The 110,178-nt window shown below is 35.5% G+C and overlaps 24 protein-coding genes, 1 long non-coding RNA gene, 1 other non-coding gene and 1 pseudogene across 27 annotated transcripts; 10 read left to right on the plus strand and 17 right to left on the minus strand.

The window, feature by feature from the left end:
- Positions 1–3,403: 3,403 nt before the first annotated feature.
- Positions 3,404–3,475, minus strand: TRNAG-UCC (transfer RNA glycine (anticodon UCC)). Its single transcript has one exon. It is a non-coding gene; the product is annotated as a tRNA-Gly (tRNA).
- Positions 3,476–6,023: 2,548 nt separating this feature from the next.
- LOC105964272 (DEAD-box ATP-dependent RNA helicase 11-like) lies at positions 6,024–10,833 on the plus strand. Its single transcript, XM_088814523.1, has 7 exons — positions 6,024–6,348; positions 6,831–7,673; positions 7,770–7,853; positions 8,448–8,690; positions 8,880–9,047; positions 9,576–9,689; positions 9,880–10,833. Exons 2-7 carry the CDS (start codon positions 6,936–6,938, stop codon positions 10,396–10,398), a joined length of 1,866 nt encoding a protein of 621 aa, XP_088670649.1. The 5' UTR covers positions 6,024–6,348; positions 6,831–6,935; the 3' UTR covers positions 10,399–10,833.
- A 390-nt stretch (positions 10,834–11,223) lies between these two features.
- Positions 11,224–13,076, minus strand: LOC105964271 (DUF538 family protein, putative (Protein of unknown function, DUF538)). The gene is made up of 2 exons (XM_012988798.2): positions 12,398–13,076; positions 11,224–11,412 (listed from the first exon to the last, which is right to left on the minus strand). Exon 1 carries the CDS (start codon positions 12,912–12,914, stop codon positions 12,399–12,401), a length of 516 nt encoding a protein of 171 aa, XP_012844252.1. The 5' UTR covers positions 12,915–13,076; the 3' UTR covers positions 11,224–11,412; position 12,398.
- A 1,098-nt stretch (positions 13,077–14,174) lies between these two features.
- Positions 14,175–16,510, minus strand: LOC105964273 (non-specific lipid transfer protein GPI-anchored 6). The gene is made up of 3 exons (XM_012988800.2): positions 16,066–16,510; positions 15,021–15,116; positions 14,175–14,507 (listed from the first exon to the last, which is right to left on the minus strand). Exons 1-3 carry the CDS (start codon positions 16,397–16,399, stop codon positions 14,359–14,361), a joined length of 579 nt encoding a protein of 192 aa, XP_012844254.1. The 5' UTR covers positions 16,400–16,510; the 3' UTR covers positions 14,175–14,358.
- A 263-nt stretch (positions 16,511–16,773) lies between these two features.
- LOC105964236 (putative galacturonosyltransferase-like 2 pseudogene) lies at positions 16,774–19,561 on the plus strand (annotated as a pseudogene).
- A 1,940-nt stretch (positions 19,562–21,501) lies between these two features.
- LOC105964275 (signal recognition particle 19 kDa protein, putative / SRP19) lies at positions 21,502–24,081 on the plus strand. Of its 2 annotated transcripts, XM_088813593.1 has the most exons (4): positions 21,502–21,590; positions 21,697–21,883; positions 22,276–22,375; positions 23,775–24,081. In XM_088813593.1, exons 2-4 carry the CDS (start codon positions 21,707–21,709, stop codon positions 23,924–23,926), a joined length of 429 nt encoding a protein of 142 aa, XP_088669719.1. In that variant the 5' UTR covers positions 21,502–21,590; positions 21,697–21,706; the 3' UTR covers positions 23,927–24,081. The 2 variants fall into 2 exon arrangements, with proteins under 2 accessions (XP_088669719.1, XP_012844256.2); XM_012988802.2 differs by lacking the exon at positions 21,502–21,590 and having other exon boundaries at positions 21,600–21,883.
- A 725-nt stretch (positions 24,082–24,806) lies between these two features.
- Positions 24,807–25,660, plus strand: LOC105964274 (dirigent protein 22). Its single transcript, XM_012988801.2, has one exon. The coding sequence runs from the start codon at positions 24,962–24,964 to the stop codon at positions 25,526–25,528; it is 567 nt and encodes a 188-aa protein (XP_012844255.2). The 5' UTR covers positions 24,807–24,961; the 3' UTR covers positions 25,529–25,660.
- A 1,582-nt stretch (positions 25,661–27,242) lies between these two features.
- LOC148764928 (uncharacterized) lies at positions 27,243–27,866 on the plus strand. Its single transcript, XM_088814324.1, has one exon. The coding sequence runs from the start codon at positions 27,311–27,313 to the stop codon at positions 27,698–27,700; it is 390 nt and encodes a 129-aa protein (XP_088670450.1). The 5' UTR covers positions 27,243–27,310; the 3' UTR covers positions 27,701–27,866.
- Positions 27,867–28,215: 349 nt separating this feature from the next.
- Positions 28,216–29,920, minus strand: LOC105964280 (F-box/kelch-repeat protein At3g23880). The gene has a single exon (XM_012988807.2). It carries the CDS (start codon positions 29,671–29,673, stop codon positions 28,570–28,572), a length of 1,104 nt encoding a protein of 367 aa, XP_012844261.2. The 5' UTR covers positions 29,674–29,920; the 3' UTR covers positions 28,216–28,569.
- A 1,814-nt stretch (positions 29,921–31,734) lies between these two features.
- LOC105954360 (F-box/kelch-repeat protein At3g23880) lies at positions 31,735–32,862 on the minus strand. The gene has a single exon (XM_012978028.2). It carries the CDS (start codon positions 32,860–32,862, stop codon positions 31,735–31,737), a length of 1,128 nt encoding a protein of 375 aa, XP_012833482.2.
- Positions 32,863–35,233: 2,371 nt separating this feature from the next.
- Positions 35,234–36,073, minus strand: LOC105964282 (F-box/kelch-repeat protein At3g23880). Its single transcript, XM_012988809.2, has one exon. The coding sequence runs from the start codon at positions 36,071–36,073 to the stop codon at positions 35,234–35,236; it is 840 nt and encodes a 279-aa protein (XP_012844263.2).
- A 4,488-nt stretch (positions 36,074–40,561) lies between these two features.
- LOC105954363 (F-box/kelch-repeat protein At3g23880) lies at positions 40,562–41,650 on the minus strand. The gene has a single exon (XM_012978032.2). It carries the CDS (start codon positions 41,648–41,650, stop codon positions 40,562–40,564), a length of 1,089 nt encoding a protein of 362 aa, XP_012833486.2.
- Positions 41,651–43,424: 1,774 nt separating this feature from the next.
- Positions 43,425–45,263, minus strand: LOC105954364 (F-box/kelch-repeat protein At3g23880). Its single transcript, XM_088814454.1, has 3 exons — positions 44,138–45,263; positions 43,589–43,746; positions 43,425–43,517 (listed from the first exon to the last, which is right to left on the minus strand). Exons 1-3 carry the CDS (start codon positions 45,261–45,263, stop codon positions 43,425–43,427), a joined length of 1,377 nt encoding a protein of 458 aa, XP_088670580.1.
- Positions 45,264–53,914: 8,651 nt separating this feature from the next.
- Positions 53,915–54,958, plus strand: LOC105954369 (F-box/kelch-repeat protein At2g43270-like). Its single transcript, XM_088814460.1, has one exon. The coding sequence runs from the start codon at positions 53,915–53,917 to the stop codon at positions 54,956–54,958; it is 1,044 nt and encodes a 347-aa protein (XP_088670586.1).
- A 274-nt stretch (positions 54,959–55,232) lies between these two features.
- Positions 55,233–56,523, plus strand: LOC105964289 (F-box/kelch-repeat protein At3g06240-like). Its single transcript, XM_012988815.2, has one exon. It carries the CDS (start codon positions 55,244–55,246, stop codon positions 56,345–56,347), a length of 1,104 nt encoding a protein of 367 aa, XP_012844269.2. The 5' UTR covers positions 55,233–55,243; the 3' UTR covers positions 56,348–56,523.
- A 744-nt stretch (positions 56,524–57,267) lies between these two features.
- LOC148764929 (uncharacterized) lies at positions 57,268–58,370 on the minus strand. The gene is made up of 2 exons (XM_088814524.1): positions 58,076–58,370; positions 57,268–57,935 (listed from the first exon to the last, which is right to left on the minus strand). Exons 1-2 carry the CDS (start codon positions 58,234–58,236, stop codon positions 57,506–57,508), a joined length of 591 nt encoding a protein of 196 aa, XP_088670650.1. The 5' UTR covers positions 58,237–58,370; the 3' UTR covers positions 57,268–57,505.
- A 14,764-nt stretch (positions 58,371–73,134) lies between these two features.
- On the minus strand, positions 73,135–74,259 carry LOC105954371 (F-box/kelch-repeat protein At3g23880). The gene has a single exon (XM_012978040.1). It carries the CDS (start codon positions 74,257–74,259, stop codon positions 73,135–73,137), a length of 1,125 nt encoding a protein of 374 aa, XP_012833494.1.
- A 2,592-nt stretch (positions 74,260–76,851) lies between these two features.
- On the minus strand, positions 76,852–78,285 carry LOC148764930 (uncharacterized). Its single transcript, XR_016029703.1, has 2 exons — positions 77,982–78,285; positions 76,852–77,112 (listed from the first exon to the last, which is right to left on the minus strand). It is a non-coding gene; the product is annotated as an uncharacterized LOC148764930 (long non-coding RNA).
- A 274-nt stretch (positions 78,286–78,559) lies between these two features.
- Positions 78,560–79,669, minus strand: LOC105954373 (F-box/kelch-repeat protein At3g23880). The gene has a single exon (XM_012978041.2). It carries the CDS (start codon positions 79,667–79,669, stop codon positions 78,560–78,562), a length of 1,110 nt encoding a protein of 369 aa, XP_012833495.2.
- Positions 79,670–81,868: 2,199 nt separating this feature from the next.
- On the minus strand, positions 81,869–82,990 carry LOC105954374 (F-box protein CPR1). Its single transcript, XM_012978042.1, has one exon. The coding sequence runs from the start codon at positions 82,988–82,990 to the stop codon at positions 81,869–81,871; it is 1,122 nt and encodes a 373-aa protein (XP_012833496.1).
- A 1,963-nt stretch (positions 82,991–84,953) lies between these two features.
- Positions 84,954–86,281, plus strand: LOC105954375 (F-box/kelch-repeat protein At3g23880). Its single transcript, XM_012978043.2, has one exon. It carries the CDS (start codon positions 84,995–84,997, stop codon positions 86,066–86,068), a length of 1,074 nt encoding a protein of 357 aa, XP_012833497.1. The 5' UTR covers positions 84,954–84,994; the 3' UTR covers positions 86,069–86,281.
- Positions 86,282–86,507: 226 nt separating this feature from the next.
- On the minus strand, positions 86,508–87,281 carry LOC105954376 (uncharacterized). Its single transcript, XM_012978045.1, has one exon. The coding sequence runs from the start codon at positions 87,279–87,281 to the stop codon at positions 86,508–86,510; it is 774 nt and encodes a 257-aa protein (XP_012833499.1).
- Positions 87,282–88,234: 953 nt separating this feature from the next.
- Positions 88,235–95,900, plus strand: TAF5 (TBP-associated factor 5). The gene is made up of 19 exons (XM_012978076.2): positions 88,235–88,859; positions 89,174–89,252; positions 89,344–89,422; positions 89,501–89,598; positions 89,687–89,743; positions 90,926–91,013; positions 91,140–91,249; positions 92,009–92,110; positions 92,203–92,354; positions 92,855–92,965; positions 93,080–93,149; positions 93,230–93,269; positions 93,606–93,767; positions 93,923–93,999; positions 94,465–94,581; positions 94,914–95,179; positions 95,276–95,371; positions 95,488–95,563; positions 95,647–95,900. The coding sequence occupies exons 1-19, from the start codon at positions 88,687–88,689 to the stop codon at positions 95,698–95,700; spliced, it is 2,007 nt and encodes a 668-aa protein (XP_012833530.1). The 5' UTR covers positions 88,235–88,686; the 3' UTR covers positions 95,701–95,900.
- A 668-nt stretch (positions 95,901–96,568) lies between these two features.
- Positions 96,569–97,663, plus strand: LOC105954395 (uncharacterized). Its single transcript, XM_012978064.2, has 2 exons — positions 96,569–96,867; positions 97,051–97,663. The coding sequence occupies exons 1-2, from the start codon at positions 96,707–96,709 to the stop codon at positions 97,475–97,477; spliced, it is 588 nt and encodes a 195-aa protein (XP_012833518.1). The 5' UTR covers positions 96,569–96,706; the 3' UTR covers positions 97,478–97,663.
- Positions 97,664–98,100: 437 nt separating this feature from the next.
- Positions 98,101–99,757, minus strand: LOC105954378 (putative F-box protein At3g17480). The gene is made up of 2 exons (XM_012978047.2): positions 98,400–99,757; positions 98,101–98,288 (listed from the first exon to the last, which is right to left on the minus strand). Exons 1-2 carry the CDS (start codon positions 99,536–99,538, stop codon positions 98,177–98,179), a joined length of 1,251 nt encoding a protein of 416 aa, XP_012833501.2. The 5' UTR covers positions 99,539–99,757; the 3' UTR covers positions 98,101–98,176.
- Positions 99,758–102,475: 2,718 nt separating this feature from the next.
- On the minus strand, positions 102,476–103,564 carry LOC105954396 (F-box/kelch-repeat protein At3g06240). The gene has a single exon (XM_012978065.2). The coding sequence runs from the start codon at positions 103,562–103,564 to the stop codon at positions 102,476–102,478; it is 1,089 nt and encodes a 362-aa protein (XP_012833519.2).
- A 285-nt stretch (positions 103,565–103,849) lies between these two features.
- On the minus strand, positions 103,850–104,893 carry LOC105954379 (F-box/kelch-repeat protein At3g23880). The gene has a single exon (XM_012978048.2). It carries the CDS (start codon positions 104,891–104,893, stop codon positions 103,850–103,852), a length of 1,044 nt encoding a protein of 347 aa, XP_012833502.2.
- Positions 104,894–110,178: the final 5,285 nt, after the last annotated feature.

The following is a 110,178-nucleotide window of genomic DNA, read 5'->3' on the forward strand; positions in this document are numbered from 1 at the left end:
TTACTAATCGACCCGATAAGTTATTGGGATACTAAACACTAAACAAAGTTCAATTATTCATTTAATTATGAGTAATGTTCACAACCAAAGGAAGCCTTGACAAAATTATGTATTGTATTTTTAATTGACAAGATAACCATATACACCGGATCACATTAACAATATGTGGCGAGCTAAATATAAAAAAATATTGATAAATGAATCCGAACTAGAGTTAACTAACACGATTTTACTTATTCCACCAACATGACCACCTTTTACGTGATACATGATTATATGCACTTAACCGTGTTATGTATCATTTGCTTATAAAAGGTGTTCAAAAGACGGATCAAACTCGAACCATTAGACATTACACTCTTTATATTGTACTACACTGAGTGAAATACACCACGTAAATTTTACCATTTATATACACACAAACACATATAAATCCAAATTGATGTATATTTACAAGCAGTAAAAAAAAATATCAAGTGTAACCTTTACTGGACGTAGCACTAGAATTAACCCCAACCATTAAATTAATCGCCATTGGCCTCAAAACTGAACATTTGATTTTACTAATAAAAGTGTAACTTATATTATACATGATGCTCTCAACACTATTATGCATAATATTCTCAGCATGTTTATAAAATTGCCCCAACTTTTTGTTCAAAAAGCAAAAATACCCCACCACGAGGAAATTCAATACCTCCAAAAAGAAAAAGTTTTCTAGTATAAATTAATATTGAAGTTATGAAAATTGCACATTTACCTCGTTTTCCATCATTATTCTAATACCACGAGTACTTGCTTTCATTTTAAAATACTTAATAGGGAATCTTTTTATGATTTCCATTTGGACTTTTCGCTGAATTCGAAGAGGGTGTTTGGAGTTAAAAAAAAAACTTATAAGATGTTTAAGAGGTTATAAATTCTTCCAAATTATTTGACAATTTTGTTAAAAAAAAATTAAAATAAGTTGTTGGAGAGCTTTTAATTTTTTAAAAAGTTCATTTATTCGATATTTTTATTTAAGATCTTATAATGAGTAAAAAACAGCATATGAGTTCATTATCCAAATACTATAAAAATTAATTTTTAAAATAAGACATAACAGTTTATCTTATTAGTTGTTTAAAATAAGTTTAGCCAAAATGGGACAGGAGGTCAATTCTAATTGGCTACCTCCTTTCCAAGGGATGTTTTGGTTATTTTCCTATAAAATGTGGGCCTCCAGTAAAGTTGTAAAGGTAGAGGGGCAGATTGCAATTTTCCTTAGTTATAACTTATAAGCAATTATTAGAGGGGTTTTTTGTGATTGGTCAATTAAATGTTTCTTCACAGCTGGGGAACTAAAAGTCAATTAACTTGCTTTCTTGCCAATTTTATTCCTACAAGTATACATCAATTGAATTTAATTAAGATAGACTTGCATTAATAGATTTAATCATTTAATGTGTATACAGTAGATTGCATGAATAATGTATTTAACGGCTTAATTCCACTTTGTGTCCTTAAAATATACTATTTTGTCACTTTGCACTCTCAAAATAAATTAATAGTACCTTGCGCCCTCGAAACTCAATATATCATGCATAATGCATCTCACATGAATTTTTAGAGTTAATAAAAGTAATTAATATTTTTAGTGGTATTTATAAATTACATTTTTTATCACAAAAATATATTTTACGAAAAAAAATCCTTCAGCTATTTCGTTATCAAGTTATCTGAAAATCATATTTTCTTCCAAATATTTCTACCTAATATTTCCACCAATTACAATAAAAGATCTATCACTCGAATAATTTAGTGATAAAAGTTTATTTAATTTTATTTTGTAAGATTATTTTTTTTTTCAATTATCCGTTGTGATTTTTATTTTTTCGCCTTTTGTGCGTTTGAAATTAGGTTGGAGGTTGAATAAAATACCAATTTAATTTGTTATTTTGCACCCGGAAAACAAAAAACCAATAAAAAATGAATTATCATTTATGATTATGTTGAGGTTGCATTGTGAATGATTTATTGTATTTTGAGAGTGCAATGTGCTATTTTTATTTTTCAAGAGTGCAAAGAATGCTCCATTTCAAGGGTGCAAAGTAGGATTAAGCCGAAAATCAACTTAAAAAAAAAAAGGCAACATTTGATGTGCTTTACAGATTATAGCGCTTATTTGCAAATTAAACAACTAAAAATAGATTATGAGGAAATTAGATGCTATATCTGGTTAATTTGAAATGTAGATTTAATTAAATAACTAACCACTAAACACTAAACACACATGCATATGCGTGTAATTAAATAACTAAGCACTAAGCACTAACCACACATGCACATGGTTCTTTGTACATGATTATATGTTGATCTACAGTTCAAATTTTCTCAGTGTAAGTAGCCAGATGCAACATCTAATTTCCAAACAATAATGCAGTTACTTTATGATTAAATAATGAGAATAGTGGCCGTATTAAATAATGATTATGATAAAATAAAAATTAGTGGCTGTATTAAATAAAGAATTTGATTTGTTTAAGAATTTACAGACCAAGCAAGTATAATGATCCTTAATTATTTGAAAATTTCACAACAGTCTGTCCTAGTGTGTGTCGTAAGATGCGGAGGAGACAAGGAATGCCAAATTATGTGGTTAATTGGTTGTTATATTTTATTGTTTATGACATATTCCTTGGCAACTAACTAGCAATATTTGGTCACACTTATTAGTTATTACCTTATAAAATGCCAGATTAATTAATTATATTGTATTATGATATTCTAAAATGAAATATTATTTTATGTGACTCACTCGAATTGGATAGCTCGAGAATTTCTCGAGGTATAGAGCTATTCGGGAAGGCTATAGTTATTCCACATTCTAGGCGGCCTGCGCCAGAAATTTTCACGAGCTTTCATAATTGACCAAATAAAAGTTACATGTTCGCCCGACCTACGTAACACTAACTTTGTAGGCGACATGCAATTAAATTTCCATCGTGCATTGATAAAGAACTTAGTGTTAGTAGAATTAAGTCGGTGAGCTTCACATCTAAGAGTGCTTACCGCACTGACCGAGCTCATTGTTTTTCTTGTTTGTCTTCTAAAACCTATTATGGACATTTGTAACTTCAAATTCGTTTAATGTATTTTCATTTAGTTATAACAAAAAACATAGGTGATCAATTGTGTATTTTAGAATTATGAAGACTGTGCGTTATTTAACGTTGTTTGTGTGAAAATTACAATTTAATCGAAGATTATAAAGAGGCCTTCATATGAACTTTAGGGGCTGGTCAGTTGGGCTGGAGCAAGTAAGTCTTAATAGATTTGTTGGGCTTGTTAAGCTTATCAAATCATTAATCTAAAAACTTAATTAATAAATTGTCTTGAGTTTAATTTGAATTAGCAAAAAAATTGCGTCTGCCGGGAGTCGAACCCGTGTCTATTGCTTGGAAGGCAATTATCCTAACCGTTGGACTACAAACGCATCTTGCATGTTGTTTTCTAACTGCCATATTTGTATCCGTCCTCAGCGAATCATGTCCTACTTTTTATCGTCCATATAAGGAGATGAAGGAGATGCTATGTATATTTACCAATTTATTGCGCCGATATTTTGATAGTCAAGAATCTTGTTAGATACTGCTATATAGTAATATTGGTTTTCTACAAATCTCATTGTTTTTTAGTATCAATTGTGTTTTTTATTATAAAAAAATCGATGATGAATTAGTGGATGTAGATTAAAGGCAAGGTCGAGATACGACAAAGATGAAGAAGGATACTGTGGTGGACTATGGGTTGCTGCCGGCAAGCTCCGAGGTGCGGATGATCTCGATTCTCGCATGTTCGGCAAGTCCACGATACAAATTCAGTAAATATGGCCAAAAATTTGTAAAATATTTGGCTGCTATATGTTTGAGTTTTGAAAGCTAGTTCCAGTAGATATATGACTAGAAATTATACTAATACACATGAATATTTTAGATGTATTTTATGGACATGACTTTGATTTAAGAACTTATTTAGTAATTATGATATGTCATCCAATATATTCTCTATTTGAATTCATTTATATTTTGATTATGTATTGTTAACATTTAAATAACTAATTATATATATATATATATATATATATATATATATATATATATATATATATATATATATATACAGTGATTCGCCAGATTTGCAGGACCGAATAAGTAAGGTCCAACAGAGTTGGCCCACGCCTAAAGAAGGAGACCGTATGGAATCCGAACTCATTTGCCCACCCCATCAGACTTTCATAAAAGGCCCAAAATATTGAGATATGGTAGGCCCACAAGTAGAATACATTGTCAGTAGATGACAGCTAGGAGACCTCCGACGAGCTGACGAGCGACGGGTTGACGAGCGACGAGTGACGAACGGAGAGTAGCTGGCGAATGGCGAGCTGCGAGTAGCTGACAAGTGACGAACGAAGACTAGTTGACGAGTGACGAGCTGAAGCCTGAAGGTAGCCGATGAGTTACGAGTGACGAACTGAAGGTAATTGACTAGTGACGAGTAGCAGGTGCCACCTCGTGACTTAGGTACTAAGAATATAAAATATCTAGGTAACTTAAGCGCTAAAACTTATGAAGTGTCGTTGAGTTGAAATAACTCTATTAAACGATTGAATAAAAACAATGACATCCGGAAAGCCTCTTCTATAAATAAATAGAGGGTTCATAAGTCATAACCCTCAAGTTAAGCAATCTTAATCTTACCACACCATTTTCTCCCTAATATATTTCTCTTTGAATCTTTGAGGTGTTCTGTTTTGGGTGTCGGAGAAATAACGTCAGGAGCACCTCTGATCTTCCGATCCTTTTCAGGTTCACGACAAACATGCCGAATACAGAATGAGCTTGAAGATTCGGCATCTCTTGAAACGGAAAAACCCGGCCGCATCATATAGTATCTACTAATTTATTTAAAATTCATTATAAGGATAGAATTTTTTGTCCAACGAAAAAATTATTTCATTAAAATTAACAAAAACTACACACCAATGGACTGTAACAATTTTTAAACATACACACACCCAGAGAGAGAGAGAGAGAGAGAGAGAGAGAGAGAGAGAGATGAATGAATGAATGATGAAAATAAGAATTACTAGTTAATATTAAGATGATGATACTTTTGGAGATAATTATTATTTTCTCTCTACATTTTGAATGTTTGCAAAGTTGCAGTTTCTCTTTCATTTAATTTGAGATATAATATTAGATTATTCCTTTAATTACATAGAAAATAATTAAATAAAATGGGAAAGTCGACCATGCAATATTTATAAGTCAACACCAACGACTAAAGAAAGAAGGGCAAATTTAACATAATCCAAAAATAATACTATGAATCCGTCATAAATAAAAATATCCTACAATTATTCCCCCCTCATATATTCTTCCTCATTTAATATTCTGTAATACCAACTATTGAACCAATATCCCTAATTTGAAAATGAAAAAATATAGTTTTCACCCTCAAGCTTACATTAATTTCATATTTAGTCCTCCATGTTTATAAAAGATATATTGGGTCCTTCATGTATCAAAAATTTAACACTTCTGGTTATTTCCGTCAATTAAGACAGTAACGGACAATTACTTGATTCCGTTAGTACTAACAAAAAATTGACGGTATAACTAAGAATATTGAAGTTTTGAAACACGAGGGACCAGATGTTTTCCTTTGTGAATATAGGTGATCAAATGTGAAATCGGTGCAAACTTGAGATATGAAAACTGTATTTTTTCCATTTGAAAATTTTACCATTCAAAAAAAAGAAAACAAAATCACAAAAAATCCTCATTGGCGGACAAGTGGAGTAAAAGATAGTCTACACACATTAGTTAAATTTTTTATTACCATATTCTAAAATTAAATAATTTTATTTATAAAATATCTATATATAGGAATATCCATCAAGTGAGTTTGACTCTTATTACCAAAAATAGTTAAAGAAAAATCACAATGATATAGGTAACACTAGTCAAAGATTGAAGATCATGTGACCATTTTTAATTTTACAAATAAAAATAAAAAAAATAATATATACAAATTTAAAATTAGAAAAGGGAAACAAAAAGAAAACAAAGGGAGCCCCTCAAAAAATATTGGTCCCATCGCTTATTAAGCAGAGACGCAAATAAGAAACACTATAAATACGTAGGAGTAAAAGAAATATATAATATCTAGAGAGAAAAACCATTGACCTTTTTCTAGAGAGAGAAATCAGAGAAGAGATAGAGAGAGAGATAACCAACCGGAAAGAACGCCACAAGATATTTACGCACAGCGCCTCCGATCGCACATCATCTACCCAAAATTAGGGTTTCTTTCTCCTCTACCTTCCATTTATATTATATATGTTCCTTTTCACTCACACACACAGACTCACCTTTTTTTTTTTTGCTCTCTGAATTATGTGTTGCAATATTGAAGTATTTCTGTAAGGGCTGGGTTTTTTTTTTTCCTGGTTGTTTATTTGTTTATTTGAGGAACAATTTCATGTTGCATTTGCGTTCGGTGTAAATGTTGCTGCATTTCATGTTTCTATTTTGGTTAATTTATGCTAGGTGGGTGCGTGGGTGTCCGTTTCGATAAGCATTTAAAATTGGATTTTTTTTTTTTTTTTTTTTTTTTTTTTTTATTTCATACAACTGCTAATGATTTTTGCTGCTATTTGTGTTTTTTTCGCACGGTTAGTACTTGTATCTTGCTTTTATCTCGTGTCTCGTCGGAAATGTATGCTTGAGTGTCGAAGTTTTTTTGATCGGTTGACGGAAATTTTGGGGCTTTTGTTGGATATGCAGTGTTCGAACTTTCTTCGAGTGGGCAGGAAACGTGTCATTGAAGATATTTCTGCGGGATTTTCGATAGGGGAAGTATAATTGTTGGAAATTGTCTTCTTTTTGAGGATGCCAACTTCTTGGTCTGATTCCATGGAGAGGCTTCCCACCGGTGGTGGTGTAGGGAACACTTCGCGTGCTCCTCGATCGAGTTATGTTCCGCCGCATCTTAGGAATAGGCCTCCCTCAGCAGACCCTCCCTCAGCTCCAGTTTCCTATGCTGGCAGCTTTTCGGGAAATGATCACTATGGACCTGGCGGTCCGGCTTTAGGTGGTGTTGCTGTTGGTCCTCGCGGAGGTGGTGGTTTCAGCCGAGGTGGTGTTGGCGGCGGCGGCGGTGGTGGTTGGAATAACAGAAACGGTGGTTGGGACCGTGGGAGGGAAAGAGAGGCTAATCCTTTTCAAGACGATGTGGATACAGAACCGGAGTTTGGTTCGCAGGAAAATACTGGGATTAATTTCGATGCTTATGAGGATATTCCTGTGGAGACGAGTGGGAAGGATGTTCCACCTCCGGTCAGTACGTTCGCGGATATCGATTTAGGCGATGCTTTAAATTTAAATATTAGGAGGTGCAAATACGTGAAGCCAACACCCGTGCAGCGCCATGCCATACCTATATCACTTGCTGGGCGTGATTTGATGGCTTGTGCTCAGACGGGTTCTGGAAAGACAGCTGCATTTTGTTTCCCGATAATTAGTGGGATTATGAACAGCAGCCAATCTGCTCCGAGGCCACCGCGTGCACCACGCATGGCCTTTCCGCTTGCTCTCATTCTTTCTCCAACTAGGGAGCTTTCGATCCAAGTGAGTTTTCGTTGTCTCGAGTTATTATTATGTTTTCTTTTGCATTTCGAATATTATTTTCTACTTTGAACCAACACTTGCTCATGCCCCATGTAGATTCATGAAGAAGCTAAGAAATTTGCCTATCAAACTGGGGTCAAGGTGGTTGTCGCTTATGGTGGTGCACCGATCAATTTACAGGTCTTATTCTTTTACTTCTGTGTTGTTGGTTCGATTGCACTTATTCCTGAGCATAATCACGCTTCTCTATATTTGCCTGATCTTGTAGCCTCATCTCTACCTGTTATATACATATTTGTAAATATATATATAGATCAGTTTTGATTTTTGAATCATTGATTGGAAACTGAAGCATGTCTCTTCCGCAAGTTTGGTAATCTTTTGTAAAAGTATTGCATACAGTCTGGCATCCAAGTGGGTTATTTTAATGGATTTTGATTGAGCATTTTTTCTTTTGTTTTTTTTTTTTTGGAATTTTTTTGTCTTCTTAAAGATTTTGTTGTAAACCCTAGCCAAAAAATTCTGAACATGAGAGCCCACGCCAGCTACTTATTCATAACTAGGTTACATAATCTTTTTCCATGACAGAGAACATGCATGTTTCAATTGTGAGTTTGATCTACGTTTTCCTTATAATTGCTGAGCTGCTTCATTTTAAAGATTTTTACTTCGTTGATACCGTTATAATTGAGTTTTGTCTGTTGCTTCCTTGATCCATATTGGTTTTCGGTTACGTTTCCGGTTATAATAATATTATCGACAATTTATTGGTAGCTTCGAGAGCTTGAGAGAGGTGTAGACATACTTGTTGCAACTCCTGGACGGTTAGTAGATTTGTTGGAAAGAGCAAGAGTCTCGTTGCAAATGATTCAATATTTAGCCCTAGACGAGGCAGATAGAATGTTAGACATGGGTTTTGAACCTCAAATAAGGAGAATTGTGCAACAGATGGACATGCCTCCAGTTGGTGTACGACAAACATTGCTTTTTAGCGCCACATTTCCAAAGGAGATTCAGGTCCGTTTTCTTATTTTCATAGGCATCACTTCAATATACTCATCAGCATGTGAAATCGAATCTTAACATTTGATATGATGTAAACTAACAGCCACTATGTGAAATAGAAGTTGCCTAATGCCTACTCATTTCATGCATCTTTCTATTATTTGATCTGTGACATTGCACAAATTTTACTTTGCAATACAGAGGCTGGCTTCTGACTTTCTGTCAGATTACGTGTTTTTGGCTGTTGGGAGAGTTGGTTCTAGCACCGACTTGATAGTCCAAAGAGTTGAATACGTGCTCGAGACTGACAAAAGAAGTCACTTGATGGACCTCCTTCACGCTCAGAGAGCAAATGGCGTTCAGGTCAAGGTAAAAAGACTGACCAGAATATTATGTGACTTAAAACTTTCCTTGTGAGCAGATGGTTTAAGTTTACCTATTAATCAAATTTAAATTCAATAGGTCTGATATTATTATTATTATGCCTTTGAAATTAGTTTAGTTGTATACGTAAAAGTTGAATGAAAGTTCTGAAAAACATGCCATGTTGTGTTTTATTTCCAGGGTATTGCTAAGAATTAGGTCGCTGGACGGTCGTTATATCTGGAAACATTATTGTTAACTTTTTGAATTTCATTTTGAACACGAGAACGTTAAATATATTTTCATCTTCTTTCAATGAAAGTTCAAACATGTTTGCAGAAGCAGCCTCTAGAAGTCAATTCATATTACGCCTCATCATATCAACTTCATTTTTTTGTAGATTGCTATTACGTGTTTTGGTCTTGGTGGCCATTTTCTTCATATTACATCTTTTCTTGGAAAATACTTGTAAATTGTAATGCCATTTGGATTCCTTTTAGTTTATAGTCCGGCGTTTTGTGTTCTGATTTGCAGCAAGCGCTTACATTGGTTTTCGTTGAGACAAAGAAGGGAGCCGATTCACTTGAACACTGGCTTTGCATTAATGGCTTCCCTGCCACGTCCATTCATGGTGACAGAACACAACAGGTTCGTTCAACTTATAGATATTCAGCTAGGACTAGGTGCTGTGTAATTCTTTGTTGATGTTTAACCCGCTTTGCCTCATAAGCCTTCCTTCTCATCTCGTTTCAAGATCGAAATGTACTGAACTGTTAAACTGTCGGCACTAGATTAGATTTTGATACGGCAAATTAATGATTTTCTCTTTGGCCCGTAGGAGAGAGAATATGCTTTGAGATCCTTCAAAAGCGGCAACACTCCGATCCTGGTTGCAACTGACGTGGCAGCACGTGGTCTCGACATCCCACATGTTTCGCATGTCGTAAACTTTGATCTTCCTAATGATATCGACGACTATGTCCACCGCATTGGTCGAACCGGGCGTGCAGGCAAATCAGGGCTGGCAACTGCATTCTTTAACGACAACAACGCCTCGCTGGCAAAGCCCTTGGCCGATCTGATGCAAGAATCGAATCAAGAGGTGCCAGCCTGGCTTTCCCGCTTTGCCGCCCGTTCTTCCTTTGGGGGGAGGAGCCGCCGTGGCGGCAATTCTGGAGGAAGATTTGGTGGCCGTGATTTCCGAAGGGACTCGAATTTCAGTAGAGGAGGTGGTGGTGGAATGGATTACTATGGTGGTGGTGGAGGCAATGCCGCCGGTAGTGGTGGATATAATGCACCTGGTGGCGGCGGATATGGTGGAGGTTATGGTGCTGCTGTGACTAGTGCATGGGACTAAATCGACTCTCACTATTTCTCCCCCGTTCGGCTATAGCAAATATATTCGCAAGTGTATGTATGTCAACATCGCAATTTCTAGGTTTAATCGGTTCGTTGTGAAATTTCGTCGTCTATGAGTTGGAGGGTTAGCTGCTTATGGCTATATATATATAATCTTGGGATGTGGTAATGTTAGCTACTAATTCTGTGCTTAATACGTTATTAGTGTTGATTGTGTACAGTTAGTTATATTGGTAGCAGAATTCGAGTTTGTTAGACATCCCACTTTTTTTTTTTCTTTTCTTTTATTTCATGAGAAAACTAAAACCATTTTTAGTTTCCTTTAATTTCTGTATAGTTTTATTTTTGAGCCAAATGGTATTAATGTAAATATGTCCTCTACTATTATTGGAGTTTTATTTGGCCAGTAATATTTTTAATTCGTTTTCTTAAATATTTAGTAGCTTTTGTAATATGCGAAATATCGACCGCACTTAATTTGAAACGGAAGGAGTCGTATTCTTATTATGGTAAACTATGTGCATACCAGTGTCCAATTAGGCAAGATAAATAGTTGATAAAGAATTTCGAATTGTCCCAGAATGTTAGTGGACGAAATCAAACACCAAAGGTAGGTTAGATGCTACACCGGGTGCTAGTTAACCGACGATGTGGTTATATAACGACCTACTAAGCACACATACACATGGATGTGTGTTTGATTATGTGTAGATCCACGGTTAACAGTCACCCGGTGTAGCATCTGACGATTTTAATTGATCGTGACATATCTACTTATAAACAAGAAAGCCCTAATCATTGTAAGATGGAAAAACAAGGTGCATCAAGACAATTAAAATATAAATGGATATAAGAAATCAGTATTCTTTTCATAAATCGATAGAACAGTCCGTAAATGCAAAGAAGTGGTAAAAGAAATTTGAACCAGATTGGATTGATACCCGATCATGGTATATGACGAGTTAACACGACATCTTCCATTTTTACACAGCATCTAAAATTTGGCTTTGGTCTGCACAGAAAAAAAATCAAGGCATGTTATTTTGCGTCAATATATCTGAAGATTATCGAACTTCGAGAACAAGTTTTGCAAGTGAATAATTTGTAAAAAAAACCCAACACAAGGACAAGTATCTAACAAACAAAACCGATTATCAAAGACTCAATAAATTGAAACCGAACAGGATCCATCCACAAATTTATTTCCTGTACTTTTTACATTTTTTATGATGCCTAAAAACCGAGCTGCTCAAATGAAGTATGTTTCGTAAAAAAAAAAAAAAACAAACCGGATGCATGGTGAATAGCTTCACTAGTTAGATTAAACTAATCGTTTTGTACCTCAAATCCTTTCTTCCATTAAGTAATCACCACATTTCTGTGCAATAGCACATTAGATTATCTGTTTTATATAATTCGTAAACCAGGACACGGTTTCTTGATGTGTATATTCAGAAAAGCAAAAAAAAAAAAAAACCCGAATGTACATCATAAATTCACAATGCATTTGAATAATTGTCGCACGATTATTGAAACAATAAAATCCACATCTAACTACAAAAAATCGGCTCTATTTCTACAAGGAAAAAAAAAAGGATATTAGTATCTATCTTGCAGTTTCGACGTACTATTTTTGAACAAGGCGATAATACGCATTTATCACAAACCATAACCCAAAGCTCGTTAGGAGATTTGATACCTAACCCTGGATCGATCCTATACATCAACTACTTCCCCATTCGTATTCGAATATCGAATATCGAATATCGAAAATAAATAAATAATTAGAAACCATACCAAATTGTTATCTTATAGCATCAATTAGTGTTGACCAATTTAAAGTCAACCCCATGATTCCAATTTCTCTCATCAAAAGCTATCTATAAACCAACAATTCATGATTCCCAATCAACCAACAGATCCAGAAAAAAAAAAAAAAACTCAATCTTTATCAAGAACTATAAATTAAAAAAAAAAAAAAACCCACAAAAATTTACCTCAAATTAACGCATCAAGTAAAGAAAAAGATTCCTCCCGAAGAAGAGCTTTAGCTTTGCAGCTAGGAATCTCCTCAAAATCCTCAGCAGGGAGCGACTGAGAAATAGCGCCGACGTGAAATTCAACCATGTCGTTCTTCTGATCGACTTCCATACCTGTAACGGAAACCCAGATGAAGAATTTCTTGGCCTGAATACCAGAAACTCCGGTGACTTTGCCGTAGGACAGCTTGCCTTTGATGGTTTTGGCGTAATAGACAACCTGGTCTTTGAATTTGACGTAGCAAGGGTTCGAACTGAGTTCGATTGTGAAGGAGTTGTCTTGGTTCGAGAGTGCGTAGGATTTGATGTCTTTTGGGAGGATTCCTTTTGGGAGGTTGTACTTTGTCAGGAGTTCGTGTACTTCGTCGGAGGTTGGGTCTGAGAGGGTGGTTTGGGTTGATGTGAGGAGGATGATGAGAGAGATTATTGCTGTGGCGGCGTGTTGTACCTTTCGAGTGGACGACGCCGACGCCATTGATGAGAGAGAGAGAAAGAAGAGAGAGAGACGATGGAATTTATGATGAAGAGAGAGAGAGAGAGAGAGTTGTTGAGGAAAAAATGAAAATTTGGCGAGATGATTGATGTTTTTCTTCTAAGTTACGTGTTTAATTGTTATATTTTACTCTTAGTTGATTTTTTTAAGGACAAAATGCACTTTGCCCCTCTAGAAATTTCTGGTTTTTGCATTTTCTACCTTCGTGAAAAAAAAAAAAGGATATTTCTGCTTTGAAATATTATATTGATGGTACTTTGCCCCATAAGTCAATATTTGGAGGGTATTGTGCAACACAAATAACATTTTAAAGGGGTAATGTGCAAAAATATAATGTTTTTAAGGAGTAATGTGCAATAAAAATAATATTTAAAGTGACAACATGCAACAAAAATCTTCAATTCTGATGAATAATCCGGAGTCTTGCTATTGGGGCAATGTGGAAAAAGAATAATATTTTGAAGGAAACATTCACTTTTAAAAACTTTGAGGGGTAAAGTGTACAAATTAGAAATTTACAAGGGTGATGTGCAATTTGCCCTTTTTATAATCATCTACTTGCGGAAACACAAATTAATAGGGGTAATTGCATATACCCCTGTAAATATCTAATTTTCGCACTTTAGTTCTTCAATTTTTTTTAAAGTGAATGCCCCCTTGCAAAATATTATTCTTGTTGCATATTCCTCTGATAGTAAAACTCTGTTGGATTATTCATCGGGATTGAGTATTTTTCTTGCACGTTGTCCATTTAAATGTTATTTTTATTTGACTTTGCCCCCTAAAAAACACTATTTTTTTGCACTTTGCCTCTTTAAAATGTTATTTTTGTTGCACAATGCCTTTCAAAAATTGACCTATGGGGCAAAATGCTACCAAAATAATTTATAGGTGGTGAAGTGCATTTTGTCCAAATAAATAAGAAATTTTGTAATCATCAATTCATTACTACTCATTTTGATGATGAAAATATGGCAAAATACAGTTTTCATCCCTCAAGTTTGCACCGATTCCACATTTAGTCCCCATGTTCAAAAAAAATACATTTAGTCCCTCGTGACAGAACCAACATTTTTAGTCATTTACGTTAGTACGAACGGAATCAAGTGTGTTCTCATCCCTATCTTAACTGACAGACGAAAAGATAAATTGATTGAAATGACCAAAAATATTAAATTATTGAAACATGAGAGACTAAATGTATTTTTGTAAACATGAAAGTAAGCTCAAGCTACAATCGGGAAAAGAAGACCTAAATACATCACATATATAATACATGAAATTCCAAAGTCTTGCCTTCGTCATTGATCACCGTTGCACATGAATTTTATACACATGAAACATAAGTATATAACATCATCCAAATTTTATTGAGAATCGAATGATAGTACTTATAAAACATTTATTTTCTTATACTTTTAATTAATCAAATATTAATAGGCAATACTTGAGCTGCAATTAGAGCTAGCAAAACCAATTGAGTACCTAACCATCTCTTTATACTTCCTCCACCATTTTTCTCATCAGCATTTATTGAAGTCGTTGTTGTTGTTGTGGTCCCATTGGGTGAACTCCCTTTTTTAAGAAGAAAATGAAAAAAAAAGTATTAAAATATAATAAAAAAGAATCCTAAAAGATTTTTTTCTTCTTCTTCATATGCATTTTTCTATATAAAATTAAGGGTAGATTACGGATACCCTGATATAAGACTAAATGACTTACAAATCTTCGTGGTATTAGTAATTACAAATACCCCTTAAAACAAACAACTCGTTATTAATCCTAGCGTAATGAATGAATGCCTAAATTACCCTTTTATTAAACAAACAAACTATGAGTAAATTACGGTACCCTGAGGTAATAGAGAAAATATTACACTTACCCTATGTGGGTATATTACATTTACTCCTTGGTAGTAGAATTGGAAATTTAGAACGAATAGTTCATGGAATCTTTATGATTCCGTTATTCATAACTTCATAAATGTGTAATTGTTAGATTAGACGAAGAAATAGCGCAGGGAGGTATTTGTAATTATCAATATTATAAGGGGGTGTCTATAATTTACCCTATAATTAATTTTCTTACCTGGAGCAGGTGAAGTAACGTTGCTTTTCTTGGTGTTTTTTGCTAAATCCTCAAACACCTTTGCATCCGGTGAATTTGGTGGCAGATGAAGGATAGCTGATAAAAACGAAAAACAAAAATAAATAAAAAATAATAAAATAATGAGAAAATCAATCTACGTCAGCACAATATTGGGTTTTATTGTTCACGTGTGTTATATATGATTATTTATTCTTTACTATATGTGGTATAAATCCTTTAGCAGAATGTTGGTTGTGTACATATGACATGGTGAAATTTTCACCTTTTGATATAAAAAAACAGTTTTAGAAGAACTTTATTCTTTTCTTTTTTTTCGAAAATTAAATAAATTAATAATTCTAATCCAATGTTTTTTGTTAGTGATACAAATTATTACAAGATTAAAATTTCTATGATCAGAAGTCAGATCCAGTGACACTTAATTTTAATTTTGTTATGATTATTACCAAAGTGCCCAAAAATGTTGGTTTCATCACCATTTAGCTTAATTTACATAGCCAATATTCTTAAGAGTTGTTAAAAAAATCACTATAGGTGTTTGAACTAGGGTTTGATAGATGCTACATCCGGTGAATACACCGGTTGATCTTGAATTATTGATTTAGACATAATAATGCCCACACCGATCTGTATGTGTGTTTAGTGAGTAGTTATTTATATAAATCTAAGATTCGGAACCACCTACTGTTGTGTTACACCAGAGTAACAATTATATATCAATAAACAAATTTTAGAGTATATATCAATAATTTTTGCTATAATATTATAACCATAACCGTATCACTATTTTACATTAATAAGATGGCAAAAAAAATGGTCTCGCAACGAAAAATGAATTAATAACGACCTAAATATAACAAATTAAATGATGATATCGAGTGAAAACATGTATCACCATGAATTATTAAATTTTCTGTCACAAAATTGTCGACATAGTTAATGTTATATCACCAATTCAATATATATAGTGACAATAAAAAAAATAAAATGACGACCAATATACGTATGTATATATAATACTCACCGGGGCAGTCTTGCACGGTTTGATTAGTGGGCGCGTGACAACGAGTGGGAAGACCGAGTGCAAGAGTCGCGTTAATTTTAAGGCCAAGACTTGGATCATCTCTATCCTTAATCAATATGCATATGCACTCAATGTTGTCCCTCAACACTTGTTTAAAACCAGTGCAACAATCCATTGAAGGGGCCTTGGCCTCCCCACCTACATAGGGAAGGCAAGTTGATATTCCTAACAACTCATTTGCACATTTTTCCTTATCTTTCTCTATGTCACATTTTGCAATACCAAATAAAACCACCAAAATGCACACAAATAGTTTGAAATAGTAGTGCTCCATATCTTAGAGAGAGAGAGAGAGAGAGAGAGAGAGAGAGAGAGAGAGAGAGAGAGAGAGAGAGAGAGAGAGTTTTTAAGTAAGAGAAAGAGGAGTTGTGGAGGGGAGAGAGACAAGGGTGTGGGAGATTCCCTCCATGGCTTATATGGTTTTGATGGGAAATGTGAATATCAAAGTGATAGAGATAGGTGGGGTTTGAGGGAGTTGGGAAAATAAATTGAGGGGGTTTATGGTACTTACCAATGCCTTTCTTAAGTCTCTTGGGAGCTAGCTACTTAAGTTTCAATATTGATCACATGTAGGGATGATAATTGTACGGGTTTGGTGGGTCTGAGACTTTGGAATCGACCTGTTTGGGGTGGATCCAGATAACCTAAATGGTTATGGATCCGGATAATGAGTTTGAATTTTTAGAACTGGACGGTTCTAGGTCAGGTTACGAGTCTTATTAGAACCGCTCAGAATCGACCCATATAAATATATTATCTTTAATAATAATATATATATATATATATATATATATATATATATATATATATATATATATATATATATATATATTATATATATATATATATATATATATATATATATATATATATATATATATATATATATAGACACAGACACACACACACACACACACAAATTTAGTATTTGATTTATCAAACTTTCAACTTCCATAGTGTCTATTCTCGTAAGTCGTACCTATTACTTGTCGACCATCGCTAGTTGTCTTACCTTTTGAACTTTCTTTATTATAGAAGTTAAATTTAATTAATTATATAATTTTATTATTCACTTTATAGCATTTATATAGAGAATTTTTAAAATATTTAATTTTAATTCGAGATTTATTTTGTTAAATTATACAAACAAAATATTATGAAAGTTAAAAAATATTAAACTTTTTGTATGACGACGTTAACGGGTCTGGCATGTCATAACCGTTTAATTTGGGTATGGTCGGGGTGGGTCTGGGTCTAAACTAAAACGGATTGTATCGTGTTTGAGTTTTATATATTTTCGTGGGCATGTCTCGAGTTTAGACAAACCCTATTGAAAACTTACCCGTTGCCATCCCTAATCACGCGATATAGCTAGTAACCAATATTTTAGCATTATGTTCAGTACAGCTCAATGGTGAAGAGTGAAGACCATGGGATGATATTGTGTTAGTGGGGCACTAGCAATTTGCAGAATATATGATGGTTCAATTTACATAATCTACAATTTGTCACTCCATTGGCCAAAGTTAGGAGACTCACATCTTTCTCCCAATATTTCAAGCTTTATTATTTACTTTTGACCCAAATTATTAAAAAGACTTTTCGTGTTATTTTGAATATCAAAACTAGTATGATTCAATTATTTTAGTAAACCCCCTAAAATTCTCCATTTAGGGATTGTCTCATATACATATGTCAAAAAATGCATTATTGGAGAATTAACTTGATAATATTAATAACACAAATTATTTTAGCAATTCACAATGAGGAAAATCAGCAAAACCCCCCTCATTTGGTAAATTCATGTACGAGATGACCCCCTTCTTTTTAAAAAAAATTGAGAAGACCCCTTTCCATTTAAAATAATTCCCCTCACAAATTTAAATTGTCCAATGTACCATTAGCGACACCACTGATGTGGCAATTACATATAAGAAGATTAATAATTGAATAAGGTGGTTGTGATTACTAAAACATGATGATTCTCTTTCTTGTAATTTAGCCTTACTTCAGGGGATGACCGTAATTTATCCTTATTATTATACCACCAATCTCGATTCTGAATGAAGCAAAATATCAAATCAATATTAGCCGCGTAAACATAAACTATTCAAATAAATCAAACTTTCATAAAATAAAAAAGAGCCATAAATGAGTGAGATGCTGAAAACAACCACGAAAATACTACTCAACTAGAAAGTTCTTTTACAGCTAATAATTTATGGTCCAACAAGGTTTGGGGTCTATGTGATTAATGAGCTTTAATAACAAATTTAATGAGCTTAATATTTGCCAGCTGTCCATGCCACCAATATTGGTGAAAAAGATTCTAACATATTTTACCACTTCTAAAATATTTTACTATATATTGCATTGCTTGTGTATCTATTCTTTGCACCAAAAAACGAAATCTCTCGTCTCCAGGGCCCACATTTCTTGGCCCGATAGGTTTGATGGAGGGGTGTATCTATTCCTTTTACACACGTTTCATTAATTAAATGTTCGTAGAATGGCTTAGTTGTTAAAGTAATGTCTACTATTTTCAGGTCGAACTTGTCACACATTGCTTAATTCTATTGGAGCCCGTTTGGAAGGACGGATTTGGGCTAGGACGGATTTTAAATCCACTGCCCAAATCCATTACGTCGTTTGGGCCGCAACTTAAATCAGTGGATTTCAAATATCCCTAAAAATCGATGGATTTGAGCCCATTTTTTAATGGATTTCAAATCCTCCCACAAACCTAGTCATTTGAAATCCACCCATCGAGACTTCTCTCAGCAGCCTTCAAAAATTAGGGATTTCTTTAATCATTGATCTTCTAGCTAGGAAATTAGTAGGGAATATTCCTCTTCAACGGCGGCGCTCGACGGCGGTGGTGCTCGGCGGCGGTGCTCGACGGCGGTGAGATGCCCATAGACCCTCTCTTGGACGGGTAGTCTACCTCGACTCCAACCTCGTCCTCGTCGACGACATCGCGAAAGTCGCGGCAACGCTGCTCCCGAACGGGGCCGTGCTGGCGGTGCCGGAGTACTGCAACGCCAACTTCACCACCTACTTCACGCTGACGTTCTGGTCCAGCCCTTCTCTCTCTCTAACCTTCGCCAATAGAAAACCCTGCTACTTCAACACCGGAGTTATGGTGATCGATCTCCAGAGATGGAGGGCCGGAGATTACACCACCAAGATTGTCGGGTGGATGGAGCTTCAGAAGAGGATGAGGATTTACGAGCTGGGCTCTTTGCCACCATTCTTGCTCGTGTTCGCCGGAAACATAGCTCCGGTTGATCACCGGTGGAACCAACACGGACTCGGCGGCGATAACTTCCGTGGCCTCTGCCGTGATTCGCACCCCGGTCCGGTGAGCCTGTTGCATTGGAGTGGGAAGGGGAAGCCGTGGGCCCGGATCGACTCGAACCGGCCCTGCCCGCTCCATATATATATATATATATATATATATATATATATATATATATATATATATATATATATATAATTTTTATTTTTATATAGTGTTATTATTTAATGAAATTTAACTGATATTTCTCAGAAGTTCAGTAATTGCAATATCACATTTGTATGATATGAAAATATTTGTAAAACTAATTAAAGAATTTAAATCCACTATTCTTTAGCCAAACAGTGAATTTGATTTGAAATCATTTGTATAAATCTTCATATATCCAAACAGGTGATTTTAAATTGTATGGATTTCAAATCCAAGGTATTTCAAATCCATTCGTTTGAAATCCTCCAATCCAAACAGGACCTTGTAGTTAATGTTATTAGGGTGAATTCGACTCTGTTTATTTTAATTTTGTTTTCAAATTCTCTCTTCGACTTCATATATTTTAATGCAAATGAAGATTAATTAAGCTCTTTAACAATGTTCCGTATAACTTCAGCTTGACTTTAACTACTCATATGAAGTCTTGTCAATTCATATAATTAATTGGTATACAGTAAATTGCATTTTTTCTGTCACATGGGAAAATCAACATTTTTCAGAGAATAATCTACATCAAGAAAGTGTCGCATCCTACGTACGGGCGGGCATGGGTCGATTCTATTGAGTTAACCGACTTATAGAATCGGCCCGATTATTTTAACTCACCTACGAGTTGGTTTGAAGTTTTCGGTTTTCTCAAATGTTAATTAGATAATTATTAGTCAACTGACCTTTGACGTTTTCAACAGTTTGTGTGTGTTGAGTTTGACCTAAAGTCAGTGCATCGATGTCGGGTCAAACTCAAAGCGCTTCAAACAATTGACGGTTTTTGAATTGAAGTTGGGAATCACGTTTCATTAACAAATTTGATGTCTACAACTCATGAGACCCAGGCAAGATAAACGACCGGTCGCGATCGGACCTATTCAATCGGATGAGTGAACGATGATCTAAAATACAAATCGAACCTCAATATAATAAAATAATCTAAAAAGACATTAAAATATAACATTTTTCTAAAATTCAAATAATTAATCTTATTAGTTTGTATACTCAGTATTGATATTTCTTTCATATGGCATAGTAGGGAATTATTTATTGTTAAATATTTTAAAACTTATATATTTTTTAACTAGAATTTAAAGAGTCCTGTTATATTTAGTAATAGAAGCTGAGTAGCTAATATTAATATTACATATATCAGACCTATTTTTTTTCTTAATATTATACTCCATCCGTTCCTTTATAATTGTCGTTTTTAGCTTGTGCACAAGGATTAAGGATCTCAATAAATGTTGTTTAATTCTAGAAAAATATATGTTCTTATACTAAAATGCCCTTGCCAATAATTAATGTGAGAGAGTGTTGGAGATAATTAATAAGGATAAAATTGATAATTACACAATTAATACAATATTGGAAATGTAAAGTGACAGATAATATGGAACAAAAATAATTTTAAAAAGAGACAGTTATTGTGGAACAGAGAGAGTAATATTGAGAAATCCAATGGAGTTATTCTCATATTTAATTTTTGTTTTCTAAAAGGAGAGAGAACCAATTTATTTATGGGTAAATTACGAAAACCCTTCTGAACTTAGGTTAAATAACCAAAATCCCCCTCTAATTTACTGTTGATCGAGTTTTTTAGCAGAAAACGTGTACGATGTATTATATCTTATGTTAAATAGGTGAGAAATACAAGAAAATATCTGAAATTGTTGTATATTCTCTGGAATAAAAAAAAAATCCGTGAAAATTCACACGGTAAGGGGTTGGTGTAAGACGGAAACTAACCTCAGGGGATTTTTGGTAATTAAGATTAATGTGGGGGTGTTTTTCGTTATTTAACCTAAGTTAAGGAGTTTTTATAATTTACCCTTTATTTATTTATTTATATATTTAAGATTACGGGTTTCAAATTAGCTGGACTAGTAGCTGAATTCGGGCCCAATTTAATACTTGGTGAGCCCATATAATTCCTCGTGTTTTCTTTTTCGCAGTCAACTGTTACAGGGTATTTTTTTTTTTTTTTTTCCATTACTTTGTTCTTCAGAGCAAATTCTGAGAGAAAATTCTGTTGAACGCTGTGTTTAATTTCTACATTTATTTTTTTTTTCTAGGGCAAAAATCATGGATGCGGATGTGCAGAATATAAAAAAATGGGTAGTATTTTACCCAATTTACATAAATTCGAAGAAAACCTTAGCGGAGGGGCGAAGAATCAACGCCGCCAAAGCGTGCGAAAACCCTACCTGCGCCGAGATTTACGATTGCTGCAACCACCTTAAACTCCCTTGCGCGATCGAGGTGTGTGTTTTTTGTTTGATTTTATTTACTGTCGATCCAATTCAATTTTCAAAATTGGAGTATGTTATTTTTTAATTTGGGGATGTGAAAGGTTAACTGATTTATTTGGATTGGGTTTTGTTTGATTGGTGTGTTTTTGTTTGATTTAATTCACTTTCAATCCAATTCAATTTTCAAAATTGGAGTATGTTAGTTTTATTTGGGGATGTGGAAAAATTAACTGATTGAATTGGATTGGGTTTTGTTTGATTGGTGTGTTTTTGTTTGATTTTATTTACTGTCAATCCAATTTAATTTTCAAAATTGGAGTATGTTAGTTTTATTTGGGGATGTGAAAAAATTTAACTGATTTATTTGGATTGGGGTTTTGTTTGATTTGTGGTGTGAATTAGAGGGAGAAGGCGTACCCTAGGGATTTTATGCAAATAGGGAGAGTTAGGGTTCTGTTGAAAAGGGAAGATGGGACTCTCTGCAACCCGGCTGTTTCTTCGAGTAAGTATTTGTGTTTATTTTATTTTATTTATTAATCAAGTTTTTATGCTTTAATTTCAGTTGTTTTCTGTGATTTTGAATTCAATGGGCAATGTCAATGATGGAATTGCTAGCATGGTAGTAAAGTGTGCTCGATTATTTACCGAATTGTAATTGGCAATATTACGTAAGTTTAGATTGGATTTTGACAAAGTTGAAGAATGTAACTTACCTCCATGTTTCGACCGGTGCCGGAAAATAATTAGGGCTGTGCTAGTTTTGCTGTCATTCAGAATGATTTAATTGTAATACTTAATTATGGAGGGGGAAATTCAGATTTAATTGCAGAATTTTCGTAAGATAACATAAGCCCCCGTTCTTCATCCTTTTACTTAAAAGAAATAAATCAACAGCCCTTTGTGATAAGATGATTGAAGTGATGATGTTAGAGCAATTCTTTCCTCTTTGTAAATCTGTTATTCCCTGAATTCAAGCCCTAATATGTGGACATTGATAATCACGTATATATATACATTAAGAATGGTTGAGGCTGTGATGATTATTAAGCAAAAGATCAGATGCTGGCGAAATCAGAGTCTCGTGAGATGGGTTTTGTTTTATTTTTCCACATCTTCGATCTCATTAGGTGATTGGTTTTCGCAGTCATGGTGGGTTTAGCCCTTGTTTTATTCTGATAATAAAAGGCAAATCTGAATACGAGTTTTTTAATTAGTGGAATATTTTTATTATATAGTGCAGAAGAAGAGAAAAACATCTTAGAAAATATAACAGAAAGACATTGAAACGGATATCTTTGAAATGATTTGTCATCTCTCCTCGTACATTTTCTAGTTGAATCTTGAGGTTGTGAGATAAAAGGGAAAACATACAAGGTAAAAATGTTCAATTTTTTTGCGTGAATTTAAATATAGCTTGAGGACGTTTCTGCTGCTCTTCGTTTTATTCTCATCTAGCAGCTTGTTTTCAACAGAATTTGTTGTTGTTTAACCCCATTTAGCTGTTGATTGAAGTGACAATTTATGTGTTTTTTTTTTTTATAAATGTCATTGATCATTGTGTACTACTTTAAATGACGAATAACAACTCTATCTGCATTTTCGCCTAATAAAGGATCATGGATTTATTCATAATAAAACTTATGTTAAAGAACTAAATTGGTTCTTGTTCATGTGCCTCTTGTACCACATAATTCTTCTATAGCTAACTGAATTATCCTTTGAGCCTCATATTTAGTCTCTTTCGCCTTCTTGAAATGAAACCAAGGATGTAAAATTAGTCGAACACGAGCGTCAAAAGCTCCAGTTCGAACTAACGTACGAGCTCGAGCCAGACCCTGTATTTTCTTTTTTCATTTGTGTTTATTGTATATAAGATTTTATATTAATAAAAAATAATGCAGGAAAACAACTTATGAATCAAGTTGCGGAGTTGGTCCCTCGACATCCGGGTCGAACTAAGAAGCAGGAGGCTGCTAAGAAGCAAGAGGCTGCTACATCCTCCTCAGCAGCCGGTCCTTCCAAATCTGGAAAGGGTGGAAGAAAGAAGCGATAATTTTTTTTAATTATTTAATGTACTTAAAGTTGTTGATTTATGATAGTCTTAACTTTGTTAAGATAATTTTCCCAGATTATCTCTTAGTAATTTTGGTCTAGACTACATGAAAAACTCTCGTATATTTTGGTTTCAAACTATTTTGTGATTGATGATCTTCCGGGCTTGCCGTTTCTATTGTAGACAAAGACTGGTTAATTTAATTTGCAGGTTCCGAATTGGGGTCGAAAATCGAAACCTCGAGGTTAGTTTAGTCGTATCAAAATGCAGTTTCTTCCACTTGTTATGAAAAGTTAACCTACATTACAAGTTCGTATGATTATTCGAAAACGTAGAATTAAATAATCAATTACATGTGCTCTAATGATGATTTATTTTTCATCATATGCATGTGCATCACTTTTTTCCATGCGTTGTTTTTTTCTTCGGGACTTTGGATAACTAATTCATATAGCTAGTCGTAGCCCGTAAGACAAATATGTTTTCAATTTTGTTTCAACTCCGTCCCAATTCGACTGGACGGAAATTCAATCGTTTATGTGTATGTATCTATACATGTTTTACGTATATTTACTTGGTGTATTTTACCAGGTGCAATTTCTACAAGATTATGTCGAGTATCGTGAATAAATTTGAGTTAGGTCTCGAATCTTCAATTCGAAACTCGACTCAGATGGACGTGTTTTTATATATAGTATATAAATCACAAAAATTCAAATAATTCAAAACATAATTTGATTGCTACGAAAAAAAACACCCTCAATTAGATACCAACAAGCACTACATTGCTTTTTTTCAAATTCTGCCAAAAAAGACACAACATACTTATTCAACACCTAACTCACTACATAATCACACAAACACACACACACCCACACGGATGTGTGTGTCAGTAGTGTGTGTGTGTGTGTGTGTGTGTTTGTTGCTTCTGAGTTCTCAAACCAACCTCAACATCTCAAGTACCCCTCTCCCTTTCTGCCTGCTACATATATACTTTGCACCTTACACAAAATTTCTGCACTTCTAAAAAAAACAATGGCTACAACTCATTCAAATTGTTCATTCTCTTGCATTCTCGTCGTAATCTCCGTCCTCCTCGTTGCGTTCCTTCACCAGACCGTCGGCAAACCAGCCCAGCACAGAATGCCGACGACCAAGGAAAAACTCAGCCATCTCCGCATGCACTGGCACGACGTCGTCAGCGGCCGCAACCCAACATCGGTCACGGTCGTGAATCCGCCTGCCCGGTACGCGAACGGGTTCGGGGCTATCAACGTGATCGACAACCCGCTGACCCTAGGGCCCGACCTGAGGTCCGAGGCTGTCGGAAAGGCGCAAGGGTTTTACGCGATGGCGTCGCAGGAAGAGACTGGGCTGTTAATGATGATGAACTTCGTTTTCACACGTGGCAAGTATAACGGGAGCACGATCACCATTTTGGGGAGAAACGCCGTTTTGGATAAGGTGAGAGAAATGCCCGTTGTCGGCGGAAGCGGGCTTTTCCGATTTGGAAGGGGTTACGCTGAGGCCCGAACTATCAAGTTTGATACCAAGACTGGAGATGCCACTGTCGAGTACAATGTTTATGTCATGCATTATTGATTTTTATTTATACTACTACTTTTTTTTTTTGAGAATTTTCAGCTCTCTAGTATATAGTAATTATGTGGTGAAATTTATTGTATTTCGTACCTATGTAATATTGAATTTTGCTAAAAAGAATTCTCATATTATTAGTATAAGACTCCAAGTATAACCCCCGCCCCCCTACTCTATAATGTCTGAAGTATATTTACGAAAAAAATTCTCATATTTTTATAACTACATCCATTCCATGTAATTTGTAAAGTTCTTACATTAACACCCTTTTATAGGGAGTGGATGTAAGAAATTTATAAACTACAGGAGCTGGATGCAATTTCTGAAAATTGAGGGTTTTTTTTTTTTTTTTTTTTTTTTTTTTTGTAAATAGACCTTAATTACTTCAGTGTGGTGGTTGTAATTTACCCATTTGTCTAAGCGCGTATGTAATTTCATAAATGACAGACTGTTTTTAGGATAGTTTAATAAAAAAATTGAACCAGAGGGGAAATTTTGGTAATGTAAAATAATATGTGGAGTTTTCTAATAATTATTAGACCAAACAAATAAATTTGTTTTCAGTTATCAAACAAAATTTAATTGTTGAGCATTCAATTATCAAATACTGCTCTTAGCCATTCAAATTTTATTCACATTCACTATTCAATACTCAATACTTCATCTAATCAAACAAATTGTAAACTAGTTTGAAATTATTAAATCAATAGCCATGCTGGAAAATGAGTTTATATTAAGTGGGAATTAATTTGTAACAAAAGATAAATCACTTCCTAGTTCATATACCCAAAATTACTTTGGCATTGTTCTCTATTAGTAAAAGTCATGAGAAGACAAAAATAATAAGAATAAAGTTTTTTTGCAAAGTTGAAAAAAAGATAATATTCCACTTTGCTCTCGCAATACTCAAAACTTTTCTATATACAATAATATTCTTTTCAGCCTCAATAATGTTGACATATATGGTCGGTGTCACGTGACACGTTACTTCTTATTAAAATTGTAACTTTATATGTAAATATTTAATAATTGAAGTTATAGAGATTGCAAGGTCCAATTCTTGATTGAAAGGGAGTTTTTTCGTGTTGTCAAAGATTTGAACAATGGAAATAGACAGGCGAATGCCTGATCAAATTAATCAGGTCATGTAGGAACAAGGTTCAAGACTACCGATCTGTTAGATACATCACTGCACTTGACATCTATTGTAATGATAAACGGCTCGTCTCGCTGTGATCTTCTCGTGAATTCTCAAAACTTTCGTCGCTCTATCCCCGTAGGGGCAGGGAACTCGTCGCTGTCTCGACTGTACGACCGAAAGCTCTGAGGAAATCGGAATAGGAGACAAAAACTCAATTTCTCGGTTGCATTTAGTTTGGTGATTTTGGATGTAGAGAGATTTTAAATGAAATCTATATGGGATAATGTTCAGATTTCAAATTTATTATGAAATCAAATTCATTCAAACAATTTCAATAAATTTGTCACTGTAAATTTAAAACTCTTAAATTCAAATCATGGAGTCCAAATAAAGAGATTCAAACCCATTATACATAAAGAATAAATACATACACTTGTGATATATATACCTTTAACTTTTTCATATTAAAGCATACAATATATCCAAGAATAATTCCAATAGCCCTACTTTCCTCCTTTTTTTACTCTAAAAAACAAAATTAAAAACAAAAATCAAACTCCTATAAATAATACCTCATTTTCTTGCTATACTCTCATTAATTCTCAAGCTCTCAATAACTCCTAAATAAAAAAAAAAAAAAAAACATGGCTAGATACTACAATTCATCATACCATGAATACCTACAATACCTCTCACTACCAATCCACTTCGTGTTCTTCTTAGCCGTAATATCCATCTTCTTGATTTTCACTTGGTACATAAACTACGATTATGCGTTTATGGACTTGATGGATCAACTCAAGCTAAGCCTAATGGTGTTTCCGGTACTTCTTCTACTTATAGTCCACTGGCTAGCGGCCGATGACCGCGACCGGAGCTTCCCTTTCGCCATGAGCTTGCCCGAGAAGGATTCGCTACATAGGGTCGGTGGGTCCCCTTTCGGGGTGGCACTTTTGCTCGTTTTTCTTATGTTCATGATTTATCATCATAGTTCTTTACAAGAAAGATTGTTCCCCTTATTTAGCCGACGATAATTCACGATATATATAACATGTAATAAGGTATTGAAGTTTTTAAGATTGTCTCTATAGAGGAGGACTACATGCATATCTATGGCTTACATGATGGTTTGATTTTTGTGGTATTTAAAATAAGAGTAAGTGTATATTCTCTTTATTATATGTGTTTCTTATTAATTTTGATGTGGTTGAGTTTTTAGTTTAATTTTAGTTTCACCTTTTATAAATAGCAGATTAGGCTTGACACTAATCTTTATATACATTAAGTATTTTTTAAATTAGTTTAAGATACAAATTAAATAATTAAAGTGCCTCTAATTGAGGTTATGATATTGATCACATAATGGTGTGTTGAAATATATATTGAATTGGAATTCATTTTTCCTTTTTAATTTGCAAACTGGAAAACAAAAGTGTTATTCAAACAGAATCAGTGGATTTGTTATTGGGAAAATTAAAGTTTTCATCCCTCGAGTTTGCATTGATTCTACATTTGATCCCCCATGTTCACAAAAAAAAAATACATTCGGTCCTGCCTGTTTTAATAATTTAACACTTTGAAGCTAAGGCAACAAGACTGATAAAGAAAAGAATTAATGAACACACAATAACACATACTTCCAAACTACTCAACCAATATCTAAAACACGAGTGGAAAAGATAAAAGTATAAATATCTTCTTATGGACTATCAATTTCTTGACAATACAAAAAGAGGAATTGATACCATTGAAAACATAAAAAAAAAGGAAAAAAAAAATAAAAATTCTAGACCGAAACCAATTCCTTTCCATACGAAGATCGTATAGGCGCGCAAAGTTCCTTGCTAATAGGTCTTGGGTTCGTGACACCAGAAGAAGAATTGATGAACCAATAACTATCCTTCTATTTGTCGCCAAATGGTGAAACTAAACTTTCAACATAGCAAATGGGCTCAGTTGTAGCATCAACCATATAAACTAAGCGTGCACACCACACATATTTACACCACACATTTTTTCCGTTATAAATTCCGTCATTAGGCAAAGGCCACATCTTCATTGCATCATCAGAATTCGAACATGTCCAAATCTTAGTCCAAGATTCCGTCTGACCATACTCGATCATAACCCAAACACTTTGATGACCTGTAACACTAGAAGTAGTAATTAAACATAGGTATCCTCCCAAATTATTCAGAACCGATCCAAAACAAATATTTTCCGTATTTTTCGGCCCAGCCACAATTTCATATTTCTCCTCCACTAAATCAAGAGAAATTATAACAAGATCGTTATCATCGTGTCCCATAAGCCAATGCAATCTTCCGTTCACAAGCTTGCCCGATTCGCACATCGGGGGATAATTAGAACCCTTGTCGAAATGCTCGATTTTCTTCCAAGAATCGGCTTTCAAACTATAAACCTCCGTCTGAGAGGTTGTCCTCCGAGTGGAGAAGAAAATGCAGACAACCTTGTAATCGTCTGCGTACTCGTCGTACCCCAAACCGTATACTTTTTTGAAAGCGGGACGCGTGTACCGAATTTTCTTGATCTCTCTAGTACAAGGGTTCCATAGAAATAAATAGTGATAATTCTCGATGTTCATGAGTACTAGCCCGTTGCATGATCCCAAGATACGAACATCGTACGTCGAATCTCCCATGCAACAATGATTGCTGTCGAGAGTTGCGATGATGTCATCATCGAGTATCGACTGGAGATAACGCGGGTCGAGTGTAGTGTTCGGACCGCGGAATAAAGACATGAATCCAACGATGTCCGGGGATCGACGGAAGGTCGACACTAGGCTTCGATTTGTGCGATCTGTATCGATTTTCGATTTCTTGAGGTGGCGTTTGATGAATTGTTTGCTGGAGATGAAGGAACACCATCGTTTCGAAACGCACTTGAATCTCAAAAGGGATTTGGATGGCAAGCTGTGTAATATTTCTTCGATTATTTCTTCCGGAAGATGGCGCGAGATTCGTCGTTCGATTCGTGTTCCCATTTTTTGTGTTTCTTTTCTTATTTCTTCTTCTTCTTCTTCGCCGCTTTGAATTTAACCTAGATGACCTAGATTTAGGATAAGCATCGTTAACAAACATTTAATTTTTTATTTTATTAAACGGGCCCCGGACCATATAACGCCCCATACCCGGCCCGCCCCTGGCCCGTAAGAAAATATAATTTTTTAAATTAATAATTTATTTAATTAAAATATCTGTAAAGATTAGTATTTTATAATATAAAAAATATATAAACGGGATGGATACGGGGCGGGTAAGGGTGCATATGTTCAAAACCTATACCCATCATGTATTCACTACGGGTGAATTTTTTAAAATCAATACTTGCTCTATTAGCAAACGTGGTGGGGATTACCGGGTAAATCCGGGGCGGGGTGGGGCGGGTTATACTGTCATCCCTACCCACCTCTGTGTACGCGTGCTTAGTGATTATTATTTAACCTCATTTACAATTAACAAATAGCTGATGCATGTAAATAACCCAGTGTAGCATATAACTTCCCAAGTTGTAGAAAAAGTTCTATATTTTTCTTCTCTTTTTGATTGGTCTCGCGAATTGCTGACTTGAATCACAACATGGAAATGAATGCCGAATCACGAGATGAAGTTTATTGGTTCTGTATAGAACCTATACCTAGTGAAACACATCATATAGTCTTACATTGTTGATCTACACATAATAACACACACCTATATGTATGTATACTTATTAGGTAGTTATTTACGTAGATGTACAGTTTAAAACCACATGATGTATTTCACCTAATGCAGGATATCATAAACCTAAGTTTATCCGATGTAAGTGTCGTTTTTGGGGGAAATCAACGGATGTAATTTCATTAGTAATAAATATAATTAATATTATGGTCCCGATAAAAGTCCGCCCTTTCTTTTACGAAAGTACTCCTGCACTTTTGTTAGCTAAAATTATTGGGACCAATGCGAGTGTTCACTGAGCTATAGTGTTTACTGTCGAACTTTGCTGTCAATTTTCCGATCGTTCACATAAGTTCACTAACGGTTTACAAAAGTTTACTCTCTATTTTTAAGAAATTCACTGCCATTGTTTTTTGAAATAATCGATTTCCAAAAGTTCGCTACCAATTTTAAAAAGGTTGCAAATTTAGACCGGATGGTCTGTTTTAATAAGAAAATCGGATGCCATAGGATGATTGACACGTGGATAATTTAAATTAAAATATAATGAGTATTCTAATAATTGAAAAAAAAAAAAGGAAAAAAGAAAACCCAGCAGAGCCCGTAACCCCCCTAACCCTAATTATAATAGCGTGATTTATTAAGAGTTAGACTTAAAAGTGCCACATGTCAAAAAAATTAGAAAAAATTAGTGGAATCCGATTTATATTAAATATCGGCTCATCTGCTCAGAATTTAATGAATTTAATCTCTTTTAAAAATTCCATCCCAAGTTTCAAAGGTCCCGTTCTCATATTTTCGAAAGTTAGCTGCCACATTCCGTCCTATTTAACTTCAAATTTTTAGAAGTTCACTACTAATTTTCATAAGTTTAATATCATATTTCTAATTGCTAAACAGAATCACTATTAGGAAATGAATGCAGGATCAAGAGATTAATGCTGATAATGGTGAGAATGAAAATATTCGACAACAAGTATGAAGAAAGATTCGTAGTTTCATATATCTTTTAGAACCCGTAATCCCGCTCCGTTTAAGTAAAACGGTGTGGGTATTAACTTGCATTATACGGCCATCTCATAATCCATTTGCCTCTTGAAATTGAAAATTCCGGTAATAGTATAAAAGTTAATTAGATAATAAAAAAAAGAAAAAAACCAAAAAAAACATACTTCTAAATTACACTACCTGAAACCCAAAACTCAAAACCCGAAATCTGAAAATCCAAAACCCAGAAAATTGCATGTCGAAAACATCAAGAAAAGATCAAGTATAATACCACTTAAAAACAAAGGTGAAAAGAAAAAGTATATCATTCACCATCTATAAAAAATGCATAATAATCTTATTAAAACTACTCCTTACCCTAGATAATACCATCATCATTAATGACCAAGTTCTTCGTCGCCAAACGGCGAAACTAAGCTTTCAACATAAACAAGGGACTCGATTATATCATTAACTATTGCACCTCGAATCTCACGCAACTTATTTTTTCCATTATAAACAACTATACTCGATCCAAAAGCCACTGCAATATCACCATTATCTCTAAAACACAACGGCAATGCACCTCTAGTACAGTTCTTCGGATCATGAAAATCCGAAAGTGTCCATATCTTAGTCCAAGATTCTCTCACACCATACTCTTTCATAACCCAAACACTCGTATCCAACATATTGCCAGCTGTATCACTTACAAAGACATGACCAATCAAACTAAGATAGCCTCCCAAATCTCCCAAAATCGGTTGATACGGAACACTATTCGAAAAGTTTTCCGGCCGAGCCATAATTTCATATTTCCCCTCCACCAAATCAAGAGCAACAATCTCGTGATCACGGCCACCATTTTCGTCCTTCGCTAGCCAATGCAGTTTTCCGTTCACAAACTTGCCTGAATCCTCCACAGGGACAATACCCTTATCGAAATCTTCAATTTTCTTCCAAGAATCAGTCTTGGAACTGTACATCTGCGTACGGTGGGGTTTCGAATTAGAGAGAGTGTAGATACAGACAACCTTGTAATCGTCGGCCGACTCATCGTACCCCAACCCGTATATAAAACGATCCGTATCATGCCGCGGCGCATATTCTCCTCCTTCTTCCGGAAAAGGAGGAACTATCTTTAATTTTCTACTTGATAGGTTCAACAAAACTAAACGTGCATTATTAACGAACATGAGTGTTAGCCCGTTGCACGATCCCCATACGCGAGTGAGGAGATTTGTTTGCTGCGGAAGATTATCGAAAGTAGCGTTGGGTCCGTACAGTAGAGGCCGAAGAGAGTGTAGCAATACAGTGTTTTGCTGTAAGCATCTGTGGTGCAATCGTAAGAGGATCCTGTGACGGGTAATATCCGGATCCGTATTCGATTTCTCGAGGTGGCGTTTGATGAATTCCTTGCTGGAGATTATGGAACGCCATCGTTTCGAAACACACTTGAATCTTGAAAGGGATTTAACTCGCAGATTGTACAGGATTTCGTAGGTTATTTCTTCCGGAAACTTCATTTGTGTTGCCGTTCTTTGTAATACTTTTTCTTCTTCTTCTTCTTCTTCTTCTTCCACGGCGCTACGAAAATCTGACCTAGAAACTTAATTCACCTAGGTATAAACAAACCCCTTCAATTTAGGGAAATCTGCACCAAACCCCCTTTGTTTTAGTTTTATTGCGTAAAAACCCCCTGTATTTTATATTTTCTTGCATGGAATCCCTATTCTGTTAATAATTAAGACGGTTAACTTTGAGGGGATATTTTCTTTTATTTTTTTTTTTTTTTTTTTTTTTTTTTTTTTTTTTTTTTTTTTATGAGAATGTAGAACGGTTATCCCCTTCTTTCAGATTTGTTTCTCTAAAACCAGGTTTTAACGGCATTCTTGTTTTATCAATATATTTAGCCCGACGGCCAATGAATCCTGAAATCGTATTCGACATACAAAACAGAACCCTAATTTGATAACTTCATTGGAGTTAAAAATTTCTATTTTTGGGTGTATAAATAGTGGTTAATGGTTTGAATACCATGTTTGATAACCCCATTGGAGTTGCTCTAAGCACACATACACTCGTGGTGAAATACACTATGTAGTTTTTAAACTGTAAATCTACATAAACAACTATCCACTAAGTACACAATCTAATGAGTGTGTTATTATGTATAGATCAATGGTGTAAGACTACATGATGTACATCAGGTGTAGGCTCCACAAAAACGACGTGCAACTAGTCTGGGGATCGCCGCCTTCATATTTTGTTAGGGTCTCATATAGTTTTTTTAATTTTGGTTTGGTTTCCTTTTTTAGAACCAAACACCGGTACACGCATGTTTTGGTATGAGAATGGTATTAAATTTCTTATTACCATAAGTACACTCGGTAGACGCATGGCCGGTCCTAGGGACCAGGAGGCCTAAGGCGAACACAATTAATGAAGCTCCGGTGTTTTTTTTCTTCTTCGTGTTTGTATTCAAAACTCTTTGGCATTTTTTGTCTTGCGTGATGTGTGTGTATAGGTGGAAATCGGACGGATTTCGGACAAATTTCAAAATAGTTTTGAAATGAAAAACTAATTTCGAATCTGTTAAAACAAAAAAAAAAATTGAAAAAACAAGGAATCGGAATTTCAAAAATTGGAATGAAAGAACTCGTTTCAAAGTTGAAAATTATCGACTCATAATCGGCGACTCGGAAAGAATATCCAAGGGTTGTGGATAATACAATTTTAGAATCAAAAGAATATAAACAAATTTTAAATATAGCACCATATGTTCCAATCACATTCGAAAACACATATAATTTGCATTTACCTTCCCTGAACTGACTATTTGGTAACCACATTCTAAATATTCCTATACTATTGTAATTCCAAAGCTACATCCCCATTATTTAGATATTTTGGCACTTGCATCTCTCAAACAATTGGCAATCTATTTTTGTTTTTTTTACCTTTTTTCGAGAACTATTTACCCTTAATGGCAATAATAATTTTTTTTTCTTTGGCTATTGGTTCGGATCGATTCTTCCTCAAGCCCCGATACAACTGCATTTGTTATGATTAAGAACATGAAAATAGAGATAAAATGATAATTTTTATTTATTTTTGAACCCTCTACCTGGGAGCTTTTAGCACTAACCACCCCTGTGTAATCTCTAATTGTTTCAAAAGTCCATGTGTTAAAGCAATCAACAAAGACCTCCCTATAAAAGTCAGTCAAAGCCAACAAAACTCATGTAAGTTGATCGTGCGACGCTCGCCACAAATGTGATATGGGGTTAATCAACAAAGAAGTTTCCAATATTTTCAATTCCGTCCCTCCCATTTTCTAAAAGGCCCTATTCTTCCTTAAGTTAGGGACTAATTTGATTTTTTTTTTCTTCTTGAAATACAATGAACATAGCTGAGCCCGCTCTCCTTCCGGCGAACACCCTCTCCAGTCCCACCTCCCTCCATACCCTCAGCCTCCGCTTCAAGCCTTCAATCATAAAAAAAATACATTTGATCCTTCCTGTTTTAATAATATAACACTTCGAAGCCAACAAGAATGATAAATAAAAGAATTAATGAACACTCAATAACACATACTTCCAAACTACTCAACCAATATCTAAAACACGAGTGGAAAAGATAAAAGTATAAATATCTTCTTATGGACTATCAATTTCTTGACAATACAAAAAGAGGAATTGATACCATTGAAAACATAAAAAAAAAGGAAAAAAGAAAAAAAAAATTCTGGACCGAAACCAATTCCTTTCCATACGAAGATCGTATAGACGCGCAAAGTTCCTTGCAGCTAAGACCTATTTGGTCATGGGTTCGTGACACCAGAAGAAGAATTGATGAACCAATAACTATCCTTCTTTAAAAAACAAGAAGAGACGATCATCGGTGAAGTTGTTTGTCGCCAAATGGTGAAACTAAGCTTTCAACATAGCAAATGGGCTCAGTTGTAGCATCAACCATATAAACTCTGCGTACACGCCCCATATTTTTACACCACACATTTTTTCCGTTATAAATTCCGTGTTTCTTCAAAGGCCACATCTTCATTGCATCAACAGAATTCGAACATGTCCAAATCTTAGTCCAAGATTCCGTCTGACCATACTCGATCATAACCCAAACACTTTGATGACCTGTAACACTAGAAGTAGTAATTAAACATAGGTATCCTCCCAAATTATTCAGAACCGATCCAAAACAAATATTTTCCGTAACGTTTTCCGGCCCAGCCACAATTTCATATTTCTCCGCCACTAAATCAAGAGAAATAATAACAAGATCGTCGTCATCGTTTCCCATAAGCCAATGCAATCTTCCGTTCACAAGCATGCCCGATTTGCACATCGGAGGATAATTAGAACCCTTGTCGAAATGCTCGATTTTCTTCCAAGAATTGGTCTTCAAACTATAAACCTCCGTCTGAGAGGACGTCCTCCGAGTGGTGAAGAAAATGCAGACGACCTTGTAATCGTCTGCGCACTCGTCGTACCCCAAACCGTATACTTTTTTGAAAGCTAAACGCGGGTACCGAATTTTCTTGATCTCTCTAGTACAAGGGTTCCATAGAAATAAATTGTGATCATTCTCGATGGTGATGAGTACTAGCCCGTTGCATGATCCCACGATACGAACCTCGTACGTCGAATCTCCCATGCAAGAATGCTCGTCGAGAGTTGCGGGAAGATGGCGCGAGATTCGTCTTTCGATTCGTGTTCCCATTTTCTGTTCTTATTTCTTCTTCTTCGCCGCTTTGAATTTAACCTAGACGACCTAGGTTAACATTTAACATTTAATTTTGATTTTATTAAACAGGCCCGGCTCGGCCCCATATAACAACTGCCGTAAGAATTTTTTTTTTTTTTTTTTTTTTTTTTATATTAATAATTTTATTTAATTAAAATATCTTTAGAGATTAGTATTTTATTATATAAAAAAAAGGCATATTACAAATAAACCCAAATAGATCAAGACAAAAATCTCCTTTACGACACATATGGTCCAATTTTTTGTAAATGACTAAAATAACCCCTCATTCTTTAATATGCTCCAATTTCATCATTAACTTAATTTAACTTCAATTTGACCCAAAATTTCACAAATTATTCAATTTTGACCCAAAAATTTTTTTTTTCAAATTTTTTTTCAATTAATAAGAAACTTCTTGTGTTAACTCGTTTAGGACAAGCTTTTGAGAGATTAAACAGACTGATTACGAATTATACATTTGGCCATTAACAACTGTAGTGTATTTTCGAGATTTCGTGTATCAACAAAACCATTTTCAACCAGTGCAATGCCAATGGTAAAAAAACTAAAAGTGAAAACAACATTCACATTCAGTACTTAAAGTTACTCAGACTGCATAGTATAACATAAAGTTCACCTACTTCATAAACAAAATTCATAAGCAAGAACTGAAATGGCTAAATTAAACAAAGAAAAAGAAAGCAGTAAATTACGGCCACCCCCGAAGTCAAGGTCAAATTACGAAGAAAGAAACCCACTTTTTTTTGGGTAATTACAACCACCCCTCAACTATGAATCTTCTTACACGCGCACCTTTATCTTACGATCATGTTGTTTTAAAATATGGAGCTCGAATGGGGTAAAACGGGTACAAACGGAAGAATATTCCTCATAATCTAGAAGATTCCACTAAATTTGACACCGCAAGAATGGACGTCGTAAGAAGATTCATAGTTGAGGGGATTGTAATTACCCAAACATGAGGAGGAGAGGTATTTTCATAATTCGACCTTACCTCAGGATTCGCCGTAATTAATCTTATATATGAGATAATAAATTAGTCCTCCATAGTCTCTGGTTTCTCAATGGGAAAACCAAATTCACCTGTAATGATTCGACCCGATTTCTCAACGGGGAAGAACAGAGTTTCCATATACGGAACCAACCCAAATCCAAAAACCTTTATCTCTTCAAACGCATCAAACGTATTCTTACAAGGGTTGTAGACTACTAATCCATCGTCTTTTGGTTCATTCGTTCGAATCACAATCTCGTTTCCGACCAAACACTGCGGCTCAATCCGCCAAGTTGACTTTGCCACATTCACAACATTCTCAACATTCACCAACTCGTTCCAGGAATGATTGTCGATGCCCTTTCCCTTTGTCCAAATCCGAACACTCGTCTCATCACTCCCTTTGTAACAATACATGCCCAGATAGTGTGTCGTCTCTGGGATCGTAACACACTATCTGTAGCTCGTCCGTCGAAGCCCAATAGCTAACCCCGTCGACACAGACCCCCAATCCGTACTCTACACGGTAATCACTGCACTTAGTTTCGTACCTTTTTTCCAGCATTGTCCAGGAGTTGTTGTTACAAGAATAAACCGAGTAATCGTAAGATTTTGCGATAACAACCTTAAAATCATCGGTGATCGGATCATGGCAAATCCCAAAAGCCGCCTCACCGCAGTAAAACGTGGCCTGAAAATATGTGTGTGTTCGAGTCGATGGATTCCACAGCGCGAAATTCTTATTCGAAAGGTCGGAAATGAGTATCAGCCCTTCGCAAAAGCATAAGACAGTTGCCCATAAATAGGGGCCGAACACTTGTTGTAAAGTTTGGATTTTTCGACCTTTTTTTTCCAATTTAACCAAAGAAAACCCGTATGAATTGACCTTTGAATTCTTGAGTAGAAAAAGATTCTTCGAACCCTTAGATTGAAGCTGTCGGAGATGATGTTTACGGACGAACAGAGGATCTGAAATCAGAATATTCCATGACTTGCATACTGATTTGAATCGGAGAAGAGGTTTAACTGATAATTTTAACAGCACAATTTCTATCACCTCGATTGGAAGATCCATGGTGATTTTTGGAGTTTGTAGAGACGGCTTTATTTTTCAGCTGTGTAGAACTATGGGCTAGGGTTTCATAATTTTAGTGCCTCTACGAGAAATTCAAAATTATAATTTTGGTCCTCTATGTTGATATATTTAGAGATTTAGTCTTCTAAGTTATCGTATTTCAATTTCACATGCAATAATTTTGCAAATTTAGCATTTCTGGTCCTCTTTTAACTGCTTGAACTCAATTTTACCATATGGCAATCGAATTTTACAGATTTTGCTTAAACTGACTTTTAAAAATGATAATCTCATCATCTAATGTTTGTGGAATTAGGTCATTATGAGGTACATTGTAGCAGTGTACTGTTGTGTTGAGGTATTTTATAGTTTAGGAAGATCGAAGATCATATGATTGTAGTTTGATGATGAAAGAATTGGTATGTGATTTGCTTGTAATGGATATGGTGGATTTTGTTGATGATGATAGTGTTTGTTGAGCATATCCACTCCAGAGATTCAAAAGAAGATGGAATTGCTAAGCCTCGAGTCTACCTATGATTATGATAATATACCTGGAGAAGATATTGAAGTAGATGAAGAGATTGAAACGAATGTGGAGCAAGAGACTGAAACAAATGTTGAGGACTGTATTGAAAGCAATATGACATATGATATATAGTACTAGTCGGAGCAGTCATATGGAGAAGACTCTGACCATTCTGATAGGTTGTATGATAGTGAGTATGATGATGACCTATAAATGTCGATGCGGATATTGAGTGGGATGGAGATGTTATCTACCAAACGGCAACTGCAAATGCTCCAACAATTCAAACTCAGGAGAGAGAAGAAAAAAGTGAATGCAATTTTGCATATCCCCTATTGTTCGATCCTAAAGTAGACACGAAAGATCCACAATTTGTGGTTTGGCTCTGTTTTGCATCTACTCAAATTTTAAGAGAAGCCGTGAGGAGGCATTCTATGAAGCATTGACATAATATTTGATTATTTTCCATGATTTTCCTCATCTAATAAAATGAAAAGAAGGTTGAAATTCAAACACCCATAAATCGTAGCTCGAACAATTGAATATTAAACACAAAGAATGAAACACACAAATAATCTTACCTTTGTTGAAAAGCTTTTGCCTTTGAAAAAAAAAACGCAACCCAAATTTTGGAGCTCAATTGTGTAATCGTGGGTTATAAGAATCAGAAGATTTGGGGAATTTGGAGCTCAACATTATGTATATACCCTGAATGAACAAAAATGCCCTTTAAGTTGATAGAGACGTGAGAAAACCGGTGAAAAATACGCCAGAATGTTCCATTTGGCGCAAAGTGCAACTATAATGAAATCTTGAAGGGGATAGTCTCATTTTTTGAATTTGTACGGTAGAAAGTGCGAAAACTAGAAATTTCCAGGGGGCGAAGTACATTTTGTCCTACGAATAATGAATAATTTGTTTTATTTATGTTCATTAATTAGGAAATAAAATGTCAATAATGACTGTATAAAATAAAGGGTAAATAGCATGTAAATAGCATTACATCGCCTAAACTTTGCATGTTTTTGCAGATTACCACCTTAAAAAAAAAAAAAAAAAAAAAAAAAAACTCTAATCTCAACTGAACTCGCACGTTACCATTGTTTTCTCATTTCCAGACCGGAATTGGACACACGGGCGTTGCACATGGGATTTGGAAGGGTTTTTTTTGTCTTTTCAATCTCCTCTACCATTCTATCTCTAAATCTCCTTGTCCATATTTTCCTTCGTTTCAGATTCAATCCCCCATTTCATCTATGCAACTAAGCTTTATACTCTCTCTCTCTCTCTCTCTCTCTCTCTCTCTCTCTCTCTCTCTCTCTCTCTCTCTCTCTCTCTCTCTCTCTCTCTCTCACACACACACACACACACACACACGAGAAATTCAAAATTCACTCACGTATTTGTTACAGAGTCGTCCTCACCTCCAAAAAGCACATACCACCGTATCATATCAAAAGTACCAGTTCCACCAGTATACACATGTTTTGGTTTAGTAATGGTATGAAATTTTTCATTACCATAAGTACGGTTGGTAGACGCAGGGCCGGTGCCCGGGAGACCTAATACGAACACAATAAATTAGGCCCCTGTGTTTTTTTTTTCCGTGTTTGTATACATTCAAAACTCTGACATGTTGTCTTCGGTGACGTGTGCTATGGACTGCTTCCAAAGCACAAAAAAAAAGACATACATTAATAACAAGTAATCCCAACCGAAACATTAACCGATACGAAATTAGACCCTTCAAAAAGAGATACAAATAGAGACTAAATAAGTATCTATCTATTCAAGCAAAACTAAACATCACCCCTAAAAGTTAACACTCTCCGGCCTCGGTTTCTAAATGGGAAAACCAAACGGACCCATTACAACTTGTGACGATTTCTCAACGGGGAAGAACAGACTTTCCATATACGGAACCAACCCAGCTCGCCCGAAAACCTTTACGCCTTCAAATGCATCAAACCTCTTCTTACACGCGTCGTAGACTACCAATCCATCATCTTTCGGTTCTTTCGTCCGAATCACAATCTCATCTCCGACCAAACACTGCGGCTCAATCCGCCAAGTTGACTTAGCCACATTCTCAACATTCTCGACATTCACCAACTCCTTCCAAGAATGATTGTCGATGCCCTTTTCCTTTACCCAAATACGAACACTCTTCTCGTCACTCCCTGTGTAAACATACATGCCTAAAGACCCCATTAACTCAACCAAGTACATCGATGATTTCCCGCCGTCTAAATCTTCCGGTTTCTCCAAAATCTTGAACCTGTCGTCTCTCGGATCGTAGTACACTATCTGTGGAGGGTGCGTCGACGCCCAATAGCTAGCCCCGTCAACGCACACTCCGGCCTCTTTACTGTTCGCTAGACGATAACCGATGCGGTCGGTTTCGTAATTTTGTTCCACCATCACCCAGGATTTGTTATTACAAGAATAAACAGAGTAGCAGTACCAACCGACAACAACAACCTTAAAATCGGCGGTGATTGGATCGCGACAAAGCCCATAAGACGCCTGATGGAGGTACGACTTAGGGTTAAGCAATGTCTGTGTTCTCGTGGATGGATTCCACAACGCGAAATTATCTTTTGAAATGTCGGAAATTAGTATCAAACCTTCGCAGAAGCATAAGACAGTTGCCCACAAATAAGGGCCGAACACTTGTCGTAAAGTTTGGATTTTTCGACCTTTTTTTTCAAATTTAACCAAAGAAAACCCGTATGAATTAACCTCTGAATTCTTGAGTAGAAAAAGATTCTCCGAATCCTTAGATTGAAGCTGTCGGAGATGATGTTTACGTACGAACACAGGATCTGAAATCAGAATATTCCATGACTTGCAAACTGATTTGAATCGGAGAAGAGATTTAACTGATAATTTTAACAGCATAATTTCTATGACCTCTATTGGAAGATCCATGGTGTTTTTTGGAGTTTGCAGCGGCGGCGGCGGCAGCGTGGTTTGGGAGTTTATTTTCTGTGTCGAATGCGTCTGTAGACGAGATAAATAACCTAGAAATTTAACCTAGGTGAATTACAGTTTTCATCCTTTATTTTTCATTCGATTTCATTTTTGGCCCCCATTGTTTTAAGTGTACAAATTAGGAATAATTACAGTTTTTGTCCCTATACTTTACTACTAAAATGATATTCGTCCTCAAACTTTCGCACCCATGAAATTAGTCCCCAAACTCACAATTTTTTTACACTTTTGGTTCGGTTGTTAAGTTTCCCAGTTAAGTTGGATGGAATTGTCCGGTGCGCCGCATGTGATTTTCATTTGGCAGTCAAGGTCTAGCTGGAACACACACACAATCAACCTCACACTCTTTCCTAATTTATCTAACCCATATTCCCAATTTTTCTTTCACTCTCTCTATTCCGCATACCCTAACAAACCTATATTCCCAATTTTTCTCAAGTCTCTCAATCCCGTAAGCCCGAGACAATGTAATCCCAAAATCCACCACATATCTCTCTCAATCTGTAAACCCTAGTTTGTAATGGCATAATACATAAACACGTACACAATCGAAGTTCAAATATAACCACTTTGGAGAAACTTACAAAGATCGAAGATAATACGCACAATTGTGATATTTCAACCCCACACACATTACAAAACTTGCGAAATTAGGGTTGGGGGATTATGCTATTTCGTAATTTCACGTCAATAAGAAGATCCGTAAAGAGAATTTAGGAATAGGCTTTACGGGCTTATTGAGAATCAAGGAGAATTAGGGATTTTAATAATGGAAATGGGGTTGGGGTGAATGACGTGTCACTACACCTCATGTTTAATCGACCAAGTAAATGAGGGGGGTGTCCCAACTCGACATTAAACAACCAAATGGACATCACGAGTGCCACACGTGACAATTCCGTCAATCGTATTAGTGGGGAAGTATAGGGACGAAAACTGTAACTATCCCCACGGTTAAGTTTGACGGAAAAACTAACGGAAATTACCTCCATAAACTACAACGGGGTTATGTGCTGATATTACGAGCACATGATCTACAAAAGCTTCTAACTACAGGGGATTTAAGTGCTATTTACCCCAAATTTAATATTGAACTTCAACTCTAATTTAATCACCGACGAATTCTATGTTACGCATCTCTACCCTACCTTGTCCCGTTTTACCCCTTTGTACTCTAAATTGTATTAGTACTATATGCTACATGTACTCAGTTCGATTGCATATATCAGTAGTAGGTTTTCGTTAGTTTGTCAGTTGTAATTTGTGTAGCATGGACATGGAAACGGCGATACAGAAAAACGGGAAAACGATATATATATCAAAAAAATGGGGATACAGGAACTTGGGGGAAACATGTAAATATCAAAAGTATATGGGTATATTTATAAATATGATAATAAACATATGTAAGTTTTTATTTATAGTATATAAACATATTCAAAATAAATTTTACAATAAACTATCAATTTGCGATTAATTATTAAATCATGTAAATAATTAGGAAAGCAACAAAAATATTTGAAATATTTGTTTTCAAGTTTTTAGAAATTGTGAATTGTAAATTGAAAAATTGAATTTGCTTATAGTGGGACGTAGAAAATGAGTTTGAACAAACTAGTAATTAAGACCAGGTCTAAATGTATTCAGATTTGTCATTATAGTGATCAACATGGTCTCAATTTGTTATTCTCTTGAATTTTTCTTGTAACAACTAGAATCTTCTTGTATTCACTTGTTTAGGACAAGCTTTTGAGAGATTCGGTTCCCAAAGCCGAAAACCAGAAACCAAACCGAAACCGAAACTCTTACAAATTACAATTGACACAACAATTACAACTAACAAACAAGAAGTGGTGCCTGTAACATAAAGCTTACCTCCAGGGTTTGCCGGACTGGAACTAGAACAGGAACGGTACCCTCCGTTCCGTAATCCCTAACCACCGGAACACAAGAGGATAATGGCGGGACGGAACCACAGAACGGCTGTGTCGCGGCTGGAATGGGTTGGAACGGAAAAAGAACACGGGGGAGGCCTGGCGGTGGTCCAGAGTATGTTTTTTAAATTTTCAAAATTTGCAATCTAGTCCTAATTGTTTTTTATTTCTCTTAAAAGCATAGAGATAATTTGATAACTTACATTTTCAACCTTATTTCTACTTCTCAAGGTTTAAAAAATTGTTCTAAAATAAAAATTGGAGTTTTACTGATAGTTTGGATATTATAATCCGGCGAACCATGCTCACCTCCCTCATAAACAATAACTGAAATCGCTAAAATAAAATAACAAAAAAAAAAAAGTAAACAAGTATTAAAATATGTTACGCCGAATTTAGATCCAACAAAAAGATGTGCATATAGAGACTAAATTATGTATCTATTCAAGCAAACTAAACATCAACCCTAAATCAATACTCTATTGTATACATTTTCGCTTCCTCTTCCTCTCCGGTATCGATTTCTCAATAGGAAAACCAAATTCACCAGTTACGATTCGACCCGATTTCTCAACGGGGAAGAACAGAGTATCCATATACGGAACAAACCCAAGCCACCCGAAAACCATCTTCGTGTCTTTGAATTCTTTAAACCTCTTCTTAAAAGGGTTGTAGACTACCAATCTACCGCTATGATTCGTTTCTTTTATCCGAATCACAATCTTGTTTCCGAGCAAATATTTCGGCTCAAACCATCGAAGTGGCTCCTCCATATTCTCAATAGTCATCAACTCGCTCCAAGTATGATTCTCGATCCCCTTTCCCTTTCTCCAAATCACGACCGTCTTGTCGCGACCTTCGTAATAAAGGCACAGAAACCCACTCAAATCAACCAAGTAAATCGATTTGCCGAATTCTGATCTCCTGTAATCCATGTTTTCGGGCATGTGCAAAATCTTGAACTTGTCGTCTCTGGGATCATAATACACTATCTGTGGGTTGCACTTCGAAGCCCAATAGCTAGTCCCGTCAACACAGACCCCCAATTCGTACTCTACACTGTAATCATTGTACTTAGTTTCATACTTTTTTTCCAGCATTGTCCATGATTTGTTGTTACAGGAATAAACCGAGTAATCGTAAGATTTCGCGATAACAACCTTAAAATCATCGGTGATTGGATCATGGCAAATCCCAAAAGCCGCGTCACTGCAGTAAAACGTGGCCTTAAAAATTGTGTGTGTTCGATTGGATGGATTCCACAATGCGAAATTATCTTTCGAAAGGTCGCATATGAGTATCAGCCCTTCGCAAAAGCATAAGACAGTTGCCCACAAATAGGGGCCGAACACTTGTTGTAAAGTTTGGATTCTTCGACCTTTCTCCAATTTAACCAATGAAAACCCTTGTGAATTCACCTCTGAATTCTTAACTAGAAAAAGATTCTCCGACTTCTTCGAACCATCAGATCGAAGCTGTCGGTCGTGATGTTTATGGACGAATAAAGGATCTGAAATCAGAATATTCCATGACTTGCAAACTGTTTTGAATCGAAGAAGAGACTTAACTGATAATTTTGACAGGATAATTTCTATGATCTCGATTGGAAGAGCCATAGTTTTTTTAGAGTTTGTAGGGGCGGCGGAGTTTTGGTGTTGTGTGCATATATATATATATATATATATATATATATATATATATATATATATATATACACACGATTCAGTATGTGTTGATGATCCTTGCAAGAGAGAGAAGGTGTATGTAACGGACGTAGCTAATGGCCCAACTATTAATTACCGAACCATGGGCTAGAGTTTTCTTAGGGTTTCATAATTTTATATTTTAGGGTCTATTAGATATAACCCCCTTAAACATTCAAATAATAGGAATAGACCCAAATTTAAATTTGCCATTTTGATAAAAGCCCAAGCTTTTCGTAATTACATAATTACCCTCAATCAAATCCCACAAATCCCGTTACTTTACCTTTTGAAATAATATCAAATCCCTTCCTATTTTCCCGTTAACACACTATCACCCCAAAACCCACTATCAAATAAACTGCAAAAACCTCCCAGAACCACTTCCCGGTACGGCCGATCGAAAGAGGAAGAAATCTGCACTGCCGTGAAACGAAGATTTTCGTGGACTCCGAGCAAGCCGCCGTAGGTACGTCTTCGCCGGTCGCTGCATCGCTATCGTCCATCGATTTGTTCATATGTTTTGGCTAAATCGACTATCACGTTTGTATAATTGCAGATCAGTTATAATCGCATACCGAATTCGAGCACTAAATCATTGATATTGCAACAATTGATGGGCAGGACATCCACCAGAAGTCATATCGTCGTTGGCCGCCGTCGCCGTCACTGCTCCAATCTAGGGTTACTCAAATCTAGGATTACTCAAATCTAGGGTTTTGATAATTCTTCGGCCCATAGTTGATTAACGAGATGCATAGTCGAATTGCATCTGTATTAATATACTATCCCATATCATTTAATATACTATGACACTGGTATAATTTTACTATGGATCTCGTTAATCGACTATGGGCCGAAGAATCATCAAAACCCTAAATTTGAGAAGTGACGGCGGCGGATTTGTGTTTTAAAATTAATAGACTATCTCATATCTTTTAATAGACTATCCCATGTATCTAATTCGACTATGGGTTTAGTTAATTGACTATTGGAAAAATAATAATATATATGGAAACTGAATAATATGTTTGTTTGAAATACTAATCAATTAGGGTAATTTTCCTTATTATATGAAAACGATTAGGGTAAATAATAATATATATGAAAAAATAATAATATATATGGAAACTGAATAATATGTTTGTTTGAAATACTAATCAATTAGGGTAATTTTCCTTATATCATGTAATACACTATCTTATTGATCTAATTCGACTATGGATCTCGTTAATCGAATATGGATCCCGTATTATTCAACCACATAGTATATTAATAATTTCAATATATTACATTAATCTGCTATGATAGTATATTACGGTTATAGTAGTGATATGAAATTGTGTTACAAACAATATACCACTGAAATGACAAGAACATTGAGAACAACACCAACGTAAAGTATTCCACATAACCAATAAAATAGTACATTAATAATCGAATAATTTCAATCTAGGGTTTTGATAAAATACATAAAACACATCATAACACAATCAAACCAATATGTCGAGTTAAAAAACTCTAGTACATTAATAATCTCATAATAGTATAATAAAATGATAATGGTAGTATCATACGATATTCATAATAGTATACTACTGTATTACAACGGTTTAACACTTAACCGAAGTTACCGAGCCATTACATCGTAAACACCTCTTTATAGCAACCAACCCACCAAACCTCAACAAAATCCGTACGAAATTCGCCATCGAAAAAACCTAAAATCATGAAACAAAATTAAAAATGTAGAATACTAAAAAATGATTAAATAGACTGCAAATACATTTGAATGATAATACATTAATATCATCAAAAATAAACTTAAAACGCAAAATCCATACGCTAAATTAAAAAAGACTACGAACTATATTTTAATGTACTACCCAACACACTTAAATCGGCTGTTATAAACAAATAAAACCAACTATCGATCGGGATAAAAACATTAACTCGACCACAGCGGACGATTATTCCGATTATTGTATAAACCAACTACGAAGCTCATATAAAACAACTCTGGTCCGATCTGCGTGAACCATCCTCTTCTAACTCTGTCAATCCTCTTCCAAACAAACATCATCGGCCAAAAAAACGATATATATATGACGGAATAATTTTGTTAAAAAACGTTCTACTTAATAGAATCAAGTATCAACACAACTCTTAAAAATTTCTAACCACCGTACACGACAATCATGAACATTGAGCAAAAAATAAAAACAAATAACGCATTCATACCCGCTTAACAACGTCCAACAACAAACGCTCAAAAATCGATCCTATTTCCACGACGGTGCAGAAATCTTCAAAGACGATAAAACCCGCTGGAACGATGAAGAGAATCTTCAAAAAATATTGTACACGATTTGATATAACGGCCAATGATCTCACGTAAATTTATTCCGTGATTTTAGGCAACGTATCAGCAAATCTCAAATCACGTATTAAAGGAAATAAATGCCGTTTAATAATAAAACAGGGGTATTAAAGGGAAATTATATAATATATTTTGCCAAGTTGGCAAAATTGGGTGTATCTCAAAAAGGGGAAAAAAAATTGGATCTACCTCATTAGAAAATATGAACAAGGGGGTTTTCCCTAATAAACCCTATATTTTAACTAATCTTGATCTCCGTGTAATAGAACGGAAAATATTTATAGTTTGCATTCCTGAATTATAGGATTTGCACCAACAACCCTGAACAACAAAACGAAACGGCCCTCCGTTTCCAATCCGTTTGTCATGTGCTGACATGGCAAGTTGACTTTCACCAAATAAATTATTTTTACATTTTTACCTCATATATATATATATATATATATATATATATATATATATATATATATATATATATATATATATATATATATATATATATATATATATATATTGTGAGTGTGTGTATAAAGATAAATGACAATCTTGCACCATGGTTACATTAGCTCAGAAATGGAGCAAAACGAGGTTGACAAAAATCAAAAAAACACAACGGCAACAAAACAACGCCGCGTCGAAGGAAGGCCAATCAACACAAACCAACTACCAAAAAAGCCCTTAGAAGGCTTGCAGAGCACTGGATTGGCGATACCAACCATGCCGATGGTGAAGTCGACGGGGACCAACGAGAGATTTATGGAGCGAAGACAAAGCCTACCACAACAAAATTTGCGCGGAAAATTCAGGGATTTCGAGGACTTCAGAAACGAGAGCATGTGGCTAAAATCTTGATCCTTCTCCGCTTCTTATTTTTATTTTATTGTTTAGAACGAAAATAAAATAGGGGATGATTTCAATCATTTAACTGGTTTTTGCTGGAAAACTCTAAAACTGAATGGGTTTTGAAGAAAGACAAACACGGGTGTTTAGTCTAGGTTTTGAAAAGAAAAGAAAATGAGCTCAAGCTCGCAATTTCTATGTTGATAATTTGGGATTTGATGCATAAGAGAGTGTTGGAAAAATGAGGTGTTCACCTCAAATTTGGAAAATATTTAAGTAAAATTTCGTGATTGTTTCAAGGAATAAATAATGGAAATATAATCTACGCTTCAAGTAGATAATTGTAGTGTGTTTAATTACTCAAATTCAATATGGGGTGAATGAGAAATAAATACACAAAGTAAGTATTTCAACGAGCTAAGGCGAGTTCAAAGGGCTTGGTGAGAGGTAAAAAGTCACCTATCCTACATTAAGAAAAGAACATTAATGAGAACACTTTAAATAATGTTACGTGGATAGCTAGAGGTATAATCAAGTGTGGGCTTAAGTACAAAGCCACACATGCGCCTTCGATGCCCGCCCGAACTGAGACCGAGACCGAGACCGTGGATTTTGGAAGTGGTTTGGTTTGGTTTGGAGTTGGGTCCGTTTCGGCCCTTTTCATTTCCTAGAGTTCTGTATTTTGGAACACAACTTCTAGAAACTATAAATAGAGCCCTAGTTCAAAATCCTTTTTTGTCTTCCTTTTCTTTTTTTTTTCTATTTTTAGGAAAAGACGTATTATACATAGAACCAGCAATTGAGGCGGGCCTAACGAAGCCTGATGGCTCGGTCCGATTATATTTGAGTCGAGCCTACTTTTTAGTGAGCCGGGCCGAGTTTGAGCCATTTTACTAAAACCGATTTATTTATGAGTCGAGTTTGAGCCTAATATGGCTCCACCCGAATAAGGCCCGACCGATTAAGATACTAACAAAATATATAAATATATTTATTATTTAATGTCATGACTCAATATACAAGTCATGACCGTATAAGATTATTTGATTTTGCAGAGAAAAAAGTCAAAAAAAAAAAGAATTAAATAGTGGCGGTGGCAATAAGTTAAATATGAATCAAATGCTACATATCACCGAGATTTGAGAATATAAATATCGTTTACAATCACTTAATTTTATAAAAAAGAAAATAATTATGGTAACTTAGCAATAAATAAAAGTGTCACTACACAAAAGGTGAAGGTCGGTTGAAGATATATTAAGCAAGACCCCACAAGACACACCACCACCCGGTCCAATAGCAGCTGCTGCTCTGTCAAGCCAGCATTTTTACTTCATCTTCTAACTCCTGAGTTAGAAGTCAGGTGGCGGTATCCACCGCCACCGCAACAGCCGGTCACCTTCTTTGGGGTCAACCCCAGAACCGGCCGTTTAACAATTTTGCAGCCGTGAGAAGAAACTCTCCAGACCGCCAAGTGACGGTATTCACCGCCACTGCAAACAGCCGGCAGGCTGTTTAACAAATTTCGCCGCCGAGTAGGAACACCAGACCACCGTGGTCTGGGGTGGTGCTGGATTATGCCGGAGAAAGCCTGCCATATCTACAACCTTCCGTCACCTTAATGCCCCTGCTTAGGTCACAGGTTCTCGCTAGTGAACCCGGCGATAGATAATTTTGAGAATTTTGAATATGAAGTAGATTAGTTTTGGTTCGTTTTTCGATGTGGGATTGATTACAAATATAGTATTTTAATTAATTATGATTATGAATAATCTAATACGGGAGTTTCTATGCAGTACCTTGCAATATTATTTGAAATAGTTAAGAGTCCAAGATTTATATATTAGTATTAAAATATGGATAGATGAAAATCAAATATATTTTATATGAAAATCCTAATCCACTACAACTATATATATTTAATAATAATAATAATAATTAGGAAAAATTACAGTTTATGTCCCTAAATTTTACCACTAAAATGATTTATGTCCTCAAATATTTCAATCCACGAAATATGTCATTTAACTTGCCACTTTTGATCACTTTATGTTTGCCGTTAACGTCGGCAGCTAACTTCGAAGGAAATAGCACGTGTGGCTAACGTGACGTCTATGTGGCCGTTAAATGTCAAGCTGGACAACACCCAGTGTCTACTTGGCCGATGAAACGTATGTGGAGCGACACGTCAATCTCCTCCCCTATTTCTATTCTAAAATTCCTAATTCGCCATATCCCAATGAACCCGTATATCCAACCTCTAAAATCCCATTTCGAATCCTTCAATTGAAGTAAAATTAGAAAATAGCAGAATCATCTTCTCAAGTTTTTGAATGTCCGTGTAGTTAATAAAGCGTATTATTTAGGTGTTTGAGGAAGCAAAAAAATCAGAAAAAACAAAAATAAAGCAAAAAACAAAAATTAGACAAAACAAAAATCACATTTTCACGTAATTTAACAACATAGCTACAAAGTTAAGGATACTTACTGTATTACTGTAGTTTGGAGTTCACTGAAGGCCAGATTCACTCCTTCTTGACATTTTCTTCTCCAGAAATTACCCAAAGCAGCGCAGCGCCTCAGAAGGGTAAAACTCTTCAAATGTGAGAATGTTTGGGTTTTTTGTATGGGTTTATCGTCACTCCGAGTATGGTATGGGTTCGACCAAGAATGCGGATTGGATTGGAAATTTGGGAGTGATTTGAGGAGATTAAAATTGTGAAGTGTGGAAAAATTAGGGTTTATGGGAATGAAACTGTTAATTGGTAATTTGGGAGAGTCAGTTAAAGGGAATTAATATATTCGTGTGCCATGTCAACATTTAATATTCAATATATTATTTCACATCACATTTAACAGCCACATAGACGTTATGTGAGTCACGGGTGCTATTTCCGTCGAAGTTAGCTGCCGGAGTTAACGGCATAACATAAAGTGATCAAAAGTGGCAAGTTGAGGGACATGTTTCGTGGATTGAAATATTTGAGAACATAAATCATTTTAGTGGTAAAGTTTAGGGATATAAACTGTAATTTTCCCTAATAATTATAATAATAATAAATATTATTATTATTATTATTATTATTATTATTATTATTATTATTATTATTATTATTATTATTATTATTATTATTATTATTATTATTATTATTATTATTATTATTATTATTATTATTATTATTATTATTATTATTATTATTATTATTATTATTATTATTATTATTATATTTTCCGACCTATTTTCTAGAATTTTTCTTGCCTCATTTATTTAATGATCAATTTCATATTATGACTATTAAGTTTTTACAATATTTTTTTGTATGAGTTTTTATTAGGGAAAATTACATTTTTCGTCCTCATACTTTACTCACTTTTTCAAAACTGTCCCTAAACATTTTGGAATTACAATAGTAATCCTTAATCATGCCATTTTTTGACAGAATTGGTCCGCCGTTAATTTTTGCCGTTAAGTTGGATGGAAAATGGCATGTGCCTCTCACATGCCTTCAATTTACAACACTATATGAAAATGGACTTTCAACAAGACGCATTGCGTCTTGTTAAAACATATTTTTTATAATTATTATTTTTAATTAAAATTTAATATAAAATCGAAGAAATCACGTAAATTCCAAAAAAATCAACTCATTTCGGAAATATTATTTAAAACATCAAAATATAGTTTAAAAATTTAAAATATTGTTCCAAAATCGGCATTTTTGGAATTCAATTAAAATATATCGTTTCAAACCAAAATAAATAAACCCCATAGGAATTGGGGAATTAGAAATCTCCATTCCAATTTTCACCTCTAGACAATTCCAAAAATCTCAATTGTGAGACAATATGTCGAGTTTTAAATCATTCAATAAGGGTGAAAATTGGAAAGGATTTTTCTTATGCCGCCTAGTTTGATCGAATTTTTATTTTATTTAAAATAATATTTTCATTCAATTTCCAAATATTCCGATTTTAAAACACAATAATATTTTTTTAAACAATAATTCTGAATTTATTTTGAAAAAAAATATCGAGTTTTAGATTATTAAATAAGGGTGAAAATTGGAACAGAGTTTTCTTACTCCGCCTATTACGATCATATTTTTATTTTATTTAAAACAATAATTTTCATTTGGATTCAAGAAATTCCAGTTTTAAAAAATTATATTATTATTTTAGACAATGCTTCTAAAAATATTTTGAAACAATTTATCGAGTTTTACATTATGAAATTAGGGTGAAGATTGAAATGGAGGTTTCTTATCCCACCTATGCATATCGAATTTTTATTTTATTTTGAATCAATGTTTTCATTTGAATTCCGAAAATCTTGATTTTGAAAGCAATATTTCATTTTTTAAAACAATGTTTCAATTGTTTAAAGAATAGTTCTCAAAATAATTTAAAACAATATATATCGATTTTGTTTTTTTGGAATTTATATAATTTCGAATATCAATCAAGTTTTAATTATGAAAATTATGTTTTAACAAGACGCAATGCATGCGTTTTGTTGAAAGCCCATTTTCATGTAGTGTTTTAAATTGAAGGCATGTGAGAGGCACATGCCATTTTCCATCCAACTTAACGGCAAAAATTAACGGCAGACCAATTCTGTCAAAAAATGGCATGATTAAGGACTACTATTGTAACTCCAAAATATTTGGGGAAAATTTTGAAAAAGTGGGTAAAGTATGAGGACGAAAAATGTAATTTTCCCGTTTTTATTATTAAATTTGTATAAATGTTGATGCTATTACCGATATCACTAATAAATTTTATTATAATTGTTAGATATGAATATCGAATGGTCAAGTAAATTCAAATTTTAACAAGATGCAATGCGTTTTGTTAAAAGTCCATTTTCGTTTGGTATTGTAAATTGAAGGCATGTGAGAGGCACATGTCATTTCCCATCCAACTTAACTGCAAAAATAAACGGCGGACCAATTGTGTCAAAAAATAGCATGATTAAGGACTAATATTGTAACTTTAAAATGTTTCAAGACAGTTTTGAAAAAGTGGGTAAAGTATGGGGAGAAAAAATATAATTTTCCGAAATTATTACATTCCAATTTTCTTGGAACAAAAATTACAACCCATTTTTATTTCTGAAAAAAAAAAATCTTTTGAAAAAGTCATTTCCAACCATTTTGACTCCGATTTAATTTCCACACTTCTATAGCCAATTTATGAGGAAAGCCTAACAAGTTTTGAAGCTTTCAACACAGCAATTTAATAAGATCCTACCCAAATGATTAGAATTTGTATTCCATTCATCAATAAGTTAAACGTGCCATAATTCCATAACCACACCGCCAATTACAAGAGGTAAAATAAAACCATGGCTGCAGAACAAGAAGAATCAGTTCACCTTCCACTCGAAATGATAGAAATCATCGTGCCAAAATTACCAGTTAAATCTCTTCTTCGATTCAAATCAGTTTCCAAGTCATGGAATACTATGATCTCCGATCCCGCGTTCGTCAAACATCATCTCCGGATATCGAAACATTCGAACCCACATAATCTTTTCATGCAAAAGCATCCAAACTCTAAAGGGTTTTTTTCTTTAGTTAAATTCGAAGGCCGGAAGTTCCGAACCGTAAAATTACTAGAATGCCCCTATGCCTGTGTTAAGTTCTTGGCCTTCTGCGACGGCGTGCTACTTTTATCCGACATCTCTTACAAGAAATTAACGTTGTGGAATCCATCCACTCGACAAACCGCAAACTTTGAGTTCCCATATGCGCATTGTTGTTATCCAATGAGCTACGGGCTTTTTCACGATCGAACCGTTGGTGATTTCAAGGTAGTTGTTATATGTAGGGACCACTGCGCAATTTATTCGTGCAAGGACAAAGCGTGGACGAGGAAGCGACGGATTCAAGATATTGGTCTAGTACAGATTGGTTCCGGAGTTTGTGTCGACGGGGTAGTCTATTGGGTTAATCGTTGGAGTAGCGACGGAACGCATATTTTATATTTCGATACGAAAGATGACGACGAGTTGAAGGTTTTGCGGAAACCGGAAAATGTTAACTTAACGGGCAAAATGATCGACTTGATTTGCTTGAGAGACAACTTGTGCATGTGTTGCATTGGTAGAGGCGTGACGAATGTTCAAATCTGGATAAAGGAAAAGGGCTCTGGCAATAGTACTTGGAAGGAGTTGATGACTATTGAGAATGTGCAAACGCGGGCTTCTTGTTTCGAGCCACTACTACATTTTGTCGGGAATAAGATTTTAATTGTATGGAAAGATTCAAAATTAGTCGTCTACAACCCTTCTGAGAAGACGTTTGAAGAAGTTGACGATAGTGTTCTTTCCGGACGCGGATTTTTTCCGTATACGGAGAGTCTTTTCTTCCCCAATCAAAATAATTAAAGTTTTTTTTTTCTTTTTTTCTTTTATTTTCGAAAATGAGTTTGTAGTGGATTTAAGGGTCAATTTGTGTTTGTGAATCGAAAGTGGATTTATGAATGTGAACACTGAACACAAACCAGAGCAACCAAACTGACCCGTGTCCCAAATTAAAACTAATATAAAATATAGGACCTAATTGCAATATTTGAAAACTTCCATTAAAACAACCCTTAAATTAAACCTAAATCTGGCATGGCCAATTAAACCAAAATTCCAAACGCATGCCGCTCTGCAAACCCCAAAACCATGGCTGATAGTACATCATATCTTCCACCGGAAATCATAGAAAATATCCTGTTGAGGTTACCGGCTAAATCTCTTCTTCGATTCAAAGCAGTTTCAAAATCATGGAATACCGTTATCGCCGATCCTGTATTCGTCCAAAATCATATCCGACAATCCAAACATTCAAACTCCGACAACCTTTTTATATGTTATGATTATATGATTTTTTCTTGCAGCACTTATCCTTTTCGAGTGATTAAATTGGGAGATAAAAAAATCCAAACTTTACAAGAAATAGAATCCCCGTATGAGTATGGCAGGTGGCATGCGTTATGCTTTTTAGATGGCGTCATACTCTTAACCGACGGCACATACGAGAGATTCGCGTTGTGGAATCCATCCACTCGAACGTCGGAAAAGCTTCGGCACAGGTATAGCTGTCCGTACGCAGCTTTCGGGCTTTGTCGCGATCCAGCCACCGACGATTTTAAGGTTGTTATTGCTGATTCAGACCACTACTCGGTTTATTCTTGTAAGAAAAAATCATGGATCATGTTGAAAAAAGAATACGAAATTAAATACACCTATTTAGGTGTAGACATCGGTTATAATAACAACGGAGTCTGTGTTGACGGGGCTAGCTATTGGGTTTTGAGTTCCGCGCAGATAGTGTACTTTGATCCGAGAGACGACAAGTTCGAGTTTCTGCAAAAGCCGGAAAACGTCGTCGACGACAATAGACGGTTTTACGTGATCGAAATGAGGGGACACTTGTGCATGTACTACAACGGTATAGACGACGAGTCAACGGTTCAGATTTGGACAAAGGAAAAGGGCATTGACGGTAATTCTTGGAACAAGTTGATGACGGTTGAGAATGTCGGGATGTCGATTTGGGAGTTTGAGCTGATATGTTTCGTCGGAAATAAGATTGTGATTCGAAATAGAGCTTTTGATATATTACTAGTTTACAACCCTTGTGAGAAGAGGTTTGAAGGATTTGAAGAGAACACTGCTGAGGTTTTAGGCTCTGCATCGGTTCCGATTCCGTATATAGATAGCATTTTCTTCCCCACTGAGGATCCGAGACCTAAGACGAAGAGGAAGCGGAAGTGTTTACAATAAGTTGATAAATAATGTTTTGGTTGTAATTTTTTTACTTGTTATTCATGATCGTTTTGCTTGTTGATCTATGTTGCTTAATCCGGTCGATCGTAACACGTGGATTAATAATAGCCTTTTAAAGATGTGGGATACGCCAATCTGGGAGTTTAAGCCACTTTGTTTCGTCGGAAATAAGATTATAGTTCGCCTTGGATCGACTCGAGTTCCTTATACGGATAGTCTCTTCGTTTAATGTTTTGGTCCTAATTACTTGACATTAGGGTTTATTTTGCTTATTATTTCTAATGTATAGACACCACTTCTTGTTTGAGATTTATCAATTACATGCGCATTATATGAGCTTCTCCTCGAGTAATTTTTTTCCTGTGTAAAGTTGTTATTTAGTCCTTCTGACCGCTGACGGGTTCTTTTCGGTTCAAATATAAATAAACTAAAAAGGGCTCCATTTATTGGAAGAGAAACAAATTACACGAAGAATCAAGAAAATATTTGGGGAATTAATTTGTTACTATAACGAACTTCAAATTCATCAAAAAATGCATAAATGTCCGCCTAAAAGAGTTTCCAATATGATGTTCGTAAGTTTTGCACCCAAAACACGGAAATATTAAGAAGCTGTTTAACTGTCCTTGCTACATAATCATTCCGGCAGCATATCGATCGATCTTCTGAATATGCCTTAAACTATTTCGATTCACCTAGCCCCGTTTACTTTTTTTTATTTTTTTTTGCGGATTTCTCTTCTATCTCTTCTGTTACTTTTTTATTTAATTTTAAACTCACTCTGTAGATTTATTTGCTTGTGACTGAGAATCTTGAAATTCCTGATATACATGTAGTATATATATATCAACCTAGATTTTCTTGATATGTAAATCTCAGAATTCAACTAAAGAAAGGCCTTTCTGCCTCTACACACATTATGAACATAATAAAAAATGAGATAAGTCGAAGACATATGAAAATGCGATAACTTCGATATTCTAATTTCACTATATATAAGCAATTTTAAAACTGCAGTAATTCTTCAAGAACAAGAAAATCAATTAACATGTTTAATATTTGCAGCAATCATTTCTAAGCTACTAAAAATTTAAAATAACAAAAAAAAAAAAGAAAAAAAGGAAAGATTCTTCAATTCACCAACCAGCCTAGCCCTCATCGTCTAATAACAGCAATACTCGGAGTCTCGTTTTTCTTCATGTTCCGGTCGGCCGGCTTTCTAAAATACTTAACGACGTACATCGTATTCTTTTCGTCATCGTCATCACGATCGGGCTCGTAAAACGTAACCACGTCTCCAGCTTTCAAGTTATGAGCCCTAACGAACATTCCCCATCCTCCACCAATCTGGTAGTGTATGTTCCCCCCACTTCTGACCTTCGATAACACCATTGCATATCTCCGATTGATTCCGTCGAACACAATCATGGTCTTCGAGTACGATTCCGGATCCTGGTTTTTAATATTCGGATCGCCGGATATTATTAACGCATCAACATGATCGAGTTGCAGCGTGGCGTTTTCCTTTATCACGTCGTATGCAGTTAGCGTCTTCGATAGGCATTCTTCTTCCGTTCGGTAGTAACTGCACATAGTGATTGATTAAGTAACCCTTTTTTATTTTGTTCTAGGGTTTAAATGATAAAGAGGATGGAAGAGAGAGAGAGAGAGAGAGAGAGAGAGAGAGAGAGAGAGAGAGAGAGAGAGAGAGAGAGAGAGAGAAACCTGGCACCAGGGCCCGAAGGTTGCTCTAACGATGACAGTAGAATCTCGAAATCTTCATCGGAGTCGGAATCGGATCTATCGGGGGGTTCGCCGATCTTTGCTTTCCCTTTCTCTTTCCTCGATCGGCGTGGATAAGCAACACCATTACTTCTTTCAACCATTTTCTTGAAATTATTCTGATCTGTTCTTTGATTTTCTTCAAGAGTAGTGGTGATGTAATCTGATCGAGAAGAAACAGTTGGTTTATTTGAGTTTATAAACCGCCTTTCGGATTAATTGTGTACTTCTCTTTTGCGTTCTTTAACTATACACACACACACATATATATATATATATATATATATATATATATATATATATATACACACACACACACTCAATCTACTTTTTTTTTTAATTAATTCAAAAAATTAAATAGTTGAAGCAGTGATTTGGCCAGGAAACGGCTCAATACATTTAAATTACGGTAAATTCCTTATTTTTGAGAAATTATATCAAGTCCCCTACAGTTTGTAAATTTCTAACATCTACCCCTACAAAAGGGTGTTAATGTAAGAAATCTATAAATTTCAGAGAGGTGGATGTAATTGTAAACCACAAATTTTCGAGTCTGCAAATTATAATAAAAATACAAGACAAGAAAATAGGGAACAAATAATTTGTTAATCAAAACGATGTGGATTACATCTCGAATTTAAATATGTTATGAATTCGAGGAATCGAATATATGATTTCCTATCACGAACATCTCGAATTCAAATATGTTATGAATTCGAATTCAAATATGTTATGAATTCGAGGCTCAAATATGTTATGAATTCGAGTCGGAGGCTCGAGACGTGAGCTTGAGAGCTCGATATGTGTCTTTATGAGTCTGATTTTTAGATGCACCAAAGATCTTCTTTTATAGACACAATCTAGGGTTAGGGTTTCTCGACTTGTAGAGTGGGCCAGACATTTTAAAACCCAAATATATTATGGACTTTAATTTGAGACCTAAATTAATAACCGATTTATTTTGGTTATTAATTAGTAATTTATCTCAAAATTTCGATGTCTACAGTAATTCTGAAAAAAATGAGGGGTTCTTTCGGTAATAGACATCACCTTAGGGAGCGGTTGCAATTTAGCCTTTAGAATTAAGACCGTTTATACAGTTTTTCAAATATTTAAGCGAAACATGCACCTTGAGCCTGATTCGGACGCAACAACAACTAACTGCGTCTATGGCATACGCTCGTCTTTAAATAAACTCCTTATATAAGATTCAAAAACACGATTCTTTAAAATGTTTATAATAAACTCCGTTGAAGTCATCATTGTCAAGTACGACTAAGTACTAACGACTGAATTCTCTGCTAAACACGGTTTTTAAAGATAAGCAAAAATCGCAATAAATACATCAAAGCTAACATAATCCAAGAAGAACAGTACGTACAAACACCGGTTTACTAACAAATGAAAAACATCACTGCAAAATCAGTTAAATAAGATATCAAATAGATTAAAAACAAATTACGAGGAAGCAAGACCTAAGATCGAAGTCTATAAACTCATGGTTTACAATAAGTGGGTAAATAATGTTTTGGTTGTAATTTAAAAACTTGTTATTCATGTTTGTTTTGCAAATTGATCTATGTTGCTTAATTCAGTCGATCGTAACACGTGGATAAATAGCCTTTTGGAGACGCGGGATATTTTTTATTTTGATCGTTCCTATTGTAATAGCTAACAAGTGTTTGTTTATGCATTTTGTTTCTAAAGGCAGTGAGTGATCTTTTTTTTTTTTTTTTTTTTTTTTTTTTTTTTTGGTAATGCAGGAACCCGCAGCCAACCATATAGGTGCACTGGGTAAACCTACACTCTCGTATAATAGCTTGCAAACCATACGAGAGATGTAAACCACACTAGGCTAACCATGTGTGACAAGCTCGACCTAGCGACCGTTGATCTTTTGTTTCTATGTTATGGCGTTTTCCTTAACGACATTGTATGCAATTAGCGGTGATTACGACTCTCCCTCCTTCATATTTAATTTAATGGTAAATTACGAACCTCCTGAACTTAGGTAAATTATGAAAAACACCTCCACCTATCCGTAATCATACAGTTTATGAACACATGAAATTCGAATTAAAGTGATTTATCAAATTAGCAATGGATGTTTCGCGGTTTGTAGGCAAAATTAGAAATAAAGACGCTACGAGTTTTGAATTGAAAAATGGTGGTATATAAGATAGTAGCTTTGGGGTTTTCATTTCCGCTTTTTGAAAAAATTATAATTACCACGTACCCACTCGCTGTGAATATACAGATTTGCCAAAATCTGGGCGATCGAATTAAGATGCCAGTATGGGAGTTTAAGCCACTACAAATGTATTTTTTGTGAACACAGGGAACCAAATATGAAATCAATGCAAACTTAAGGGGTGAAAACTATAATTTTCCCTTTTATATATATATGTTTTATTAATATTTATCTGCCGATGCCAAATCAATTGCACCCCGGCCTGTAAATAAGTAAAATCGGCTAAAACATATTAAGGGTAGGATAGTAAATTTCTCTGCACTGTTAAATTTCTAACGGTCGACTATTAAGAAAAGGGGGTGTTTTGTATTTTTCGTTAGTGTAGGGGGGGTAAATTAAAATAAAAAGTTGGTGGGTGGGTGGGTGTGTGTGTAAATATATATAGTTACGAACAGAACGCAAAAAGAGAAGACTCCGAGCGGTTACATTCAAAATATATATATATGATATTTCTTCTCACTCATCGATATATTAGCATAATTACAACTGTGTCTCTTCTCGATCAGATTAAATAACCACAACTCTCCAAGAAAATCAACAACAAATTAATTAATTAGTTTCAAGAAAATGGCTGAAAAAGGAGGTGGTGCCTCGTCGAGGAAGAAGGATACAGCTGGCAAGGCAAAGATTGGCGAACGCAGAAAGATAGACGACTCCGATGATTATAATCAAGAATATGCTCAATTCAAGATTCGCAGGAATAATCCAAGATCATGTTCCAGGTTCTCTCTCTCTCTCTCTCTCTCTCTCTCTCTCTCTCTCTCTCTCTCTCTCTCTCTCTCTCTCTCTCTCTCTCTCTCTCTCAAGAACATTGCAGCATGTAGGCGGTTTAATATGTTCAAGAATTTAATTTCATTTAATTTATTTTTCTTTCTGAAAAATAAAATAAAAAATATGATTTACAGTGCTATGGAGGAACTGTTTACAGTGGAGCTAACTCCAGCTGACGTGGATGAGAAGCTAAACCTAACTCAATTACAGGCATCCATGCTTATGGAAGCATATTCGAGACCCGTGCTCGAAAATTTAATCAACTTTTCGACGGCTATCGATTTGTCTGATGAACACAAGAACAAATACACTATGCAATTAGCAAAGGAACCGAAGTATGCAATACCCGTCGCGGATATAATCTACTACCTTAATCAAGGCTGGTTAACCGTCGTTCAGAAACGCGAACTGAAAGCCGGAGACGTAGTCAAGTTTTACAAACTTTCATCAGTGGGACTGCATATTTTTGTTAAAGGCCGTGTGCCGTCGTTCTTTATTCGTATCAACAAACCTGATGCAGAATAAGCTCGATAAAGAACCGAGTCAAGGTTATTTCGAGAGAACCGATATGCAGGTTGAAGAAAAATGAATAATAAAAAAAAAATTAAGTAGATCAGATTATTTTTCATGCAGTACTAGTTATTAGATGTTTCTTTACTTTTGTTTGATTTGTTGTGCTCCGTCGAAAAATAGAGATTGTCGATTTTCTTTTTATGAACAAGAGATTATTTTCTTTTCTTTAAAATACGTATGATCGATATATGGACTTGACTTGAGAAGACCGAATGCAATTATTTAGTTCGATGTACGTAGGTCCGATCCAATATAATACGACATCTTTAAACGCGTAACTAATTGATCGACGATCTATACATTTGCATGACATGTATGTATATTAATTACAACTGGTTTTTATTATCCAATTTGTGATCATCAAGGGCAAATGATTTCTACTAGCTAGGTCGGGCAAAGGCCGATGAGAGATGGCACGCGAAAAGTTTTAGGAATACTTTATGTATTTAATATATTTTTTTACGAAAAATCGGATTGCAAATTCCACGAATTAGGCTGTTTCCATAATCAAGAATCCTAATATCAGTGTCTTCTACATAGATTAAACTTTGACGACACGTAATAAAACATAAATAAAGTTGTGTTTCCGTAATAAGAATCCTAGTCGATCATTTGCCATTTTTTTTCCCTTCGTTTTTGGACCGCACTTTCGTCGGCCCCCGCCTCATGCTTCTCAGATTTCTCTCTTTTGTTTCCCTTATTTTCTTCAATTTCTTGTCTCCTTCTTCATTTCGACAATGATTCAGGGGTGATTGTAATTACCGATACCACAGGGACCTTAAAGTTATTTTAGCATATCTCAGAGATGTAATTTACCCTATTAATTTTTTTGTCAAAAGTAACAATATGGGGGGCCTCAGTAAGACGGCAACATACCTCGAGGGTATTCGTAATTAGACCTTACCTTAGTGAATTTCTCGTAATTTACACTTTATTACTTTTCAAATGACAAAGGGGTATAATGGACAAAACACAGTTTTGTGAAACAGCTGGTTAGAAGGGGATTTTCGTAATTATGTAAACGTGAGGGAGATTTTCATAATTAGCTAGGCTTTACCTCAGGGGTTTTTCGTAATTTGCCATAAAATGTAATTTAGACAATTCTTTCATTCACATGTGCTCTCAGTTTTAGGGGAGTATTTGTAATTACAAATACCATAGGGGTTTGTAGTATTTAGTCTTACCCAAGCGGGGTATCCGTAATTTACCCTTTAAAAAAATTGTAAGGGATTTGAGTGAGGTTTATCTTTTCAATTGGGGTGCAATGAAGATAATTTATTTTATGTGCAAAATGGTATTAAATTTTCTTAAGAATTTGAAAGATAGGAAGACAAATCCCACACAGACTCTTTGTTGAAAAGGGAACTATGAAATAGTATATATAGGCCCCGTTTGATTGGTAAGATAAGATTAAATAATCTAACGAAACTCAAATATTTTATTGGAAGACAAGATAAGTCCCATGATTACATATTTTTGGCGGGTCGACCCGACAATTTATTTGGGATACCAAACATAATATTAAGTCCAACTATTTAGTTAATCTTAGCTTATCTAGCAACCAAACGGGGCCATATTATACACGGGATTCACCAAAGCAATACAAATTTAAACTCCGAAATGCTCCCGCCGCCGCCGCCACCGCCACTCCCGCCGCCGCAGCCATAGCTATGATGAAACTAGATACATCGGTTCTTCCACTAGAAATCATAGAAATTATCCTGTCAAAATTATCAGTTAACTCTCTTCTTCGATTCAAAGTTGTTTGCAAGTCATGGAATACTTTGATTTAAGGAGTTCTATTTCCGAAGAGTTATCTTTGGTTAAATTTGAAGAATCCAAGATTCCAAACTGTGAAATTACTTAAAACCCCCTTGTGGCTTGGATATTATCTTGAGCTATTGCGACGGCGTGCTACTTTTAACCAACTCTTCGTACCGAAGAATTGGGTTGTGGAATCCATCCACTCGAATTCGAACAACTCTTCGGGTCCCACGGGAATTCGGCGGTTGTTCGAAGAGTTACGCATTTTATCATGATCCAATTGCTGGCGATTTTAACCTGTTCGTTATATGCAATAATTACTATCGATTTTTGTTGGGGATCGGGCACGTGTGTACGCAGCGGAAACAAAAATTTTATTTTATTTATACAAACTAGTTTATATAAATAAACACGTGCACATGAATTACAAGTAATTGCGTACCTTTTCGCTTCCAGTCACCAACAAACATGCTTACATATATAATTAATTTAAATAACATAAATTAAATCAAATAATAAACATGCTCAACGAACGATTCATATAAACACATAATCGAACATATAGATTCATGTGATTCAATAATCAATTAACACACATTAATCTCAATTAATATAAATTAATTAGGGAAAACGAATTTTTACCCTTGAAGCGTGAATCGAACGAAGACTCGAAAAGATGGCTAGCTGCTTTCCCACTTCGACGGATCCGACCTGTTTTCTGATATGAAATTACAGGCCTGCTCCGACTTCATTATCTCCACGGTTATTGATTGGATCAACAATTCGTTAGGGAATTGTAGATATATGGCTTCTGAAGCTTCTGTAAAAAATTCACGTCCATCCAATCACTGGTTGATTTACGGCGACTTTTCTCGCTAGATTGCGCAGAAAATCCGAGAGCAATTTTTCAGAATTGCCTTCTCACATCACCGGCTTGTGGCGGCGCGTGGAGACTACCCTAGTGGTGGCGTTGGCGGCAGAAGAATCTTATTCCTCTTAGGTTTCACCTCGTATATTAAATCCACTATCCACGCAACACTAAATACGTGATAGTTGAAGTACAACGAAGAAGAACTAGGGGAATAGGAAGATGCCGATGCGGCGGCGCGACGGCTGGTGGTGGAGGTAGGGTTTCGGCTACAAGGTGGCTAGCTGATGGAGGGAGAGAGGCTATGGTTTCATTCTACGTTTCCTTTTTGTGTGTCTTTCACAAGACATATAAATCCTAATTATATAGTTCTTGTGAAAACCCTAACAGGCCTTAAGTTGTGCTAGACCCAACAACTTAAGTCCGCTATCTTTCTCGGCTCGTTTCTAACAAACGAATGCTCGCAAAAATAAAACAATTATATTTTGATGACAAGCACAAAATTCTCGTCGATACGAGTACCACTTTGCAATTTTCCAATTTTTGAAATTAGAAACCCTTATTTAGGACCTGCCAAATCGGGAAATTTCCCAATGTAGAATGTTCACTAACTTTCCGTCGAATTATTTTCCTCTACTTATTCTCATCCATAATTAACAATTATGAATGTTGGACTCAATCACATTGACTTCCAATTACACTAGATTAACTAATTAATCTTACCTCGTTGCTTAAGGATCTCAAGTATACGAGCAGTGACCCTCGATGGTTCAGGTGTAAGCTAGCCGTGGGCCCACAACCCATTGTGGTTTAAACTTGTCCCTAGAGTTATAGTTAAGTTGAAGCTATTTTCAACTTAACAACCCAATGAATCAAGATTGGCGTCTAGCAACTATGCGTCACGATTCCCTAAATACAAATGAAGTGCCTCCAAGAATCGTGTGATATAGTTAACGTACAGTACGATCCCTTCGATACATGTATCCCGATTGAACTAGAGGCATTGGTTCGTCGCGACCTCTTTATGAGTTCAATAACTGTGTGGACGTTCTTGATTATATAACCCGTTCGTGTTTGACTTAGAGAAACATATTTCTCTAATCACGATACTTTCAGTTGTGGCCACAAACTTCATGGGTTATAAATCGCAAGAACACACATGATATCCCTGAGTGATCAAGCGATCGAATCCCCTATTACAATGCACAAACCTCCCTTTAGATTTCGGACTGCACGAACACTGGCCCTTGGGGCAGTCCTCGGTTGAACTCAGGAAGAGGTCACGATACAGCTGGTCTTCTAGTGAAGTCACATGATGTCTGGGTCTTAAAGATTAATGGCGTACAACTATATCATAGAAACCTCTCTACTAGATTATTGGGAACCACTTAGAGATCTCTAGATTGAGGGAGTTCAGTGAACTCATCAACTTATGAGCACCCACTGATGTATGCCGATGTCACAACATCGTTGACTGATGAAACGCAGTACACATACACTAATTGCAAGTCTCAAATGGGAAATGTTGATATCCTCATTAGTGACGTAACCCGTTGACTAGAACTACATTTAACAGTTATTATACTTCAATAAATAATCTCACGACTCTACTAGATATATTCATAGTAATTAAGTAACTGTAAGGACTATATTTATGCTTATGCAAGGGACAAAGATATAGAATGCCAAATGGGGTATTTATATCATTAATACGAAATAGATTATTTACGAGTAGCATGAGAAAACACAACGATTAGTTGACTCTGTGGTCACCTACTCTAACAAGTTTTTTCATGCAAGAACAATGCATAGACGTTGAAACAAGAATTTGCAGGCAGACAACGTTGTGAACCAGAGGTTTTCGTTGACGATGTTTTCTATTGGGTTAGATTTGGCGATAAAAGTCGACATATAACAATATATTATGAAATAACATATTTTGAAAGAATTATTGAATTATTGAAACAGTTCATCCATTGTTTGTACCGATTTTACATTTGATCTCTCATGTTTCAGTGTTTTGTTAAAACTAACATAATCAAGAGTGAGCACTCATCACCGGCTTAACTGACGGACTAACGATAAATTGACGAAAAAGACCAAAAATGTTAAATTATTGAAATATGAGGAATCAAATGTACTTTTTGTGAACATGGGGGCCAAATATGAAATCGATGCAAACATAAGGGGTGAAAACTATAATTTTCCCTTTATATATATATATATATATATATATATATATATATATATATATATATATATATATATATATATGTTTTAGGGGAAATATGCAGTACCCCTGAAATGGAAAATATTTTGAACTAAACTCAATTGACTGTTAGAGAATTTTGCCTACACCCAAGTTTGATTCTTAATTAGTGAGACCCCCTGACCAGCCATGATAAGACTAAAGTGCCCTTATGTGGTTATGTTTTTAACGTGAAACAATTTTATCTCACTCTTTCACTCCCCCTCTCTCTCTCGTTCTCGATTTCTTTTTTTTTTTCTTTTCAGATTTGTCCACCACCACCACCACCGTCGCCTCATATCTCACTCTCTTTCCTTCACCACCGCCACCACCGTCATTGTCGTCGACTCTCCATGCCTCTCTTTTGTTATTTTTCTATCTTTATTTATATATTTTTCAATTTTTTTTTCAGATCTGAAAATACAGTTTCAGATCTGAACAGCAGCAGTAACATGACTATAGTCATATTCGAATATGACTACGAATATGTATATATCATATTTATGTATTTTTCGAATATGAATGTAGTCATATTCGAATATGTTCTATCTTCTCGTTTTCAAGTTAACTTCTAATAACTAGATTCAAAATTGTTATTTATTTTGTGGATGTTGATTGGATTGGTTTCGTAAACAATAGGGAATTTTCGTTGTTTTATATAATTTGGTAAATATGACTACATAGTCACATATAGCCATATTCAATTATAGTCATACTCGGAGTTGTAAACCTGTTGAGAAAAAAAAATCAATTTTTTGTTTTAAAAAAAAAATAAAGAACAAAAATTTATTAAAAAAATAATAAAAAAATGGCTAAATAATCCGAAAATAATAACAAAAAAAATATATTTTATTATTTGGTAGCATTTTTTTAGAAATTTGGAAGCAAATTTTTAGGAATTAGATTATTAATATGGAAAGAGAGAAAAAATGAATTATTCAGACTAATTATGCTAATTGACATAAGGGTAGAATTGAGAATAAAATTTCTACGAATTATCACAAAGAAAGACTTAAGGATTGGACATATCAACATTTCTTATCTATATGAGAGGATTATTGCTAATGACCCCTATGTTTTATTAATATTTATCTGCCGATGCCAAATCAGTTGCACCCCGGCCCGTAAATAAGTAAAATCGGCTAAAACATATTAAGGGTAGGATAGTAAATTTCTCTGCACTGTTATATTTCTAACGGTCGACTATTAAGAACAGGGGGTGTTTTGTATTTTTCGTTAGTGTAGGGGCCGGGGGTAAATTAAAATAAAAAGTAGGTGGGTGTATATATACATATAGTTACGAACAGAACGCAGAAGAGAAGACTCCGAGCGGTTACATTCAATATATATATATATATATATATATATATATATATATGATATATCAGCATAATTACAACTGTGTCTGTTCTCCATCAGATTAAATAACCACAACTCTCCCAGAAATCAACAACTAATTAATTAATTAATTTCAAGAAAATGGCTGAAAAGGGTCGAGGTGGTGCTCATAATCCAGGCTCGTCGAGGAAGAAGGATACAGCTGGCAAAGCAAAGATTGACGAACGCAGAAAGATAGACGACTCTGATTATTATGTATATGCTCAATTCAAGGTTCCCAGGAGTAATCCAAGAATCCCATGTTCCAGGTCTCTCTCTCTCTCTCTCTCTCTCTCTCTCTCTCTCTCTCTCTCTCTCTCTCTCTCTCTCTCTCTCTCTCTCTCTCTCTCTCTCTCTCTCTCTCTCTCTCTCTCTCTCTCTCTCTCTCAAGAACATTGCAGCATGTAGGCGGTTTAATATATATGTTCAAGAATTTAATTTAATTTAATTATTTTTTTTCTTTCTGAAAAAAAAATCAAAAAATATGATTTGCAGTGAGGGAGTGAAGGAGGAACTGTTTACAGTGGAGCTAACTGCAGCTGACGTGGATAAGATGCTAAACCTGACTCAATTACAGGCAGACATGCTTATGGATGAATATTCGAGACCCGTACTCGACTCTTTAATCACCTTTGCGATGGGTATCGATTTGTTCGATGAACACGACCAGAAATATCCTATGATATTAGGAAAGCAACCGAATCCCGTCGGAGGTGCATTCCACTACCTTTGTCTAGGCTGGTTTATCGTCGGTAAGAAACGCAAACTGAAAGCCGGAGACGTAGTCAAGTTCTACAAACTTGCATCAGTGGGACGTACTTTTGTTAAAGGCCGTGCGTCGTTCTTTATTAATATCAACAAACCTGATGCAGAAGAAGCTCGATAAAGAACCGAGAGACGACGATCAAGATAATTTCGAGAGAAACCGATATGCAGATTTGAAGAAAAAGGAACAATAAAAAAAAAATAATTAGATCAGATTATTTTTCATGCAGTACTAGTTATTAGATATTTCTTTACTTTGTTGTGCTCCATAGAAAATCGAGATTGTCGATTTTCTTATCTTTAAAATACGTATGATCGATATATGGACTTGACTTGAGAAGACCGAATGCAATTATTTAGTTCGATGTATGTAGGTCCGATCCAATATAATACGACATCTTTAAACGCGTAACTAATTGATCGATGATCTATACATTTGCATGACATGTATGTATATTAATTACAACTGGTTTTTATTATCCAATTTGTGAACTATTGAACTGATCAAGGGCAAATGATTTCTACTAGCTAGGTCAGGCAAAGGCCGATGAGAGATTGTGCGCGACAAGTTTTAGGAATATTTTATGTATTTAATATATTTTTACGAAAAATCGGATTGCAAATATAATTCCATGAATTAGGTTGTTTCCATAATCAAGAATTCTAATATCAATGTCTTCCACATAGATTAAACTTCGATGACACGTAATTAATGAAACATAAATGAAGGGCGAGTCATTTGCCATTTTTTTCCTTTCATTTTTGGACGGCACTTTCGTCGGCCCCCACCTCATGCTTCGTCGCCTTTTCAATTCCTCGTTTGTTTCAGACGGGCCTATTTAATTCTTTGGGATTTGTGGCCGTGTTGTGGAGACGGGAAGAAGATGAAGATGATCCCCTTTTCCTTTTTTAATTTTGTATTTTTGCAAACAACGCCGTCCAAGGGTATTTAATTTATGAGGTATTTATGTCTTTTCAAGACCGATCAACAGGTAAATCGCAAATGAGTTGAGTATGTTATTTGAAATAGGGTAAATTATGGGACCCCTGAGTTGTGGCCAAATAACTTATGTGATTATAAATATCCCCTTAATTATTGCGTCGTCTAACGAGTATACCCTTCAGAAGTTATGACTAAGGGAATCTTGAAGATTCCATGAACTATTCGATATGAATTTCCAGATGTACCCAAAGGAGGTAAATCTAATAAATCCACAGGAGGGTAAATGTAATATTTGAACTTACCCGAGGGGTACCCGTAATTTACCCAAAATTTGTTTGTTTAATAAAAGGGAGGGCAAATTATAAGAAACCTCTTGATGTAAGCTCTAAATACAAAACCCCTTCATATTTGCGTGATTACGAAACCCCCATAAGGTATGTTGTCGTCTTACACAGTCCCCATGCGGTGTTACTTTTGACGGAATATTTTTAATCCCATGGAATATTCCTCTAAAATCTGAATATATCACTGGAAATATCATTTTCCCTTTGGGGTAATTGTAAGTATATCAATTATGTCGAGGGTAAATTGTAATACATTAAAAAACCATAGTTATTTTTAACTTAAAACTACAATACATTTCTTCATTTTATAATTATTTAAAATAGAAAATATATATTAAAAATAATTAAACATGAATTGTAGCATCATAAGTTTTTATTTGTGCTGTATTTTTTATTCAATAAAATCGATTTTATATATTTTGGAAATATTCTCATATTTCTTATTTAGGTTATACATATTTTCATTAATTTTTTTTAAGTTTTTAATAATATTTCAATTTTAAACGGATGAAATGTAAAATGTATATATTAAATATAATTAAGTCATAAAAACAAAAACAAAAAAAACTTGCGACCCCTTGCGAGCAGAGAAGTCATCACTCTTACTTTTTTGCTCCGAGGCATGTTATGGTGATTGGATATATTATTGTTTTTGTCCAAAGTAACATCGGGGGCCTCAGTAAGATGGCAACATACCTCGAGGGTTTGTTAATTAGACCTTACCTTACGGGGTTTCTCATAATTTACTATTTATTATTTTTCATATGACAGAAGGGTGTAATGGACAAAACAAAGTTTTTTGTGAATTTAAACGATAAAACACTCGTTAGAGGGGGATTTTCCTAACTACGCAAACATGATGAAGAATTTCATAATTAGCTAGGCCTTACCTCAGGGGATTTTTAGTAATTTGCCATAAAATGTAATTTAGACAATTTATTCATTCACATGGGCTGTCAATTTTAGGGGAGTATTTGTAATTACTAATATAGGGGTTTGCAAGTTATTTAGTCTTACCCTAGCGGGTTACCCGTAATTTACCCTTTAAAAAAAAATTGTTAAAAAAATTAAGATATTATTATGTGCAAAATAGTATTAAATTTTCTTGAGAATTTGAAAGCAATACAAAACTCCAAAACGCTGCCGCCGCCGTCACCACCACCACCACTACCACCACCACCGCCACCACCGCCATGGCTAGGATGAAACTAGATAGATGGTTTATTCCACTAGAAATCATAGAAATTATCCTGTCAAAATCATCGGTCAAATCTCTTCTTCGATTCAAAACAGTTTGTAAGTCATGGAATATTCTGATTTCAGATTCTGTATTCATCAAAAATCATCTCCATCAATCTAAAACTTCAAACCTGCATCAAAATCTTTTTCTTCTACGTAACTCGTCAAAGAGTTCCGTTTCCGAAGAATTATCTTTGGTTAGATTCGAAGATCCAAAATTCCAAACTGTGCAATTACTGAAAACCCCCCTTGGCTTGGACATTGTCTTAAGCCATTGCGACGGCGTGCTACTTTTAACCGACTCTTCGTACCGGCAATTCGGGTTGTGGAATCCATCCACTCGAACCCAGACAACTTTTCGGGTCCCACGCAAATTCGGTGGTTGTTCGAAGAGTTACGGGCTTTATCATGATCCAATTACCGGCGATTTTAACGTGTTCGTTATATGCACTAATTACTACCGAGTTTTTTCATGCAAGAACAATGCATGGACGTTGAAACATGAATTCGCCGAGGACAGATATAGTTGTGAACCGGAGGTTTTCGTTGACGGTGTTTTCTATTGGGTTAAAATAACTCGACATATAACAATATATTATTACGAGATAACATATTTTGATCCGAGAGATGACAAGCTCAAGACGTTGCCGGAGCCGGAGAATACAGACGGCACCGGATCGATTTACTTGGTCGAATTGAAAGGCCGTTTGTGCATGTATTGCAACGTCGGGAGAAACAACGACCACACGAAGGTTCGATTTTGGATGAAAGAAAAGGGCCCGGAAAATAATCATTGGGAGGAGTTTATAACCGTTGAGAATGTGCCGACCATAATTGTTTTTTTAGAGCCACAATATTGTTTTATGGAAAATAAGATTCTAATTGAATTACGTGATCCAACGAGGAGGAGATTCGTGGTCTACAACCCCGGTGAGAAGATAGTCAAAGATGTTGAGGACAGTGTGTTTAAACAAATTGAAGAGAGTATGCATTTTGGCCTCAGGTTGCTTCCATTTATTGATAGCCTTTTCTGAGTACGTACATGTTTCTGCTTAGAGATCATTTATCGACTTGTCGTCGTAATAATTAACATTTTTCGTTCCTATAAAATATAGTATATCATTATTATCACTTATTTGATTTTTTGTTCGTATACAATTTTCGACTGGCGATTGTACTTATGGTCTGCTTAAGCCTAGAATTGGCCTCTTTCCTTTTCGTTTGATGCTTTAACTACGTTGTTCCGTTAGTTTTGTAAATTTTTTCGTTCCTCGTTTATTAGAATATATCAAATTTTCGTTTGAGGGTTTATTTAGTTTGATCTATAATACGTAATCTTGTCATATATTCATAATCTTCGTGTGCCAAAACGGTAGGTTGAATCGGGTTAGTAGCTCTGTGAATCCTCGGTGAAACATATCGATGCACGAGGACTTGTTTTCCTCTAATAACCGTAACTTTTACGTGCTCTTGCTCTTTACCTCGGATTCAAAATTTCCAATAAATGCTTTAAATTAAAAATCACGAGCATTTTTGGTTCATGGATCTCCTTCTATAAGTGTGATACTAAGCACCATTCCGCCTATTTAGTAGTTCGCCTTGGCCCAATGTTCCATATAAGACCAGTATCCTGTGCGATGCACGGGGGCAATTTAAAAATAAAAATATGTTTTGGATAAAATAATCGAACAAAAACTTTGAATAGTTGATATATAATACGATATAATCAAAAAAACTTAAAAAATGTTCCATACGACACAATCACTCTTTTATGAAAATACCAAGAATTATTTGTCCAATGGATCATAGACTAAGTCGTCACGCAGCCGATCGACATGAAATAAATCGAGCCTTAAAATCTATTGCAAACAATTCCTCTTCCTCTTAGGCCTAAAAAATGTGTTAGGAGATATTAGACTTTCCACATACGGAACAGATAGAAAGTCGAAATAATGTGTGGTGTCTTCAAATTCTTCAAACGTCTTCTCAGAAGAGTTGTACAACACAACTGTTGTCCCGCGCAATCGAACGACAATCTTATTTTCTACGAAACACATTGGTACAAAATACGAAGCGAACCTCTCGACATTCTCAACGGTTATCAACTCCTTCCAGGAATTATTGTCCACGCCCTTTTCCTTTATCCAAATATGAACAACCTTGTCTCCTTGTTTGTAACTATACACGCACAAACGGCCTCCGAAATCAATCATGTTATAAGTAGGTCTTTGGACTTTGAAAATACCGTGCTCGTCGTTCGCCATCTTGAACTCGTCATCTTTGGGGTCGAAATATGTTAGTTTATATCGACGTTCGTCCTTTTCCATCTTTAACCAATAGACAACCCCATCGACAAAAACTCCCGGATGATAAGCTACTCCAAAAGTGTCTCCGAATTCTTTTTTCATCGTCCAGGCTTTGTTCTTGCACGAATAAACCGCGTAGTGATTCGAACATATCACAACAACCTTAAAATCGCCGATTATCGGATCATGACAAAGCCCGTACCAGTTGCAAAGCCCGTAACACTTATCATCAGTATTTAATTCGAATGGGAGCCGAAAAATTGTCTGCGTTCGAGTAGATGGATTCCACAACACAAATTCCACGCCACTTGGTGTTTCGTCGTCACTTGTGAATAGTAGAACGCCATCACAATAGCATAAGACGCGCATGTTGAAGCCACGAGGGCTTTTCAGGACATCTAAAGATCGTAATGTTCGATCTTCGTCGATTTTAACCAAACAAAACTTTCCACTATTATAATTGAATGTAAAGTCACATAGAAAAAGATTCTGCGAGTTTGAAGCTTTAGATTGGTGGAGATGATTTCGGACGAATACGGGATCGGAGATCATCGTATTCCATGATTTCGAGACGGCTTTGAATCGAAGAAGAGATTTGGCGGGTAAATTTAATAGGATTATTTCTATGACGTGTAGTGGAAGGTATGTTGAAACTTGTTCCGAGTGATTTTCAGCCATGGTTGGTTGTGGAGTTTCTAGGGTTGTTGTTTTACAGGATTTATTACTTGTAAATTTGTTTTGTTAATCATCGTATATGTAAGGAAACGTATATATAAATATCACGAAATTCAAATCGATTATAACAAGGGATACGCTCATACGCACACGCAACTCATGATGAAAGGTATTGGTTTATGATTGTGACTCAATTAATTCCTTCCCAAATAAGAGATAACAACTAGGTCAAATTCTTACTAAAAAAAAAACTAGGGTAAAATTCATTTTGCACCCTTATACTATGCAAAATGTATTATTTACCCCCAGATATATAGAAAAATAGCGAAAAGTACAATTTGCACCCTTGAATTATAGGGTTTGTCACTAACTCCCTCCTGAACCATAAAACGGAACAAAATAACCTCTCCATTTTCAATCCGTTTGTGTGTGATGATGTGGCTGAGTTGACTTTTTTCATTTTTTAATCACTTTTGTGGCGACAATATTTTTTGACGTTTTAACCCTCAATTTCCTATATTTGTATCTATTTATATGCACAGGTTCGTTAAAATACTTAATAAAACTTATATTACCAAAAAAATACATATATTAAACAAAAGCTTCCAGACATATCTATCTAATTTTATCAGCCCATAGTAATACAGTGTTGGAAAAAAAATTAATTATAAAAAGAAAGAAAAAAAAAAAACCCAAGATGCCTTCTCTTCTCCGACGGCTTTTGTCTACTCTATTTCAAGCAATGTACAATTCATCCGCCCTGAAATCTGACGTTAGGAGTCGCTTCAGTTTCAGTTTAATGAGGAGGGGGCCGAATGACGCCGTCGAAGATGTTTGGGGAATCGACGTTGATATACACGAGTGAAAGTAGGTTCTTATCCCCTGCTACGACCTCACAACAGGGGCGCCTTTGGTGTTCTCGCGGGCCGATGCATTGGAGATGGACTTGCAGTGTGTGGGACCACCTTAGCCGATCTTCTCGATCGGAGAAGGAAGATAGAGGCAAAGAGAAAGAATAACGGGAGAGGTTGGCAAGTCAAAATTTATTAATTAAAGTTTGAGCACAAAGCAGGAAAACATTACTAATGTGGCCAGGGGCGGATCCAGGGGGTTTTCTTGGGGGCGAAAATATAGGGGTAATTTAAGAGAGAAATTTTTTTTTGGGACTAAAGTGTACAAAATTAAAAGTTTGAGGGTGAAAGTGTATAAACTAATACATAAATAAAAAAAATAAAAAAAAAAGAAAAGCTTAAAAAAAAAAGCAGCTTAAAAAAAAGGGTCTATTAGATATAACTCCCTTAAACATTCAAATAATAGGGGTAGACCCAAATTTATATTTGCCATTTTGATAACAGCCCAAACTTTTCATAATTACATAATTACCCTCAATCAAATCCCACAAAACCCGTTAGTTTACCTTTTGAAATAAAATCAAATCCCTTCCTATTTTCCCGTTAAATCACTATCATCCCAAACCCACTATCGAATAAACTGCAAAACCTCTCAGAACAACTTCCCGGTACGGCCGATTGAAAGGGGAAGACGTCTGCACTGCCGTGAAACGACGATTTTCGTGCACTCCGAGCAAGCTGTCGTAGGTACGTCGTCGCCACTCGCTGAATCGCTATCATCCATCGATTTGTTGATATGTTTTGGCTAAATCGACAATCACGTTTGTGTAATTGCAGATCTGTTATAATCGCATACCGAATTCGAGCACTAAATCAGTGATATTGCAACAATTGATGGGCAGGACATCCACCAGAAGTGATATCGTCGTTGGCCGCCGCCGTCGCCGTTGCCGTCACTGCTCCAATCTAGGGTTACTCAAATCTAGGATTACTCAAATCTAGGGTTTTGATAATTCTTCGGCCCATAGTTGATTAACGAGATGCATAGTCGAATTACATCTGTATTAATATACTATCCCATATCATTTAATAGACTATCCCACTGGTATAATTTTACTATGGATCTCGTTAATCGACTATGGACCGAAGAATCATCAAAACCCTAGATTTGAGAAGTGACGGCGGCGGATTTGTGTTTTAAAATTAATATACTATCTCATATCTTTTAATAGACTATCCCATGTATCTAATTCGACTATGGGTTTAGTTAATTGACTATTGGAAAAATAATAATATATATGGAAACTGAATAATATGTTTGTTTGAAATACTAATCAATTAGGGTAATTTTCCTTATTATATGAAAACGATTAAGGTAAATAATAATATATATGAAAAATAATAATATATATGGAAACTGAATAATATGTTTGTTTGAAATACTAATCAATTAGGGTAATTTTCCTTATATCATGTAATAGACTATCTTATTGATCTAATACGACTATGGATCTCGTTAATCGACTATGGATCCCGTATTATTCAACCACATAGTATATTAATAATTTCAATATAGTACATTGATCTGCTATGATAGTATATTACGGTTATAGTAGTGATATGAATTGTGTTACAAACAATATACCACTGAAATGACAAGAACATTGAGAACAACACCAACATAAAGTATTCCAACATAACCAATAAAATAGTACATTAATAATCTCATAATTTCAATCTAGGGTTTTGATAAAATACATAAAACACATCATAACACAATCAAACCAATATGTCGAGTTAAAACTCTAGTACATTAATAATCTCATAATAGTATAATAAAATGATAATGGTAGTATCATACGGTATTCATAATAGTATACTACTGTATTACAACGGTTTAAAACTTAACCGAAGTTACCGAGCCATTACATCGTAAACACCTCTTTATAGCAACCAACCCACCAAACCTCAACAAAATCCGTACGAAATTCGCCATCGAAAAAACCTAAAATCATGAAACAAAATTAAAAATGCAGAATACTAAAAAATGATTAAATAGACTGCAAATACATTTGAATGACAATACATTAATATCATCAAAAATAAACTTAAAATGCAAAATCCATACGCTAATTTAAAAAAGACTACGAACTACATTTTAATGTACTACCCAGCACACTTAAATCGGCTGTTATAAACAAATAAACCAACTATCGATCGGGATAAAAAACATGAACTCGACCACAGCGGACAATTATTCCGATTATTGCATAAACCAACTACGAAGCTTATATAAAACAACTCTGGTCCGATCTGCGTGAACCATCCTCTTCTAACTCTGTCAATCCTCTTCCAAACAAACATCATCCGCCAAAAATAACGATGTATATATTAATATGATACGACATTAAAAATGCAGAATACTAAAAAATATATTAATATGATCAAAAATAAACTTAAAATGCAAAATTCATACGATAACTTAAAAATTACTACGAAATATATTTTAATGTACTACCCAGCGTCCTAAAATCCGCTGTTATAAACAAATAAACTAACTATCGACCGGGATCAGACTCATGAACTCCACGACAGCGGACAGTTATTTCAATTAATGCGTAAACCAACTACGATGTTCATATAAAACAACTCTGGTCCGATATGCGTGAACCATCCTCATCTAACTCTGTCAATCATCTTCCAAACAAACATCATCCGCCAAAAATAACGATGTATATATGATGGAATAATTTTGTTAAAAAACGTTCTACTTAATAGAATCAAGTATCAACACAACTCTTTAAAATTTCTAACCACCGTAATCGACAATCCTAGACATTGAGCGAAAAATAAAAACGAATAACGCATTCATACCCGGTTAACAACGTCCAACAACGAACGCTCAAATTCGATCCTATTTCAACGACGGTGCAGAAATCTTCAAAGACGATAAAAAACCGCTGGAACGCTGAAGAGAACCTTCGAAAAATATTGTACACAATTTGATATAACGGCCAATGATCTCACATAATTTTATTCCGTGATTTTAGGCAACGTATCAGCAAATCTCAAATCACGTAGTAAAGGAAATAAATGCCGTTTAAAAATAAAACAGGGGTATTAAAGGAAAATTATATAATATATTTTGCCAAGTTGGCAAAATTGGGTCTATCTCAAAAAGGAAAAAAAGAATTGGATCTACCTCATTAGAAAATATGAACAAGGGGGTTATCGCTAATAAACCCTAAAAAAAAATCTTGGGGGGGGGGGGCCACCCCAGCCTTAGGCATGGGTACGCCCCTGAATGTGGCGATTTACGAGCAAGCGAATTCAACAGATAGATATTTGTTTGACCTAATCATAAAATAAACCCTCCAATTAATTCAAACAAGTAAAGCAACCAACATAAAATTAATATTGCTGAATATATTTCTTCTGCCTAAGACTATGACTTACGAACAACTGATTAATTTTTCTATTACAACTTCCTCTTTCTCTTGTGCCGGAAAAAACGCGCCGGGGTCGATCAGACTATCCAGATACGGAAAATACTCACAGTAGACACTAGAACGTTCGATGTCAAATTTTTCAAACGTCTTCTCAGAAGGGTTGTAGAGCACAAGTCTGCTCGAGTATAATTGGATTAGAATCTTATTTTCGACGAAACACAATGGTTTAAAAAACCAAATGTACGTCGGCACATTCTCGATCGTTATCAACTCCTCCCAGTAATTATTTCCGACGCCCTCTCCCTTTATCCAAATTCGAATCGCGTTACCGCGGCCGTCGTTCGCATTGCAATACACGCACAAACGCCCTTTCAAATCAGCCATGTAAATCCATAGGCGCTCCGCTAAAATCTCCGGCTTCTGTAATATCTTGATCTCGTCGTCTACGGGGTCAAAGTATGTTATAAGATATCTACCGGGATCCATCGAGAGCAGATATAAAACTCCGTCAACAAAAACATGTGGATCGTAAACCACTAGAAAACTAGTGTCACCGAATTCTTTTTTCCCCGTCCAGGATTTGTTCTTGCACGAATAAACCGTGTAGTAATTCGAACACACAACAACAACAACCTTAAAACCGCCGGTTCTCGGATCGTGACAAAGCCCGTAAATTTTCTGGGAAACGGTGTTTACTTCGTACGGGAACCGAAACGTTGCATGCGTTCCAGTGGATGGATTCCACAACACGAAATCCATGCAAGTTTTTCTGTCGTTGGTTAAGAGCAGAACGCCGTCGCAATAGGATAAGACAACGTTGAAGCCCCGATGGCCTTTCGATACTTGTAAAGTTCGGAGTTTACGATCTTTGTCGATTTTAACCAAAGAATAATCTTCACTGTTATCGGTACCTCGAAGAAGCTTACGTGAGCTTGAAGTTTTCGATCGGTGGAGATGAGTTTCGACGAATGCAGGATCGGAGATCATCGTATTCCATGATTTCGAGACTGTTTTGAACCGAAGAAGAGATTTGGCGGGTAATTTTAATAGGATGGGTTCTATGATTTCTAATGGAAGAAATGATGTGCTTAGTTTTTGGTGCTTTACAGCCATGGCTGTGGAGTTTTTCTAGGGTTTTTGTTGGCGGCGTATTGTTTTGCAGATCAATCATCAATGTGCCGCTGTGTGTATATATTTATATATCACTCGCACGTGTGTTAATTAGGTATCTAATTAATTAATTAGGGAATTGATTTTGTTTTCTTGAATATCTTCGCAAAATATAGAAAAATAACCAACTCAGAATTCGTATATGTAATGCTTATGGGTAAATTTCGGCCACTTTTGAAGTAATGAATAGATGAATTGTCGGTCCCACATCGAAAGTATTAAACCTTTGGTGTGGATATATATCAATTATAACTAGGGATGTTTACAAATAAGCCTATTAATGGGTACTTATTCATAAAGTGATTCAGACAAAAAATTTATTTACCAATAAGTCCCATATTTTTGTAAATGATTAAAATAACCCTTCATACTTTAATATGCTTCAATTTCATCCTTAACTTAATTTAACTTCAATTTGACCCCAAATTTTATAAATTATTCAATTTTGACCCAAAACGTTTTTTTTTCAAATTTTTTTTTTTCCAAAACTTTTTTTATTCGCCGGATTCCGGCGTTGACTTTTCAATTTTTTTTTCTTCGCCGGATTCCGGCGTTGACTTTTTTGAATTTTTTTTTTCTTTTTTCTTTTTTCTTTTTTTTTCTTTCTGTAACTTTTTTTTTTCCGTTTAAACATCAATATTGCTATGATTGACAGTAATATTAACTATATTACTGTTAAACACAGTAAAATTAAAACACAGTAATATTGCTATATTAATCTCTAGCACAGTAATATTAACACAACAAAACTCATTATTATTGTGTAATAAAGTAATATTACTATGTTAGCTATAACAACAGTAATATTACCGTCAACCACAGTAATATTACAATAATAGACAGTAATATTATTACGTTACTCCGTGAATAACTCAAACAAACAAAAAATTCCAAAATAAAATAATAATATTGATGTGGTTGACAGCAATATTACTATAACAACAGTAATATTACCGTCAACCACATTAATATTATTGTGTTTACAGTAATATTACAATAATAGACAGTAATATTATTACGTTACTCCGTGAATAACTCAAACAAAACAAAAAAACCCAAAAAATGATAATATTGATGTTGTTGACAGTAATATTATTGTGTTTACAGTTATTTTACTGTCAACGACAGTAATATAATTACGTTGACTTGTCAACAAATAAAACAAAATAAAAAAAATAACAAAAAATAAAAAATAATAATATTACGTTAATTTACTGTCAACGGCAGAACAATTACATAAATGTATTGTCAACGGCAGTACAATTATGTTAATTAACTGTCATTGACAGTATAATTACCTTAATTTACTGTCAGGACAACACAATTATGGTCAACGTTTAGCGGCAGGCGTAAAAAAAAAAAAAAAAAAAAAAACTTAAAAAAACACTAAAAAAAATCAACGCCGGAGATCGCCGAAACCGGCGAAAAAATCCGGAAGAAAAGAAAAAAAAAAGTCAACTCCGGAAACCGGCGAAAAAATCCGAAAGAAAGAAAAAAAAAATTGAAAAGTTACCGCCGAAATCCTGCAACGTTGATGTGTTGACCGATCAATACAATGTAAGAACATTAATTTCATTTTACGGATTTGTTTTCGGCAATGTTGACCGATCAATACAATGTAAGAACATTAATTTCATTTTACGGATTTGTTTTCGGCAATGTTGCGACAACTCCAATTCAATTATTCTATTCAATACCATTGAAGTTGTTACGTATAAATTATCTGCTAAGTCTCTCGGTCTCTTGTTAGATTCAAAATAGTTTCCAAGTCACGGAATACTATCATCCGTTACTTAATAATTACACGGGTTTTTACACAATGGTTTCATTTGGTTAAGTTGGAACATCGAAAATTTCAAACTGAAAGACGACACCGAAACTTCGCACCAGTTATTAAAGTTTGTTGCTATATATTTATGAAATACTACCTTGTTTTGTCGATCAGGGGTCCTGAGAAACGACACATTCGAGATTTTGCACAAGCCGGAAAATAATACTAATGTGTCGATTTACGAGCAAACGAATTCAGCAGATGTTTGTTTGACCTAATCATAAAATAAACCCTCAAAGTAATTCAAAGAAGTAATGCAACCAACATAAAATAATATTGCTGAATATATTTCTTCTGCCTAAGACTATGACTTACGAACAACTGATTAATTTTTCTATTACAACTTCCTCTTTCTCTTGTGCCGGAAAAAACGAGCCGGGGTCGATCAGACTATCTAGATACGGAAAATACTGACAGATAGTATAACGTTCGATGTCAAATTTTTCAAACGTCTTCTCAGAAGGGTTGTAGAGCACAAGTCTGCGCGAGTATAATTGGATTAGAATCTTATTTTCGACGAAACACAATGGTTTAAAAAACCAAATGTACGTCGGCACATTCTCGATCGTTATCAACTCCTCCCAGTAATTATTTCCGACGCCCTCTCCCTTTATCCAAATTCGAATCGCGTTACCGCGGCCGTCGTTCGCATTGCAATACACGCACAAACGCCCTTTCAAATCAGCCATGTAAATCCATAGGTGGTCGACTACAATCTCCGGCTTCCGCAATATCTTGAACTCGTCGTCTACCGGATCAAAGTATGTTATAAGATATATACCGGGATCCATCAAGAGCAGATAGAAAACTCCGTCAACAAAAATATGTGGATCGTAAACTACCAGAAAACTAGTGTCACCGAATTCTTTTTTCCTCGTCCAGGAATTGTTCTTGCACGAATAAACCGTGTAGTATTTCAAACACACAACAACAACAACCTTAAAACCGCCGGTTCTCGGATCGTGACAAAGCCCGTAAATTTTCTGGGAACGGGGGTTTACTTCGTACGGGAACTGAAACGTTGCATGCGTTCCAGTGGATGGATTCCACAGCACGAAATCCATGCAAGTTTGTCTGTCGTTGGTTAAGAGCAGAACGCCGTCGCAATAGGATAAGACAACGTTGGAGCCGGGAGGGTATTCCGATAATTGTAAAGTTTGGAGTTTACGATCTTTGTCGATTTTAACCAAAGAGTAATCTTCACTATTATAATGACTGAATCCCAACTCACCTAGAAGAAGATTACGTGAGCTTGAAGTTTTCGATCGGTGGAGCTGATTTTCGACGAATGCAGGATCGGAGATCATCGTATTCCATGATTTCGAGACTGTTTTGAATCGAAGAAGAGATTCCACGGGTAAATTTAATAGGATAGTTTCTATGATTTCTAGTGGAAGAAATGATGTACTTCGTTTTGGGTGCTTTGCAGCCATGGCTGTAGAGTTTTTCTAGGGTTTTTGTTGGCGGCGTATAGTTTTGGAGATCAATCATCAACGACTCAACGTGCCGCTGTGTGTATATATTTATATATCACTCGCACGTGTGTTAATTAGGGATGTAATTAATTAATTAGGGAATTGATTTTGTTTTCTTGAATATCTTCGCAACATATAGAAAAATAACCAACTCAGAATTCGTATAGGTAATGCTTATGGGGTAAATTTCGGCAACTTTTGAAGTAATCAATAGATGAATTGTCGGTCCCACATCGAAATTATTAGTACTTTAATGCGGATATATAATCAATTATAACTTAAGTATTGATTGCTGAGCCCGGTTGCGTGGGCTCGTTAATCCAATCATCTCCTATGGGGACCGACGCTCGATGACCAGGTGTGAGGCTCAGTATTTCCTTCGTTCGAAGCTTGGTGAAATTAGTTGGGCCTGCCCAGTGTGGAGTTTTTGCTATCTCTCTACGGGACCTAATAGAATCTTTTTACATGCCCACTCACCCAAATTTCAGTCTTCACATAGATCTCTGATCTCTACACCTTATCTCTCTCTTTACACCACCATCGTCTTCACATAGATCTCTACACCGTCGCCGCTCGTTGCCGTTGTCGCGTCCTTCATCTCTAGGTAAGGTTTTTTCTTTCTTTTTCGTTATCTCTATCGATTTCTCAATTTTTTTTTTCCTGATCTGTCCATCGCCGCCACCGCCGTTGTCGTCGACTCCCCATCTTTCTTTTTTGTTATATTTCTATCTCAATTTCTGTATTTTTTGATTTTTTTTAAAAAAAATTTCCTCCAGATCTAAACTAGCAGCATTAAAATGACTATAGTCATATTCGAATTTTTTTCTTCTCCTAATCTAAAACTTTCTATTTCTATTTCTGTATTTTTAGATTTTTCTCTCTTTTTTTTCCTCTAGATCTAAACTAGGAGTAGCAGCATTAAAATGACTATAATTATATTTGAATATTTTGTTCTTCTCCAAATCTAAATTGGCAGCAGTAACATGACTAGTCATATTCGAATATGACTATTATCTGAATATGACTGTTACGTTGTTATATTCAAATATGATTTTTTTATGTGAATGTTGATTGGATTGTTTTCGTAAGTAATAGGCAATCTTCGTTGTTTTATATAATTTGGTAAACATGACTGTACCACACTATACAATCAAATTTTTAAATTAAAAATGTAAAAAATTGCAATATTTAGAAAGAATATGACTATAGTTGATATAGTCACGTATAGTCAACTATAGTCATATTCGGCATAGTAAACAAGTCGAGAAAAAGAATTCAATTTTTTGTTTAAAAAAATATTTTTATTAAAAATAATTAGAAATAATAAAAAGTAATAATAAAATTAAAATACGAAATAATAAAAAATAAAAAATAAAATTCAATTTTTTTTATTTGGTAGCAAATTTATAGGAATTTGGAAGAAGATTTTTAGAAATTAGATTGTTGTTATGGAAAGAAAAAGAATAAGGAATAATTGAGATAAATTATCCTAATTAATCCTGATTAGCGGGATTAGATGCCTCATTAATAGGGATTTTGAAAATACTGGATAATTATTAAAAAAGATGTGATGGATAGTAAAGGGTAAGATTGAAAACAAATAATATTCTAGTGAGTTTTCACAGAGAAAGAATTATGGTATGTACATATCACCATGAGAGGTGTACAGCTAATGACCCCTATAGAAATATTAAAAAATAACCAACCATAAATAAATCTATTTTGCCAAAAAATACATTAAATATAAATAAATAAATCATTAAATATAATTGCGAGTTTATGTTTCACCCAAACTCAAGTTAAAGGAATTTTTTCCTAATTATACAAACATTATTGGAATTTCGTAATTATACCTTATCTCAAGGGATTTCTGTGTAATTTGCCACAGTTGCGTATTCTGTAAAACAAAACCCCACGCGCCAAAAAAAAAAAAAAAACCCAAACCCTAGAAACTCAACAGCCATGGCAGCGAAGAAGCACTTGAAACGAGGTACACCAGTTCTTCCACAAGAAATAATACAAATAATCCTATCAAACTTACCACCAAACTCTCTCCTTAGATTCAAAACAGTCTCCAAATCATGGTATACCATCATCTCCGATCCACTATTCATCCAAACTCACCTCTGCTCGAGTCTATCCGAGTCGAACTCGTTCGCTAAATCACAAGATCCAGAATCTCAACCTGTGAAATTACTGGAAGGCCCTTGTGGCGAGTATGACGTCATGTCCTTTTGTGGCTGCGTGCTTCTCTTAGTAGAGGCAAACATCTCGCTCAAGAAGAGGCTCGTGTTATGGGACCCGTGCACTCGAACGGAGACGTATGTTTGGTCGCCGGATATTTGTTCCGGTCGACAAAGTTACGGCCTCTGTTACGATCGAACATCTCGTAATTTTAAGGTTGTCGCCTTGTCTCTGGAAACGGAACGCTACGTAGTTTATTCGAGTAGGAACCGATCATGGACGAAGAGGCACGGATTCCCGGGCAGCGGTAAACCCGACACTTCCGCGCCGGGAGTGTACGTTAACGGGGCTATCTACTGGGTTTGGAGGCGCTCGTATAATAAGGTTAAAGAAATAATGTATTTTGATCCGAGAGATGATATGTTGAAGATGCTGCGGATGCCGGAAGGTGTCGTTGTCGATGATGTCAGCAAATCGATTCGCTTGGTTAATTTGAGAGGGTGTTTGGGCCTTTACTATTGGATTGGGGGAGAAGACGAGAAGAAGACGAATATGGTTCGAATTTGGACAAAGGAAAACGGCATTGACAATAATTGTTGGAATGAGTCGGTAACCTTTGACAATGTTCTTGACCGAATTTGGTGGTTCAAGCCGCGGTGTTTTGTGGAAAATAAGATTGTGATTCGATTCCGGGATTCGACGAGATTTGTGAATTACGACCCTTTTAAGAACACGTTTGAAGAATTTGAAGGCGACGCGAGTTGTTATGAGTATGAATTTGTTCCGTATGTACATGGTATGTTCTTCCCCATGCAAGAAACCAGGCCTATGAGGAAAATCATATGTTTGTAATAGATTCGAGGCTTGATTCATGTTCGTGTTGTCTTGGAAAAATGTTTAGTTTTCGATTTTACGAAGCAACATCTTTTCGTTTGTTATTACGCTATCTGTCCAAACGGTCAAAGTTGTTCGATGCTCGAATCTTAATTTTGTGTTCTTTGCTAGTTAAGGTTATAGTTTTTTCACCATCGTCTCTTTTAATATCGAAACTTTTATCGTTGGTTATTGAAACAAACGAGCCAATTTTTTTTATGCGACGACAAGATATAAACAAGGAAGAATCAACACGGAGAAAATAGGCAACATGAGGCTATGTTTGTTCGGATGACTTAAAACATGAACCTGATCATCGAAGCAAATAAAGATAAAAGAGATCGATAAAAACCAATCTCAGCTGAATCAAAAGAAGTTAGTTGAAACTATCCGTAAGGCACATTAAACACGTGCCCAATTAAATTCTACACAGAAAAACGTGTCGGGGGAAGAAGAGACTTTCCGTATACGGAATTAATCCAAAGTCATGAAAATATCTGCACTCGTTGAGTACTTCAAACGTCTTCTCGCAAGGGTCGTAAACCGCTATTTCTTTAACTTCGACTCTAATTACAATCTTATTCTCCAAGAAACACAGTGGTCTAAACGTATCAATAGATGCACGAACGTTTTCGACAGTCATTAACTCGTTCCAAGAATTATTGTCCAAACCCTTTCCCTTAATCCAGATTCGAACCTCCGTCTCGTCTCTTCCATAACAATACATGCACAAAAAGCCTTTCAAAGAAACCACGTAAATCCGTTTCCCATGTTCTACATTTTTCGGCGTCTTAATAAACTTGAACATATCGTCTCTCGGATCAATATATAAAATTTCTTCGACATTGTTATCGCGCCTCCAAATCCAATAGGTGGACCCGTTAACAATGACTTCTCGTTTGTTAAATAATAAACGACCGTTAGATGGATATTCTTTCTTGTCTGTCCAAGAATTGTTCGTACAAGAATAAACCGCATAGTACTTCGGCGTCAAAATAACAACCTTAAAATTGCCGTTTGTTGGATCACGACAAAGCCCATGAAATATTGAATTGTTGGAGAATTTATACGGGAAACGAAGCTTTATCTCCGCTCGAGTGGACGGATTCGACAACACATACCTCCTCTTGAAATAGTCGGCTACTAGTAACACGCCGTCGCAAGAGCATACGACTTGCTTACGGCATCCCATATTTCCACAACGTGGAATCTTCGATCGTGCAATTTAACCAAAAAATAATAAAATCTACGTACGTCGTCGAATTTAAGAGAACAAAATCCACTACGCAGCGACTTACATACAAAAATATTACGAGGGTTTTGGACAAATACAAGATCCGAGATCATAGTATTCCACGACTTTGAAACTGCTTTGAATCGAAGAAGAGAATCGATCGGTAGTTTCGACAAGATAATTTCGACGATTTCGAGCGGGAGATCCGATGTGTAATATTGTTTCTTCGACATGCTCACGTTGTTTGCCGCCATGGTTTTCGAGCTTGTAGAGATTTTTGTTCGCGAAGAGGTTTTGGAATTTTGTGTTGTTACATACAATTCCCTTTTGCATACACTTGATAGGGCAAATTGCATGTCAACCCCTGTAAAAATATATTTTCGCACTTTACCCCAAAAATTTAAAAAAGTGAATGTACCCCTTCAAAATATTATACTTGTTGCACAGTGCTCCGATAGAACAAATTCTGATGAATTGTTAACAGGAATTGAGTGTTTTTGTTGCACGATGCCCCTTTATATATATTTTTGTTGCACATTGCCCCTTCAAAACATTATTTCTCTGCACATTACCCCTTTAAAATGTTGTTTTTGTTGCACGATGCCCATTGAAAGTTAACTTTTGAGGCAAAGTGCAACCAAAACAATATTTCAAGGGGTTATCTCTTTTAAAAATTCGTAGGGAAAAAAGTGCCAAAATAGGAAATTTATAGGGGGTGAAGTGGTATTTGTCCTATTTGATAAGGGGCGTATTTGGTTATTAATGCATGAACTTTTAAAAATCGGTTTTGAAGTTACCTCATTAAACCGCTGAGCCAAACATGCCCTTACCTCATTAAATTAGGAAAAAAAATAAAAGAAAACGTGTCTTTGCAGAAAACGTTTTTAAGCAGATTGCATATGTTTACATATATGTATATAATAAAATAAAGAGTAATAATTAATCTAATTTTTAAATCAACCCCACCTCCGTTCTACCGCTCCGGCCGCTCCCGCCACCTTTCATCTTTCGCCGTCGCGTTCCCCACCGCCGGCAGTTTGAATATCTATCTTCTATTGTTGGTTTCTGTTTTCAATTGAAAAAAATAAAATTAGGTTTTACAGAAGAAGTGTTTAAGCTTGTTGTGAAGTGGAGTTTGATTTTCTGAAAAGGGGCGAGCAACAAAATGGGCTCGCAATTCTGCTGGGGAAAAATCTAGCTTGTGAATTTTGTGTGAAATTGAGAATTGCGCAATTCTAAACTGTTTCTGCGGAAGCGAGTTTGCAATTTCAGTTTTTGGCTTCTCAAATTTGAGAAAGCCAACCTTAATATTTAGGGGGTTTAGGGTTTACTTCCTGTAATACATAGAATTGAAAGAGACGGAATGGACCAAGAAGAAATCGACAAGGTAGTTCTAGCGTATTTGGATAAAAGGGGATTCAAGCAAGCAGGCTTCGCTTTCCAGCAAGAGAAGCAGCAGAATAGCAAAGGCAGCAACACTTCTTCAACCGCACAAATTGATCCTGATATTGCCAAACAAATCCTCGCCTTCTCTGAGTATGTAGAAAATTTCAGGCACTTTTGAGTAACTCTTTTTAGCTTATCTAAATTTCGACCTGACTTTGATGTATGCATAATTTACTCTCGTTTTTCGGGCGAAAAACATGGGGTTCGATTAGCTTTGTTGTATTTCATCTGTTCTGTTGGTGTTTGTTTGACTATTATCTGAGAGGAGTGCTAGATTTTTCAGCATAGAAATATATGGTAGTAGCCTTTAATTATGCATGTAACTTTTCGGCTTTGCTTGTTGCTTGTTGTGTATTTAATGGAATGTGCTATCAGTCATTCAAATTTCATGTTTTTTTATTCAGAGTGGACAGTCCTGCACAATATCAAGAAGGGTATGGTAAACTTCGGTCATGGGCTTATAGTTCATTGGATCAATACCAGGTATTAAGTTGCTCTGCTTACGAACATCCTTTTTTATTGCTTTGCTTTGAGATGTTATGTTACTCAGATGTTCCCTTTGTTATCTATATAGCACGAGTTGGTTCGCGTGTTGTATCCAGTATTTGTCCATGGATTTATGGATCTTGTGGCCAAGGGTCATATTCAGGAAGGTAAGTGTATTAAAGATTTCACTTTGTTTTGTGTTCTCACAATTGGAACCTCTTAAACCATTGCCTTTTGTTTTTCAGCTCGATCTTTTTTTAATAGCTTTCGAGGAGACCATGATGTGATACATTCTCGCGATCTCCAAAAACTGGAAGGCGTTCTTTCTCCCTCGCATCTGGAGGTCCACCACTGTCCTATAATTATTATCCAAACTTTTAATTTGATGTATTCTAGCTCAATTTGGCGTAAAAGTTTCTTTGTTTGTGTAGGAAATGGAATTTGCACATTCCCTGAGGCAGAGCAAAGTGAATATTAAGATATGCAAGGTAATTTATCTTCATTTATGTTTACTTTACATTGCATAATATTTTTCGCGTCAATCATGAGATACTGAAGTTGCATACAGTACATCGATAATTCGTAACTAGGAAAAAAAACGATGCAAGGTACTTAGATAGTAAAAATCCCGTTTCTTGTTACTATATTTTAATCATGTATAGGATGTATTGAGAAGTGAGTATTTGCGAAGCTTTTAGCATAAAGGCTGCACGATGGAGAGTGATTCAACTGGAAAATGGAAAATCCTGTTACGATAAGTAAACCTTAATGGAACAGATTGATTCTGTTTTCTAACCTAATAATAGAGACAGTCCAGAATATCCAATGTAGTAGTTTTCATATGCTTATGTTATATTTCTAGGCATGGTAGAGTTAAAACAGCATTCTTAATTTCGCATGATTGCTATTGAAGAAGCTTTAGAATTACTAGAAGGGGAATGGAGGGGAGGAATTTTACATTAGATATAAATGCAGGATTCAGAAGTAAAAAGTCATTAAAAAAAGGTCACCGTCCATGGATAAGACACTTTTTACCACTTTGAAGTTTGAAATTTTGGAGAGAGATCTATCCCGTGAAGAAAGCATGATAAAAAAGGTAGTTTCTTTTATTGGTATGCAACGTATCCGAAAACTAGTATCATAGGGAAAATATGTGCCAACAGCTGGTAATAACTCAGAATATTCGTAATGATTGTGCAATTCCTAGTGTTCGATTCCAAGAAGATTTCTATAAGCCAGAAGTATTATCGATGACTGCCGTATGCATAACCCAGAATAAGGGTAATGGCTGTAATTGCCTTAACCAACAATATTACATATGTGAATAACAAATCTTGTGATGCCCTAAACACCGAAACATATTTCCGTTGAGCCTGCTGTGCTTGTTTATTGAAACACTCATATCTTTCACGCCGAAAAATACTTCTAAAGCAATGCCGTATATGCATCTCAGGTTAGACCTGAGTCTTTGATACTGCATATTTGGAGTTTCCTTTTGTATCCTTGGGCACAAACTATTAACTGTACTGTTCTTAAGACATATACTAACTGTTTCAGTATGTATTGATGGGAATTATCATATGGTATAAACTACTTCTCATGTAGATAGTTCGTATTGGATATACATTCCTACCGGGTATATTCTTACTTGTTTCATTTATTCATTGCAGTATTCGTACGACCTACTTATGCAATACCTGCACAAGTCTCAATCTATTACAATCATTGGCGTCATCAATGAGCACATCAACTTTAATGGTGCGATTTTGCATTCTTATTGAAGTTTAAATCTAATAATGTGATTGCTTTTCATATGTTTTAACTTTCCTGTATGTCCATTAGCATTTTCGCAAAGGTATATTAAACCAATAATGCATTTTACAGTTTCTCCTGGACAACCAAGTTCAATTGCGGATGATGCTGAATTTGTTTCGCTTTTTGGAAGTGGTCAGGATGCAGCTAACCTTATAAATCAAAAGGAAATTCACTGGGGGGTTAGTCAACTACTACACATTTATCTCCTTCATGAGTACATCTTTCTTCATTTGAATCTGAAGTTCACAGAGTCGTCTTTCGTTTTTGGATTTCATGTTATTGTCTAGGAGAATGAATATTGCTCTAATGTTCCTCCAGATGTAATGATTAAGCAATGATATGTTTGCATTAGACCTTTCAAAAGAAAACGAAAAGGCGAAGATGTGGTTGATAGTGTTTCTTAGTAATGAATTAGAGCTACGCTTAGTCTTAAGTATTTATGAATCTATAATTGCTATTGACTTCTGAAGTATTTATTTGTCCGTGAGTAGAAATGACGTGGTCCCGCTACTGTGTATGAGAAATGTTCTGGTTGCAAAATGGTATGTTTCTTTTATTGAGAACTATTTGGTCTGCGATGTGAAGAAGCTCCTTAGTTGGATCTTCTGCATATTATTTTACTAGTTTTATCTACTGCTAGTCGAAGTGGAGCTAGTTCCTATACTATATGTCTAGTAGTTACTCAAGATATGGTTGCATTAAGTTGCTGGTTTGGAAATGAGGTGTTTGCTTGTGTAAATCTGGTAGGAGAGTTGGTATTTCAGTATTAGATGAAGTTCAAGTAGTTGGGCAGGGTGGAACTTGAGAGCTGGTTTTGCTTGTTTCAATTGGTTTATTCTTTATATGTCATAGTGATTTTCTCGCATTTTCCAGAGAAAGCATATATATTTGTTGGATTCTCTTGTCTAGGCATCCTTATACCAGTTATACTATCTCAGTTGCTTGAAGATTCTTTGGAAGAAAAGTTGGAAAAGACTTCGAACATGGATTCAGAAAAGGGAGATGGAGAACTGAGAGAAGGGGACCTGGAAGAAAATAAGGTCAGTGACTTCATTTTGTGATGTGCAGAAGCGCTATAGCAAATTTCAGTTCGAGTTCTAATGTTTCTGATGATTCTTTTTTCTGTGTCCAGAAAAGATCTGTTGATGGGAATAAGCAAGGCAATTCACTTAAAAAGCTGAAAAAAGACAAGGTTTCCAATGCAACAGCAAAAGCTTCTCGTGCAGACAATGTCACAGTATCTGGAGCACCGCGTGTCAAACCGGAGCTACCCTTACCAGTAATGTATTTCCTAAAGTACCCTTGGTTAATGCTTCTTCATTTCTTCTTCCACATAGGTAGTCATACATAGATGCTGAAAGTTAAGGGGAATGTAAAAAGTGTTGTCTTGCAGGAAAGGGATAAGTCGAATTCCTACAACGTAATGTAGTGTTCTATCAGCAGTGCTCCTACCGTAAAAATTAGAAGGAATTCAATAAAGCAATTAATAGATGATCCATTATTTCTGTTATGAGCAACTGTTGTTAAAAGATCAAGTGACCCATAGCAAATAACACATAAAAAATCGTCGAAATAATTCAACCTGTATCTACCATAAAACAAATCATGTATTTTGTTCTAGTAGTTCCGAGACCCAAAATCTGCTAATTGTAAAATTGTTTTTATGCTCACGTCTGCACATGGTCTGCATTAGAAAGAGATGATGCTAATTTATCTTGTGGTAAATCTCTTTGCTATTTTTTTATGTTGCAAGTTTTGCTTATCATTTTCCCTTTTCTTCTTAGACCAATTGAGGTAGAGCATTCCATTCTTGAAGACTTGAGGAATCGTGTGCAGTTAAATAGCACGGCATTGCCTTCTATAAGCTTCTATACCTTTATCAACACACATAATGGGTATACTTTTCAGACAATCGTTCTTGCTTTTTTTCATATTTATTATTTTATGGTTTGGTACACTTTATGTTTTCTGTATCTCTGGTGATCTTTGGCTGTTTTACTCTCTCACAGGTTGAATTGTGCATCAATATCTAATGATGGTTCACTATTAGCTGGTGGTTTTTCAGATTCATCGTTAAAGGTTGTTTACTTTTCTATATTTTTTGTTATCTCATTTCAGTATTGCTTGTTGTTTGATAACTCAAAAATAAGAACTGACAGGTTTGGGACATGGCAAAGCTTGGGCAACAAAGTCAAAATTGTAAGTCATTTCTTATTTCCCTTCACCTGTTTTATACTATTTGTGGAGTACACATTTTTCTCTGAAATCAGATGGCGTTTTGGTGATTTTGGCATGCCTCGTGATTTGGGATAAGTTCTGTTACGAGCTTGTCTTCTGTATGGTTACTTACATGCCTGTAGTATGGATTTGACTTTTTTGCCTGTTAGCATGCGGGGTTTTATACTACATTTATAACATTATGGGTTTTTAGTATGATTTGTAAGATAGCTACATTCATCTATTGTTGTCATGGAAAATCCATATGTTCGTAATTTCGTATGAAACGACAATGTTTGTTTACTCGAGTGATACCAGCTTTGCAGGGTGAAAGTGAGTTAACCCCCAATCAGAATATGTCTAGCTCAAATGTTGGGGGAAAATCGTACACATTATTTCGAGGTCATGCTGGTCCTGTTCATTCAGCGACTTTTAGTCCGTTTGGGGATTTTCTTTTGTCTTCATCATCAGATTCAACAAGTAAGTTTAGCTGACAACTTTAGTGCAGAAACTTCTTTTCAAGATTCGCTTCGGCTTACGCCCTTGTTTCACATCTAACTTTACTCCCTATTTGTTCCCTCTCTCTTTCTATCTGATTTTTTAACTGACTAGTAAAACCTGGCTTTTGATTGCAGTTCGATTGTGGAGCACAAAGTTGAATACAAATCTTGTATGCTACAAGGGTCACAATTATCCCGTGTGGGATGTGCAGGTATGTAAATGGGCTTCAGTGAAGAACTTCAGAAGTCTCGTACTTCACTTCCCACCCTATACACATTTTACACAAACGCACACAACAAAATGAGGGAATATCAAAAAGATTTTTTTTATTCTGAAAGGTTATAACTCATATAAAATTCGAACTAAAAATTTGTGTGCACCGGTAATAGCCAGATTTGTACCTTAGGTAGGTAGAACTCGGTCTCTGCTCTTCACTCAAATCTACTGTAGTGTATATGTGAAGGAGTGACTGTTGTATTAAAGGATGTGAAAGGAAAAGTAGCTGCATAATCACTTAAGCAGAAGTTTTTGGCATTAGAGAGAATTTGCCGTTATCATGGGGTAGAGAGTTGACGTAGAACTTCATTTCCGTACATTCTGCAAATGTTTTATTTTGTATTTTACTTGTCTCAAAATTTTCCTGTCCTCGTATCTGACTCAGGTTATTATATTGCAGTTTAGTCCAATGGGACACTATTTTGCTAGTGCTTCACATGATCGAACTGCAAGGATCTGGTCTGTGGATAGAATACAGCCTTTGAGAATAATGGCAGGCCATTTATCTGATGTAGATGTAAGTAATTTCGTCGCTCTTCCTCTTCGTCTCTCTGTGTGTGTTCTCCTTGAAGTTAAATGGGCCAGTAGATGTGCAGATGTGGGTCTATATGTCCCATACATGCATGTGATGTATATAATATAAGTATCATAATGCGTGCACGTTTCATATGTAAGCGATGCTCTCTCCTAGTTACTTAACCATATTATTTCACACCTTAATTTTGTGACTTATTGACAAAACGTAGAAAAAGAGTTCCTGATTCTAGCTCCACTAGTCGAATGGGTTTTGATGTATAACAGAAACTCCCTCACCTGTAATAAAATTGTCTTTAACTTTCTGTGTTTCAGTGTGTACAATGGCATGCAAACTGCAATTACGTTGCAACTGGATCTAGCGACAAAACAGTTCGGTTATGGGATGTCCAGAGTGGGGAGTGCGTAAGAATTTTCATTGGTCACAGAAGCATGATCTTATCTTTGGCAATGTCGCCTGATGGTCGTTACATGGCGTCTGGTGATGAAGATGGTACTATAATGATGTGGGATCTTGCTACTGGTCGATGCATTTCCCCTTTGGTTGGCCACAGCTCTTGCATTTGGTCACTTTCTTTCAGGTTTTTCTTTTAAATATAATTTCCGATCGAGAAGTAAAAGGTAGTTGTAATTGAAGTCCTTGAATTGATGAGAAATGTCGACGATTCTTATTTCAGTTGTGAAGGTTCACTTCTTGCTTCTGGTTCTGCCGATTGCACTGTAAAAATATGGGATGTCGCCACTAGTTCAAAGGTGTCAAAAGCTGAAGAGAAGTATGTTTATCAAAGTTTTCCTGAATATATAAACTGGATATTTTAGTTTTAACTACTATTATTATTTTGGAATAATATTGGATTTGTTTTTTTTTTTTTTTTTCTTTTTTTACCAGCAAAAGTGGAAGTGTGAATAGACTAAGATCATTGAAGACGTTGCCTACCAAATCGACTCCCGTTTATGCTCTAAAGGTAACAACATTAGCAAGTTCATCTTTTTCTTCTTCTTTTGTCTCTCAATTCTTAATTATTGAATTGTTTTCTTGAAAACACAGTTCTCTCCGAGGAATCTTTTGTTTGCTGCTGGAGCTCTCTCGAAGCAACCATGAATTTATAGACTTCCATTTTAGTCTTGCTTCCTCGTAATTTGTTTTTAATCTATTTGATATTTTATTTAACTGATTTTGCAGTGGTGTTTTTCATTTGTTAGTAAATCGGTGTCTGTACACTATTCTTGGATTATGTTAGCTTTGATGTATTTATTGCGATTTTTGCTTAACTTTAATTGAAAGTTCTATTTCGCAGAGAATTCAGTCGTTAGTACTTAGTCGTATTTGGCCCATGATCTTTTCTTCAAATTATAATTATGTACTCTCGATGGATCATGTGTCGGTTTAATTACGCAAGTACACCATGATGACCTCAACGGAGTTTATTATAAACATTTTATAGAATCGTGTTTTTGAATTTTATAAATGGAGTTTATTTAAAGACGAGCGTATGCGATAGATGCAGTTAGTTGTTGTTGCGTCCGAATCAGGCTCAAGGTGCTTGTTTTAACATAAATATTTGAAAAACTGTATAAACGGTTTTAATTCTAAAGGCAAAATTGCAACCGCTCCCTAAGGTAATGTCTATTACCAAAAGAACCCCTCATTTTTTCATAACTACATTCACCTCCTTGAAATTTATAGATTTCTTTCATTACACCCTTTTGTAGGGGGTGGATGTAAGAAATTTACAAACTGTAGGGGACTTGATATAATTTCTCAAAATTAAGGGGTTCTTTGTAATCACACTTAACCTCAAGGAGCCGGTTGCAATTTACCATAATTTAAATGTATTGAGCCGTTTCCTGGCCAAATCACTGCTTCTACTATTTAATTTTTTGATTTAATAAAATAAAAAAAGTAGATTGAGTGTGTGTGTGTGTGTGTATATATATATATATAGATAGTTAAAGAACGCGAAAGAGAAGTACACAATTAATCCGAAAGGCGGTTTATAAACTCAAATCAAGCAACTGTTTCTTCTCGATCAGATTACATCAGCACTACTCTTGAAGAAAATCAAACAACTGATCATCATCTTGAACTAATTAATAATTTCAAGAAAATGGTTGAAAGAAGTAATGGTGTTGCTTATCGACGCCGGTCGAGGAAAGAGAAAGGGAAAGCAAAGATCGGCGAACCCCCCGATAGATCAGATTCCGACTCCGATGAAGATTTCGAGATTCTACTGTCATCGTTAGAGCAACCTTCCGGCCCGGGTGCCAGGTCTCTCTCTCTCTCTCTCTCTCTCTCTCTCTCTCTCTCTCTCTCTCTCTCTCTCTCTCTCTCTCTCTCTCTCTCTCTCTCTCTCTCTCTCTCTCTCTCTCTCTCTCTCTCTCTTCCATGCTCTTTATCATTTAAACCCTAGAACAAAATTAAAAGGGTTACTTAATCAATCACTATGTGCAGTTACTACCGAACGGAAGAAGAATGCCTATCGAAGACGCTAACTGCGTACGACGTGATCAAGGAAAACGCAACACTGCAACTCGATCATGTTGATGCGTTAATAATATCCGGCGATCCGAATATTAAAAACCAGGATCCGGAATCGTACTCGAAGACCATGATTGTGTTCGACGGAATCAATAGGAAATACGCAATGGTGTTATCGAAGGTCAGAAGTGGGGGGAGCATACACTACCAGATTGGTGGAGGATGGGGAATGTTCGTTAGGGCTCATAACTTGAAAGCTGGAGATGTGGTTACGTTTTACGAGCCCGATCGTGATGACGATGATGAAAAGAATACGATGTACGTCGTTAAGTATTTTAGAAAGCCTGCCGATCGGAATTTGAAGAAAAACGAGACTCCGAGTATTGCTGTTATTAGATGATGAGGACTAGGCTGGTGAATTGAAGAATCTTTCCTTTTTTTTTTTAATTTTTTTTTTTATTTTTAGTAGCTTAGAAATGATTGCTGCAAATATTAAACATTTTACTTGATTTTCTTGTTCTTGAAGAATTACTGCAGTTTCAAAATTGCTTATAAATAGTGATATTATAAAATCAAAATTATCGCATTTTCATATATCTTCAACTTATCTCATTTTTTATTTTGGTTTTTTTTATAGTTGGTAAAATCCACGGAAAAAAAAGTAAACGGGGCTATAGGTGAATCGAAATAGTTTAAGGCAATATATAGAAGATCGATCGATATACTGCCGGAATGATTATGTAGCAAGGACAGTTAAACAGCTTCTTAATATATCAGTGTTTTGGGCGCAAAACTTACGAACATCATATCGGAAACTCTTTTAGGCGGCCATTAATGCATTTTTTGATGAATTAGAAGTTCGTTTTAGTAACAAATTCCCCAAATATTTTCTTGATTCTTCATATAGTTTGTTAATGATTAGTCGGTTTATCTTCCAATAAATGGAGCCCTTTGTCGTTTATTTATATTTGAACCGAAGAGAACCCAAATAAACCCTAATGTCAAGTAATTACGACCAAAACATTAAACGAAACAAAAACGCGTGCATACGGAGAGACTGCACAGGGAAATTAAAACATTCATGAGCGCTCATTGTCTTTCAAATCAGGACATACCAACTTTTGCAGTTTGCTAAAATGCATAAACACTTATTAGCTATTGCTATAGGAAATATCAAAATCAAAACGTATCCCGGCCGCGTCTTTAAAATGCTATTAATCCACGTGTTCCGATCGACCGGATTAAGCATCATAGATCAACAAGCAAAACGAACATGAATAACAAGTAAAAAATTAAAACCAAAACATTACGTATCCACTTACCGTAAACGCTTCAGCTTTCCCTTTGCCTTGGGTCTCGGAGTCTCAGTGTGGAAGAAAAGGCTATCTACATACGGAATCGGAACTGAAACCGACACAAAGCCGAACATCTCCGCAGTGTCCTCTTCAAAATCTTCAAGCCTCTTCTTACAAGGGTCGTAAACGAGTAATGTACGAAGATCTCTATTCAGAATCACAATCTTATTTCCGACGAAACATAGCGGATGAAACTCCCAAATCGACATCTCCACATGATTCTCAACCGTCATCAACTTGTTCCAAGAATTACCATCAATGCCCTTTTCCTTTGTCCAAATCTGAATAGTGGACTCGTCGTCTATACTGTTGTAGTACAAGCACAAGCGTCCCCTCAGTTCAACCACGTAAAACCATCTGTTGTCGTTGACTACGTCGTCTTCCGGCTTTTGCAAAAACTCGAACTTGTCGTCTCTCGGATCATAATACACTATCCGTATGGAATTCCGGCACCTGAAAACCCAATAGGTAGCCCCATCGACGCTGACTCCCCCGATATTACAACCGGCGCACATGCTTAAACCAGTGTGTTCGATTTTGTATTCGTTTCTGCACGCGATCCATGATTTGTTCCTGCAAGAATAAACCGAGTAGTAGTCTTTATCAACAATAACAACCTTGAAATCGTCGGTGGTCGGATCGCGACAAAGCCCGAAAGCTGCGTAGCGACAGCGATACTTGTGCCAGAGCTTTCGCGACGTTCGAGTGGATGGATTCCACAACACGAACCTCCGGTACGTGCCGTCGGTTAAGAGAATCACGCCGTCGCAAAAGCATAGCTCATACCACGAGATGTAGGGGGATTCTATTTCTTGTGAAGTTTGGATTTTTTGATCTCCCAATTTGTATATGGTGCAAGAACAAAACGCTGCATCCTGATATAGAAAAAGGTTGTCGGAGTTTGAATGTTTGGATTGTCGGATATGATTTTGGACGAATACAGGATCGGCGATCATGGTGTTCCATGATTTCGAAACTGATTTGAATCGAAGAAGAGATTTAGCCGGTAATCTCGACAGGATATTTTCTATGATTTCCGGTGAAAGATATGATGTATTATCAGCCATGGTTTCGGAGTTTTTGTAGGGCGGCGCGTGAGTTTGCATGGGAGGTGCTTCGCCGGCGATGGGGTTGCAGTGTGTGTTGGTTTTGGCTACGGCAAATCTAGGTTAGAAGGGAATATATGTACGGCTTTAAATTTTAGGGTTCAATACAAAAACAAAAAACACCTTTACTATAGACTTTGTATCATATACCCCTGTACTATACATAAATACAAAATCATCCATGTTGTTACATTTTATTCAAAATTTGACGAAAATACCCCGGCTAAAGCCTATAAATATAAGAGTTTGTTTGAGTCATTTTTCACTATATCTTTTTAACATTTTCAGTTAATTTTACTTGAGAAATTTTGTTATTTTTTCTTTTTTCCCCAAAACATCTAATTGCTTAGATTTTTTTTTCCGAAAAAAACCTTTTATTTTTGTCATTTGAATTTTTTCATTTTTTTCTTAAATGTCTTCCGCTAGTTCAAATTCTCAACGATCATAGGATCGTAAAGTTGTTTGTAATCTTAGGATGTTTGAACTATCGGAAGACATTTAAGAAAAAAAATGAAGAAACTGAAAATGACAAAAATAAAATATTTTATTCAGAATTAAAAAAAAAATCTAAACAATTAGATGTTTTGGAGAAAAAAATATAAATACCAAAATTTTCCAAGTAAAATTGACTGAAAATATTTAAAAATATAGTGGAAAATGGCTCAAGAAATCCCTTATACATAGGCTTTAACATGGGTATTATCGTCATATTTTGGAGAAAATATAATAGTAGGGGTGGTTTTGTATTTATGTATAGTATGGGGTACATGATATAAAGTTCATAGTACAGGGTATTTTTGTATTTAACCCTAAATTTTAATCAAAGTTTTCGCAAATTGCAATGAGGTCCCATAGTTTAAACTAGTTTTGATTTGGGGCACATGTCAGTTTTTATTTTTATTCTTGGCCAAAACGTAATTGTATACACCCCCGTAAAATGTCTAATTACTGGAAAAGCACCAGTGTAAAAAAAATTATCATATACCCCTTATAATGTAGGTTATTTAAAAAAAAGCCCGTTGACTGAAATGAAATAACTAAACTACCCCTAAAAAATACAGCAAACCCTCTCCACACAAAAAAAATAAACAAAAGTTAATTTCTAAATGTTTATATTTACTTTATATTTTTTAATAACTTTTAGTGTATAGTTCTTTAAGCAGAGTTTCAGTTAATTATCCGTTAACGGAAATGTATATTCCCATTAATTATCCGTTAATGTTTACTTTAGAATTTCTAAAGTTGCTGGATGAACGAACCCCAGATGGGGGTTAGTGCAAATAAGCAGAGTTTCCACTCCCAAGCAGCTGACTCCCTGCAGCAGTTTCGAAAATTGCGGAAAACACCCCATGCCGGGGGTAGCTATGCAATAACCAGAAAAATGGCAAATCAAACCTGATTGAGTATTTGTTATATTTTGTGATAGTTTCATTTCCTAGTAGGACGATCTCAAACCTTAATGAGAGAAATTCTAGATAGAGCAACCCTATTATAATTGTTATTTCTTTTAGGGCAAATTGCATGTCACCCCCTATAATTTTTTTTTTTGCACTTTACCCCCTCAAAATTAAAGAAAAAAGTGAACGTCCCCCTTCAAAATGTTATACTTGTTGCACATTGTCCTGATAGCAAAATTTCAATGGATTATTATTAACTGGAATTGAATTTTTTCTTTTGCACGTTACCCCTTTAAATGTTATTTTTGTTGCACGTTGCCCCTTAAAAACACTAATTTTCTACAGATTGTCCCTTTAAAATGTTATTTTTATTGCACAATGCCACACAAAATTGACATTTGGGGCAAACTGCAACCAAATCAATATTTCGAGGGGAGTTATCTCTTTTCTGAGTTTTTAGGGGGGAAAGTGCCATAATAGGAAATTTATAGCGGGTGAAGTGCAATTTGTACTTTCTCTTATAATTTCTGGCATCTTGTACTGGACCGGCCGGTTGAACCAGTTAAACCCCGATTTGTTGCATTGCTCGGTCTGGTTTGGCTGGTTGAACCGTAAAATTGGAATGCGGCTGAAAGACGGTTTTTTTTTTCTTCCTCAAAGTTATGTCATGGTTTTTTTAAAATAAACAAACAAAATGATTAAAACGATGTCCCCAGAAAAGGCTCGGATGATGTAGTTTTGTTATGATCATCGCTCAGTATTGAATTTGTAACGACGAGGCATCGAAGTCAATATTATGTAAATAATTATGGAAGTATAATAAAGTGCAATTTTTAATTTTTTTTTTAATTTGCCTAGCTTTTAGATAGTTTTTATTTGTATTTATTTATTTAGTTTTCATGTATAAGAACTATTTTGAATTGCACTTTATACTTAGTCGGGTTTTTTCAGGTTTGTGAAGAATATAATAGACTATCAATAAATGGAAGCAATCTGAGGCCACAATGCATATCCTCATGAAAAATAAAGCTAATTAAGACTTGATTGAGAAACATTTCAATAAGCAAAACAAACATGAATCACAATTACAACCAAAAGCATTAAACGAAACAAAAACGAGTGCACAGAAAGAGGCAGCTTATGAGATCCGACACCTGGTAAAATACGCCATGTATTTTTTATCCGTAGATCTACATAAATAACTAATCTATTAAGCACACATACACATGGGGTGTAAACCGAAAAAGACTGCATAGGAAAATTAAAATATATCTTTAACACTGAATTTAGATCCTACGTATCTATTCGAGCAAAGCAAACCAAGAATTCGTGCATGCATATAACCAAACGCTCGCTTACTTTAGAAACAAAATTCATAAACACTTGTTAGCTATTACTAGAAGAAAGATCAAAATCAAAATAACACGCGGCTTCAAATAGCTATTAATCCACGTGTTACGACCGAATTGGGCAACATAGATCAATAAGCAAAACGAACATGAATTACTTTTAATCACGACCAAAAACGTTATTAATCAACCTATTGCAAAAACTTCCTCTCCCTCTTCGTCTTAGGTCTCGGTTTCTCAGTGGGGAAGAAAATGCTATCTATATACGGAATTGGATAGTCAAATATCCCAACAGTGTTCTTTTCAAATTCTTCAAACCTCTTCTCAGAAGGGATGTAGACTAGTAATACACGACGAAGAAGACCTCTTTTCCAAACTACAATCTTATCTCCGACGAAACATAGTGGCTGAAAAGCCCAAATTGACATCCCCACATTTTCAACAGTTATCAACACCTTCCAAGAATGACCATCGATGCCCTTTTCCTTTGTCCAAATTTGAATCCTGGACTCGTCCATACCATTGTAATACACGCACAAGCATCCCTTCAATTCGACCGCATACGTAAATTTTTGGTTGGCATCGGCAATATTTTCCGGCATGTGCAAATTCTTGAACTCGTCATCTCTCGGATCAAAATACACTAATTCTATTTGCGTGGCGTTGTCGTTACTCCAAAGCCAATAGCTAGCCCCGTCAACGCAGACTCCCATGTTATTATTACCGATTTTTACACCTAAACCGGTGTATTTAGTATCGTATTTTTTTTTCAACATGATCCAGGATTTGTTCCAGCAAGAATAAACCGAGTAGTAGTCTAAATCAGCAATAACAACCTTAAAATCGTCGGTGGCTGGATCGCGACAAAGCCCGAAAGCTGCGTCCGGACAGCTGTACTTGTGCCAAAGGTTTTTCGACGTTCGAGTGGATGGATTCCACAACGCAAACCTCATGTATGTAGTGTCGGTTAAGAGAATCACGCCATCACAAAAGCATAGTTCAGGCCACCTGGCATAGCGGGATTCTATTCTTTGTAAAGTTTGGATTTTTTTATCTCCCAATTTAACCACAGGAATAGGATACGTGTTGGGACATAGAAAAAGGTTGTCGGAGTTTGAGTGTTTGGATTGTCGGATATGATTTTGGACGAATACAGGATCGGCGATAACGGTATTCCATGATTTTGAAACTGCTTTGAATCGAAGAAGAGATTTAGCCGGTAACCTCAACAGGATATTTTCTATGATTTCCGGTGGAAGATATGATGTACTTTCAGCCATGGTTTTGGAGTTTGCAGAGCGGCATGCGTTTGGAATTTTGGTTTAATTGGCCATGCCAGATTTAGGTTTAATTTAAGGGTTGTTTTAATGGAAGTTTTCAAATATTGCAATTAGGTCCTATATTTTATATTAGTTTTAATTTGGGACACGGGTCAGTTTGGTTGCTCTGGTTTGTGTTCAGTGTTCACATTCATAAATCCACTTTCGATTCACAAACACAAATTGACCCTTAAATCCACTACAAACTCATTTTCGAAAATAAAAGAAAAAAAGAAAAAAAAAACTTTAATTATTTTGATTGGGGAAGAAAAGACTCTCCGTATACGGAAAAAATCCGCGTCCGGAAAGCACACTATCGTCAACTTCTTCAAACGTCTTCTCAGAAGGGTTGTAGACGACTAACTTTGAATCTTTCCATACAATTAAAATCTTATTCCCGACAAAATGCAGTAGTGGCTCGAAACAAGAAGCCCGCGTCTGCACATTCTCAATAGTCATCAACTCCTTCCACGTACTATTGCGAGAGCCCTTTCCCTTTATCCAGATTTGAACATTCGTCACGCCTCTACCAATGCAACACATGCACAAGCTGTCTCTCAAGCAAATCAAGTCGATCATTTTGCCCGTTAAGTTAACATTTTCCGGTTTCCGCAAAACCTTCAACTCGTCGTCATCTTTCGTATCGAAATATAAAATATGCGTTCCGTCACTACTCCAACGATTAACCCAATAGACAACCCCGTCAACACAAACTCCGTAACCAATCTGTACTAGACCAATACCTTGAATTCGTCGCTTCCTCGTCCATGCTTTGTCGTTGCACGAATAAACCTTGTAGTGGTCCCTACATATAACAACTACCTTAAAATCGCCAACGGTTCGATCGTGAAAAAGCCCGTAACTCATTGGATAACAAGAACGCGCATATGGGAACTCAAACTTTGTGGTTTGTCGAGTGGATGGATTCCACAACGTTAATTTCTTGTAAGAGATGTCGGATAAAAGTAGCAGGCCATCGCAGAAGGCCAAGAACTTATCCCAGGCACAGGGGCATTCTAGTAATTTTACGGTTCGGAACTTCCGGTCTTCGAATTTAACCAAAGGAAAAAAACCTTTAGAGTGTGGATTCTTTTGCATGAAAAGATTATGCGGGTTCGAATGTTTCGATATTTGGAGATGATTCTTCACGAACGTGGGATCGGAGATCATAGTATTCCATGACTTGGAAACTGATTTGAATCGAAGAAGAGATTTAACTGGTAATTTTGGCACGATGATTTTTATCATTTCGAGTGGAAAGTGAACTGATTCATCTTGTTCTACAGCCATGGTTATCGCACGTTTAACTTATTGATGAATGGAATACGAATTTTAGAGCTAGGGCGTTTGGCTAAGCTTATTTTAAACAGTTGATAAGCTCTTACGTCTGATAAGATGTTTTAAGAGTTGATAAGCTGTTACATCTTATTTTTAGGATTAATTTTTAGAGTGTTTGGATAATGAGATTATTTCCTATTTTTACTCAATATAAGATCTTAAATAAAAAGGTGGGGTAGAGGTACTTTTTTTAAAAGATCATATTTGCTCTCCAACAGCTTATTTAAAAAAAAGAATAAGATCTTTTAAAAAAAAATTACCAAACACTTTGGAAGATTAAAAGGTACTATAGCATTTTTTTTAAGCAATTAAAAAATTAAAGATGAAACAATAGCATCTAACAAATAAACGCTATAATAATATGCTATAAAAAGTATATATTCTTGTAGTGGCTTATAAGCTCTAAAACATCTTATAAGCTTCTTTTAACATCTTATAAGGTTAGCCAAACACCCTCTTAATCATTTGGGTAGGATTTAAATTGTTGTGTTGATGGGCCTGGAAAGCTTGAGAAACTTGTTAGGGTTTTCCTCAAAAATTGGCTATTGAAGTGTGGAAATCGGAGTCAAAATGTTTCGAAAATGACTTTGTCAAAAAAAAAATATTTTTTTTAAAGTAAAAAATGGGTTCTAATTTTTGTTCCAAGAAACTTGGAATGCATAAATCCTGGAAGTTTGTTTGTTTGTGTTTTGGGAGGAGACAATTTGTACTGTAGCAAGTCAAATCATGTCTGAAAGGTGTTGGGAAAAAGGTATTTTGGAAGAAGAATTTAAAAGATAAAGTGATTTGATTTTGTATTTTTGTTAAGATAATTTTCACTGTAGCGGTCAAATCATGTTTGTTAGACAGAGAAATATTTGAATTTGTTTTGGGGAAAGTTTTTGACAATAGTGTAGAAAAATAATTTTCATCATGGGGAAAGTGTGAAAAGAATTTGAAAATGCTAACAAACATAACATATATTTTCCGTTTTCATACTTTACCCATTTTCTCAAAACTGTCTCTTAACATTTTGAAGTTACGATATTAGTCCTTAATCATGCCATTTTTTGACACAATTGGTCCGTTTATTTTTGCAGTTAAGTTGGATGGAAAATGGCATATGCCTCTCACATGCCTTCAATTTACAATACCACATGAAAATGGACTTTTAACAACACGCAATGCATCTTGTTATAAAAGTTTGAATTTGCTTGACCATTCGATATTTATATTTAGTAATTATAATAAAATTTATTAGTGATATCGGTAATAGCATCAACATTTATACAAATTTAATAATACAAACTCATTAAAAAAAAAATTGTAAAAACTTAATAGTCACAATATGAAATTGATCATTAAATAAATGAGGAAAGAAAATTAGAGAAAATAAGTTGAAAAATATAAAATAAAATAATATAATAAGAATATGTCATTAGGATTTCTTAGGTTGCCATAACGTTTCTTTCTTTTAATATTTCATATACCATATGAATAATGCGAATTGAATCATAAAATGCTTGAATCAAATCGTAATCGTACAATTTAATCAAAGATTTAAACCGAGAAGGGTTCATATTGAATTTAATCATAAAACAACATAGGATTTTCATATAAAATATATTTGATTTTCATCTATCCATATTTTAATACTAATATATTAATCTTGGGACTCTGAGTTATTTCAAACTGGGCTGGGTACGACGCATTACTTCAAATAATTTTGCACGTACTGCATAGAAACTCCCGTATTAGATTATTCATAAGGGTTTTTTGCAAGAACCAGCCTTGTGTAAACTTTAATTGTTGAGAAACCATTTTTGTTAAAAAAAAAAAGCACGGACTCTCCTATGAAAGTTAGTCAAAGCCAATAAAGTCTCTAACAGTTGATCGTGTTCTCAATTCTGCACTCGCGGATTCTGCGGTTGGGGGTGCGTGTTCTGACTTGAAAAGACCTAAATACCCTTAAAATAAAAAAATTGAAATTACATATTAACCTCAAAATTTTCATTACATCAAAATGAAAGTTTTAGAATTTTCAATTCAGTTATTGGCGATTTCAAAACGCCCTCTCCCCAAATTAACTGATTCTCGTTTAAACTCTCCACCATTTTCACGCACAACCCACACAAAATCCTGCCCCGATGGCGCGCCTTAGCCGGAAATTGTCCAAATGATACGTTTTTCCGCACGCTTTTCCGACAGATTTTTTTTTCCGTCGGAATTTATTCTTAGAAGATCACTCACTCTTCATGTTTTTTTCCAGCAAAAAACCAACCAACATTCTAAGCTCGAAGCTCTTTTCTACATCAAAACAAATCAAGGGAAGGGCCGAAAATTTGAAATCTGAGCTTTAAGCTTTTTCCTGAAATTTCAGAACGAAAATTCCAACTTAAATTTTCAGAAATTTTACCCAGAAAACTTTTTTTTTCCCTTGCAGCACAACATCCCGATACACTCTTTTCTTCTCACGATATTCAGCTCCTCTTCTTACTATATTCTGCTCCAAATGGGGTGACCTCGGTGAAGATGGTGGCACACAAAAGATAATTGATTGGGAAGAGAAGGTCATGGTGGGGTACAATACTGAATGGGAAAATGTCGAACGGCACCGTTGGAGTTCGATTGCTCCGGCGAGGGCACCATTTTGTTTTCCGTCGATTGAGTCGACGTTTTACCGATAACGAACTTGCGAGATACATTTGAGGCTATGGAAGAGATGGTTGGAAGAAGAAGGTATTTAATTAATAAAATTTAATTTACTTTTATGTAAACTGAAAACAAATTAGTGTTTTGGCCATATTTGTGTTTTATGTACTAGGGGTATTACTGTCAATTTAGCTAAGGCAACAGTCAAATGGCGAATAAGGGGCGATTTGTTATACCAAACAAAATATAAGGGGATCTTTGTTAATTTTTATAACACAGAGAGGTTTTTGACAATTAATTAAAGGCGGCGAATATATGCAAGCCCATTTTTTTATTAGTTCAAGACCTCCAACATAAAAATACTAATTTACCCTTAATTAAATTCAAAATCAAATAAAAAAAAAATCATAAAAAAAAATCGGTGTTACAACGCCGATTTTGACTTGTGAAGTCGGCGTTGTGTCGCCGATTTTGTTAACAAAAATCGATATTGTGACGCCGATTTTCGTGTACAAAATCGGTCTGGATAAACCGATTTGGGAAAACAACGAAAACACACAAAAAAATCAATTGCAATCTCATTTTTTTTTCCAAAATCGGCTAACGCATTGCAACCCAACAATAAGTAAGCATATATTAATGTTCATCCACGCATATTTATCAAGAATCGATGCTCGATTAATGTTTTTGAATTGACAAACAAAAGTTTAGTAAAAAGGACTTGTTGGTGGTGGTGGGGTGGTGGTGATGGTGCGGTGGAGATGGTTTGGTGGTGGAGGTGCGGTGGTGGTGGCTTGCTGATCGCCGCCGGTGGTCTGGTGGTGGTCGTGCGGCAGTCTTGTGCGGTTTTTATTTTTCTTTTGTTGTTTTTATTTTATTTTTTGGTCTTGTACAAATAAAAAATAAGATTTATTTGTATTTAGGTATTATTTGTGGATAAGGTTATATTTGTCCCCTTTGGTCTTGATGTAATAAAAATAAATTAATTTATGGGTTTGACCTAATAAATACCTTTATGTGGGTTTGAACTAATAAAAAAATGGACTTGCATATAACGGTCGCCTTAATTAAAATAATATAATGGTAATCAAGTAATCCCACATCGAAAAACGAACCAAAGCTAATCTACTTCATATACAAAATTCTGAGAGTTATCGGTCGCCGGGTTCATTAGCGAGAACCTGTGACCTAAGCAGGGGCATTAAGGCGACGGAAGGTTGAAGCTATGGCAGACTCTCTCTCCGGCATAATCCAGCACCACCCCAGGCCCTGGTGGTCTGTAGTTCCTACTCGGCGGCGAAATTGTTAAACAGCCTGTTCTGGGGGGCTTGCCCCCAAGTATTGTCGGCTGTTGCAGGTTGCGGCACAGCCACCTGGCGGCAGCCTGGGGAGTTCCTACTCAGGGCTGCAAAATTGTTAAGTGGCCGGCGGCCAATGCAGGTGGCGGTGTACACCGCCTACACCGCCACCTGATCACTTCTAACTCAGGAGTTAGAGGATGAAGTAAAAATGCTGGCTTGACAGAGCAGCAGCTGCTATTGGACGGGTGGTGTTAGGTGGTGGTTTGCTTTGCAATTTGTTGCCGGCGGCGGAGTCTTGCTTAAATATCTTCGACGGAACTTCGACCTTTTTGTGTCGTTTTTGGTTAACTTTCTAAATTTCACGATCAAAGATTCCACGTTGTGGAAATATGGGGAGGCCGTCAGCAAGTCGCACGCTCTTGCGACGGCGTACGACTATTAACCGACGATTTCAAGAGGCGGTACGTTCCCTTATAAATTTTCCAACAATTCAATATTTCAAGGGCTTTGTCGCGATCCAACAAACGGCGATTTTAAGGTTGTTATTTTGACGCCGGAGTACTATGCAGTTTATTCTTGTAAGAACAATTCTTGGATGGAGGAGAAAGAATATCCATCTAATGGTCGGTTATTATTTAACGAACGAGAAGTCATTTTAAACGGGTCCACCACCTATTGGATTTGGAGGCACGATAATAATGTCGAAGAAATTTTATATATTGATCCGAGAGACGATATGTTCAAGTTTATAAAGAGGCCGAAGAATGTAGAGGATGGGAAACGGGTTTACGTGGTTTATTTGAAGGGGTTTTTGTGCATGTATTGTTACGGGAGAGACGAGACGGAGGTTCGAATCTGGATAAGGAAAAGGGTTTGGACGATAATTCTTGGAACGAGTTAATGACTGTCGAAAACGTTCGTGCATCTAGCTATTGATACGTTTAGACCGCTGTGTTTCTTGGAGAATAAGATTGCGATTAGAGTCGAAGTTAAAGTAATAATGGTTTACGACCCTTGCGAGAAGACGTTTGAAGTACTCAAAGAGTGCCGATATTTTCCTGACCTTGGATTAATTCCGTATACGGAAAGTCTCTTCTTCCCCGAGACACGTTTTTCTGAATAGAATTTAGGCACATGTTTAATGTGCCTTAATAGTTTCCACTAACTTCTTTTGTTTCAGCCGAGCGAGTTGCGTTTTTATCTCTTTTATCTGTATTTTAAGTCATCCGAACGAATATAGCCATGTTGTCTCTTTTCTCTGTGTTGATTATTCCTTGAATATATCTTGTCGTCGCATAAAAAAAA

The sequence above is a fragment of the Erythranthe guttata genome, chromosome 14 (genome assembly GCF_056151865.1).
Source record: "Erythranthe guttata isolate IM_541 chromosome 14, IM_541, whole genome shotgun sequence".
NCBI classification, from domain to species: Eukaryota; Viridiplantae; Streptophyta; class Magnoliopsida; order Lamiales; family Phrymaceae; genus Erythranthe; species Erythranthe guttata.

Bases quoted from the DNA above. Each gene is read 5' to 3' on its own strand.
- LOC105964272 (XM_088814523.1), top strand. From the start codon at position 6,936: ATGCCAACTTCTTGGTCTGATTCCATGGAGAGGCTTCCCACCGGTGGT. The intron at 7,854-8,447 runs GTCTTATTCTTT...ATTTATTGGTAG, and splicing joins GTGCACCGATCAATTTACAG to CTTCGAGAGCTTGAGAGAGG. The intron at 9,690-9,879 runs GTTCGTTCAACT...TTTGGCCCGTAG, and splicing joins ATGGTGACAGAACACAACAG to GAGAGAGAATATGCTTTGAG.
- LOC105964271 (XM_012988798.2), bottom strand. From the start codon at position 12,914: ATGGCGTCGGCGTCGTCCACTCGAAAGGTACAACACGCCGCCACAGCA.
- LOC105964273 (XM_012988800.2), bottom strand. From the start codon at position 16,399: ATGGAGCACTACTATTTCAAACTATTTGTGTGCATTTTGGTGGTTTTA. The intron at 15,117-16,065 runs GTGAGTATTATA...CGTTTTTATCAG, and splicing joins AACCGTGCAAGACTGCCCCG to CTATCCTTCATCTGCCACCA. The intron at 14,508-15,020 runs GTAAGAAAATTA...TTCTTAAAAAAG, and splicing joins CGTTACTTCACCTGCTCCAG to GGAGTTCACCCAATGGGACC.
- LOC105964275 (XM_088813593.1), top strand. From the start codon at position 21,707: ATGGATGCGGATGTGCAGAATATAAAAAAATGGGTAGTATTTTACCCA. The intron at 21,884-22,275 runs GTGTGTGTTTTT...GGTGTGAATTAG, and splicing joins AACTCCCTTGCGCGATCGAG to AGGGAGAAGGCGTACCCTAG. The intron at 22,376-23,774 runs GTAAGTATTTGT...AAAATAATGCAG, and splicing joins CAACCCGGCTGTTTCTTCGA to GAAAACAACTTATGAATCAA.
- LOC105964274 (XM_012988801.2), top strand. From the start codon at position 24,962: ATGGCTACAACTCATTCAAATTGTTCATTCTCTTGCATTCTCGTCGTA.
- LOC148764928 (XM_088814324.1), top strand. From the start codon at position 27,311: ATGGCTAGATACTACAATTCATCATACCATGAATACCTACAATACCTC.
- LOC105964280 (XM_012988807.2), bottom strand. From the start codon at position 29,673: ATGGGAACACGAATCGAACGACGAATCTCGCGCCATCTTCCGGAAGAA.
- LOC105954360 (XM_012978028.2), bottom strand. From the start codon at position 32,862: ATGAAGTTTCCGGAAGAAATAACCTACGAAATCCTGTACAATCTGCGA.
- LOC105964282 (XM_012988809.2), bottom strand. From the start codon at position 36,073: ATGGGAACACGAATCGAAAGACGAATCTCGCGCCATCTTCCCGCAACT.
- LOC105954363 (XM_012978032.2), bottom strand. From the start codon at position 41,650: ATGGATCTTCCAATAGAGGTCATAGAAATTATGCTGTTAAAATTATCA.
- LOC105954364 (XM_088814454.1), bottom strand. From the start codon at position 45,263: ATGGCTCTTCCAATCGAGATCATAGAAATTATCCTGTCAAAATTATCA. The intron at 43,747-44,137 runs GTATACAATAGA...GACCACCGCCAG, and splicing joins GAGGAAGAGGAAGCGAAAAT to GCCTCCCCCGTGTTCTTTTT. The intron at 43,518-43,588 runs GTAAGCTTTATG...GTAATTTGTAAG, and splicing joins CAGTCCGGCAAACCCTGGAG to AGTTTCGGTTTCGGTTTGGT.
- LOC105954369 (XM_088814460.1), top strand. From the start codon at position 53,915: ATGGCTGCAGAACAAGAAGAATCAGTTCACCTTCCACTCGAAATGATA.
- LOC105964289 (XM_012988815.2), top strand. From the start codon at position 55,244: ATGGCTGATAGTACATCATATCTTCCACCGGAAATCATAGAAAATATC.
- LOC148764929 (XM_088814524.1), bottom strand. From the start codon at position 58,236: ATGGTTGAAAGAAGTAATGGTGTTGCTTATCCACGCCGATCGAGGAAA. The intron at 57,936-58,075 runs GTTTCTCTCTCT...CACTATGTGCAG, and splicing joins CCTTCGGGCCCTGGTGCCAG to TTACTACCGAACGGAAGAAG.
- LOC105954371 (XM_012978040.1), bottom strand. From the start codon at position 74,259: ATGGCTGAAAATCACTCGGAACAAGTTTCAACATACCTTCCACTACAC.
- LOC105954373 (XM_012978041.2), bottom strand. From the start codon at position 79,669: ATGGCTGTAAAGCACCAAAAACTAAGCACATCATTTCTTCCATTAGAA.
- LOC105954374 (XM_012978042.1), bottom strand. From the start codon at position 82,990: ATGGCTGCAAAGCACCCAAAACGAAGTACATCATTTCTTCCACTAGAA.
- LOC105954375 (XM_012978043.2), top strand. From the start codon at position 84,995: ATGGCAGCGAAGAAGCACTTGAAACGAGGTACACCAGTTCTTCCACAA.
- LOC105954376 (XM_012978045.1), bottom strand. From the start codon at position 87,281: ATGGGATGCCGTAAGCAAGTCGTATGCTCTTGCGACGGCGTGTTACTA.
- TAF5 (XM_012978076.2), top strand. From the start codon at position 88,687: ATGGACCAAGAAGAAATCGACAAGGTAGTTCTAGCGTATTTGGATAAA. The intron at 94,582-94,913 runs GTAAGTAATTTC...TCTGTGTTTCAG, and splicing joins GCCATTTATCTGATGTAGAT to TGTGTACAATGGCATGCAAA. The intron at 95,564-95,646 runs GTAACAACATTA...TTGAAAACACAG, and splicing joins CTCCCGTTTATGCTCTAAAG to TTCTCTCCGAGGAATCTTTT.
- LOC105954395 (XM_012978064.2), top strand. From the start codon at position 96,707: ATGGTTGAAAGAAGTAATGGTGTTGCTTATCGACGCCGGTCGAGGAAA. The intron at 96,868-97,050 runs GTCTCTCTCTCT...CACTATGTGCAG, and splicing joins CCTTCCGGCCCGGGTGCCAG to TTACTACCGAACGGAAGAAG.
- LOC105954378 (XM_012978047.2), bottom strand. From the start codon at position 99,538: ATGCAAACTCACGCGCCGCCCTACAAAAACTCCGAAACCATGGCTGAT. The intron at 98,289-98,399 runs GTAAGTGGATAC...GTGGATTAATAG, and splicing joins GGAAAGCTGAAGCGTTTACG to CATTTTAAAGACGCGGCCGG.
- LOC105954396 (XM_012978065.2), bottom strand. From the start codon at position 103,564: ATGGCTGAAAGTACATCATATCTTCCACCGGAAATCATAGAAAATATC.
- LOC105954379 (XM_012978048.2), bottom strand. From the start codon at position 104,893: ATGGCTGTAGAACAAGATGAATCAGTTCACTTTCCACTCGAAATGATA.